At 43.5% G+C, this 129,490-nt stretch overlaps 2 protein-coding genes and 1 non-coding gene across 6 annotated transcripts; 2 read left to right on the forward strand and 1 right to left on the reverse strand.

Annotated features, from left to right (window-relative positions):
• Positions 1 to 27,092: 27,092 nt before the first annotated feature.
• On the reverse strand, positions 27,093 to 65,379 carry SLC18A1 (solute carrier family 18 member A1). Of its 4 annotated transcripts, XM_055296287.2 has the most exons (17): positions 65,306 to 65,379; positions 64,024 to 64,227; positions 63,120 to 63,366; positions 61,384 to 61,747; positions 60,685 to 60,743; positions 56,863 to 56,946; positions 55,534 to 55,626; positions 53,906 to 53,995; positions 53,604 to 53,647; positions 47,382 to 47,442; positions 47,204 to 47,299; positions 33,054 to 33,132; positions 32,063 to 32,114; positions 30,243 to 30,306; positions 29,839 to 29,958; positions 29,494 to 29,627; positions 27,093 to 28,088 (listed from the first exon to the last, which is right to left on the reverse strand). In XM_055296287.2, exons 3-17 carry the CDS (start codon positions 63,241 to 63,243, stop codon positions 27,975 to 27,977), a joined length of 1,578 nt encoding a protein of 525 aa, XP_055152262.2. In that variant the 5' UTR covers positions 63,244 to 63,366; positions 64,024 to 64,227; positions 65,306 to 65,379; the 3' UTR covers positions 27,093 to 27,974. The 4 variants fall into 4 exon arrangements, with proteins under 4 accessions (XP_055152262.2, XP_055152261.2, XP_055152264.2 ...); XM_055296286.2 differs by lacking the exon at positions 64,024 to 64,227; XM_055296289.2 differs by lacking the exon at positions 47,204 to 47,299.
• Positions 65,380 to 79,649: 14,270 nt separating this feature from the next.
• Positions 79,650 to 105,315, forward strand: ATP6V1B2 (ATPase H+ transporting V1 subunit B2). Its single transcript, XM_055295552.2, has 14 exons — positions 79,650 to 79,885; positions 87,247 to 87,302; positions 92,060 to 92,158; positions 92,922 to 93,015; positions 93,145 to 93,222; positions 93,754 to 93,893; positions 94,227 to 94,328; positions 94,674 to 94,771; positions 95,348 to 95,471; positions 97,381 to 97,531; positions 98,975 to 99,057; positions 99,778 to 99,882; positions 100,711 to 100,840; positions 103,888 to 105,315. Exons 1-14 carry the CDS (start codon positions 79,750 to 79,752, stop codon positions 104,025 to 104,027), a joined length of 1,536 nt encoding a protein of 511 aa, XP_055151527.1. The 5' UTR covers positions 79,650 to 79,749; the 3' UTR covers positions 104,028 to 105,315.
• Positions 105,316 to 113,708: 8,393 nt separating this feature from the next.
• Positions 113,709 to 113,810, forward strand: LOC129492354 (U6 spliceosomal RNA). The gene has a single exon (XR_008660816.1). It is a non-coding gene; the product is annotated as a U6 spliceosomal RNA (small nuclear RNA).
• The last annotated feature ends 15,680 nt before the right edge of the window (positions 113,811 to 129,490 follow it).

Below are 129,490 nucleotides of genomic sequence, written 5' to 3' on the forward strand. Positions count from 1 at the left end.
TTTAGTGTCTCTTACAAATGGGCCTCCTCCCATTTTCCCTGATTAGATCAATGAGGGCTTCTCCCACAGTGAGGACTGACTAAATTCTTTACTCTCCCTGCTGTAGAACTAGAACTAGACGTTGGGTCAAATGCTCTAAATGTTTTTCGTATTTATGTGTATACTTGACTGTTTTCCATCAATCTACCTCTCTCTCTCCAGGCAATGCCTCTTGAATGGGAGAAGCTGCTGCTCCCCCAAATTGCTGGGGAAGAAAGGGAGTTCCTGATCTTTCTTACTGAGGCTCATGGAGCTTCTGTCCTGGAGATTCAGTATACTTCAGTAACGGCTCTGGAGAAGAGAACTCAGGATCCTCAAGACCCAATGGCTCCAGATGATAAAAGCCTTTGGGTCTACCGACATTTTCCCTACATAATCAAAGACACGTCTGCATGCATTTATTGGCATATTGTTCCGTACTCAAAGCAAGTTGCTATGTGTTAGTACTAAAGCAACCCATAATAGTAAAAACGAATTTCTGCACCAAGACAATGAATCGGCAGCTGAGAAAGTCAGAGTGAAGAGGCCCCAGTAACATCTCTACCTACTTGAAGGTTAAATATTCCTAAGACTCTAGGAGGAAAGAGGAGAGAAAGTGGGCCCTGTTCTTTCCTCCAGGATGTAAGGTTTTTCCAGGCTGCTTTGAAAAGTCTCAATTACTCCAGACTATAGAAGAATAAAATCGGAGATGAGTTCCCTGAAATCAAGGACACTGCCTTATCTAATGGTGCTGGGAGTGCAGTGAACTTGCTGGGGACAGTTTGAAGGATCCTCTTAAGCTCTGAAACCAGGTTGCTGCCTGCTACAGACCACCCACAGCCAACGTCCTTGGCTGAGTGACACAGCTTCCCAGTGAGCGCCACCGATCCAGCCACCAAGTATGCAGCCCAACCTATGGGGCTGAGCCCAGAAGTGGCTCAAGAAAACAAGCTACAACCCAGAACTGAATCACAACAGCCTTTTTCCTTAACACCACACTTGCTCTATTCAACCTCCGCTGTGGCCAATTCAATAGATTCACAGAAAATATCACCAGGATGCCTTGGTTCTCAACACCAAGTTTGGAAAGCTGGGTTTACACACCCCAGCTGAGCAAGCCTGATCAGTGATTGTGTTGGGCTCATTCCTCACTTGGCTTCTTCAAGCAGAGATAGGCCCTGCAAGAAGTCTCTCTAGGAATTGTTTTCTTAATATTCTAAAATTCACTTTTCCTATATCCTATCAATGGGCACGGAGTGACAGTGATACAGGCATGTGGAATTTCACAAGGCTGGATGTGCCAGCTTCAAGGCTACTGAGCTTTAGGTATACGCTTGCTATGGTTTGGATTTGTGTCCCCACCCAAATCTCATGTCGAATTGTAATCTCCAAAGTTGGAGAAGGGCCCTGGTGGGAGATGACTGGATTGGGGGGCAGATTTCCCCTTTCCTGTTCTTGTGATAGTGAGTGAGTTCTCATGAGATCTGGTTGTGTAAAAGGGTGTAGCACCTCCCACTTCTCTCTGTTCCTCCTGCTCTGGCCACGTAAAATGTGCCTGCTTCCACTTCACCTTCCACCATGATTGTAAGTTTCCTGAGGCCTCCCCAGCCATGCTTCCTGTATAGCCTACAATAGAGTGAGCCAATTCAACCTCTTTTCTTTATAAATTACCCAGTCTCAGGTATTTCTTTGTAACAGTGCAAGAATGGACTAATACAACAACACTGAAACACACATGCCAGCCAGTATTCACCCTGTCCTGTCCTCAACGTGTTGACCTACCAGTATCACTCTTTCCAAGCCCATTTCCATTGCTCCTTCATGTTCTTCTTTGCCTCTTGAGTAAACAAGTCAAATCTATCCATTCATATCCCCACGTATTCACTTGCTTATCCAACATTTTCTGAGCACCTTCTGTGTCCAAGCCACTGGCCAGGTGCTATGGGGGTTGGGTGGCTCAGAGATGACTCTCAGAGCAGCAGAGAGCCCTGGTAACTCATCTGCCTCCCCATCTGCTTCCTGCATAACCAGCATTTTGGAAGCTCAGACCTCCCCATACCCTTAGCCCTAGCTACCATTACCTGGATGAACCAAAATCAAATTCTTCAATAGGGAAAGATTTAGAGACCTTGTCCTTATAGAAAAGGTAAAAGCAGTGTTCCTAAAATCAACAGTATGGTGTTTCAATTAGAAAAATAAAAGTTCAGGTTAGCCAAATATTGCTGGGTATCAGGAAATCTGTGCAGACAGAGAAATTGTCTGCCGCGTCTGTGCCAAGATAATCTTCTGTCCAATCTTCTGGGAGGTCAGGGTGGGCCAAAGCACTGACTCACCAGGGAGGGCTTTCTAAGAAAGAAGGCTGGCCAGGAATCTTCTAGTGGGAAATATGCTGTTTTTCTTGTGCCTGGTCTTCCCAACTCCTCCTAAATCTGTTGAATGAGGGAGTTCATCCACTCGGTGTTTGAGAGCTCAAGCTGTCCAACTTTATAGTAAACATCAGGCAAAGTGCAGTAAACAGAGGCTCCCTGTCCCAGCTGGGAGGAGCCCAGATATTGATGAGCACAGTGGACAGCCACAGACACACAGAAACACAAAAACAAGTGCCAGGAGCAGTGGCTCATGCCTGTAATCCCAGCACTTTGGGAGGCCGAGGTGGGCGGATCACCTGAGGTCAGGAGTTCGAAACCAGCCTGACCAACATGGTGAAAGCCCGTCTTTACTAAAACTACAAAAAATAGCCGGGCGTCATAGCGGGTGCCTGTAATCCCAGCTACTCGAGAGGCTGAGGCAAGAGAATCGCTTGAACCTGGAAGGCAGAGGTTGCAGTAAGCTGAGATCACGCCACTGCACTCCAGCCTAGGCAACAACAGCAAAACTCTGTCTCAAACAAACAACAACAACAACAACAACAAAAGCAAACATGCAGGGCTGCCCATAACCTCTGGAAAGAAAGAACTCTCCTGGTCAGGAATCTCCTCTTGGGCATGAGTGTGGAAATAGGGACTCGAGTTTGCTTGCCACATCAGAGGCAGCGTTGTAGGGAGGCCTTTACATGTGTCTGTCATCCAGCCTCATGGCATAATAGATAATAGATTGTATTACCCTCATTTTCTCCAGGGGAAAACTGAGGCTCAGAGGTCATCTTGCCTACAGTGACTATTGTCAGGACTGAGGTTGGTACCCAGGTCTGTCTGACTCCTCTCCTTGCAGGCTTTCCCAGAAATCAAAGCCTCACGGGACCCCCTCCTCTAAGGCATGGCAGAACCCAGCTGTCTGTTCAGGCAGGGGGAAGGATGACGTGGCCCACCTGGTGGATTTCAGGGGTGCTGCCACCTGGAAAGTGGCCCTCAGGAGCTCACCAGCAGTGCCTGGAACTCAGACCAAAATCACTGTCTTGGGTGTTTAAATTGTAAATATGTTTACCTGTATTCAATCTCATCCTGTTTATTGTTTGCTTCTCCTCAGTTCACAGAGCATTCAACACTCACCATTCTAAAAATAATAAAACTGGGCTGGGTGCGGCGGCTCATGCCTGTATCCCAGCACTTTGGGAGGCCGAGGCAGGTGGATCTCCTAAGGTCGGGCGTTCGAGACCAGCCTGTCCAGCATAAAGAAATGCCATCTCTACTAAAAATACAAAATTACCCGGGTGTGGTGACACATGCCTGTAATCCCAGCTACTCGGGAGGCTGAGGCAAGAGAATTGCTTGAACCCGGGAGGCAGAGGTTGCAGTGAGTCGAGATTGCACAACTGCATTCCAGGCTGGGCAACAAGAGTGAAACTGTCCCAAAAAACATAAATAAATAATAAATAATAATAATAAAACTGGCTAGGTATGATGGCTTGTGCCTGTAATCTCAGAACTTTGGGAGGCTGAGGCAGGAGGATTGCTTGAGCCCAGGAGTTCAAGACTAGCCTGGACAACATAGCAAGATCCCACCTCTACAAAAATAAAAATAAAAATAAATAAATTAGCTGGGCGTGGTTTTGTGCACCTGTAGTCCCAGCTACTGGGGAGGCTGAGGTGGGAAGATCACCTGAGTCCAGGAGTTCGAGGCAGCAGTGAGCTATGATTGCACCACTGCTCTCCAACGTGGGCAACAGAGCACGACCTTGTCTCTTAAATAATAATAACAGTAATAAAACCAAAAACTGTTCACACCTCTATTTATATTTACAATCTTACCTTTGATGTTCCAGCTCTTTGGAAAAGTGGGATCACAGCACCACTGCATTTTCTTATCCCCCTATAACAAGTTCTGGAGTTGCTAAAACAACGTATTCCTAAGGTGCCTAGTAGGTGACTCCTAATTGTCACCTGTAATGGTATCTTTCAGTCTTCTGCTTACATAAGTGTTCTGTGGCATTCAGTATCTACAGGCCACCATTTCCTTGAACGGTCTTCTTTCCCACCTTCCGACAAACTCGTTTGTTCTGATTTATTTATGGCACTCTGATGATTCCCCATTTTCTTTGCCTGCATGCTGGATTGATCTCCAATTTGCAATCCATCCCTTCTTCTGTTTCTCCCTCTTTACCTCCCTCTCAGCCAAAGATCTCTCTTTAGAAACCATTACCCAAGGTAGAGGAATGAATCCCTATGCTTTGACACCTCCTTCTATTCCTCTATTCCTCACTCTCCACATTCATTCTTACAAAGTTTTTTTTGTTTGTTTGTTTGTTTTTGAGATGGAGTCTCACTCTGTTGCCCAGGCTGGAGTGCAGTGGCATGATCTCGGCTCACTGCAACCTCCACCTCCAGGGTTCAAGCGATTCTCGTGCCTCAGCCTCCTAAGTAGCTGGGACTATAGGAACCCACCACTATGCTTGGCTAATTTTTGTATTTTTAGTAGAGACGGGGTTTCCCCATGTGAGTCAGGCTGGTCTGGAACTTCTGACCTCAAGTGATTCACCCATCTTGGCCTCCCAAAGTGCTGGGATTACAGGCATGAGCCACCGAGCCCAGCCACGAAGTCTTACAAATTCTGCCTTTTAAAATTCATCCTGCCACCTCCATTATCTCTGCTCATGCCCCCTTTTAGGTCACTTTTAAGTAGAAGGCCCCTAGCTGGTCTTCCTGCTCACAATATTTCCCCAACCTCCACATGGCTGTCAAAGAGATCTTTTAGAAGAACAAATACAGCAAATACAACCACGTTAAGACACAAATGTAGGTCTGTCTGACTCCTCCTTACTTACTGTAAGTTCAGGTCTGAATGCTCCCTGGCTGGTGTGTAAACCTCTTTTTACAGGAATCTGACTGTGCTTTGTCAGACCTGCCTACAGCTGCCACTGCCATTATCTGCCCTCAATACACCCGCCACTCCTCCCTGTCTTTACTGCTCAACTCCCATTTAGAAAAAGCTACTCTTGTCTATGCTTCAAAGTCTAGCTCAAATGTCACCTCCTCTGGATAAGTTTCTCCCTTCTACCCTCAGCCCCTTCCCCTAAGAATGGCTGAAGGCTGGGTAGGTCGCTCTGTGCCCCCACCACACTTGAGTCCTCCCACCCCCCAAAGCCCCACTATTATATGGAGGTGATGGGCAGGCACAGCCAGGTTTTATCCGACTTTATTTTTCAGATAAAGTAACTGAAACATCATAGATGCGTAATGAATGATCATGATGACCATAGAAATAAATGAATGAGTGAGTGAGCTGCTGAGTTGCAATCATTCTTTCAATGACTTTCAGAAAGGAGGGAGGGAGAGAGACAGGGGTGTAGATAGAAGGTAGTTTACTGGGTCACCAGCCAGAGTTCAATGAAGGACCAGGTCAGTTTCATTGGAAAGAAGCACGTTGGTGGCTTAGAACCAGAAAGCTGCCTTGGGAACCCCAGGAGAGGTGAGAAGCCCTGGTGAGCAGAACACAGTTCCGGTAGTGCGAGGGTTGCATCGGGCTCTGGGTGGCCTGTGCATTCCAAACTGAAAGGGGGCAGAAAATTGACCAGAAATACACGAATTCACAATTTTTCTTTGAGCCCTTTTGTAGAGTAACAGTTTTCCATGCTTGTAGAAAACGCCGTATACTTAAAAAGCTAGATGCCGCTGAGGAGTCAGATTTCAATAGTGTGATAAGGGCTCCTCCTGGTGGTTCTACACAAAATGAGAAAAGAATCTTATTATTATTATTTTGAGACAGGGTCTCACTATATCATTCAGGCTGGAGTACAGTGGTGCAATCAGCCTCACCTTCCCAGGCTCAAGCAATCCTCCCACCTCAGCCTCCTGAGTAGCTGGAACTATACGCACGTACCACACCTGGATAATTTTTAAAATATTTTGTAGAGACAGGGTCTCACTATGTTGCCCAGGGTGGTCTCAAACTTCGGCTGAAGCAGTCCTCCAGTCTTGGTCTCTCAAAGTGCTCAGACTATAGACATGAGCCACCATGCCTGGCCTAAGAATCTTTCCTAATTCTCTTCCTCTTATCCAGTTATTGGATTTTCTCTATTTTTGTACCTGTTAGTTTTCTCTCACTACTGTAAAAAATTATGACAAACATAGTAGCCGAAGGCAACACACAATTATGATCTTACTGTTCTATAGATTAGAAGTCCAAAACCAGTCTTACTGGGCTGAAATTGAGGGGTGGCAGGAATGTGTTCCTTCTGAAAGCGGGGGCTCTGGGGGGAGCTCGTTTACTTGCCTTTCCAGCTCCCAGAGGTCACTGCATGCCTTGGCTCATGGCTCCTCTCTTCACCTTCAAAGTCAGCAAAACGACGAATCTTCTTGGCCCTTCTTCCCTTCTTCAGCTGTCGTGTTGTCCCTTGACCGCGACCTCAGCTGCCTTTCCCCAGCGACCTCAGCTGGGGAAGCTTCTCCTCTTTGAAGGATTCGTTTGATTAGATTAGACCTGCAGGAGTACCTCAAGATCACCTTCTTATCTCAAGATTCTTCACCTGAATCACATCTGCAACCCCCTTTTGCCACATAGGGATCATACTCACAAGTTCTGGGGATTGGGCTGGGGACATTTTTGTTGAACCATCATTCCACTATCACTGACTGCCACATTCCAAGTGCCAGAGTAAAGAATGAATAGTATGTTCCCTTCCTCATGGAGCTTTCACTCTATCAAGGGAAATGGACTTGGAAACAGCCTTTGGCATCATGCACCTTATATAAGGCAGAGACACTGTGGGAGCACTGAGGGAGAAGCACTATCTGTGTTAGTTCTCGCGCTGCTATAAAGAAATATGTGAGGCTGGGCGCAGTGGCTCATGCCTGTAATCTCAGCACTTTGGGAGGCTGAGGCGGGGGGATCACTTGAGGTCAGGAGTTCGAGACCAGCCTGGCCAACATGGTGAAACCCTGCCTCTACTTAAAATACAAAAATTAGCCGGGCGTGGTGGCACACCTCTGTAATCCCAGCCACCCAGGAGGCTGAGGCAGAAGAATCACTTGAACTTGGGAGGCAGAGGTTGCAGTGAGTTGAGATTGTGCCATTGCACTCCAGATTGAGCAACAGAGTGAGACTCTGTCTCAACAAAAAAAAAAAAAAGGAAAAAGAAATACCCAAGACTGGGTAATTTATAAGAAAAGAGGTTTAACTGGCTCATGATTCTACAGGCTGGACAGAAAGCATAGTGGCTTCTGCCTTTAAGGAGCCTCAGGAAACAGTCATGGCAGAAGGCGAAGAGGAAGCAGGCACATCTCACATGTCCAGAGTAGGATGAAAGGTCTCGTGAGAACCCACGCACTATGGTGACGAAGGAGGATGATGCTAACCACTCCCATGATCCAACCACCTCCCACCAGGACCCACCTCCAACACGGGGGATTACAATGAACATGAATACAGAGCCAAACGATATCACTAGCTCTGCCTGGAGACATTAGAGACAGGTTCCCAGTGGGGAGGCTTCCTCAGCCGAGAGATGAATTAAGAACAGCATTGACTGGATGTTGCTGTGGTTTCACTGTCCCCTCCCAAACTCACATCGAAACTTCATCCCTAGTGAGGCAGTGTCCTTTAAGAGGTAATGGGATCATGAAAGCTCTGCCCTCAGGATTAGATTAATCCATTCATGGACTAATGGGTTAAGGGATCAGTGGGGTATAAAGAGGAACTAAGACCTGAGCTAGCACATTAGCACACTCAGTCCCTTTCCATGTGACACCCTACACCACCGCAGGACACTGTCTAGTCCTCACCAGCAAGAAGCCTCTCACCAGATGCGGCCCCTTGGATTTCTCAGCCTCCAGAGCTGTAAGAAATAAATTCCTTATAAATAACCCACTTTCAGGCATTCTGCTATAAGCGGCAGAAAACGGACTAATACACATGCCTTATCTCCAACTAGAAGCTACTCCACCCACTATTTATGGACTGTTTTACTACTTGGCTTCCGGGAGGGAGGGAACTGTATTAAAAGAACAGAGATGCACAACACATACAGAAATGGTTCCCAAGGGGGCTGAGAGCTGTGTCAAATGTAGCTTTAAATGTTTTTTAATGATTTTTATCCTCAGAAAACTTGGTTCAAATGCAATCTTACCTGCATGTCCAACAAGTAAAACAAATGAAGATAATGATTACCCTGGGGCTTCACTGACTGAGTGTGAAGGAGGCTTTGGCTGCCGGAAATGTGGAGGACCCCAGAGAGCCTCTGGGGCAGTGGTTCCCAGTGTTTTCTCTTTGCTCTTCAAGCAGCATAATCATTCCTTTAAACAACATTTTAGGTGAACATGTGAAGCGGGGTAACCCCAAACTCTGCCCACCTATCTCTAGGGACAGTCTAGAGCTCTGGGGGCCTGGGTGAACATCTCTGACCTAGACCAACCAAAGATCTTAACCAGATCCAGAGAGCAGCCACAGCTAATGTGGGCAGGGTGACAGAGAGGACAATCTGTCACCTGCATGCTTCCCCACACTTGAGGCTCCAGCACGCATGAGAGAGAGCCCCGAGAGACACGCTATGCATCATATAACGATCCTGAAACAAAAGAGACGCAGAGAACTTATTCCAGATGTCAATGTTAAAGAGACGCAGACAACTTATTTCAGATGTCACTGTTAAATGAACCATGGTGGCAGTTTCTGCCCATCAGATTCCCATATGTAGAGACTAATGAAATTCCCCTACCCGAAGCTGTAGAAAAGTTCAAGATTCCCACCAACCCGGAAGGGTGAAAGCTGCATTGAAGTCCTGTTAGGAGAAGGAGGAGCACTCAGCCCTCAGGGCCCAGGGCTGTGGAGAGGCCGGGTGCCCCTGCTGGCTGTGTCACCACAGCACATCCCAGGTTTCCAGGAACAGGAAGGGAGCTAAAGGTGATGAAGTTTAGGGGCCCTTAGGGCCTCGAAACTACAAGCAATTCTTCAAAGACCAAGCCTCACATGCCTCTGGGTCCAGAGGTGCAAAGGCGGGGCTGTGGGTGAAGGGTTTCAAAGGCAGCCCTCTCTTGCTCACCTCAAAAATCCTACCTAGGTAGACACTTCTGGGTATTATACAGTTTAAGGCATCCATCATTCATTCTCAGTGGAAAGTCATGCAGATGCTAGAAATCAAAAGAGTTTTTATTTATTTTAAAATTTTAATTATTTTGAGATGGATTTTTGCTCGTCGCCCCAGCTGGAGTGCAATGGTGCAATCTCAGCTCACTGCAACCTCTGCCTCTGGGGTTCAAGTGATTCTCCTGCCTCAGCCCCCCAAGTAGCTGGGAGTACTGGTGCCTGCCACCATGCCTGGCTAATTTTTGAGTATTTTTATTACAGACAGAGTTTCACCATGTCAGTCAGGCTGGTCTTGAACTTCTGACCTCAGGTGATCCACCTGCCTCAGCCTCCCAAGGTGTTGGGACTTCAGGCGTGAGCTACCGTGCCCAGCCAAAAGAGTTTATTGACTGGGGCAGGACGATGGAAGTAAGAATACAGGTCAGACTCAAATAACAGCTTTACCTCTTTTACTTAGATATCCAGATGTTCATTTTAGCAAATTAAATTTTCTAATTTGCTTTTACTTGTACATTGATATGCTAAGTATAAATGCACTAACTCTGCTATGTTTAAATGCATCCAACACACAGAATTTTAAAGCGTTTTATAGAAATTCTGAACCTCCAGTAGACAACGACCCTTCTCCTACTAACTACAGTTATTCCAAGGGCATTTCACTCTGTCTTCCACATGCAAGAGCTTGTATCAGGGAAAAAATAAAATGAGAAAGAGAGAGAAAGAAAAGAGAGAGAAGGAAGGAAGGGAGGGAGGGAGGAAGGGAGAGGAGGGAAGGGGAGGAGAGGGGAGGGGAGGAGAGAGGAGGGGAGGAGAGGGGAGGGAGGCAGGGAGGGAAAAGAGGGAGGGAGGGAGGGAGGCAGGGAGGGAAGGAAAGGAGGAAGTAAGATATGTATGTATATACTTTTATTTATGTCTATGTCTGGATGGGTCAGCACAAACATTGAATTCACACTATGTGCTGTGGCCTGCAACAGATACTGAGGATGCGAGCATGGATATGAGACCCAGTAATTAGCCTGGAAGAGCACAGAATGTACTGAGAGAGATGCTTCCTAACAATACAGCTGCTATGTTGTGTTCTCCTGCTATAACAGAGGCAAGAGCTCAGTGTTCTGGGGATGCAGGCGGGGAGGTGTGTGGCCTGGATAAATCTAGGAAGACTTCATGGAAGATGACACATTTGAGCTAGATCTTGAAGGACGATAGCAAGCTTTCTGTCTAGCGTAAGGGAAACTCATTTCAGTCTGCAGAAACAGTGCAAGCTGGGGTGTGGAGGATGAGAGATGATGGCAGCTGGGCCAGGCAGACAACAGAACCAGGGAGAGCAGTGGTTGCTGCTACCACATCACCCTCCTTGGCAGTAGTTTGGCCCTGACTGCTGAGGGCCAGGCCAGCTCAGGGGCATCTCGACTCCCCAAACCAGTGCTGAACATTCCCTGATCAACCTGGCTACCAAACCTTCTTCTGAAAATGAGAAGTAGCTTGTTAACCATCAGAGCTTTCTCACATAAGAATGGGCTTCAGAAGTGGTAGTGAGGTCCCTGTGAGAGGAGGTATGTAAGTAAAATTGATAGGATAGGCCCTTTTTTCCAGGCTGTGGTAGAAGGGAGGTTTGGGACGAAAGAAGATTGGCCTAACATACCCCCCTCAGGTTTCTTCCAGAGCTAAAAGGCCATGATTCCCTTTGAAAGTAGAAGTTCCTGCTCTCCTATAAGGAATGGAAAAACATGTCTAGAGAGGTTAAGTGACTTGCCCCAGGCTACACAGAAAGTTATCCGAATCATTGTCCAAACATTTCACTTGCTATGATCTGATCTCAAGTGGACTTTTAAACAGCTGAGAACAGATGCTGGCTCTTGTCTCTCTGCATCCTCTTTACCAACTTTGCAAACATCAGACAGCATCTGGATCATCATACATATGCCTCACATACGCAGCTTCAGTTCTGCCAAGCAGGGCCATGCCCAAATGTGAGCATAATATGTTTATGTGGACCTTGAGCAAGACACTGTGAGTTGAGTCCTGACTTCACAACTGCAAGCAGGAGGTCACAGAAGCTTTGCAAATAAAATGTTAATCTCATACCCTTGGCCCATATCAACACATGCTAATCAGATGGGTCAGGCTGTGCAGCTTCCCTCTGCAAGCAGGACTTGTTGTGACTAACTGAGGGGTTTGTAGTGAACCTGTCCCTTTGCCTCCTGCAGGTCTTGGCATCCTAAAGCAAACCTCGGATCTGTCAACACCAGTGATACTGAGAAGCCGATATTCTCTTCACTCTGTTCTCCTTCCCAGCATCCATCACGCCTCTGGGCTACAATCCTGCCTCTAGAAGTCCCAGCTCAATTCACGAAGATGTTCTGGGAAGGAAGGCAATCTTCCCAAAGTTCTTGAGAACCTGGGACGTGCCGTTTGTGCAGAACTCTAGAGGATGCAACGTGGCTTCACACACTTCACTCCATTCGGACCCAGGGCTCTGGTACAGGTGTCATCCAAACCTTCTCCTGCACATATGTAGCAAAGCAAGGCCCAGGGATGACGCCCTCTTGAAGTCACAGAGAGAATAAACGGAGCAGCAAGAAATCGCAGCTCAGTTTTCTGACCCTGAAGCCCGGGTTCTCTTCCGCATACACCAGATGGCCTGTTGAGCAAGGCTTGGGTATTCCTTGGCAAGGGGTGAGCAGGGCTGGGATCCAGGGTGAGGTGAAGTGGGCTGAGGACTTTCCAGGACTCATAGCTCCAGTGGGAATGTGAGCAGGCCACAGGCACCGAAATCAGTCTTTAGAGTTCGCTGTGGCCACAAGTGGGTGCTGGGCTGAGGTGGTGGCTTGTGGTTGTGAGTGTTGAAGATCACAGTTCAACGCAGGCCGGGTCTCATCCAGGCAGGAGGACCAGGCACTAACTGGCCTGCTCTGCCCTCGATCTGGTGCCTGTGTGCCTGCCTGACAGACACAGCTCAGGGGCCACCAGGGCTGAGCTGTGGCCCCTTGGCCACCCTCTGTGAGGCTGTCTGGAAGACAGAAAGGGCCACAGGGCAGCTACAGGGACAATGAGTGGCTTGCTGGTGAGGGACGGTAGGAGGCTGAAACCAAGGTAATGGACGAGAGCTCACAACCCCAAAAACTGATGGTGCCTTGTAGCAGACAGACACGGAGAACCCATGGCCAGGGCTCTGAAAGGGGAAGAAGCCTGCCAGGATTACCACTGGGTCCCACATGATCCTCCCTGCTCCCCGTTCATCCTGTGTGACAGCCACGCCAGTCTTTCAAGCCTTTCTTCCTTTGGTTTTGATGCCTTAGGAGACAGTTCACAGACCCTGGCCCGAAGGCCACCTGCTTCTAGAATCCAGCCCACCCCACCCTCCCAGCCTTGCTACCTCCTCCCGCACCAGCTCCTCACTCACTGCCCCACCTCCTGGCCTTTCATCACTGCAGCCCCTCGCTCCGAATGACTCCATCTGTCATCCAGTCATTTGATTCCCTCCCATCCTTGAGGACCTACTTTTTGGGACCCTAGTTGTCTACAAAGACCTCCCTGGCCCCTCACTCTGAGCATCACTCTCTCTAATCCCTCTAGGGCTTGCCTGGCCCCACCATATACTGTGCTTCTCCTGTGCTGCCTGCCTAGGTCCTCCCAGCCTCTAGAGGATGGGCTGGCCATGCCTTGTCTACACCTCCCGTCTAAACTGGGCTTAATAGCTTGGCGGTAAATATCTGTGGTCCATTTGATTGATGGATTCGAGCTACAACTATAGCAGCCTTTGTAGGAGAAAGAAGCAGCACAGGGAGCGCCTAAGACCCACAGCAGACACTAATGTTCTCTGTTCTATCATCTCAGGCTCCGTCTGAATTCTACACCAGGAAAAGCAGAAAACCAGAAAAATAGTTGTCTTGCCACTCACTCCACGGGCGCAGTGGCCTGCAGACTAGCATTCATAACTGGCATATTGTCTGGTTTTTACAATTATGAGCACACACTTCCCCTCATCTGATCCTTGCAGCAATCCTGGGGAAGGCAGGGTAAATATAGTTACCAAGTCTTACTACACTCCATGAAATAAGATTCAGAGAGGAGAAGACGTCTTCCCAGGGCCTCCCAGGGCAGGCAAAATCCAAACTAGGTCTTTGATTTTGAAGCCAGACCTCCATCCAGTATGAGATGGTTATTTTAGAAAATGACCATGCCAGAACTAATTATTTTTCTGGTGTTTAATACACACGACGTGCGCTCAGTGCTCATAATGCCTAATCTCTGACCCTCACGTCTTTCAATGGTCTTCCGTGCCCAAATTAAACCTCATTTCAGGTCTGATCAACGATGAAAAGTTAGGTTTTGTAATGGAATGAAAGTGATGTTAAGGAATTGAATCAGGTGTAAGATAACATTTCACATAGGATTTACAGGACATAATTGTATTTCATCAACAGAACTACTCAAGTCATTCATTTGAACACAGAATTTTTTCTTTTTCTTTTCTTTTTCTTTTTTTTTTTTTGAGATGGAGCCTCGCTCTGTCACCCAGGCTGGAGTGCAGTGGTGCGATCTCAGCTCACTGCAAGCTCCACCTTCTGGGTTCACGCCATTCTCTTGCTTCAGCCTCCCGAGTAGCTGGGACTACAGGTGCCCACCACCACTCCCGGCTAATTTTTTTTATTCTTTTTAGTAGAGACGGGATTTCACCGTGTTAGCCAGGATGGTCTCGATCTCCTGATCCTGTGATCCACCCGCCTCGGCCTCCCAAAGTGCTGGGATTACAGGCATGAGCCACCGCGCGCCCGGTCCCGAATTTTTTCTTTAATTCAGTCCTATGCCAAGGAAAGCCCTGCCGGTTTCTGACTCTCAAAGAACATAGAAAGCACGTTCTCCCCTTCTCTGCAGCCTTGCAGTGATGCTATTTGCAACGCTTCTTTTGTTTCTGAAGAGGCAGACAGAGGCCCAAGCCTGGTGCCATCAGGGAACTAAAGCTTTATCTGAAGTGGTGGAAACTTCCCAGGGATCTCCGCAGCCCAAACTCTGTCTCTCTTTCACTACTGAGCACTGATCTGAGGAGTCCCATGAAAAAATACCCATATTCAAAAGTCTTACAAAACAGGAAGTAAGCGTATTTGCCAGTCACAGGTGAGTAAAACATTCCACTGGTCCACCTAAGGAACTCTGGCTGATTCCAGCTTGGTGTTTCTCTCCAAGGTCCCAGTGAAAGGTAAAAGCAGGATATGCAGAATCCTAGAATAGTTGGGCTGGTAAAGACCAACCTCCCTGTTTCATAGATGAAGACACTAAACCCATGTTAGGGAAATGACAGCTAGTGAGCACTCTCAGTGGGATTCCCTCTCCAAGTTCCGATCAACCAAGATTTTCCAGCTCACATATTGTGGAAAGTTCTGAGGAAGGCAAGAGAAGTATGTGGCACAGAGGTACCCTTGAGCCCACAGTCTGGCCTTGGGAGATACCATTCCTACACCCTGAATAGTAAGAATGACACTGGCAGTGGCTATGGCTATCTGGGTAAGTGACTCTGGGTGTTTGTTTGGTTTTTGTTTTAGGAGGCAGGGTCTCACTCTATTGGCCAGGTTGGAGTGCAATAGTACCATCATAGTTCACTGTAGCCTCTAACGCCTGGGCTTAAGTGATCCTCCTGCCTCAGCCTCCTAAGTAACTAGAAGAAGCACATCATACCACAGAGTAAGTGTTTATTATTTTTATTTTTTGTTGTTGTTTACAGAATCCCATATAGATCTGATTAGTACCAGCCAGATGGTAGGCAATGCTTGTTGCACTGAAGTCAGCCATTAGAATATCATCACTTTGAGGTAAATCATTGACACATCCAGTAAACTACTTTTTAGGATTATCCTTGGGGAAAAAAAAAAGAGCCTGAAGAAAACAGAATTTTCACCCACTTATTTTGAGAGCTGAGAGAAGTTCAGAGGCAAGACAGAGTGAAAGGAAACTACCTTTGGCTCAGGAAGGCTGGAGTTGGAAAGGAAGACAAGGATGTGGACACGGGGAAAGCAGGGAAGGGGAAGGGAATACAGAAAATAAACTGTGTGAGTTCGTTTTCACACTGCTGTAAAGACACACCAAAGACTGCGCGATTTATAAAGAAAAGAGGTTTAATTGACTCAGAGTTCTGTGTGGCTGGGAAGGCCTCAGGAAACTTACAGTCATGACGTAAGATGAAGGGAAGCAAGGATCCTTGTCACACAGCGGCAGGAGAGAGAAGAGTGAGCGAAGGAGGAACTTGCCAAACACTTTTATGAAACCATCAGGTCTCCTGAGAACTCCCTCAAATCACGAGAACAGCGTGGGGGAAACCGACCCCCTGATCCAATCACCTCCCACCAGGCTCCTCCCTCAAAACTTGGGAATTCCAATTCAAGATGAAATTTGGGTGGGGACGCAGAGCCTAACCATATCATAAACTTTGCTTAAAATGTGTAAGCCAAAGCCGGTGTGTGTAAGGCCCTACTACTTTGTTTAACCGAAAGTAAAATACATCAAGTCTCAAGTCTCAGAATTTGGTCCAGGCAGATCCAATTTACTAGTTTGGTGTCTGAGCAATTTAGTGTGGGCTCTACTGCCCTCTTCTGGAAATACTGGGAATTGGTATTTACTTGTGGTTTTTCAAGTCAGTCACAAATACTAGAAATCAAAAGCCAGTTTCATTGTGAGAGTTGAGACAGAATTTGGTAGGTGGCTCAGGAGGAAGGAGAATCAAGGTGCAAGAAGGTGAAGGTAACATAGCACATTTCTTAAAATATGCAGAAAAGTTTCTATAGCCCAAACATTAGTAATAAAATTCACTGCTGCAAAAAAAAAAAAAAAAAAAAAAAAGCCTTGTGTTAAATTTGTTCATGAGCAAAAGGTGTTGAAACATTGATTTGTTAAAGAAAGGCCTCAGACTTTGGAGTCAGACCCACCTGAGTTCAAATCTAGACTCTGCTGCTTGTTGTGTAAGTGACTATGTGACCTCAAGCTGATAATTTAACCTTGCAGGCTGTTCTCATCTGTAAACTGGGGACCACAATGCCCACCCCAGGGGGATGAAGTGAAACGATGCATTTAAGAGGACCAACATGTCACAGACTCCCCTTTAAGAAACTCAGGTAGAGAAAATTATACAATCCTAATGAGAAAAATAAGGAGAGACCCGAGTAAGTGGAGAAGGATTTATTAAGGTCAGGAATAGGCAAAAGTAATTGATGGGGAGAGAAGTCAGAATGGTAGTTACCTCTGGAGGTGGGTAGGTATTGGCAGAGGAGGGATGGAAGGAGCCTTCTGGACTGCTGAGAGTGCTCTATATTTTGTTCTAAGTGGTAGTTACACAAACACATAAATTTATCAAGCACACACTTAAAATTTATGCACTTTACATACATAACCTTTAAAAAGAGGGGAGAGGAGGAGGAAAAGGAGAAGCAGAAAATAAAGAAAAAGACTATTTTTTTGAGATGCTGGAGTGGAGTGACACAATCTTGGCTCACTGCAACCTCTGCCTCCTGAGTTCAAGCATTCTCCTGCCTCAGCCTCCTGAGTAGCTGGGACTACAGGCGTGCACCATCATGCCCAGCTAATTTTTGTATTTTTAGTGGAGATGGGGTTTCACCATGTTGGCCAGGTCTGTCTCCAACTCCTGACCTCAGGTGATCCACCCGCCTCGGCCTCCCAAAGTGCTGGGATTACAGACATGAGCCAACGTGCCGGACCCAAGATAAAGACTGAAAACAGTGGTGGAGTGGGGGAGATCCTAGAACTTGAGTCAGAATAGTTATCTCAGCTTTTTAAAGTCGGCCCCGTCTCTTCTACCCGTTCATTACACAACCTGTATTGGTTCTGAAAATTATGGGAGGAGACATCCACACGCTTATCCTTCATGCTGATTATGAAGAATTTCTGCCACCACAGCTGTGAGCAGATAGAGTGAAGGCGAACTAATCTGTGATTCAACCCAGGTGAAGGCAAAGCCTGTGAGCAGTGAGTGGATGGATGTGATTTCCAAAAGAAACCCCTTGGCTCAAAGTGGCAGGGGCTGGAGACCAGGATGGACTGAGAGGCAGCCAGAGTCGAGTTGAAGGGTTCGTAGGTTTCGCTACCATAATTTCTGGAAAGTGCTTCAAGTGTGGGGCGTCAACAAGAGTGGGAATTCCCACATCAGCTCCCACACCTTGGTATGCCAAGCATCCTACGCATGCCACAAGCAGTTCAGCCAGGGCTCCGCCCCAGCTACTTGCTAAGAAGAGTTGTCATGCCAGTTACAGGAAGAGAGCCCTTAACTCTAGCCTCTTCCTGCAAGCATAACAAACACAGGCCCACAGCCCCATAGGCCAAACTCTCTTCTGCAGTGAAGGAGCTCAAAACTAGCTCCTTCCAATGTCCTTATGAGAAAATTAAAACTATGAGGAATTTCCCCCCATTTTCCTTTAAATGAGCTGGAAAGATTTGAATAAAGACTCTTGTAAGCTCTGGTAACTACTGTATGAAAAGTTTTAAAAGGAAATAACTTGGGGAAGTAAACAATAGCCCATGAAAGATAGAAATGCTTTCGAGATACTGTTGGAATGAAAATGTTGGGCAAAAACTGATAAGAATATTAGCAAAAGTAAACTGTCTGAATACTAAATTACACACAAGGAGATGTCAATAAAAATAGTCAACTTGTACCACAGAACACAAGACATAGGAATTGAAGGTGATGTAAGATATGGGGCTAGGGGAAAAAAGGCAGATTCATGAGAAAAAAGAAAAAGTGAAAGGAAGGACACCTCAGTCCCATCCACCATGCCCTGAAGCCAGCCAATAGCACCATCACCACCCAGGTGGAAGGATTTATTATGTGGAAAACTTAAAGCACAGAGGGCACAAAGAGAGGACTCGCCACGGAGGCAGGGGAGCAGGGCGACACTTAACACCGTGAGAGTGACCCGGCTGAGAGTCTGCTCCCCACCCTGAGCCCCCATTAGCCACTTTGTTCCAAGAAGGTTGACTCTACCCATCCTCACCACCAGGAGGAAGTCTCCACTGGAGGAATTACAAGAGAAGTCCTACAGACACTGATATCGGGGAGTTCTCCAATAAAAGAGCCAACACCTACCAGTCACCCTAAGAGTTCACAAGCCCCAGTCTTGCATGTAGACTTCCAGAAGCCTTACAATGCACGCAAGATATTTGAAGAAAGTCTCCGTAGTGAAACAGCTCAAAACAAGCAAAGATTGGAAGTGAGGGCCAGACGCAGTGGCTCACGCCTGTAATCCCAACACTTTGGGAGGCCAAGGCGGGTGGGTCACGAGGTTAGGAGTTCAGGACCAGCCTGGCCAACATGATGAAACCCTGTGTCTACTAAAAAAAAATGCAAAAATTAGCCAGGCGTGGTGGCAGGCACCTGTAATCCGAGCTACTTGGGAGGCTGAGGCAGAGAATTGCTTGAATCTGGAGGCAGAGGTTGCAGTGAACCGAGATCGGGCCGCTGCACTCCAGCCTGGACGACAGAGTGAGACTCCATATCAAAAAAAAAAAAAAAAAAGATTGGAACTGAGGAAACATAAATGCAGGGAGAAAAAATAGCTTGACCTGCCCTCAGAGACAGAAAAAATATCTCAACCATAAAATGAGATTAGGAGGCCATGAGAAAATTCAGAGAGCTGTTGTAAATTAAATTACGATAGCTGAAAAAAAAATTCTGAAGAACAGCTGAATGTAGAATTGAGAAAGTATCTTAGAGAGTGGAATAAAATAAGTTAAAATGATTGAATAGGAGGAAAAGGGAAGATTAATCAATCAATCCAACATCCAACCAATAGGATTTCTGAAAGAAAGCAAAGATATAGCATAATCAAAGATATAGCACAATAAAACTCCCAGAACAGACAATATGAGTTTCCAGATTGAGAGGGCCCACTGGGTGTGCAGCACAGTGAATAAAAAAGACCCCAACAAATACTCATTATTGTGAAATTTCTCAAGACCTGGAATAAGATCCCAGTAGCTAAAAGCAACCACAGATCTCATTCAAAACACGGAGAATCGAATGGCACAGGGCTTCTCACAGCAATGCTGAGACTGGATGAAAGAACAACCATTGGAAATATGAGGGAAAATAATATTCAGCTCAGAATTCTGCACCCAGGCAATTATCAATCAAGTGGGACATTTTCACACATATCTGATGTCTCAAATTATATGCCGCCCTTCCACCTATCTGAGGAATTATTGGAGGACATACTCCGACAGAAGACGAAAATGCATCAAGAACAAGGAACCGAATTCAGGAAACTGGAGTCCAGTTTAGGAGAGCAACACAGGAAAACCCAGCTCAAAGCCCAAGCAGGTGGCTTTGAGAATGAATCCAGGGGACGCAGGGCTGGAAACAAAACGAACCGACAGATGACCTGCTGTGCTCGGAAACAAACAGTCAGGGGGCTTCATAAACCAGTTAGTAGACTTGAGAAGAAAGGGTGACAGCAATCTGGAAAATGAAGTAAGCAAAGCAACTTCAGAAACAACAAAGCAGACGTCATCAGCTTCACCAATAGCAAAATATAGAGCAAGGAAGTGAAATCAGACAGCATCCCTGCAGACACCATATTCTGCAGCAAGCATTGCTAATATGGTCATTATAGCGCAAATACTTATTAAGTGACTATATCATGAAATAATTAAGCTTGAAGGTTGAAGGACAGGAAGAGGCCTGTAAAGACAGTCAATCTCCATCTACCATTAAATTAAGACAGTAGGTTACGTCAAAAAAAAAAATAAAAAGGCAAATAAAGAAAGAACTGAGTAAGCAGATTTTGTAGATGTAAAAAAGTAAAAATAATAAAATAGATAAAAGTGTGAAAGTGGAGGACAGGATTCAGGAGTGGGAAAAGATGACACAAAAGCCTGCTGTTTTCTATCACATACTTGAGGTATTATTACTTTTTAATGATGTAATTTTAAAACTTACTAGAAAGTTACATTAAGACATGAGACAGTAAAGACTGACAGATAGATGAATAGAACTGAATTGAGAATCCAGAAATAAATTTTCATATTTACAGTCAATTGACTTTCAGAAAGGATGCAAGTAAATGCAACGGGGAAAGAATCATCTTTTCAATGAGTGGTTCTGGGGCAACTGGATATCTATGCGTAAAAGAATGAAATTGGGTCTCTACCTCTCACCATATAAAAAAACTAATACAAATGGATCAAATATGAAAATGTAAGAGCTAAACCTAAAAACTCTTAGAGGAAAGCATAAGTGTACATATTCATGACCATGGGGTAGGCAATGGGTTGTTAGACATCATGCCAGAATCATAAGCAATAAGAAAAAACAGACACATGGACTTCATCAAAATTAAAACCATGTGTGCTGCAAAGGACACCATCAAGAAAGTAAAAAGACAACACACAAAATGGGAGAAAATATTTGTAAACCACACATCTGATAAGGAATTTGTATGTAGAATATGTATTTTTAAATTCTTACAATTCAATAATAAAAAGACAACCTTTTTTTTTTGAGATGGAATCTCACTGTCACCCAGGCTGGGGTGCAGTGGCACAATCTCGGCTCACTGCAATCTCCACTTCCCAGGTTCAAGCGATTCTCCTTTCTCAGCCTCTCGAGTAGCTGGGACTACAGGCGCATGTCACCACATGTGGCTAATATTTGTATTATTAGTAGAGAGGGGGTTTCACCTTGTTGGCCAGGCTGGTCTTGAACTCCTGACCTTGTGATCCACCCACCGCAGCCTCCCAAAGTGCTGGGATTACAGGCGTGAGCCACCGAGCCCGGCCAAGACAACCATTTTTTAAAAAATGGTCAAAGGCTCTGAATAGACATTTCCACAAAGAAGATGTATACATGGTCAATAAGTACATGAAAAGATGCTCAACATTATTGGTCATCAGAAAAATTCAAATCAAAACCACAAGCGACCATTTCGCACCCTGTAGGATGGATAGAATTAAAAAGACAGACAATAACAAATGTTAGAAAGGATGTGGAGAAATTGGAACCTTCATCCACTGACTGTGGAAATATAAAATCCACCAACTGTGGAAATATAAAAGCTACTTTGGAAAACAGTCTGGCAGTTCCTCAGAGTTTTAACATCAAGTTATCACAGGACCCAACAATTTTACTCCTAGGTGTATACCTAGGAGAAATGAGAACACGTGCCCACACAAAAACTTGTACATAAATGTTTACAGCAGCATTATTCATAATAGCTGAAAGGTGAACATGACCCAAATGCCGATGAGCTGATGAATGAAATAAGATGAATAAATAAGATGTAATATATTCATATATTGGGACATTATTTAGTAATAAAAAGAAATGAGATACTGATACATACCACAACACAGATGAACCTTTAAATTTTTTTAAATTTTTACTTAATCCCAGATGTAATAGTATACTGATAAACCTTGAAAACATGTTTAATGAAACAAGCCAGTCTCAAAAGACCACATATTGTATGATTCCATTTATGTCAAGTGTCCGGAATAGGCAGATCTATAGAGAAAGAAAGATTAGTGGTTGCCTGGGACTGGAGGATGTTGTTGAAAGAAGATTCAGGGATGATTAATGGGCACAGACTGATAAAAATATAAAATTTATGGTGGTGATGGTTGCACAGTCCTGTGAATATACTTAAAGCCAATGAATAGTACACTTTAAATGGATGAATTGTATGGCATGTGAATTGTATCTCAATAAAGCTGTTACCAAAAAAAATGGATTTTGGCTGGTGGCAGTGGCTCATTCCTGTAATCCCATTACTTTGGGAGGCCAAGATAGGAGGATCTCTTGAGCCCAGGAGATCAACACCAGCCTGGGCAACATAGTGAGACCCATCTCATCAGTTTCCTCTTCTGTAGGATAAGAGAATTGAACTTACTGATAATAGAAAGTAGAACTTAAATAAATTTTTTTTTGTTTTTTTTGTTTGTTTGTTTTTCTTTTTCTTTTTCTTTTTCTTTTTTTTTTTTTTTTTGAGACAGTCTCACTCTTTCGCCAAGGCTGGAGTTCAGTGGTGTGATCTTGGCTCCCTGTAACATCCACCTCCCAGGTTCAAGCGATTCTCCTGCCTCAGCCTCCTGAGTAGCTGGGATTACTGATGTGTGCCACCACACTCAGGTAATTTTTTTGTATTTTTAGTAGAGATGGGGTTTCTTCCATGTTGGCCATGCTGGTCTCAAACTCCAGACCTCAGGTGATCCGCCCTCCTCAGCCTCCCAAAGTGCTGGGATTACAGATGTGAGCCACTGCACCTGGCCTTATAGGGGTTTATGGTTGATAAAGTATGTTCTTTCTCTACTTCATATTACCTCATTCATCTTAATTACACTCCTGTTACAACTGTGCCATTGTTATTCTCATGTTACAAGTAAGACAGTTTTCACTGTCACACTGTTTCTATGTGGTGGAGATTCCCCAGAGGGCTTTGGTTTGCAACATTGTAACAATGCTCCCCCACCCGCTCCCTGTCATTCCGTGAATATCATGGCAGATCTATTTTTTGAGCACCAAGCCACCTGCACACTGAGTCACACCTAAACACACAAAACTTCCTGCTTTCCTGTGATGATTTGCTCAGCAACCTGTTGTGATCTGCACCCTGGTCATCTGCCCCTTAGCACACCCTAATTCTACCAAATACGTATAATTGCTGGCTGGGTGCAGTGGCTTATGCCTGTAATCCCAGCACTTTGGGAGGCCAAGGTGGGTGGATTGACTGAGCTCGGGTGTTTGAGACCAGCCTGGCCAATATGGTGAAACCCTGTCTCTATTAAAAATACAAAAAATCAGCCAGCCATGGTGGCACATGCCTGTAATCCCAGCTACCCCTCGGGACACTGATGCAGGAGAATTGCTTGAACCTGAGAGGCAGAGGTTGCAGTGAGCCGAGATCATGCCATTGCACCCCAGCCTGAGCAACAGAGCAAGACCCTGTCTCAAAAAAAAAAAAAAAAGAAAGTAAGAAGGAAGGAAAAGGAGAGGAGAGGAGAAAGGAGAGGAAAGGAGAGGAGAGGAGAGGAGAGGAGAGGAGAGGAGAGGAGAGGAGAGGAGAGGAAAGGAAAGGAAAGGAAAGGAAAGGAAAGGAAAGGAAAGGAAAGGAAAGGAAAGGAAAGGAAAGGAAAGGAAAGGGAAGGGAAGAAAAATTATCAATTACTGACCTGGGGTTAGTAGCCAAAACAAGCAAAGTATGATCCCCAGAATGTACTCTTCTCCCCTGTGATTTCCAGAGACCACATAATGACTCGATTTGGATGATAAATCCTAAAAGACCTTGACCATGCTCATGCCTCTGCTAACACTGTACTCGTCATTCTCCAGAATAAGAAAGAAAAAAGGGGAAGAAGAAGCAGGGAGGAAGAGAGGAGGACAAGGGGGGGGGGAGAGGAGGAGGAAGAAGAGGGGGAGGAGGGGGAGGCAGAGGGGGAGGAGGGACAGCAGGGGAGGAGAGGAGGAGGAAGAAGATAAGGAGAAGGAGGACAACAAGCAGGGCAAGGAGGAGGGGAGGGGAACGCAACACACTTTACTTCTAATAATTTCTTGAAAGCAACAAATGAAACCTGAAATGAAGTTTGTGTTTCTGGGGTGATGCTGGCTCTCAGCTTTGTCTGCCTGTCAGCTTTGTCTTTGGCTTCTCACTTAGTTCCTGCCCCTGAGCTCACGGAAAGCCACCCCAAAATGAGCCAGTGGCAGATGGAGCCACAGAAAGCCAGAGCTACAGAAGTTGATGCCAAAGCCCAGAGACGTGAAATGACTTATCCCAGGTCACACGGCTAGTTAATGTCTGAGCTAGACTAGGACCTCAGGATTAGGTCTGTTTATTACTGATTTGGTCCTCCCTCAACCACCTTGTGACTTGACCATTTCTCTCTTCAGCACCCCCCCAGCAACAGCAGAGAGCACTTTGTACCAAAGCCACCATGCTCCAATCCTGCCTTGTTGCAGAGAAAGTTCTCCTGTCCCATACACGAAATTGTAGGGGTGAGCTCAGCAGAACTGAATTGTGTAACGCAGCAGCCCTGGGGTGTCAAAGCCTGCTGAGAATCGACCACACATCCAGGAAGCTGTGTGGAAGGGCTGCACCACCCTTTCTTCAAGTAAGCCTCAGAGGACTGACACGTACAAGAATTACAGAGCTGCCTCCAGGAATAGGGAGCAATGTTACTAGGAAATTTGGGCAACAAAGCAAGACCCTGTCTCTACAAAATAATAATAATAATAATAATAATAATAATAACAATAATAATTTAAAAAATAAATAAACTGAGTGTGATGGCATGCACCTGTAGTCCCAGGTACTCAGAAGGCTGAGGTGGGAGGATTGTTTGAGCCCAGGAGGTGGAGGCTGTGCTGGGCCATGATTGCACCATTGCACCCCAGTCTGGGTGACAGAGCAAGACCTTGTCTCTAAAATTTTTTTAAAAATTATTTTATGTAGCTAAGGCTTTATCTTGGAAAAATCAATTCCATACCTAAGACAACACAGTGGGTGGGGGGTGGGGGAAGTATTTCCTAATATTCACCCTAGAGTTAGCCCTCTAGTGATTTTAGAGTTCCTCCAGTGGTGTTCTGAGACTGTGGCCATCACAAATGGGCCTCCTTAAAGGTGTAGGCAACTTTAATCGTATCCCCTTGAATCTGGGTCCCTCCCCATAAGAACTTTCCTGTCACTTGCCACACTGCTGTTCCTGCCACCCGTTCATCATCCTGTGTGATCTCTGCATTCCTTCAGCCTCTGTAGTTACCTCCTTAATTTAAGGTGCTGTAGCTCCCACCCCAGTGTGGAACTGCCACACTTTTCCTGCTTTCGCACTTTGGAAAGGATGTGTCTTCTGGTTTGTTTCTAATGCTCTGTTAAACTCCAACATTTTCCCGGCTTATCGAGCACCACAGCACATTAGTTGCACAGTCTTCTTTGCTACATGGTAATTGGTGGTTGAAAGCCCACCTTTTTATAAAGATTTTTATAGTCTCTGCACCTCCTCCCTTTCATGAGGGAAAAATGCATCTCTTCAACTGTCCCACGGTGGAGTGAAGTGCCATTTTATGATACTTTCGTAGAAAACTTCTTGTGGCTCATCCTTGCTGGGTGGCATTTTCATCGTTAGAAGAAATTCATCTGACCTGTGAATATGGGAAATTTACCGTGCATTCTCTTCTTTATATTAGTGGCTTTCTTTATAAGGCCACTAATAAAGACTAATTCCATGTCCTATTTTTGTGGAATTCTTCTTTTTATACTCTTCCATATATAGGCTACATTTATGATCTTTAACCTACCTCTGGTCTATAATTTTAAACAGTGTCCTGACCTACTTTACAGTGTTAGGTGTTGACTCTATTTTTTGAGACAGGGTCTTGCTCTATTGCCCAGGCTGAAGTGCAGTCGCACGACCATGGCCCAGTGCAGCCTCCACCTCCCAGGCTCAAGTGATTCTCCTGCCTCAGCCCTTTGAGAAGCTGAGACCACAAGAACATACCACCGTGCCTGGCTAATTTTTAAATTTTTTGTAGAGAAGCAGTTTTGCCATGCTGCCCGGGCTGGTCTCGAACTCCTGGGCTCGAGTGACCCTCTTGCCTTGGCCTCCCAAAGTGCTGGGATTGCGGGCATGAGCCACTGTGCCCAGCCTGGTGTTGACCCTTGACAAGAATTGTTTTAAAAGTCTCAAATTGTGTCCACTGGCTTCCCTTTACCACATTTTTGCATATTGTTCAAACAATGTGAGCTGGCAAGCCAGGAATCAGTTTCTCTAAAAAAATATTGTTCCCATTTTTAAAATGTGTCCATTTCTGTAGCAATCCCAGTCTTTATTATAAGCCCTGCCCCAGGTGGATGTCAGAGTCAGCAGGCTGTCATTGCCAGAGCTCCGCATCCCACCCCACCCCACCCCACTGCCACCTGTGTAACGTATCCCAATGGTCATTCATTCACTCTGCATGCGTACTTACAGTTTGTATATTTTGACAAACAATTTTCTAATTTCACCTTTGGGCTCCTTCAAACTCAGAGAAAGATGTCATCCTGACCAAAGATGATTATAACACACCTGGTTTTGGAAATCAGGTAGTCTACTTAATGCCAGCCCCCTAAAAACATATCCGTAAGTCAGGTATCTGTCATTTGCAATATAAAGATTCATTGAAAGGTTCAGCTTGAATGTGCTCTTTGATTCATGGTTTGTGTTGGAGCCCCAGACTCCTACAGAGCAGTGCAAAAATCAGAGCCGGGTGTCATTCCAGATAAAGTCTGAAAACCCCAATCTGATATTCAGGCATCCCAAAAGCCTGTCTCTGTGGGTCTCTCCAACCTGCTTCTACGTCTATCTCTGCCATTATTTTCCACCCAGCCTATGAGCATCCCACCTGTTCATACTTGAACACAGAATGTATACTAACTTGCAGCGTTAATCATTTTTTATACTGTGCACACCCTGCTTGCCCAAATAGATGGGGAGCTACTTAGGGGGGTGCCATGTCTCCCAGCTCTTTGAAATTCCATCACCCAATAAGTATTTCAAAAAGGTAGAAAAGTGTGGTAATATTTATAGTATTTGCTCTATTTGCCCACACACTCTCTTGTGCTATAAAACAACATTTAGTTTACCAGGTCTGAGTTAGGCAATAATGTATTTATTAGCAAGTACGAACAATGTCTCATTACACACCTCCTATTAGGAAATCTACAATCGGGAGGGATTTCAAGGCAGTTTCTTTTCACTTCTTCCCATGAAATCTTGGGTCTAATCAATTATTTTTTCTGTCTTTCTTCTACTTTTATTTCTAAGAGTCTAAGAGGTTCAGAAAAGGTAGGAACACACAGGGGAGGTCAAGAGAAGGTCAATAACTCCAGCAGAAGAGAAATGGGCTCCTCTTTCCGAATGATAATGAAAATAGAAGAAACTTTTCACTGAGGGTAAAGCCCTTTCAGCAGCTGTAGATTTAGCCACAGAAAAATCACTCACTTTATTTAAAAAAATGCAAAAAAAAAAGCTGGCACTTGGCAGCAAGAAAGTGCTGAGAACATTTTCTCAACTCAGCTGGGAAAACCCAGGAAGGAACATGTTGAGGAACAGAGGGTAACACTCTTCCAACCTGTTGGGACTATGCCAGAGAAAATCAGGCAACAGATAAACGAGGCTTGTCAGTTGCCCCACTGGTTTCAGGGGCACATTGCTCACTACCGCCTCCATGCAATGAGTCACCCCTTGCAGAACCCGTCACAGCTCATTTAATCAACCTCACAGCAGCGGGAAGGTGCATCACTCTGTCTTCCCATAAAAGATGGGCCACTGCGGCACCAAGGCATAGAGGAAGAGCTACAGGTTACACGGGTGGGAAGAGTATTGGGGACGGTGTCCATGGGAGGGGAGGAAAGAAGATTCCCAGGCAGAGGTATGGGAAGCCCACTGAGCCGTGGGCTCAGCCATGGTGATCTGGTCCCAGGGAAAGAGGTGGTCACCGAGGCATCATGAATTCAGGGCACCTTCTGCAGCTACTCCTCGTGGTCAAGCTCCTCATCACTGTCCTCCCCCAGGGGAAATTCCTTCGTGGGCTTCTGGGTTGCATACATTCGGGTCTCCATGGGGCAGTCCTGACTCAGAATAGCCTGCAGAGACAGGCAAGAAGAGAAGTCACTCCACATTTTTTTTTTTTTTTTTGATACCAAGTCTCGCTCTGTTGCCCAGGCTGGAGTGCAGTGGCGCTATCTCGGCTCACTGCAAGCTCTGCCTCCCGGGTTCACGCCATTCTCCTGCCTCAGCCTCCGAGTAGCTGGGACTACAGGCACCCACCACCATGCCCGGCTAATTTTTTGTATTTTTAGTAGAGACGGGGTTTCACCATGTTAGCCAGAATGGTCTCGATCTCCTGACCTCGTGATCCACCCACCTCGGCCTCCCAAAGTGCTGGGATTACAGGCGTGAGCCACTGTGCCTGGCCAAGCACTGCACATCTTTTTTTACCAATCTCCCCATTCCTTTCTCCCACTAGTTCATCCAAGGCTGGCATTGCTAAGTACTCAAGAGGCATGCATAGGACCCTCTGCATGTACATGCACCCGCCTCCCGAGATACCTAGTATATCAACCCTTGTCAGGACAAATATCTCATATGCTTGTAACTGAATCTAACAGTGGTAGTGACAGTTACAGCAGGAAACCAAATGGAATCACCACCACTCCCTCTCACACCTTTCTGTCTTCTTTTGTTCCCTTCAGCAGCCTCTGTCGGCATCCCAAACCCATCAGGCCCTCAGGATGTTTGTGCTGCAGTAAGAGGAAAGTGCTTTACTAAAGAAAATCCTATGGTATGGATCTCTTCCCTGGGGTTTTTGTACTTTTAAAAAGGTGACCTGCTGACCAACATGGAGAAACCCCATCTCTACTAAAAATACAAAAAATTAGCTGGACATGGTGGTGCATGCCTGTAATCCCAGCTACTTGGGAAGCTAAGGCAGGAGAATCTCTTGAACCCGGGAGGCGGAGGTTGTGGTGAGCCGAGATCACACCATTACATTCCAGCCTGGGCAACAAGAGTGAAACTCTGTCAAAAAAACAAACAAACAAACAAACAAAAAAGTGACCTGGTAAGGATAATCGTGCACTAGAGTGAATGAGTGGATGAACGGATGTGCCAATGGAATTCTGCCCACTTATGAGGGAGTTAACTTGGTAATTCACATCTTGCTAGTAACTAGCAAGCTAAGAACAGTAACTACATGATGTCTTTGATGGTCCTCTGCCCCCATTTGCCTTCCCTACTGAAGACCCTTCCTGATAGCCCCAGAAGGAGGGAAGTGGTTACTTAGAGAAGGGAAATTAAGGAAGTGCACAAAAGAAATATGTAGATGAAAGGGGACTGGGAAACATGGCAAATCAGAGAGAGTATCAATAGAGCAATAGAGGGAGGAAATAACAGCCCGAGAGGAAATAACAGCCCAGGATGAAAGGGAATGAGAGAGATGATGGAAAGAAACAGAAGTGAATTTTTTTTTTAGCAGTCGGTGCTCCTTACAAGCTTCTCCTCCTTGGCCGGGGGGCTCCGCAGGTAGTAGCAGAGTGGAGCATAGACGATGTTGATGACCCCAATGATGACCATGAGCCAGGGAAAACCGATGGCCTGTACAATGGCACCCCCGGTGGATGGACCTGGGAGGGATACATCAAAGTCACAAGTGTCTACGGAGCCTCCATATGGAGTGTCCTCCATGTAAGACACTATGCTAGGGGCAGTGGGTGACCCAGAGGATGTCTCAGGGTCAAAGATCTCCAGAACCCTCGGAGGATAGCCTCCTGGCTGCACTTCCAGCTGGTAAAGAGTAGATAGGGGAAAGTGGGGCACCAGGTCCTGCCAACATACCTATAGCAAAGCCCAGGCAAAAAGCCACGTCAGCGATGGCGTAGACACTCCCATACACCGAGGTGTGGCGTAGATCCACCAGGTGCCCCATGATGGGCATCATAGAGGAATCCACCATGCCTGTGGCCAGAGCAAACAGGACACAGTCAGCCCCACCCATAGCCAGTACCATCCCGCCTCTGCTCCTCCATTTAGTCCATTCGCTTTGTCTGCTGTCTTCTCCCTGGGTCCAACACCTGTTCCAGGTGGGAATTACGAGCTCATCTCTCCACAACCATGCCAGCTGCCCTCCTGATCCTTCTGCCTCTCCACCTACCTCCTCTGATGAGAAAAGGGGGAGGAAAGGCATCAGACCCAAAGCCAACATGCAAGGGTTTCTTGTTTTCTTTGAGGGCACTTCTTACCTATGGCAAGGCCAAGCCCTGCATTGGGGCCAATGAGACCAAAAATATTGTGAGCCAGAGGAACCTGCAAGGGGAAGGAGGAAGAGTCATCAGGACTCCAGATGGGTCAGGTGGGAGCAAGGTTCAAAGACTTTTCACATGAAATGCCTTTATTCAGAGTGCACTATTGGCCACATACATCATCTTCCTGCACTCTCACACTTTCTCACGGAAAAGAATCTATACCTCCATTTTAAGGATATGAAAACATGACCAGCGCTATTGTGTTTATTGCTCTATCCAAAGTTACAGATGTAATGAGCGGCAAGATCAAGTTTGGACCTCAGACTTGGCTCCATTATGCTCTAACGAGGGCCTTCCTCTGTTCCGTGGATACTTTCTCCCCTTCCTCTACCCCTTTCCACCTAAACATACACTCCTGGTCTCATTCTTCATGGAATAAAGTTGCCTCTGTTTTCCATTATGGACTTCACTGAAAGGTTTCATTTAGACTTCTAACTTGGTAGCTGTTGGACAAAGAAGACAGAGAAGAGGCCCCAACAACCAGTTAGCTGTAAGCTAGAGGGGGCAGGTGGTGTGGCTTGGGTCCACTGTCAGGAAGCTTGTGAGACTCATTCCCGTTGCCCTCCCAATCCCCCAACAAAAACCCTTTCTTCCCTCTTTTTCAGGTTCCTTACCTCCCTCTCTGGGCACCTGCCATTCAAACCTGCTACCCCCAGGACACTCCCCCTCAAGGGTTTAGCATACCATTTAGATGCTACTGGCTGATAACAATTTTTAGGGTTCATGCCTCAAGAAATGTTTATAATTTATCAATAGTATTGGCTGAGATTCACTATGGGCTAACCACGTGCCAGACACTGTGGTTTATTTGGATTACCTTGACAACCCTGTGGACACCATCAGAACCCTCTCTACGTAGATGAGGATGCTGAGCACACGGAGATGAGGTAACCTGCTCAAAGTCACATGCATAGAAAGTGGCAAAACCTGCCATGGAGCCCGGATCCCATGCTCCTGCTCAGGACCTCCAGCTGGTCTTGGGCACAGTGTACAGTGCCTTTTAGCCCTGTTCTTCTCTCCCTCAAGCCTAGGAGGTTTGTGTGTTTCTCGTCCCCACTGGGGAGAGGGGGAAATGAAGGCTTTGAGAGCTTGAGGGGGATTCTTGGAAATAGAAGAGTCCTTCTTTCTTTCTTCTATCAAGCCTCTGGTGCCAGAGACTGGGGCATAGATGATGGCTCCCTGGGGATTTATGAGGCTCTGTCAGGGTGGGATGAGTAAATGAAGTCATAAAATGCACCATTTTGCCATCCCCAGAAATGGATACCAACATGTATCACTTCATATGCCCACACGTACGGCCTCAGACCTCCGGCTCCAGCTGCCCTACAGCCCTCTTCCTCTCCTTTCCCACTTCCCCTCAATGGAAAGCCACTGCAGCTGGTGGCCTCTTCCCCCATGCTAAATTCCTGCCTATCTAGAAGTAGTCTTTTTTTTTTTTTTTTTTTTATACTTTAGGGTTTTAGGGTACATGTGCACAATGTGCAGGTTTGTTACATATGTATCCATGTGCCATGTTGATTTCCTGCACCCATTAACTCGTCATTTAGCATTAGGTGTCTCTCCTAATGCTGTCCCTCCCCCCTCCCCCCACCCCACAACAGGTCTTTCTGACAGTCCTTGCCAAGCCAACTCTGCTCATTTTAAAGGAAAGTAGTCTTTAAATGTCTGGGTCTCTCTCTCTCTTTCTCTCTCTCTCTGTCTGTCTGTCTCTCTCTCTCTCTTTCTCCTTCCCCTCCCCCAGGTCTTCTTATACTTACACAGAGCAAGCTGGTACCTACTACCAGCATCCCGATTAAGGAACACAGCCACCTGGAAGAAAAAAGCCATCATCAAACACCACTAGGGGAGAGCTCGCCCCCACCTGTACCCCATCACCACCATGCTGACCTGTCCCACCAGCCCTAATCCCAGCAACCCCTTAGGACCTAAGGAAGGCATCCCTAAATGACCAGTTTGTACCCAAATGAGCTCTCTCCCTGCCCTTTCCTTGTCCCGCCTGGCTCCACACCTCTTTCTATAGAAAGGCAGAGGAGGTACCGTGGGACACACTCTTTCTTCCCTGACAGGAGGAATCAGCTGACTCAGAAGGCACTTGCTCCTTAGAAGTAGCCCTCAAACTTAACTCACGCTGTTGCCCAACTCAGACTGCCTCCTACCTGTCCATATTTTATTTGGTCCTTGAGGTCTGTCTCAAAAAATACAGAAAGTACCAAACTTCTTTCCTTCTCTGATGTCCTATGGCAGTGCTTCTAAAATCTTGGTGCTGAACTCCAAAGATAAAATTAAAGCTGTCCTTATTGTAGTGGAGGGACAGAATCGAGACTTATAGCTCTTGGCCCTCAACCCTTCCTCCTCAGTGGCCTCTGGGGTGCCTCTGTAGAACTCCCTAGGGTTCCACAGAACATAATTTGAAAACTACTTTCCCAAAATACTGCATTTTTCATAGCTATTCTCTGTTGTGGTTATTTTATCTCTTCAACTGGACAGCAAATGGATGGAAAGTAAGGGGTGCCCCTCGTGTATCCGCTGCCTCTTCTATACCAATCAGCTCAGAGCTCAGGATTACCCATTCTCCATACCACCCTCACCACCCACTCATTACCCATCCTCCCAGTGGGAAGTTTTTATCGGTGTGTATTCGTTCTAAACTTTCAACCATATGGAAGCTGCTCATCATTTCAAGATCAGGAACAGGCTCTCTTCCATCTTACATTTCTATTGTTTGTCCCAGATCCCCAGGCTACATACCGACCCATCTTGTTGGCCAACACACCAAAGAGGTTGGTGCCAATGAGGTAGGACACACTGGCAGGCAAGAAAGCTAGACCTGTGGAAGGACACAGATCCTTACCTTAGGACATGCCCAATTTACTCTAAAATGCCTTGTCTCCTACGAGACAGTGAAGTCCACCCCTGTAACCTTCCAATATCCCCAAACTACTTTGTTTTAGAACCTGGGGACATTTGTGCAAACCCACAGTAGTTGCCGCAGGACCCCCACCCCTCTCCTTTCTTCAGGAGCAGGGCTTTGTTTAGCCTCAGTGCTTTTTTTTTTTTTTTGGGGGACAGGGCCTCACTCTGTCACCCAGGCTGGAGTGCAGTGGTACAATCTCAGCCCACTGCAGCCTCGACCTCCTGGGTTCAAGTGATCCTCCCAGCTCAGCCTCCCAAGTGGCTGGGACTACAGGTGAACACCACCACACCTAGCTGTTTTTTGTTTGTTTGTTTGTTTGTTTGTAGAGATGGAGTCTCGTCATGTTGCCCAGGCTGGTCATGAACTCCTGCCTGCCTCGGCCTCCCAAAGTGCTGGGATTACAGACGTGGGCCACCACACCTGGCCTAGCCTCTGTACATTAAATGTGCTTCCAGCTTCCCACTTAGATTCCTAATGAATGGCCCTGATGAGCCATTCTCATGTATAAAATACCCTTGATTATCAGCGTGAGAATGTGAGCTTCAGAGATGGCGTGGTTGGGTGCCACATACCCATACATAATTCCTGGGAAGTGAATTCCTGCCTTGCTACTTACCTGCCCTTCTATTTCTCTGAGAGGGATCTTGGATTAATTACTAAACCTTTCTGAGCCTTGGTTCCCACATCTGGAAAAAGCAAAGCTATGATTATATCATACCAGGTTACAATGTGGAGCAAATTAGGTAATGCATGCAAAAATATTTTGTAAATTGAAGTCCTGAACACATGGCTTTTTGTGATAGTAGAGGGAAGTGTTCAGGAAACATGGGCTTTGGAGCCACACAAAGCTCCAAATTTTGCATTCAAATCATGGCTTGACGACTTGTTAGCTCTGTGACCTTGGACAATTTACTTAACCTGTCTGAGTCTCATCCATTCATCCATTCATTCATTCATTCATTTTAACAAACTTTTACCATGTGTCAGGTATTCTGGGGGCTGGGAATACAGCGGCGAATAAGACAAACAAAATTCTAGCCCTCAGCTAGCTTATACTCCAGGGGAGGGAGACATACAATAAACAAGTAAACAAATACACAAAAAAGATAATTTTGAAAAGTTTGAGTTATGTGCAGGAAATTTAATGTGGTGATATGGCACAGCAACTCAGAAGGGCTACCCGGGATTTCAGGGTTGGGGAAGGCGTCTCTGGGGAAGTGACATTCAAACTGAGACCTTAATAACCAAAAGACAGCACTTGAAGCAGAAAATTAAAAGCACCTAATGCAAATTAAGATGTCTTAAAGAAATCATTTAGTTTTCTCTAAGAATAGAGAGGATATCTGTGTGGCTGAAATATAAGAGGAAAGTGGAGGGTGAGAAAATGAAGGTCCTAGAAATGAATCTGGTTATTCCAAGGGCAATGGAAGCTTTGGAAGGAAATGACATAATTGGATTTATATTTTCTAAAATCCCTTAGAAGAATGGGTTCATGGGACAAGAGTGGAAGCCAGACTATTTGCAGAATCCAAGAGAGAAGTGATGGTACCTCAGATTAGAAGTCATGGTGAAGAGAAGTGAACAAAATGAGAGGTTTTGGAGGTAGAGTTGGTGACATATTCTGTTGGATTGGGTAAAGACATAGCGGGAGTGAGTATGGGAAGTGAGAAATCAGGGATAACCTAGGTTTTTGTCTTAATCAATTCGGTAGCTGGAGATAGGGAAGACTGGTTGAAGTGCAAGAGCGTGGGGGGAACGTGAGAGGTTTGAAGTGACTGGTAGATATCCAAGCAGAGCTGTCAGGCAGTTAGATACACAAATCTAGAGTTCCAAGGAGAGAGAAATTTGAGACATTGGTTTACACATGGTTCTTAAAGCCATGCAAATGGATGGGATTGCCTATGAAAGAACAAATAAAGAATAGAGATCTGAGGACTGAGTCTTGGGGGACTCCTATCTTTAAATGTTAGCAAAGAAGGCAGAGATAGCACAGGTGATGAGGAGTAGCCAATGAAGTAGGTAAGGGAGATGGAATTGATGAGTCTGGCCTTTGATCAGGGCTGGGATGCTCAAACCATAATTAGACAGAAGGCTGTGAATGTGGGTTCAGGTGCAGGATATTGGGTACACTTAGTGATGGAAACATGAGAGTTCCCTTCTCATTGCTTCCATTTTCTCATTGCTTCTGTTTTCTCAATGACTAGGAGGCAAATTCAACAACTGAGAATGATGATCGTGAAGGGACAGGAGCGCATATGAGGTTAAAATGAAGAAATATAAAATAGTCATTTTGGAAAAGAAGAAGGAGGACATAACTAGGGACTTATAGAAAGATTGTTAGACAGTGTGAAATCCACTTTAGATTTGTGGCCATAAGTACAAGGTGAGATCAACAGCCTGGTTGTGCATTTTTTTGCAGCTCCATGCCATGGCTCAGTTACAGACAAGGAGTAGGCAACAAGATAGCTTAGCTAGAGTGAAGTTTTTGGCAAGTGACAAGCCCAGAGGGAGTGAGGAGTTTCAGAAGAGTGACATCCATGATGGGCCATTGAATCCAAGTTGAAGAAAGAAAGAAGTGAGGACAGGCTGGGTGCTGTGGCTCACGCCTGTAATCCCAACACAAGGTCAGGAGATCGAGACCATCCTAGCTAACACGGTGAAACTCCAACTCTACTAAAAATACAAAAAATTAGCCAGGCATGGTGGTGGGCACCTGTAGTACCAGCTACTCAGGAGGCTGAAGCAGGAGAATGGCATGAACCCGGGAGGCAGAGCTTGCAGCGAGCCACTGCACTCCAGCCTAGGAAACAGAGCAAGACTCTGTCGCAAAAAAAAAAAAAAAAAAAAAGAAGTGAGGACAGGAGTAGTGATGGAAGAAAAATTACTGAGGACAGTGAATTGGTGATCCCAGTTTGGTCCAAAATTGTTGATATGGGACTATTAGAACACCTGAGAAGGGAATATGTAAGATGAGAACTGGATTGTTTGGAATTGAGATTTCAGAGGAAATATAATTAATACTGATGTCAAGGTGATATTGCTTGGATATTTGTCCCCTTGAAATCTCATGTTATAACTTCATCTCCAGTGTTAAAGGTGGGGCTGAGTGGGAGATGTTTGAGTCATGGGAATGAATCCCTCATGAATGGTGTGGTGCTGTCCCCATCCTCACGGTAATGAGTGACTTCTTGCTCTGTAAATTCACACAAGAGCTGGTTGTTAAAAGAGCTGGGCCTCCTGAGGCCCTCACCAGAGGCAGATGCTGGTGCCAGGTTTCTTGTACAGCATGTAGAACCATAAACCAAATAAATCTCTTTTCTTTGTAAATTACCCAGCCTCAGATATTCCTTTATAGCCATGAAAAATGAACTAATACACAAAGTGAGGGCATAAATAGGATTAAATTGGTTAAGGTGAAAAGGAGGAAAGGATCATTGCAAAAGAGTAGATTAAAAAATTAGGAGGCCAAGATCCACAGTTATCCACCTGGATATTGAAGTCACCAAAAATGGTGACAGGAGTAGAGGTGAAAAGAACATGGACCAGATGTTGACAGCTTTAATGAATGAGGAGGGACAACTAAGAGGTCACTAGATGTTTGCAACAAAGAAGGGTTGGGTGGTGTAATCTAACAACATGATATTCAAAGGAGCTGAGGTCTTTGAAGGAGGACAAAGAAGAAATGACTCGGAAGCAGCAAAGGAAAGCAAGGTGTGGAACATGAACTTCCATCTAGATGCTGCAGGAAAACAATGTTCACAGAAAACATCTGGGTCTCAGTAGGGCAAGAAGATGAAAGACATGTTCAGAGAAAAGGACGAGGGCATAGGATGCTTGCTGACGACAAGTCCAGGATTTGAAAGAGCATTGGGAAACTGGGTCAGATCAAGAAATCTCTGAGGGCAACCCCCTTTGGGAGCTCTGTTTTCACTCTATTAAATCTTGCAACTGCACACTCTTCTGGTCTGTGTTTGTTCTGGCTCAAGCTGAGCTTTCACTCACCATCCACCACTGCTGAAAGCTGCCATCACAGACCCGCCATTGACTTCCACCCCTCCGGATCTGGCAGGCTGTCCACTGTGCTTCTGATCCAGTGAGGCACCCATTGCCACTCCTGATTGGGCTAGAGGCTTGCCATTGTTACTGTGCACCTAAGTGCCCAGATTCATCCTAATCCAGCTGAATGCTAGTCACTGCATTCCACGGTTCTCTTCCAAGACCCATGGCTTCTAATAGAGCTGTAGCACTCACCACATGGCCCAAGGTTCCATTCCTTGGAATCCGTGAGGCCAAGAGCCCCAGGTCAGAGAACAAAAGGCTTGCCACCATCTTGGGAGTGGCCCACCCCATCTTGGGAGCTCTAAGAACAAAGGCCCGCCAGTAACACCTGGTGGCCAATACAGGGCTTCTCCAAAGTGGTGAGTAATATCAGATCACTTTTGTTTGCTATTCTGTCCTATCCTTCCTTAGAATCAGAGGAAAATACTGAGCACCCGTCGGCCAGTTAAAAACGATTAGTGTGGCTGCTGGACTTAAGACTCAGCTGTGAGGCTTTCTGGGAAAAGGCTTTCTAACCACACCCAATCCTTCTAGGTTGGGAGCATTGGTCTGCCTGGAACCAGCTTCTGCTTTCACAATTTTCCTGGGGGAAGCTGAGGGCCAACTAGAGGCAGAAAGCTGGCATCCCAAACTCCAGGCATTGATCGATTGAGAGTCTCTATAGTTAGTTGCCCATGTGTGTGCCCCTACCTCTTCTTCTGACCCATACCTCCTGGGTCCCAACCATGACTTTCTTGAAAGTATAGCCCCAGAATTCTCTTTACCTCTGAATTTACTTGCTCCAATCCCTGCCTCCTAGGTACTAATGCTTCAGACTTTCACTTCCTCTGCCAAGTATTAGAGCAAGTTGTGTCTCCAAAGGGGATCTAAGGAAGCTCTACACTGTGTCCTTAGGCACCAAGGCTATGAACCCAGGGAGTCTTGCCCCTGGTGTCCCTCCAAATTTAGGTATACAGCTCTCAACATGGGCAGTTATGCGAGACCCGTTCCCCAGCACCCTTGCCAGGGCCCCAAGTTTGTAAATGGCTAGGAGGATTGCTCTGCCATTGTGTAAGTACACTCCTCCCCCAATTTCTACCCAGCTTACCCACACTGTGCAATACAATCTCCAAGCCTCAGTTCCTTGGTGAGGGCCTTAGAACTGAAGACCCAGTACTTTAACAACTGGAACTGGGCCTGTGACAACATAATATATCAGTAAGAAAGCAAATTGAGTAAATTAAAGGGATGGCCCAAATGCATTCAATCTGTAGTGGCAACTGCTTTGCTAACAGAAGAAAGTAGAAAAATAACTTTTAGAGGAAACCTCATTGTGAGCACATCTCACCAGTTCAGAACTATCCTAAGTCAAAAAAAAAAGGTAGCTTACTCACTAAAAAATCTTAAAGTATGGGGCTATTCTGTTAAGAAAAAAAAAAAGTTGATTTAACATTAACCACTGAAAATTCCCTTAACCCAGCCAATTTCCTAACAGGGGATTTTAACCTTAATTACCATACAAAGGTCCGACCAGACTTAGAAGGTATCCCCTTCAGGACAGGAGGATAGATGGTTCCTCCCGGGTGATCGAGGGAAAAAACTGTAATGGGTATTCAGTAATTGATAAGCAAACTCTTGTAGAAGCAGAGTTAGAAAAATTGCCTAATAACTGGTCTGCTCAAACGTGCGAGCTGTTTGCATTCAGCCAAGCCTTAAAGTACTTACAAAACCAGCAAGCCCATCTTTTTCTCCTGGCTCTCCTTGTTGTAGGAGAAAGGCACATAGGATAAATGGGATCCATCTCTCATATTTCGTACCCAAAAGGACTTAATCTGGGGCAACAAAAAGCTTAAGATCAATAATTAGGGCATATTCCTACAAAGGAAAAGAAGGACAAAGGCCCTAGTGGGCAAAAACTCTATCTCAATCCTGACTCAAGGGGTTACCTACACCCTCTCTGAAATGAATTTGCATAATAATTGTTGTTTATGGGGATGTTTCTTGATGGAGCAACTGGGTTGCCCAGCCAAGCTCTAAAACTCACCCTTGATCGCAAAGGCAATGTTGGGCATGCTGGTAACAGACCACCAGAATCCAGCAGCCCAGACTCCTTTCTTTGTGGTCAAAAAAGGCGGGAAAACAGGTGCAAGACTGCTACATCAGTGAGCATAACTAATCCGGTAAGCAGAGGTCCATAGGTGGTTACACACCCTGGAAAGGAATAAGCATTAGGACCATAGAGGACACTCTAGGACTAATGCTCATCGGAAAATGACTAGGGGTGCTGGCATCCTCATATTCTTTTTTCAGATGGGAAACGTTTTCCCCAAGGCAAAAACGCCCCTAAGAAGTATTCTGGAGAGATATAATGTTCCTGCTAGATCAGACACTAACCCCAAATGAAAGAAGTGCAGCCATAATTGCAGCCTGAGAGTTTGGTGATCTCTGGTATCTCAGTCAGGTCAATGATAGGATGACAACAGAGGAAAAAGAACAATTCCCCACAGGCCAGCAGGCAGTTCCCAGTGTAGACCCTCGTTGGGACACAGAATCAGAACATGGAGATTGGTGCCGCAGACATTTGCTAACTTGCGTGCTAGAAGGACTAAGGAAAACTAGGAAGAAGTCTATGAATTACTCAATGATGTCCACTATAACACAGGGAAAGGAAGAAAATCCTACTGCCTTTCTGGAGAGACTAAGGGAGGAATTGAAGAAGCATACCTCTCTGTCACCTGACTCTATTGAAGGCCAACTAATCTTAAAGGATAAGTTTATCACTCAGTCAGCTGCAGACATTAGAAACAAACTTCAAAAGTCCACCTTAGGCCCAGAACAAAACTTAGAAACCCTATTGAACTTGGCAACCTCAGCTTTTTATAATAGAGATCAGAAGGAGCAGGTGGAATGGGACAAACGGGATAAAAAGAAGGCCACCTTTTTAGCCATAGCCCTTAGGCAAATGGACTTTGGAGGCTCTGGAATACGGAAAGCCTGGGCAAATCAAATGCCTAATAGGGCTTGCTTCTAGTGTGGTCTACAAGGGCGCTTTAGAAAAGATTGTCCGAATAGAAATAAGCCACCCTCTCGTCCATGCCCCTTATGTCAAGAGAATCACTGGAAGGTCCACCGCCCCAGGGGATGAAGGTCCTCTGAGTCAGAAGCCACTAACCAGATAATCCAGCAGCAGGACTGAGGGTGCCCGGGGCAAGCGCCAGCCCATGCCATCACCCTCACAGAGCCCTGGGTATGCTTGACCTTTGAGGGCCAGGAGGTTAACTGTCTCCTGGACACTAGTGCAGCCTTCTCAGTCTTATTCTCCTGTCCCTGACAACTGTCCTCCAGATTCGTCACTATCTGAGAGGTCCTAGGACAGGCAGTCACTAGATACTTCTCCCAGCCACTAAGTTGTGACTGGGGAACTTTGCTCTTTTCACATGCCTTTCTAATTATGCCTGAAAGCCCCACTCCTTTGTTAGGGAGAGACATTCTCGCAAAAGCAGGGGCCATTATACACCTGAGCATAAGAGAAGGAACACCTGTTTGTTGTGCCCTGCTTGAGGAAGGAATTATTCCTGAAGTCTGAGCAACAGAAGGACAATATGGACGAGCGAAGAATGCTCATCCCATCCAAGTTAAACTGAAGGATTCCACCTCCTTTCCCTACCAAACGCAGTACCCCTTAGACCCGAGGCCCAACAAGGACTCCAAAAGATTGTTAAGGACCTAAAAGCCCAAGGCCTAGTAAAACTATGCAACAGCCCCTGCAGTCCTCCAATTTTAGGAGTACAGAAACCCAGCAGACAGTGCAGGTTAGTGCAAGATCTCAGGATTATCAATGAGGCTATTGTCCCTCTATACCAAGCTGTACCAAACCCTTATACTCTGCTTTCCCAAATACCAGAGGAAGCAGAGTGGCTGACAGTCCTGGACCTTAAGGATGCCTTTTTCTACATCCCTGTACATCCTGACTGTCAATTCTTGTATGCCTTTGAAGACCCTCTGTAACCGTACTAGCCTGGTAAGCCTATTTAATACCACCCTCACTAGGCTCGATGAAACCTTGGCCAAAATCCTACTAACTGTTGGATGTGCCTCCCCCTCCACTTTAGGCTATACATTTCAATCTCTGTATCTTTAACCTCCTTGTTAAGTTTGTCTCTTCCAGAATTGAAGCCGTAAAACTATAAATGGTTCTTCAAATGGAGCCCCAGATGCAGTCTGTGACTAAGATCTACCACAGACCTCTGGACTGGCCTGCTAGCCCATGCTCCAATGTTGATGACATTGAAAGCACCCCTCCCAAGGAACTCTCAACTGCATGACCCCTACTATGCCCCAGTTCAGCAGGAAGCAGTTAGAGCGGTCATTGGCTAACCTCCCCAACAGCACTTGGGTTTTCCTGTTGAGAAGGGGTACTGAGAGACAGGACTAGCTGGATTTCTTAGGCCAACTAGGAATTCCTAAGCCTAGCTGGGGAAGGTGACCACACCCACCTTTAAACAAGGGGCTAGTAACTCAGCTCACACCTGACCAATCACATAGTAAAGAGAGCTCACTAAAATACCAATTAGGCTAAAAGCAGGAGGCAAAGAAATAATCAAATTATCTATCACCTGAGAGCACAGAGGGAGGTACAATGATCGGAATATAATGATAGGCATTCCAGCCAGCAGTGGCAATCCCCTTTGGGCCCCCTCCCATTATGTGGTAGCTCTGTTTTCACTCTATTAAATCTTGCAGCTGCAAAAAAAAAAAAAAAGAAAAGAAATCTCTGAAATATGGGGATAATCATAATTTCTACCAGACAGGCCAGTTGTGAGGTTTAAACGAAATAGTGCATATCAAGCATTTTGCATAGTGCCTGTCACAGAGTAAGGGCCCTACAAGCACTGGTCTTGATTATTATCATTATAACTCATGAGTGACATGTCAGGACTTGAGTCCAGGCCATCTTACTCTAACTCCAGGTGTTTCCACTATGCCACATCCCCAGTGTGGTAGCACAGATGGCTCTGGTATAAGGGACTGCTTGAGATCAGCAGAGTGAGTTTGTGTGGATCTCACCAGCCCTTTTAATCCCTCTCTGTACCTAGAAAAAAACAGTGCAGGCTAACAAAAAATACCATGGCAATTACAATTAAATTAAAAGTCAACAATCGACCAGTTATTGGCTGACAACTTGTTTGCTTTTAATATTCTCTTCTATGGAGTAGAAGTAAGCACACCTTAGTGTATTTGTGTAGGCTATCTGGACAGGTGGCAATCTGTTGCAAACTGAACCCATTCGTTTATATTTAATTGCTTAAAAATATTAAAACTACTCAATTGTTTATCTAGTATGTGGAAGTAAGCACCTCTACGTAGCCTACAGCCTCCTAGATACACCTCCTTGACATCATTTTAAGTGGTGTAAAATCTCCTTAATTAGATTTTTCTCAATCCATGTTGCTTGTTCTTTAGGATCTGATTATAGCTTACATTTTAGTGGCATTTTGTGCAAAATAGGTGCTCCAGAATATGTATTTATAGATACATGACCCCTGCATGAAAAAACATCTGTTTTTCACAGTGAATCTCTAAGGGGTGAGGGATTACACATTTTGTGACTATCAAAATGGTTTAAACTAAAATTGTACAAATAATTTTTTATTTACTGATAGTGTCCTGTATTCCACACACTGGGCTAATCCATTTAGGATTCCAGATGAAAATGACTCTGAAAAATATCTACATTTTTACAAATTAAAAAACTGGAGTTGGTCTTAGTCTGTTTTATTTTTGCTGCTGTAACATATTACCACAGATTGGGTAATTCATAAAAAAAAAAAAGATGTATTTGGATCACAGTGCTGGAAGCTGGGAGGTGCAAGTGCATGGCACCAGCATCTGCTTGGCCATCTGGTGAGGGATTTCTTGTTGGGTCATAATACAGCCGAAGGGTATCACATGGAGAAAGTGCATCTGAGAGAGAAAGGAAAAAGGGACCAAACTCCCCCCTTTTGTAACTAACCCACTCCTATGATAATTGCTTTAATCTATTCATAAAGGTGGTGCCCCTAGGACTTCATCACCTAGTAAAGGTTCCACTTCTCAACACTGTTGTATTGGGGATTAAGTTTCCAACACACAAATTTTGGAGGACATAGCATTCTACCCCTGGCCTCCAAAATTCGTGTCCTTCTCACAATGCAAAATGCATTCAATCCATCCCAATAGTTTCAGAAGTCTTAAGTGGTTCCAATATAAACTCAAAAGTCCAAAATCCAGAGTCTTGTCTAAATTAGATATGGGTGAGATTCGAAGTACGATTAATCCTGAGGCAAATTCCCTCCAGCTGCGAGACTGTGAAATCAAAACAAATTATATTTGGCCCTTTGTATTTGCAGGTTTCACATCCTTGGATTGAGCCAACCACAGATCAAAATTATTTGAGGAAAAAAAAATAAAAATAACAATACAAAGATAAAAATAATACAAACAAGGAAACAATACAGTATAACGACTATTTACATGGCATTTCCATTGCATTAGGTGTTACCAGTCATCGAGAGAGGATTCTAGTACATGGAAGGATGTGTCTAGATTATATGCAAATACAATGCCATTTTATGTAAGGGACTTGAACTTCCTTGGAGTTTGGTATCCGTGAGGAGTCCTAGAACCAGTCTCCTATGGATACCAAGGGATAATTTATCTACTTTCAAAAATAATGATGGAACAAAGATAGAATAGACATTCTCATTTCAAAAGCAAGCAACAGGGAAGAAGAAAGGGGTAACAGGTCCCATGAAAGTCCAGAACCCAAAATGGAAAACAATTCTCCAGTCTTAAACCTGGAGAATAATTGCCTTTGACTCCATGTCCAAAACCCTGGGCACACTGGAGAGGAGTTTGGACCCCTAAGGCATCAGGCAGCCCCACCCCTGTGGTCTTTCTGGGCTCAGTCCACCCAGCAGCAATCATGGGTTGGAATCTTGTGCTTACAGGCCACCATGCTGGTGCCTCTACAGTTCTGTGATCTTGGAAGTGGCTGTGCATGACATCTTTTGAAATTTAGGTGGAAGAAGTAATGCACCCATAGCTCTTGCGTTCTGTGCATGTGCAAAATTTGCACCACATAGACACCGGCAAGGCTTACCACTTGCACCCTCCAGATTGGGAGGCCAGGCCACATCTGGGCCCACTTGAGCCATGGCTGGCACAGTCGAGGGGCATTGCACTGAAACGCAGAGAGCAGAGTCCCAAGGTGGTCCTGGGCAGTGAGCCCATGGAGGGTGCCCCAGGCTTATTCCCAAACCATTCTGCCCTCCTATATCTCTGGGCCAGTTATGGGAGACACAGCTCCAAAGGTCTCTAAAATGCCTTTGGGGTCTTTCTCCCACAGTCTTAATAAATGGTACCTGGCTCCCTTTTATCCATACGAATCAGTTTAGGTTGCTTGGCCACACTCTTGGTGTGCTTTCCTAAAGACGCCTTTTCTTTCTTTCCAAGGCCAGGCAGCAAATTTTCCAAGTCTTTCTGTTTTGCTTCTCTTTTAATCATAAATTTCACCTTTAAGTCATTTCTTTGCTCTCACATGTCACTATATATGCAGTTAAGACAGCCACACAGCAGCCTGAAGCTTTGCTGCTTAGATGTTTCTTCTGCCAGATATCTTAGTTTATTGCCTCTAAGTTCTTCATTCCATAAAGTCCTAGGTTATGGATACAAGTCTGCCAAGTTTTTTGTAACTGTATAACAAAGATAGACTTTAGTGTCCAATACCTTGTTGCTCATTTCTATCTGAGACCTTGTCAGAATGACCTTTGCTGTCCATATTTCTATCAACATTCTGGTCACAAACTCTTAACCAATGTCTAAAAAGATTCAGACTTTCTCTACAGCTCTCCTCTTCTTCTGAGCCCTCACCAGAATCACCCTTAATGCCTTAACCACAGCAATACAGGCTCTTTCTAGCCTGCTCCTCCAAATTATTCCAGCCTCTACCAATTTTCCAGTTCCAAAGCTTCCATATTTTCAAGTATTTGTTATAGCAGCAGCCCTGTTTCTCAGTACACATTTTCTGTCTTAGTCCATTTTCTGCTGCTATAATATAGCAGAATACCAGAGTGCATGATTTATCAAGAAAAGAGATTTATTTGGCTCAGGGTTCTGGAGGCTAAGAAGTTCAAGGGCAAGTCTTTAGCATCTTTTTGGCCATCTAGGGAGTTCCTGGTTGCTGGATCATAACATGGCCAAAGGGTGTCACATGGAGAGAGAGCACACACGAGAGAGAGATAAAGGGAGCTGAACTCCCCTTTTAATATAACAAACTCACTCCCATGATAATGGCCTTAATCCATTCATGAGGGTGCTCCCATGATCTCATCATCTCTCGAAGCTCCCACTTCTCAAGACTGTTGCGTTGGGGATTCAATTTGCAACACATAAATTTTGGGGGACACATTCACACCATATCAGAGGTCAAAGAGGTTAAATAACTTATCCAAGGCCGCAATCAGTAAGTGACGTGGTCAGGATTCAAACCCAGGTGGACCTGGGCTATTTCTTCCCCTTGGTGATGCTACCTAGCATATGGCGGGCCACACAGCAAGCACTCAGAGGCAGACTACACATTACTTTCAAAAGCATGGACTCCTTTGTTGCTCCCAACACCCTTGAGGGATGCTCTTCATGTACAGCAGCGATTTTCCAGGTGTGATCACTGACCAGCTATATTAGCATCACCTGCAAACTTACTAGGGCTGAAAACTTGTTTTGACTGAATTGCTGTCTCCCAGCAATCAGAGTTTTAACAAGCTCTCTAGGTGATTCTGATGTAGTTGTTGGACAACCTTTGATGTCAGACTTCACAGACCAGATAGCATTGAGGAAGCTGTAAAAGATAGCGGTAACTGAGTGACTGGTAACTGAGTAATTGGTAACTGGCAACTGAGAATGGTCCCTAGGCTGCTGGGAGGAGCTACTCTGTGTTGTAGCTGCTCACCAGTATGGAGACTCCGAGTGGCCAGAGCCTTAGGACAGGCGATGAATTATCTGCACTGAACACCGACTAACTCAATTAATCGTCATGGTCAAAAGCACTCACAACCCATAAAAATTCAATTTGGCACTAGGAGTGCAGCTGGGAGTCTTGCTTAGAATTGTCCCCCCCAAAATTAGATTTAGTGCTTTTTATTGCATGCTGAACTATATCAGGTTCTTATCAGCTTCCCCTCTGGCCCCGTAAGCCTCTCCTCCCTGCAGTGATGGAGCAATTTGCATGTAGCCTTCCCTGTCCTCTTTCCTCAGGGTTCCTGGGAAGGGCTAGATCCTCCTCCCCAAACTCCTCTCTAAGTCTCTGCATGAACAAAGGAAGCTGGACCCCTCTCTCCTGGGCCCATAGCTTTTCCTAAGTGAGTGCTACATAAGCCCCTTTTTAGAGGTAAAAAAGATAACCAAAGGGTGGTCTTGAGGATGAGGAGCTGAAGGGAGAAGAATGTGGATGGTAATGGTGCACATTAATATTGTACAGGGTACAAAGCATTTTCACCTCATATGTCATTTATTCATCCAATTTCTCTTGAACTAGATAGTATTTTGATGCTCATTTTAGCAATGAGAAAAGTGATGCCCAGAGAGTTTAAGGCATTTGCACAAGTTTTCATAGAAAATCAAAGGAGCTGAAACCAAAACCTGAATCTTTGGACTGGAAATGATTAATCATCCTACTACACAGCTAGGTATGTGACCTCTCCATTGCCCCTTTCATCCTTTCCCACCCAACCCTTTCTCAGACTGCTTCTCTGAGGGACTGCACACCCGCTTGGGCTTGATTCATTGGTGTGGACATGGGAGGTCATTCTACAAAGAAGCATGTTGTCCCTGTGTGACACTGAACTAAAGGACTCATGGCACCCACCTCCTCCTGCCAGGCCCTGAGCGGGAGGCTGAGGTCACTTACCCAGCTGCCACTTGGGGGAGCACATGGTCTGCATCATCCAGATGGGCAGTGTGGGCTCCAGGATGGCCACTCCCATGTTGGCAAAGCAGATGGACCCTGGGGAGACCATTCTGTGAGCAGCCATGGCTGCTTGAAGCCCAGACTCTCCCCGCCCAATGGGAGGTCATCGCCAGCTTACCTGCAGCCACCAGGATATAAGGGTCTTTGAGAAGCATAAAGAGTGGAGTCCCCTTGGCACTCTGAGAACATGGATAACAAAAAATGTCCATTTGTACAGTGCATACATCTCTCCTATTTTCACAGAATCTGAGAAGGTGCAATTATGGGCTTAGAGACCATCTATAGCAGCTCCTTTACTGCGGAGACCAGGAACCCCAGTCCAGGGGGAGAAAGTGACTTGTCTGATGCCACAGAGGGAGCTGGAGGCAGGACCCCTCCTGTGTGCAAGGTAGGCATGGTAACAGTCACAGATAGAGAAGCAACATATTCCAGCCATGATTCCTGCCTTCACGTGACCATCAACAAGGTCAGAGTGGATTGGTAGCAAGGTCAGGGTTGGACAATAGATGTCTGGACTCCTGGTTTCCACTACATCTCCCTGGTACTAATATTTGTCCTGGGAGAACCACAGGCAGAGCACTGAATCCCAATAGCAAGCACAGAAGCCGTAACTCAGAAAGCCTCTCAAGCTTTCTGAATTCTTCATTCTGATCATTTTGAGCCACACTGAACTAAGGTAGAAGAAGCAGGGTTAAAATACAGCCTAAACATCCAGGACCCGCTCTCATCAGGACACACTCTCATCTAAACTTGGTCACCCCACCCTCTTTCCATGCATCCCAGCAGTCCCTCAGCCATCATTACTGCCTTTGCCTAAACTACATGTCCTTAGCTTCTCCATAGTTCCATGTTCTACCCACTCTTTAAAGTCAAGCTTAAATGGCTCCTTCTTTTCCAGAGTGCTCCCTGACTCAGTAGCTGGGGCTTCTCTGTCTTTCAAACATCCTGAACACTATGTCCTAATCCTTCGTGGTGTTTAATATATTCTGTCTTGTAATAGATTTGATCATTTTGGTATGATAACCCTCTCTGCATACACACAATAGTGGATTGATTAATTTAGAGATCCTAAAACTAAAAAGATCATTCTCTTACCCAATTATTATTCAAAGTAAAGAAACTGATGTAAATCATTAAAATATACATTTAAAAGTCCAATAAACCCTTTGACCCAACAGTACTTCTAGGAGTTGACTCTAAAGATTAATGCAAACATTATAAAAATGCACTCATGCAAATTGCAGCACTATTTATAACTACAAAATACTGAAAACTACCTAAACATAGGAGATAGAATAAAATATGGCGCACACACAATTGTGTACCATTGTGTACACATACACAATTTGTGTGTGTGTGTGTATATATATGTGTGTACATACATGTGTATATATATATGTGTGTACATACATGTGTATATATATGTGTATGTATATGTATATATGTATATATATGTATGTATATGTATATATGTATATATATGTATATATATGTATATATATATGTGTACATATATACATATATATGTGTGTGTATATATATATATATATACCACACAGGTGGAAAATAATAAGGAAAGATTCTGTGAACTAATAGAGTAATTTTCAGGACATATTATTGAGAAAAAAAGGAGAATGCAAAAAAAAGAATACACAGTGTGCTGCCTTTCATGTAATAGAAAAGGGAAAAACAAGAAAACACATAAGCGATTCATTTTGAGGAAAAAACACTAAGACACAGGAAAGACAAACCAGAAAGCATTAAAATTGGTTACCTACGAGTGGTAGGGATGTGGGATGGGGAGGATTAGAAAGACTGGAGGGATTGACACTTTCTGAGTACACCTTTTTGAATAATTTTGACTTTTAGGTGGTAATGTCCTATATATTAAAAAAATAAAATTATTTTACTGTTATGGGCTGAATGGAGTCCCCCCAGCTTAGTCAAATTAGTATGTTGAAGTCCTAACCTAATATGACTGTGGTTTGGAGACATTATCTTTAGGGAGGTAATTAAGGTTAAATGAGGTCATAAGAGTGGGGGCTCTAATCTGAAAAACTGTTTTTCTTTTAAAAAGAGGAAGGGACATCAGGGCTCTCTTCCTCTGTGCATGCACACTGAGTAAAGGCCATGTGAGGACACCCTGAGAAGGTGGCTGTCTGCAAGCCAGGAAGAGAGGCCTCACCAGAAACCAACTCTCAACAGTACCTTGACCATGGACGTTCAGCCTCCAGAGTCATGAGAAAATAAATATGTGTTGTTTAAGCTACCCAATCTGTAGTATTTTGTTCTGGCAGTTTGAACAGACTAATATAATTAGCCAGAAAGGAGAAAAAAAACTAAAACTAAATGCCAAAAAAAAACCCCCCACAAATGGATGCAAATGAATTTCAAATGTATCATGCATTATATAATCACACTAAAGGTGGAAAAAAGGACTAATGCAAGTATGGTAATTTCTAGATACAGTATTTGGCTATATTCATTAAGTCTAAGAGAAAAAGAACTGAAAAAGTCTTGAATATTTCTTGGTAGCTTTGTTTTTTGTAATGGCATGGGTAAGTATTACAGAATTATACAAGTAGGTAATTTTTTTTAATCTATTTGTATAATAGGTATTTTACCTATTTGTATAATAGGGGGAGACAAATTTCTTACTTTGAAAGAAGGAGAATACATGTATGGAATGGGGAAAGCAGGGAAAAATCTCGTGGAGTTGGGCTGGAAGTGGAGGTCTCAGTACAAACTCGTGTGTGTGTATTAGCTCTGTCATCAAGACGGCAGGGAAACAAGGTGACCCCAATGGCAAAGAGCAGCACATTGAGTGCCCATAGTTTTCGTTTTTTTTTTTGTTTGTTTGTTTTTTTGAGACAGAGTCTTGCTCTATAGCCCAGGCTGGAGTGCAGTGGCGTGATCTTGGCTCACTGCAAGCTCCTCCTCCCAGGTTCATGCCGTTATCCTGCCTCAGCCTCCTGAGTAGCTGGGACTACAGGCACCCGCCACCATGCCTGGCTTATTTTTTTTGTATTTTTAGTAGAGACGGGATTTCACTGTGTTAGCCAGGATGGTCTTGATCTCCTGACCTCGTGATCCACCTGCCTCGGCCTCCCAAAGTGCTGGGATTACAGGCATGAACCACCGCGCCCGGCCCCATAGTTTGGTTTCTAAACACCACTCCTTACTAACAAGAACCTGGGCTCCTTGGGGAAATGATTTCAGGGCTGAGGCAGGGAAAGTACAAGATGAACATAGGACATATTTTTGTATCAAAAAGGAAAACATTACTCAAAAAGCAATGAAGTTATGTTAAAATGACACAGCAACCAGTTAATGGGCTTTGACTTGTCAAATCTAGGACAATTTGAGCATCAAAATAATTAAGGACAGGAGGCCAGGAGGTCAAGGCCAGCCTGGGCAACACACAGACCCCATCTCTATAAAAAGTTAAGCTGGGTATGGTGGCATGCCTATGTAGTCTCAGCTACTCAAGAGGCTGAGGCAAGAGGGTCACTCGAACCCAAGAGTTGGAGGTTACAGTGAGCCATGATCACACCTCTACACTCCAGCCTGAGTCACAGAAAGAGGCCCTGTCTCCAAAAATAAAATTAAATAAGTAAATAAAGAAAGTGATGCACTACAAAAATAGGACTCCATGATTCTACACTGATAATATCAGATAAATAAATTTTTTTAAGTTTTTTGTGAACATAATCACATGTACATAAAATTATTACATACCTAGTAGGTATAAATATTTATAAATATATACATATAAAGAGAGTAAGAAAGGAATGGCTATTGCTTTTTTGTTTTTTAGAGTATTTTTTTTGAGACAGAGTCTTACTTTGTCACCCAGGCTGGAGTGCAGTGGCTTACTGCAACCTCCGCCTCCCAGGTTCAAGGGATTCTCCTGCCTCAGCCTCCCAAGTAGGTGTGATTACAGTGTGTACCACCACGCCTAGCTAATTTTTTTATACTTTTAGTAGAGACAGGGTTTTGCCATGTTGGCCAGGCTGGTCTCAAACTCCTGGTCTCAAGTGATCCGCCTACCTTGGAGGAATGGCTATTCCTTACAGCAAAGTGCCAACTGATGATTTGGATGAATTGGTGAACTAGAAAAAACAGTATTTTGTAAACATTATAGTAAAGATTGGGTCAGTCAAGAACCATCAATGGATAACAAATCTAGGCAGAAAGGAAATTTAAGGAGGAGTAGGAGATTTATATGACTTTACAATGTCTCCCACAGGTTATTTATTAGTTACAAGGTGAAGAAGTAATAACTCCACAAGAGACCCAGACAACACCTTGACCCAGTGATCAAAATGGATATCACCACTGAGAGGCGACAGGCATTAAATACCTCCAGACATGACACTCAGAAGGCTACGGTATCATGAAGAAACATCAGACAAACCAAATTTAGGAATACCCTATAGATAATTGTAGTCTTCACAAATGTCAATGTCATGAAAGATAAAGGCTGAGCACTTTTCCAGATTAAAAGAGGCTAGAGAGGTGTGATGCATAAATGTCTTACACAATCATGGACTGGGCTCTGCACTAGAGAAAAAAAGACTTCCATGGAAGACATTATCGGAATAATTGACACAATCAGAGTAGGCACGGCAAATTAGACTAAAGTATTACATCAATGTTAAATTTCCTGAATTTGATAGCTCTATTGACATTACATAAGGAAATAATCCTGTTCTTAGGGAAAATGCTCTAAAGTATCAAGGGGTAAGGGAATGATACAGTCAATCTACTGTCAACTGGCTCAAAACATTAGTAATCATCATAATAAGGTATGTTTGTTAGAAAGAGAGAGAATGGGCTGGGTGCGGTGGCTCATGCCTATAATCCCAGCAATTTGAGAGGCTGAGGTGGGTGGATCACTTGAGCTCAGGAGTTCGAGACCAGCCTGGCCAACATGGTGAAATCCCGTCTCTACCAAAAATATAAAAATTAGCTGTGCATGGTGGCGTGTGCTTGTAATCTCAGCTACTTGGAGGCTGAGGCAGGAGAATCACTTGAACCCAGGAGGCAGAGGTTGCAGTGAGCTGAGATCACGCCACTGTGCTCCAGCCTAGGTGACAGAGCAAGACTCAGTCTCAAAAAAGTAGATATTTGTGGGAGCCTCACTTTCCTGGAATCTCAAGCTGGATTTACCTGCTGAGTAATTCACTACTGCTGTACAGTTAATAAAAAACAGTAGCTGAACCACCTGGATGAGTGTCCCTATGCCTAGGCCAGGGCTGGAGGGGTGCTGGGCCCAAGCATATTCCAGGCCTGGGAGCCTATGCAGAGGGTGTTTGGTGCTCCTTACCCTGAGGAGTCCTGGATGGGTGGTGGTTATGACTTCCCTCCCCAGGACCCAGACATGCTACTCCTAAAGCCAGTTTGTAAAGAGCAGAGTATCTCAGCAGACTGCGGGAGGCTCCTAGTTGCCCTGGGGGAATTGGCACTCTAAAAGTATTGATTATGTCATAGTTTCAAATTCTTTCAGATGCTTCTCTGTTCACCCTCGATTTCATTATCTGTAGAGTGAGGCTAAAAATTGTACTTATTTCATGGAATGTGTAAGATGCAGCATAGATGGCGCACTAAGCTGAGCTCCTGGTGTGTGGAAAGCCCTGAAGAATGATGAGGTGCTAGTGTCATGACTTCCAGAATACCTTGACGAACTGTGGAATGCAAAGTCAAGGCCTTTAGATCAAACTTTTTTACACTTGATGCACTTTCTTACTTTTTTTCCTTCGTAGTGGGATATGGATTTTCCAGAGCCATTTTTGGCTTACAGTCAAACAAGTACCAACTCTGGTATTTATTAACTGTGACAGAATGACAGTTAGGGATATTCACAGAGGATGTCTTTTATTGGAGAAGAGTTTGTCTAGGTGGCCCCCACAGCCTTCATCTCTGAGATGATGTTACAGCTCCGAATACTCAGTCCCCAATGTCATTATCTCCTAGGTATAATTATACGTGTGTGTGCATATATATATATGGAGATCTCCAGATATACATGAATATATATACATATATGCACTCCATATATGTGTGGAATATATATATATATATATTTTTTTTTTTTCTGTAGGGCTTCTTTGATTCTTCACAAGGCTCTTCCACCATCTTTGTCCAACATCAAGCCAAATACCTCACTATCCCCCACACTACCTGAAATGTAACCCTATCCTGGAATCCAAACACAGTTCTCACTTTCCCTGACTCTATTCCTCTTCACTTTTGTCCTTGTCACTTGGCAGGCATGCCTGGGTTCCGGCATTCAGCCATCCTGTATAACTGTTAGAAATGGAGCTTTGTGTCTGCTTACCTCGGGAGAGACTTTGGAAGGCTGTAGGATGCAAAGCTGGAGTGCTGAGAAAGAAAGAAGGCAAGACAGTTCAGCGTGCCTACTGGTTAGCTGGGGGCTCCAATAACAGCTGTAGTGCTACCACCTTATTATGTATAAATTTAACTCCCTGAGTTTCTTCTCTCTTTTCTACAATGGGGCAGTCCTTGATCCATCAGAATATGTCCACATCACTCATTCTTAGTGAAGACTGACACCACAACATAATGCATTCCCAACCTCATCTGGTCTATCACCCGCTGGAGGCTCTGATGATGACTTACCTCCATCCAGTAGTGCCAGGAAGGCCAGGATGAGGAAGGGTGCAGACTGCCCAACAAACTCATACATTACACTTCCAAAGGGAGCTCCCACTGGAGAGGCAAAGGAGACACAGATTCCAGAGGTGAGGGTGAGTCCTATCCAGTGAGAATTGTCCACATTTACCCCGTGAGCATTTGCAGAAGGCCTGCTAGGGGCTAAGCTCCACCTGAGGCTCTGGGAATTCAGAGATGGAGACATGATCCCTGTCCCCATCAAGCCCACTTTCCAGTGGAGGAAATGTGTGTGTGTGTGTGTGTTACGTGTGTGTGTGTGTCTGTGGGTGTGTGTGTGTAGGGAGGGACACAAATAATTAAAGCATGGTGAAAGTTTGACAGTAAAATGTTGCATACAATGAAAGCACAGTCAATGTCTCAGGAAGTTCAGGCAGCCACGAGGGCTTTGCCAAGTGTAGAGTATCTGGAGGGGAAGAAGCTTGTGTGAAGAACACAGAGGTGTCAGAAAAGAGTGTGTAGTTGGAGAAGAAAAAGAAGAAAGTGGGTGTTAGCAGAGTATGAATATTTGAGAGGAGAAAAGTAGAGCCTTGCATATGCAGGAACCTTGTATATGCAGATGAGTCATGTACTTGGCCTTGCGACCCATGGAGAAACATCAGGGGAGAAACACCACCTGCTCTGGGCTCAGGAAGATTGTTCAGGCAGCATCGTGGTGGAAGGAGAGAGTACACAAGAGAGAGGATGCTGCCAGATTCTAACCCAGAAGTGACAAGGAGCCAGGAGTGGCTGTTGAGAATCTAACAAGCTTGTTCATTTGGGAGCTTATTCATTTGGGACATGATAGAGGATTTCAAGATGCACAGGTTTTAGCTTGGGCATTTGGGTTGATGGATACTAACAAATAACGGGGATTCTGTTTCCTCTGCTTCCCATGGGGCTAGAGGGTGGGGCATAGGCCGGGGAAGAAATTTCAGGTGTTTTGTTTTCGATGAGCTTGTAAGCTCCTAGAAGGCAGGAACTATGCCTGGGGCTTCCCACCCTACAGTACTGGCACTGTGCTTAGCATGTAATAAGTGAAAATATGTAGCTTGTCAATTAAGTTGCATGAGTGAGGAGCCTCAAAGAAAAGGTAACTTTATCGTTTGGAGCTTGGGTTTCCAAGCCCGGAAAATCGGAGTCTGTATCTTGGCTGTGGCATTTCCTAGCTGTGTGATCTTGGATGGCGATTTCGCCATTCTTATTTTCATCTCTATAATGGGGAAAATCATTCCTCCTTTCATTCCTGGCAGTGAGGAATAAAAGAGATTATGCCTGTAACAGATATAGCAGAGCATCTGGCAGCGGCCATGCTCTGGTGGTGTGTGCATGGGAACCGAGGCGAGGTAGTGGCCTCTAACGCGGGGAGACTCACTTCCTCCAACAGGCTGGGCTTCCGGACCTTTCCCCGACCTTTATGTGTTTCCCAGCTTCTTAAGAAGAATGAAATTTCACTTTTTCTCAGTGATATTTCTGAAGCAGTTGAAATAGGATGAGGCCAACGAAGGAAGGAAAATACTCGTCTTCCACACCTTGGGAACACCTGCTTCCTGGAGTCCCACCGTCCTGAACCCAGAGCTCCAGCTGGTGCCACTTACCCAGCAACCCCAAGGCCAGGCCCCCCAGAGCAGTTCCCATGGCTCGTCCTCTCTCATAGTCGTCAGTGTAGACACTGGCCAGCATTCCAAGACCTGCGCAGAGAGTGACAGATGCAGCTGGCTCCCCGGGGGGCTTCTATCCGCCTCTCAGAGCCCTTGGTCCCACCCTGTTATCTCTTCAGTGACAATCTTAGCTAGAGTTTCAGTTTGAGGGGTTTTACAAAACTTAACCCATAGTATTTTTCAAGTACTGCCCTCCCTATTCCCCCAAGCCCGCACATTGTCCACTCCTGTTCAGAATATTGTTGAAAGTGCAAGGCCTCCGGGAAGGATAACATACAAAATCCATTGTCTGATTGTACCATGTTTCATAGCATTTTCTCATCTCCTAGCATGTTTCCCTAAATGAGGGGTTACAGAGCAGGTCAGGGAAAGGAAAACCTAGTCACACAGAGACCATTCTATTTAACGGGGTGCCCAGGGAACAGCAGGAAAGCACTGGGGACCTGGAAGAGAGTGTGGGCTCGTGCTGTACGGCAGCTGGACTCTCAGGCCTTCATAGTCATGGGTAAAATGGCATAAAATACCAACTTCATAGGATTGCATTAGATATTGTATTCACCAGTACTTTGAAAACTGTGCTGGTATTACCGGTAGTATTAACATGATTATTCCTATAAAGTACTAAGAGGGGGACAGACAAAGGACCATTGAGTGGCACTAAATAAAAGCCTGCCCTTCTTCTTGGTTTCACTGGAGGCTTGTTCTGACCTGAGCTAGCTGCATCTGAATATTAGCAGAGGAAGTTATGTCAGGCTCAGACATCTATGGACCCTGTTAGAAACTCTATAATTCCTTTTTTTTTTTTTTTTTGAGTTCGGGTCTAGCTCTGTCACCCAGGCTGAAGTGCAGAGGCACAATGATGGCTCACTGCAGCCTTGACCACCCAGGCTCAAACCATCCTCCCACTTTAGCCTCCCAAGTAGCTGGGACCACAGGTGCACACCAACATGCCTGGCTAACTTATTCCCCCCCCGCCGCTTTTTTTTTTAATAGAGATAGGGCTCTCACTACGTTGCCCAGGTTGCCCAGGTTGGTCTCAAACTCCTAGAATCAAGCTATCCTCCTGCCTCGGCCTCCCAAAGTGCAGGGGTTACAGGTGTGAGCCACTGTGCCCAGCCCAATTCCCTTATTTCTGAATCACAATTTCTACCTATCCAGGTAACATTTTCCTTAATTTCTCCATATATATATAAGATCTGAGGTAGTAAGAGATGTGTGTGTGTGCATGCCTGCATGTGTGTGTGCATGATGAGTTGCCAGTATTACCTGCAACAGATGAAAATGAAGATCCAATGCCTTGAAGGGTTCGGGCCACAAAGAGTAGAGTATAGGTCCCCGAAAAAGCAAACACTAGGCAGAGAGAATAGCAAGATAACTGCAGTTAGCAAATTGCTTTTGCTTCCCCAGCCACCAGAGAACATGCCTGTGATACTGCAGATATGAGTCATGATGCATATGTTTTTAATAAAGCATGATGACTGTTCCCTGTTTTTTGAGTTGTCTTTTCAATCTCCCACTCCTCAGTTTTGCTTTTTAAATGGCAAGAAAACTGAGAAACCATAGAAGTATAAACCAAGTCACCACACAGCAGATGGAAGGCTGAGTCTCTACATCTCTTGCCAAGAACCCAACATTCTGTCCACTGAAATGAGGGATGTCCATGAAGCTCAGTGTCCTAGGCTGGAAACTGGTTCTTAGATCATACTCCTGGATCCTCCATGTGCAACACCCAGATCTGGTCTTTACCGTTGCTTGGTCCCACAGGATCATGTGGAGTACAGTGACAGTAAGTAGGTGCTTTGAGAATTATAGGAATCGGGTAGAAAATAATATCTTGTGATACAGTCAGATCTTTTTTATATCTTATATTAAACGATCTTTTAACCAGACAAAATCAGCATGTATTAAATTATACTGAATGCGCAGCTCTGCTAGACTCTGTAGAAAAGGCAAAATAAAAATAACATCTAGTTATTGCCCTTGAAGAGAGTCAGTCTGTTGAAGATGGACACCCATGAAACTGAGAACCAACAGGAATATGTCATCCAAAACAGTAAAAGAAATATGGCTCTGTACTGCCAGATTCCCAGGCAGTCAGACCTAATGGTTATCTCCCTTGTTCCCTGAACATCTCCGTTATACTGTTCTTTCTTCAAGGTGCCAAGATCTCATATTGTTCAAACACACATGCTTTACGAAAAATTTGCGCAGTTAACGCAATCCTCACAGGGTTCTGAGTCGACATACATCCTCAGTTTACGAAGATGATGGGATTAAGAGATTAAAGTAAAGACAGGCATAGGAAATTATAAGAGTATTGATAATTGGGGAAGTGATAAATGTCCATGAAATCTTCACAATTTTATGTTCAGAGATTGCAGTAAAGACAGGTGTAAGAAATTATAAAAATATTAATTTGGGGAACTAATAAATGTCCATGAAATTTTCATGATTTATGTTCTTCTGTGACGGCTTCAGCAGGTCCTTCCATTCAGGGTCCCTGACTTCCCGCAACACAAAACTAAATCAGAGGGTGCTGGTGGTCAGGGTAGTTAAGTCCAGACATGTCTCACCTCCAATTCCAGAATAATGTCTCCTAGGGTAAGAATAATCTCCTCGAAGTGTCTGAATCAGAAGAATTGTAATCCCTTTGCCCATTCATTACAGATGTCTTTGGTTGTGTTTTTAATCTTCTCCCATTACTTCCCGGCAGACATGATCACACTGAACTTCTCCTTGTCTCCCAAAGATGCACATTCTTGGTCTCTCCTTTCCTGGCCATCAGCATCTTTTCTCAGACTTTGTTATTTCCAATCTTTTCTGTCTACTCTTCCAACGTCCTTTGAGAATAGAGTGACCCATTCATCTTGGTCTGCCCAGAACTTCCTTGTTTTTAAAACTGAAACTCAAAATACCCCCACAAAAACAGAAAGTCTTACATCCTGGGAAGCCCCTCACTACAGCGTGGATATGGGTTGTTTGTCCCCACCAAATCTCATGTTGAAATTTGATCCCCAGTGTTGGAGATGGGGCCCAGTGGAAGGTGTTTGGGTTATGGGGACGGATCCCTCATGAATAGTTTAATGTCCTTCCTTAGGTGGTGAGTGAGTTCTCACTCTACAGTTCTCTCAAGAGCTGGTGGTTATAAAAAGGCTGGCACCTCCCTCTCCTCTCTCTTGCTTCCTCTCTCATCTTTGCACAGCCAGCTCCCCTTCACCTTCCACCATGAGTGGAAGCTTCCTGAAGCCTGCACCAGAAGGCCACCAGAAGCATGGTGTCATGCTTCTTGTAGAGCCTGCAGAACCATGAGCCAACAAATCTCTTTCTAATATAAATGACCCAGCCTCGGGTATTCCTTTATAGCAATGCTAAGTGGACTAAGACACCCATCAATTCTAGGCAAACCAGGAGAGTTGGTCATTCTATTTAGGAAGACCAAAGCAATTATTTTTTTCACTTTGGACCCTTTACATGGGCCACTATTTCACTCTTGATTACATTAAGCATGGCTCCTAGTTAGGGGGTAGAGGGGTTAAGGGTAGTAATGGGCATCAACAATCTCTTTTAAGTATTTTTTAGAACATTGGACAAGGATACCCTAAACATCAAATATACTTTCTTTTGGTTAGAATTAGGCCAACTCCATATAGCAACACAGCTATCCTATGGAAATAACAATTATTTAACATATATAGTTTGGTATTAGTTAAACAATAATTATTTAACACATACAGTTTACTTTAAAAGTAAAGCTTTTAACACATGAGTTCTTGGCAGAGAATCAGGCAAGGATATCATGCTAAAACGTCTCAGATCCACTAGCACACTGCATTCTCTTACTTCTCAGTGTGTGTCTCATGTCTCCCCAGGCAACCATCATATCCACTTCTGATACCTGGAATCATGTCTTTTCATTCTTTATGTGACTATGGCCATCTGGGCATTATACATGCACTGCATAAAGTTGTGTGGAATAAATCTTAAGCTTCATTTGATGAAATAGGGCATCTGGCATCTTATTATTTTTAAATTTGCTGTCTAACGTAGGCTGAACTTCTAGAAGTTCCATGAACAGTGCAAATTTGAATTTCTTCATTTTCTTCAAGTCGGCTAAAATCACAAAGAAGATGTAGTTCTCAGAGAGAACCTCACATCTCAAGTTCTTGCACTTTGCTGCCTTCCAGCCCAGAATGCAACAAATTCTTGTTAAATATTGGGTTGATAGGAATCAAGTCCTGTGCTGGGAAAGAAGAAAAATTGAGGAAGAGAAAGAGAGAAAGTAGACAGGAAACAGAAAGGTACAAGAAAAATGCGAGGGAGAAGGAGGTGTGTTGGTGGAGAGCAGAGGATCAGCAGGGCGATCGGGAACCAAGGCTGGATCCACAGGCTGCCTTCCCCTGCTTTAACCTGCAAACACTAACCCCTTTTCATTCCTTCTTCCTTTACTTCTCAGCATCAATTTCCAGACTTATTTTTCTCATGTACTGTGTTTATCCCATCTCCATTTTATTAGAAACATTTAGCTGATCCTGGATAGACTATTTATCTTTCTCTTTCTTGTTTCTTTAGCAAATTTACTTTTCTAAGCTTAACCTTTAAAGTCCTTTACTGAAAAGCAGTAGGCTTTTTGGAATTTTCCAGATGTTACTGTCCAATTTCCAATTTTTTTGTGAGTTGCCCTTTACCATGGCATATCAAAATAACATCATTGCTTCTCGTAGATGGAAAGTTTGTATAAAACTTGCTCAAGGGATTACTGATGCATACATAACACACACACACACACACACACACACACACACACACACACACCATAGCATACATACTCAAACAGCTTTCATTATGTCCAGCTGAAGTAAATAAAATATCTGTTCTTCTACAGCAGAGTAGACCAATTCCAACTAGACTGAATTGTCACTACTGTTGTAGTCCACATACCAAAAACAGCAGAGCTTTTAAATCAATACTCCAGTCTGCTTAGTCAGATGCCTAATTACTTTCTAGGTTACCCTGCTATCTACACCGCATTCACTTGATAAAATCAAAGGTAATCAGTGAAGGGAAGGAAAGAGGAAGCAAGTTACTTACTAACTGTGGAGAGAAACATGATAACAAAGCCAGCAAACATGGGGATATGATATCCAATCCTAAAAGGGAATTGAAAAAAAAAAAGATACAATTCCAACAGGCACTCATACACTTGGACTACATTATTAAATGTAAGTGGGAGCGGAAATGCAGCTATTTGGGTGTACAGTAAAACATGCCTCTGAATGTAGTGTGGAGATGAAATAGGGCATGTGGATGAGTATGAGCAAATAAACAAACATGAAAATATGACCATAGATCAGGGCCCAAATTCTCATTTCCAGAAAGGATAGCCTAGATAGAGTGTATATCTCTTGAAAATATCAGAATAATCCTAAATACAACTCCTGGGAAGCCAGTGCTCTAGATTACAACAGGACTGTCCCATTCATACCCTTTTCCCATGCAAGCCATGCTTTCCCATGCAAGCCCAGGTCACTGATACAACATCACAGCACGCTGATGTTCATGGTTCTCTTCTCAGTACTCAATACTCAATATATCACTAAGAAAATCTGATTCCATGACATTTCATCAGTAACATGTTTTTCTTGGTGTAACAAGCTTTCCAAATAGCTGACTCCCCTGGGGAACCAGACAAGTGAGTATTTCTTCTTTTTCCCTTCCAACCCCCTTTCTATACTTTTCTAGTCCTCCTACTCCTGTGTACCCTGCGGGGCACTGCACCCAGTGTGATACCTGTTGGTGAGAGGGCCCACAAATGGGTTGACCAGAAGTTGCATCACAGCCTTTGAAGCAAACAGAACCCCGACCCACGTATTCTCTTCCTCCAAGAATTCTGTGCCTTGCAAGCAGTTGTTTTTACGAGCTGAGATGGCTTCAGTGGCTGGAGGTGGGATGGTGCTGGCAGTGCCATTCATCCATGCTATTCCACTAGGCATGCTTTCTTCAACAGCCATGGTGTTGTTGTCAAAGAAGGAGAAGATGGTGGAAAAGGCAGGAGAGGCGAGGGCATGTGGGGAACTTCCGGCATGGCCGAGGTGCAGAGAAGAGTTGACTTCTTTGAACTCCATGTCTAATAGGAAGGTGGGCACAATTGGCACTGAAAGTCAAAAAGGACAAGTGATGGGGGCTAAGGACAGATGTCATCTTACCACTGAAACTCAAGGGGCTAAGGACAGATGTTAATTCTACTGAAAGCCAAGGAGGACAGGTGATGGGGGCTAAGGACAGATGTCAACTTACCACTACTAAGATCAGGGGCACTATGATGAGGTTCAGCCTTATGCCCAAGGCTGGCGTCTGGATTGGCATGGTTTAAAACCTACTAAAAGACTGTGCCTGCCCAAGTTATCCTATTAGTTAAAGTAGCTAAATTCTGACCTTATACAGTTAGTCCTCATTGTTCATGGTTTCCACATGGCTAACTCTCCTACTCACTTAGATTGACATGTAACCCCCCAAACCAACACACACTGAACTACCACGACATTTCACAGACATGTCCAGCTCTCACACAGACCTGGCCAGAGGAGGGGATGGGAGGAGGCAGGGCAGGGTGGCCAGAGGAGCCTCAGCTCTGGGACCCCTGGGCAGGGCTTGAATCCCAACTCTGGCACCTGTTAGTGGAGAGGCCTTGGGCAAGTCACTTAACACTTCTGAACTTCTTTTTCTCTTTTATAAAGAAAGTAGGATTTACCACGATGTTTAAGATTTAAGATTATAATTGTGTGTGTGTGTGTGTGTGTGTGTGTGTGTGTGTTTCCCCTGGGAGCAATGATTCAGTATTCACTAATTCAGTGTTTGTAGCGACTTTATAGAGCATAACTATAACTACAGAACTATGAATAATGAGAAGTGATTGTATCGGATTAACAACATGTCTCGGAAACATCCTTATTTAAAAACATATGTTTTACCCAAGAGGAGAAACCTGTTAGTGCCCATTTATGCACGGGTATAACTTAATGTAATGATTAGGAGAGTATCAACTAAAAAAAGCAGAATTCTGAGGGAAAGAACCACATAGAAGGCAAGGTCTTGATAAGAAATCGGATATCCAAATAAAATATGCTGTTTTTATAGAGCAGAGGCCAGAAAGGCACCGCTGTGAGAAGATCTCGCTGCCTCAGAGGCACTTGGAGTCATTGGCACCTTGGGAAGACAATTTGGGGAGGAAGAAAAGCACAGCCAGTTGTGGCTCCGGGCCATCCTCTTCTCCAGACAGACCCTCTCTGGACCTCCTGCTCTTTGAACCTCCTGAGTCTTTTAGCTGTGTTTGACAAGTGTCAGACTGCATTTTCTGCAGGGCTTTTTTTCCAGTCCCCAACAACCTCTGTGTGTTTTTTTTTTTTTTTTTTTGAGCATAAAAAGGGACATTCTCCGAAGGATTCACTGTTGAACTCAAGCAGGGTGTATGCTGCCTGCTGGGGCCCACAGCAAATTAACCCTCAGCACAACACCCCCAAACGTACCCACCACAGTAAACAGCATGTTGTCCAGGAACAGAGCGACGAAAACCACCACCAGCACCAGCTGCCGGGACGCTCTCCCCTCCTTCAGCAACCGCTGGGGAGCATCCAGAACAGTCCGGAGCATGGCGAGGGCCGGACTGGGACAGTCTTCCCCTGCAGGCTCTTAGGGAAGGTCCTGTGACAGCTACAGCTCTCCTGCAGCCTTTATGGAAGAGGGGAGGGAGTCTGCCCAGATGAATAAAACTCACTATTAAAACGAAAAGTGCAAAGAGTTGCTAGTAGGACGATATTTGGAGACATCTCAATGTCTGTATCACTGTTCACTTCTTATACGTCTCAATAACTCTACCTGGTTCCCAGAATGCCTTCCTGGTAAGTATTGCTTACTAGCTATTTATGTCTGGATTTATATCTAGCCATTAATTTCCCTTGAATTTAATGGCTAGATATAAATCCAGATAAAAATAGATGTTCTACAGATCGCTTAACCCTGTGTTTTTCAAACATACGACATTTATTTGCCTATCACCTTGATGGTTTATGTCATATCTGAGGACTACCTGTACTATCATTTACTTCATCTTTTTCCTCTAGATCCACTCTTTGAAAATATTGAGATACTGCCAGGTATGGTGGGATGTGCCTGGAGTCTCAGTTACTTGAGAGGCTGAGGTGGGAGGATATCTTGAGCCCAGGAGTTTGAGTTCAGCCTGGACAACATAGCAAGACCCCTAACTCTCAAAAAAATTTTAAAACCAACAGAGATGTTGATATCATGTTTCAAAAGTTATTTTATGTGGCATGCAAAAAAAGTATGGCCTCTGTTCTAGGTGCTACCCCAAAATATTTCATGTGGCACAGTGTCACTTGGGCTGCCCACCGAGAAACACTGGTGTAGACCAACCTTCATCTCATAGACAAGAAACCTGAGCCTCTGGAGGTTAGGAGATTTGTTTGGGGTTGCACAATTAGTGCCAAACTGGGATGAAACCCCAAGCTTTTCAACTTGCAGGTTTATCCTCTACCATGTTCCCTTGCTCTGTGGTTCCAGAAGCACGCTCATTCTTTTATTTGAGCTACAAACTCCTGATCAGAAAGATGCCTTCGTCTGTGAAAATAAAATATTGACTTTGATGATTAGTTCGCCATTTAGGATTTCATATCATTAGTCAGCATTAAGTCACAGTACCTTGTCAAACTTCAAGTAATAACAGTGTCTGGAGAGAATTTCATTTTCTTTGATGTGGCTTCTGTTGTGGTATTGACAATACCAGTCATTTAAATTTTAAAATAGATTACCGTCATGAAATCTATCGGGCCCTAAAAACTGTATACTCTTTGACTTAGTAATTCTACTTCAAGGAACCCATCCTAAAAAAAAGATCAGAGATGCAGCGAAAGACTTATACTCAAAAAGATCAATTGCAGAATTATTTTTCTTAGTGAAAAAAGTCAAACATGTTAATGGTGGATTATTAAGCAGCTCTTAAAAATTATATTTTCAAATAATTTTAATGACGTAGGAAATACTATTACTATAATGTTAAGTAAAAAGGGGAAATTGTCTAAATATAAATATATGGGCACATTTTTGAGAGACTAGAGAGATACTCAAATGCCAGTTATTTATAATCAATGACTTCGGTTATCTTCTGTATATTTCTAAATATTCAATAATGAGCTACTTTTGTAATTAAAGAAGTAAATGATTTTAAATGATTATCACTGAAATTCAGTAGTCAGCCTCAGGTGTTGGGAGTATCCCAAGCACTGAGCTACTGTGTTCTAAGCCCAGGGCTGGAAGAACCCTCTCACTACTACAGATTAATGTGACCAAGGTCCTAAGTGAACCAAATTCTCAGTTAAGTTTTAACTAGTAAATGCATGCAATTACTTACGATCCTTCATTTCTCTGTATAAATGAGGTATTTCTGAATACAAATTGACTTAGGATATGCATGGATAAGAATAAAAGACGAGCCATGGAAAATTAAAAAGCATAGCGAATGAAGTAAGTACTACAAAGAGAGAGAAAAACACACACCAAAATCTTAAAACAAAAACAAACAAAACCAGGAATTTGCCAACAAATCAATAGTAAACTTTACTGAACAGTCAAAATCCTCTGAGAGAGACACGAATCGCAAGGAAAGATTAAATTTGTCCGGAGAGAGACAAAATCTTACCTTGGAGCCCATCTTGGTGTGAGGCACTCAGTGAGGTATTGGCAGCTGTTTGCAAGACAGCCGGGATACTGTTCTCTCAATGTGGATGTGCTGATGGATTTATTGCCTCCTGTTATCTGAGGATGCTGTGTATGTGTGCGTGTGTGTGCCTTTGTCCACAAAGATTTAATTGCAACCTCCAACAGGGTTCATTCAGACCCTTAGCTCCCTGCGTCAAAGGCAGGAAGGCAGGGCTGGAGAGGATAGAGAGGGCAGATATTATCCTAAGCAAAGAGGCACTGGACTGCACTGTTTTGCCTCTGTGCTTATCTATCATCGAACTCTTTAACTCTTGCCTGGGTCTGAATACAAACTGGAAGCCAAGATGGAACCAGCATGCAGTTCCTGTTCCTTGCTGCTTGGTCAAAGAGGCTCCATGTACCCCAATTAGCTTCCTGGAAAGAAACAATGCACGTTGTTCTCAAGCCGTAAAAACCCAACATCTATGGCCTCTGTAAAGGCTTAGATTGTGCACTGTGTCTTCACATCTCAGTACTGGCTCAGTGCCTGATACATGGTAGCATCCAATAAATATTTCTTGCATGGATGACTGGATGGTTAACTACAGCAGAAAGTGCAGCTCATTGTGGGATCTTGAGAGGCTCTAATGATCTATATTATTCTGACATTAAATCATTGGTGGCTCAAAGAACACAAACAATTTACGAAAAAGCAAATACACTCCATGAGCAAGGGCAGTGCAGAGGTTTCCTATTTGTGGAACTGGTTGGCCCCTCCTAATTGTGGGAATTAACTAGGGGACTTTGGATTTAACACTAAAAAAAAGGAAAGAGTTTTTTAATTTTATTATTTTTATTTTTGAGACAGAGTCTCGCTCTATCACCCAGGCTGGAGTGCAGTGGCATGATCTTGACTCACTGCAACCTCCACCACCTGGATTCAAGCAATCTTCTAATCTTAGCCTCCTGAGTAGCTGGGATTACAGGTGCATGCCACCATGCTCAGCTAATTTTTGTATTTTTAGTAGACACAGGGTTTCACCATGTTGCCAGGCTGGTCTTGAACTCTTGAACTCAAGCGATCCTCCTGCCTTGGCCTGTCAAAGTGCTGGAATTACAGACATGAGCCACAGCGCCCGGCCTAGATGGAAAGAGTTTTAAAATGTAAACCTAGAGAGAGAAATAGGGATAGGAAACAAAGACATCAGCAGAGTGTATTCATTGCTATAGTTTGCTGCTGTAACAAATTACTACAAACTGGTGGCTTAAAACAACACGTATTTAGTATCTTGCAGTTCTGGAGGTCAGAAGTCCAAAATACATCATACTGGGTTAAAATGAAGGTGTCGGCAGGGCTGCACTTCTTCTGGAGATTCTGGGGGAGGGTTGTTTCCTTGCCTTTTCCAGCTTCCAGAGGCCTCCTGCCTTTCTTGGCTCCTGGCCACTTTTACCCTCAAAGCTAATAGCAATGCATTTTCAACTCTCCCTCTGACTCTGAGCCTTCTGCCTCCCTCTTTCACTTGTAAGGACTCACGGGATGACCCTGGGCCCACCCAGATATTCCAAGATCACCTCCCCATCTCAAGATCCTTAATCATATCTGCAAAGTCCCTTTTACCATGTAAGGCAACATACTCACAGGTTCCAGGATTAGGAGGTGGACATCTCTGGGGTGCCACTGTCTACTCTCTACCAGGAGCATGGTACACTGCCCCCCATTTACATGCAGGGCCTGTGGCCTGAGCCTCTAGGGAATGAGAGGGTTAGGGCCAAAAGATGGAGGAGCTGTATTAATAAAGATATTTGCAAGACTCTGGGCATAAGGCAGCATCCTTTTTGGAGCCCAGGTGACAATTCTGCCACCATGCCCTCCACCCTAAGTGCAGTGTTAGAACTCTGAGGGTTGACAGCCTCCAGCATAGTATAGCTGTGTCCAATAGAGGGCGCTAGAGGCAGAGGGCTTGGGTAGAGCAGCCTCACAGGGATGTTCCGAGACACCACCTAACTGGGGATGACGCCCCAAAATTGGGAAATCATGATTTTGGGAAACTGAGGGCCTGGGAAAGCAGGTATACACTAAGAATCATCATATGTTGGGCAATGATAAGAATAACAGCAACAATTACAGTAGCTATCATTTATAGATTACCTGCTATTTGGGCATGTTTCTAATACATACTCATATATTATATGGATAATACATATTAGTTCAAATAGATACATGTTTTCAGTTTACTGTAACCATGCTAGTATTCACGTGCTGGCCAAGTCTGGGGTCTCCTCACAAATGCCCATCACTATTAATAATCAAATTTTTGTCCATTAAAAATGAATGAGCACTTATCTTCCTCCCTTTAATCATAGAATGTAAAAAAAAAAAAAAAAGCTGTGAGTACAGTGGAATGGGAATTCACATACACTGTTAGTAGCTAGGCAAATACCATTCTTTTAGAAAGTAATGCAACTTTCTATCTTTTGTCTTTTAAGTTATAAAATGCATGTTGCTTTTGACCCAGTAATTTCACTTCTTAGCAATCTATCTAAAAAGGTATGCTAAAATATGGGGGAAGGGAGGGAAATCATAGGTACAAAATTTTTATCATAGGATTTAGAGAAAAACTAGAAACATCTCAAATGTCCAACTGCAGAAATTATTTAAGTGCATGAGCTTGAAGGACTGTCATGTTGCCCTTAAAACAGATTTAAAAAAAGGTTATAATGCAGACTATATATCAAGCTGGAAAAAATTTTATATAGAAAAATAAATATATAATTTAAATTTATAGATTACATATATAACATGTAATTTATATTCTATAATATGTTATACATAATATGTGTAATTTATATTATATGTATATACACACAGATATTATGACAGAAAGTAAAAAGGTAGAATATAAAACTTTATGTAGATTGGGGCTGGGCATGGTGGCTCATGCCTGTAATCTCACCACTTTGGGAGGCTGAGGCAGGTAGATTACTTGAGGTCAGGAGTTCAAGACCAGCCTGGCCAACATGACAAAACCTTGACTCTATTAAAAATACAAAAGTTAGCCAGGCTTGGTGGTGCACACCTGTAGTCCCAACTACTTGAGGGGCTGAGGCACAAGAATTACTTGAACCTGGGAGGCAGAGGTTGCAGTAAGCCGAGATCGCTCCACTGCACTCCAGCCTGGGCGATAGAGTGAGACTCTGTCTCAAAAAAAAAAAAAAAAAAAAAAAAAACAAACAACCTTTATGTAAATTCACAGTAGCATTATGCACAATAGCTAAAAGGTGAAAGCAACCCACATGTCCCTCAATGGATGAATAAAGGAAATTATGACCCATGCTATAACATGGATGAATATTGAGGACATTATGCTAAGTGAAATAAACCAGTCACCACAGGACAAATACTATGTAATTCCATTTATATGACGTAAGTATAACAGTCAATTTCATAGAAATAGAAAATATGATGGTGGCTTCCAGCATCTGAGGGAAGAGGGAAATGGGAAGTGATTGTTTAATGGGTGTAGAGTTTCAGTTTTGCAAGATGAAAACTTCTGGAGATTGGTCAGTTGCACAATAATGTGGGTATACTTAACACGAGTGAACCATACACTTAAAAATGGTTAAAATGGTAGATTTTATGTCATGTATATTTTTCCACAATTAAAAACATAAAAACAATACTTTATTTACATTGTGATTATATAAGTGGTTAGGCCCAATGGCAAAATTATGGAAGATTTTTAATTTATTATTTAAATAATAGTGAACAAAACTTAAAAATGAAGCATGGCCAGTAAAAAGTAACAGCTCAGTCTATACTGGTGGACTCTGAATCCTTGCAAAGAAATAATAATTTCTAGCCAGAGCATCCTGCTGAGAACTCTCTGAGACTGAAATTGAAGTTGAGGCTCTTTGATAGTGGCTCTGTTATCTTTCTAGTTAAAGTGGTTGGCATACAACATCCTCAGACAGACAGCTTTTTCTCTGGGCCAAATAATATCTATAACCCAATTACATGTACCCTGGGCTGTGGCTGACATGGCCTGGCAGAAGAGACAGTCCTGTGACTCAGAGCTGGAGGGTGCTTTTGTTTCTCATTGCTTCCTGTTTCCTGTGCTGTTCAAATATTTAACAATCAGTTCCAACTTCTTCCATTCAGCATATGTCATTATCCCAGCCTCAGATTGGAGGCTGACTTTGGTTCAGAAGTCACAGACTTCTGAAAACAAAGCCAAAGAGGAGTCAGTGCTGATACTTTACGGCCATGATCTGCAGGGCCCTGTGGACCCTGTAGGAGTGGACATGTGTCCATAAAAATAGGGAACTGCATGTCTGTAAACCAAGGGAAGTGCTGGTTTCAGATCCAAGGGAATAGGAGGCTCTAAAAAAGTAAAATTGACATCAGCTGGAACCCCATTGAACAGTTCTATCGTAGGGACAGCGGTAGCAAACACAGCAATAAATAAGTGATAGGAAAATTCAGGCCCTACCCCCAACCCACCACCAAAACTGGCATCCCTTCACAACATCAAAAATATTTGGAAAATAAAACAATAAAAAATAACAATAGAGGCTGGGTGTGGTGGCTGACATCTGTAATCCCAGTGCTTTGGGAGGCCAAAGCAGGAGGACTGCTTGAGCCCAGGAGGTCGAGCCTGCAGTGAGCCATGATCACGCCACTGCACTCCTGGGTGACAGAGCAAGACTCATGTCTCAAAACAACAACAACAACAAAAATCCAATCAGCCAACCAACAAACAAAGGAAAAAAACCAATGCAACCATAAAAAATAACACAAATAAAAAACAAAGTACAATAACTACTTCTATAGCATTTACCTTGTATCAGGTATTAAAAGTAATCCAGAGATGACTTAAAGTATACAAGAGGATGTACATGGGTTATGTGCAAATACCACACCATTTTATATCAGAGACTTGAGCATTCATGGATTTTGGTTTCTGCAGGAGGTCCTGGAACCAATACAGCATGGATACTGAGAGATGATTATATACCATTTCAAAAACCCTCTTTAACTATCCAGGGTCAGCCTGGCCACTTTCCCCGATTGTCAGGGTGCATTAACTCTGCCTAGTTTGACTCAAATCTGCTTTGCATGGAAAATACAGCCACAGTTACATCGACTGGCCAGAACTTCAGCCTCCTTCCCTTTGTTTCATCTTGGAGCTATGCAGGAGATGCTTAAGAAGCAGACTGGCCAGATCCAGAAGCAGAGATATCAAGTTCTATGACACGTGGGAGACGTTGCCCTGGATCATGGTTATCTGTCTCTAGAGCCTAAACTTTAAGGGCAGGGGTTTTATCCTACCCGTCTTGGCATTCCACCCAGCACCAAGCATCTGGCCCAGTAGAGGTGATCAATAACTATTGATGGTTGTTGTCGGTAATGATGAGGAGGAGTCATTCTCACCTCTCTGAGCATCACATAAGACTGGCAAGGTATTGGAAGCTTTGAAGGAGATGTGAACCTCCCAGAGCCCTGGTGCTTCAGGATAGGAATAAGGATATTCCAGCTTTCACTTGCAGTTCAGCTCTCAACCCCACCTGTCCTTGATTGTGTGTGCAGAATTTCACAGGCAGAGCTGATGCGTTTAAAACCCACCACAGATTCTTGAGATCTTAGCCTTGGCAATGGCTCCTTGTTAAGTTTAATTTATATGCAAGATATAGAAAAATGTCTACCATCCCCAAAATCATTGTGGGTGACCAGGGAGTCTGTGGAAATATCCATAATTTCAATGGAGCAGGAAGGGCCAGTGTTAATATCTCTTAGAGACAAATGCCATGCTTTCTACAAATATCTTTTTAGAAATACTAGGACACAGAAAAGAAGCATCTGGATGATCAGTTTCAGTCCTGTGTCTGCCATTCACTTAGCTGTGAGACTTTGGACAAACTACCTGATTGCTTGGTACTTCCATTTGCTGACTTAGAGCATTCTTGTGAAGATTCAAAAAGAATAAATGAACAATAAACACTTAGAAGAGTTCCTGGCACACAGTAGGCACATAATATTTATCCTATGCACTTACTTATCAGAAAAACAGTAAACCACTAACTCTGCTCTCACTGAACTCTTCTTTTTGTTGAGGGAATTTCTAAAAATTAAGTTCCCTAAAATAAATTCCTCTTCTAAACGTAGCATTCACTGTGAACTGCTTCAGAACTCTTATCTCATGCTAACCATGAGAATGCATAAACCTTGCTCAAGACTTATTTCCACCCAACATTGTTCCTCAAAACCAAATCCTTCCCAAGTTATGTCTAACTGAAAAAACCCACCTCCCCTCCCCAGCACCCCTGTGGAGAACCAGCTGACCTAAGCCAATACTCTCTGACCTTTCTCTTATCAGGTAGACAACCCAGCATGCTGTTCCACACTGTTTTGGATGAAAAATCATGTGTGTTAATCTTATCTCTACAATTCAGCCTTTAGCTGCTTTGAAATAATGTATTATATAGTAATGTCGCCTTTGCTTTAAAGATGCAACCCAAGCCCAGAGGCACAGAACTAGTTAGGAGCAAACCTGAGGCTGCTCCTCCAACTCTCAGTCCAATGTACTCACCACTGAGAGCAGAAATATGTCCTACGGTCCTTCTGCGGTTCTGCAGTTTTCAGCATCACGCTGAGTTCATGAGCAGTGCTCACTAGGTATGTACTTGTTGATAGAAAATGTCATTCAAGTACTTTGACTTCTCTGATGAACACATCATAAATAAACCAAGAATTAAGGCCTTTTCTGGCAATGGTCAGATTCAGACTTTGAGACAGTGCTGCCATATTGCTATGACAACTGGTGGAAATGATCCAAATTAGAATATGTCCCCCAAATTTTTCCAGATGCGTCCTATGTTATGAGTCCAGTTGGTCCCCAGGTCATCTTTGACACAGAAAAGAGGCTTCAGGCAGATGCCAGGTCAGATCCTGGGTCTTAGATTTTTATTTCAGAGGATCAGACACCCACAACTGTTTTAGAACTAATTTGGTTTTCCGAAGTTCCCTTAAATGGGGTTAGAATAAACCCTCTACAATTATTCTGCATCAGAAAGGATCTCTCAGACTTACCCAGATTTGTAAATAAGCAACAGAGCCAAAACTAAGTGGCTTCAGAGGCCAGGGAGTAAAAAAGGAACGACTGTCTAGAAAGCTTAGACTGCTGGTATCTCACTTCCAGAACTTAGGAAAATCACTTTACTTCCCTACGATTCAGTTTCCTCATCTGTAAATTAGGGATTTAAGTCTAGCTGAGTGCTAAGATCTATTCTAGGTTTTACAATCATTCTTGTCTTAGAAGTAAAACAATGAATTCTTATCTAACGTTGACTCTATGTCATCTATTACTAACCCCTTTGACCTGATTTCTATCAGGTCTTTCTAATATAGAACTTTTAACTTACCTGATTGCATGCTTGTTTTACCACTAGCGATAAAACCTGCTCCCTGTTAAAGTGAAAATTATACCATTTTAAACAGAAGCACCTTATTATTTCTCTTTGTACTTTTGATTCAAAAGCATAATGAATGTTCATGCCAAAAATGTGACAAATTAAAAAAGAAAGCAAAACATCTCATAACTCAGAGTAGTCACTGTTAATATCAGTATATATTTCTTTACAATATTTTCCAAGTGTATGTGTACACAAATAGATAATACAAATTTTATAGTGTATGCCACTTCATATAGAATTCTCTGTCAGTACTGTGTTATGAAAATTTTCCCAGGCTTCCATCTTAATGTCTGAATAATTTTTCATCAAATCAAAGTATCTGATTCTTTTTTGTTGGAACATTTGGGATGTGAGAAGACTCTCATGATCTGGAAACAAAAGAGGGTCTTTGACAAAGGATACTCGGAGTTTCAAGGACAGGTGTCCCCATTTCAGACAGCCAGGCGACAGGAAAGCAGTACTCAGTAAGAGACTTTCCATCCATCAGCTTCTTCTTGGTCTGTATATTTAAACATTTGCATCACCTTAAGTAGCCATTGTTCTGATCATAGGGCGCCCTCTGCTCTTTCCCTTCTATTGTACAACACATCTGTGACCCCAGTGACAAGGAAAGTAATATGGATATGGAAGAAAACCAGAGATCTCAGTTTTAGGAGGTCAAAGTACAATTTCCAGCCTATACACCTCACTCTGCATCGGATGGTCAGAATTTAAAAACAGCCAACACGGCCAGGTGCGGTGACTCACGTCTGTATTCCCAGCGCTTTGGGAGGCTGAGATGGGTGGATCACCTGAGATCAGCATTTGGAGACCAGCCTGGCCAACAGGGAGAAACCCCATCTCTACTAAAAATACAAAAATTAGCTGGGTATGGTGGTGGGCACCTGTAATCCCAGCTACTAAGGAGACTGAGGCATGAGAATCACTTGAACCCAGGAGGTGGAGGTTGCAGTGAGCCAAGATCATGCCACTGCACTCCAGCCTGGGCAACAGAGCAAGACTCTGACTCAAAAAAAAAAACAAAAAAACAAACAAAAACAAACAAACAAACAAAACCAACAACAAAATATATAATTAATTAGCTTCCTCTCCCATCTTATGCTGAAAATGTTGTATTGATGATTTTATATTGGCATATGCCTTGTTATATAGAAACATATAGGTCTATTTATTTAATCTGTTGTGGTTTGTCTTCATAGTATTTTCCTTGATTAGAATTTTCCAGCAAATAAAGAGAGATACACATTATACAGGAAAAAATCAGTCACTGGCATGAGATTTTCTTACCCCTCTCTTCTCTATTTTTCTTCCCCAATAACGATTTGTAATAAAAGAATAAGAGTTTGCCTTTCTGTCTAAGGTGTTGATTTCTGAAAGCTTCTTTTTAAATTCTTGAGAAGCAGGCATGACACGAAATCTTCCCAACTCACAGGTGGAGATTCAAACACAGAAGGAATTGAGGATTGGCCCAAGGTTACACTCTGCATAAGGAGACAGTCAGCACCGAAACTGCGCTGATGATTCTGAGTCTCATGTTTTGACCACATTCCCTACTCCTGGGGAATTCCTGGGATTTTTGCATTCCTTGGGAGTAAAACAAGGATATGGTTTCAGCAAATAACAGGAGGACAATAGCCAGTATACAATATCCATAGGGTGACTCTTCCTTGGTGGGGGGTGGGGAACCCTCCATATGGAAGAATAAGGTTGGTGGACAACTGTTCATTTTTAAGAAAAAAGCAACACATTTTCATTTATCTAACAGATATTTACTAAGTACTATGTGTAAGTTACCTTGCTAGGTACTTTAGATAGAAGACAAGAAAATGATAAGATACAGTCCCTGCTTAATACAAACTACTCAACTAGTCCAGGAGACATATCATTTCTTTCTTAGAAAAGAGCCTGACACGGCCAGGCATGGTGGCTCACACCTGTAATCCCAGCACTTTGGGAGGCCGAGGTGAGCGGATCGCGAGGTCAGGAGTTCAAGACCAGCCTGGCCAACATGGTGAAACCCCGTCTCTACTAAAAATAAAAAAATTAGCTGGGCAGTGGCAGGCACCTGTAATCCCAGCTACTTGGCAGGCTGAGGCAGGAGAATCGCTTGAGCCCAGGAGGCGCAGGTGGCAGTAGCCGAGATCATGCCATTGTACTCCATCCTGGCTGACAAAAGCAAGAATACGTCAAAAAAAAAAAAAAAAAAAAAAGAGCCTGACACATATTAATTAACACATACTCTATTAATCAATAAATCAAAGCATGTAATAATAATGTTAGCTAAGACATATCTAGCCTTTGCTATTTGCCAAATACTTTGCATTACCTCTTTTAATACAATAATTTTATGAAGATAATATTATTATTCTCATTTTATAAACTAGAAAAGTGAGGCCTAGAGAGAATAAATTTTGTTCAAAGTCATAGAACTAATCAACTCAGGACTTAAACTAAGTCTGTCTGACTTCAGAGTCCATGCCCCAAGCCCCTGATAGAAGAAAAACTTCAGCTGACTTAAATTTAAATGTGTTTAATTGAGCAGTGAACGATTTGCGAATCAGGCAGCCCCCAGAATCACAGCAGATTCGGAGAGACTCCAGGGATGCCTCGTGGTCAGAACAAATTTATAGATAAAAAAGGGAAGTGATGTACAGAAATCAGAAGTGAGGTACAGATAGTGCTAGATTGGTTACAGCTCAGTGTTTGCCTTATTTGAACACAGTTTGAACACTCAGCAGTGTGTATCTGAAGTACCACTGCTGCGATTGGCCAAGACTCAGCTACTGTTACAGGCGCAAACTCCTAAGTTAGGTTTTCAATTTTGTCTACCTATTAAGTTAGGTTGCAGTTCATCCACAAGGACTCAAATATAGAAGTACAGAGTCCTTCTCGGGCCATATTTAGTTTGTTTTAGCACCTCTTACCCTTAATATTGTGCAAGCCCCCCACCTCCAGGTGATACTCTCTCCGTGTGAGTATATGTGACTTTTGGATATTTAATACACATTTCAGAAGAGAAAAAGATTTTTCTCTCCAAATTGCAGCACCAATTATTGACATCAATGCACAGTTTCCTGCTTTTTACCAATGTACAAACATGTTCTACACTATTGCAACTGGTCTATATCTGTGCTAAGCTTTCACTCAATATTATTTTGTATAAATAGTTTCAAATACTTGAATTCCACCAGCTATATATCATATTCATGTCAGTATCTATTAAATATACACTACTGGTGCAGTTTATTATTATGGGAAATTTAGGTTACTATTTCATTTTCACTCTGATGAATAGCATTGCCATAACAAGCTATAAACATTTATTCCTTTGGTTAATAAATACATCATTGAGATCATGGAATCAAATTATTGGATCAAACTGTGTGAACAAGTTTATGATCCCTAACCTATACCAGGTTGCTTTCCAGAAGGCTTGGCCAATTTCCAAAGCCATCAGAAATGAGCTGGTGCAACACTTAGCCCCGAATCCTGCCAACACTTAAAAAAAATCATTTATGGGGTGAGGGGGGAGGGACAGCATTAGGAGATATACTTAATGCTAAATGACAAGTTAATGGGTGCAGCACACCAACATGGCACATGGATACATATGTAACAAACCTGCACATTGTGCACATGTACCCTAAAACTTAAAGTATAATAATAATTAAAAAAAAAGAAAAAAGAATCATTTAGTTTTCTTAATTTAACAGATAAGGTGGAATAGTGATGCTTAGTTTGAATTTCTTCATTACTAGATAAACTAAAACTTTTCTATATTTTCCTAAATGTATTTTTCTATGTATATAACACTTCATTTATCCTTTTCCTTCTTACATATTAAAGGGATAATTTTTTTAAACCCAAGGAAAAGCGTTTATATAATATTGCTGTAAATAATTCTAAGAAACTCTCAATTTCAGTTGACTAACAGTTTTGGGTTACCTGCACTTTGCACAGGTACCATCATAAGATCCAAATAAATTACACAATTTTTAAAAATGTAGTTGTCTGAGAAGTTAGAGACTGTGTCGAGTAATACCAACTATCTGACACAACCATGTGGCAATTTGATTAAACACTTGTGGTTCCATAAATGGCAATACCACTCTCCCAATTTGTCAGTGATGCTTACTTGGTGGTTTTCTTTAAGAGTTTCAGGCTCCTTTGACAATCTGATAGAAATCTGTGGGTTATTTCCACGGAAAATATCCACATGCACACATTTTGCACAAGGTTTCACAGACTTCCAAGGGTGCCAAGTTAATAATCCCTGTTTTACAGCAATCTTGGACTTATTTCTATCGTTTTTTTCATTTGAAATGTTTCTCCCAGCTGCACTGTGCTCCACATCCCCCTTGCCAATCCCCCATTCCATATCTGAGGTTACAGAACGGAAAAGTGGAGGAGAAAGATATAAATGGCCACTTTTTAATGATATCATTATTGCGATGAGTTCTGTGATAGAGCTAAGGCCAGCGTGCTACGTAGGAAAGCCATCATCTGGTTTGAGTCCGTGTTGCTCACCCAGACAATCACAATAGCTTCCTAACTGGTCTCTCCATTTTTCCCTTGCCTTCTTCACCAGTTCATATTTTGCCCAGTAGAACAACATGTCTCTTTAAAGCCTAATCAGATCATATTCCTCCTTCATAAAATTCTACAATCACTCTAAGAATATAATTTGAACTCCTATCTGCATAGCCTCCAAAGCTGTACATGACCTGACCCTGCCCTCTCTCCTGCTGTTCTCTGCTTAGCTGTGTCCTTCCTAGGCCCACTTTCCTTCTTCTGCCTCAGGACCTTTGCACTTGCAAAACTCTCTGCCTGCGCCACACATCTCTTAGAGCTTGCCATGATCTGCTTTCTCTCTCCATTCAGATCTCAGATGACTGAGAAGTGCCTTCCGTGATCACATCATCTAAAATCTTATCTTCATCTTGATCACTCTTTTCTCTTTATCTTGTTTTATTATTTTTCATCATACTTGTCACTACCAGGCACTTTATTCACATGTTTGTTTTCTGACTTTCTCCCTCCAACAGGTATCATGATGACAGAGTCTTTGTTTATTTACAAATATATCTCCAGGACTTAGATCAGCACCCAATACACATGTGCATTTTCTCAACAGATGTTTGTTAAATAAATGTTGGGGTTACCACTCTACTTATACACATTAGACCACAACTAATTTCTATTACCAGAGTAAAAAGTTAAAAAAAGGTTTTTTTTAAAGTAAAAGCCATGAACTACTCCTAAAATAATAACATAAAAATTGTAATAACTAAGTCTGATATTCACATATGAAATTTACCTACCATTGTGAAAAATTGGTATGAGAAGACTAGATTTGTAATTTTTATAAAAAAAGTTGTGATGCATTGTATTTGAAAAAATCAGTACAAACACATGTTAAAGGAGTGAAACTACATAGAAAGGTTATTAAATTAAAAATAAAATTTCTCCTACCGTTCACATATTAATTTACTTTACATGGCATTTTGCAATTGCGTTTTTATTTTAAACCTAATACTGTGTCTTGGACTTTTTAAAAAAAAAAAAAAACTCAACACTTGAGGCTCCACTGAATTCTTTTCAAAAGTTTGAGAAATACTTTTGACTTAATAGGCTATAAATTATGAATGGGCATTTAGATTTTTTCTAGGTTTATGCTATTACAAAAATGTTTTTTAAACATCTGTGTGTATGTATATATACATGTATATGTCTGTAGACCATATATAATAATATATACCACATGGTGTATGATGTAATATATTATATATAACGCAAATTATTTGTCACATATACTGAGTGGATAGATAGATACAGATATATCTACAGAGAGAGAGAACGATAAGTTCCTAGTACCAAAATATTTGAATGAGATATCACCGAATTATTCTTCTAAATATCATACCAATTGTGCTCTTATCAGTAAAGTATTACAATTCCTGTTTAATTGTATTCGTGCCAACTTTGGACATTAGTTAAACTTAAAAATTATAATCTTCTGGGTGCAGTGGCTAACGCCTGTAATCCCAACATTTCGGGACGCCAAGACGGCGGGATCACTTGATGTCAGGAGTTCCCTACCAGCCTGGCCAACATGGTAGAACCCCATCTTTACTAAAAACAAAAATTAGCCGGGCGTGGTGGCGGGCACCTGTAATCCCAGCTACTTAGGAGGCTGAAGCAGGAGAATCGCTTGAACCCGTGAGGCAGAATTTGCAGTAGGCCGTGATTACGCCACTGCACTCCAGCCTGGGCGACAGAATGAGACTCCCTCTCAAAATAATAATAATAATAATAATAATAATAATAATAATCCATTCCGTTGCTCCGGCCTCCAGCCTGGGCTGTCATCCTACACCAGTCCCACCCCTTAGACAGCTTCCAAATCTGCTCCTATTTTTCACATCGCTACGCACATCCTATAACAAGCCAATATATGTTTGTTGAATGGATACATGCGTGAACGAATTGGGTAGGGAATAAAGTGAACTAAATGATGCCACATGTGTTAATAATCACTGAAACATGTTTTCCATTGCTTCTGTTTTTCAAAGCGGTTTTCACAGCTTGAGTTCTCTCCATTCAGCGTCATGAAAGCCCATTCGAAATGGATATCAGCTGACGTTGGCCTGCACGCGTTTGCCTTCCTCCCCTCACCCCGCTCGTGCGCCTCTCTTCCGGCTGGTTTTCCTGTCTCCTTCCATCTCCTCTCTTTCGCTTCCCTTCCCTCTGCGCCCGCGCCCGCCTCCTAGCACGCTGGTCAGCTCCTCTTGCTCGCAAGCCCGTCTGGCCCAAGCGGCGCGAAGTCACGAGGCTGGGGGCGGCCGGGCGCGAAGGGGGCGGGGCGAGGCCGGGGCGCCGCAGCGCGCATGGGCGGAGCCTCGGGTCCCGGGCCGCCTTGGTATATCTGCGCGTGCGCGGCGTCTCTGCTGGGCCAGTCGGGACCGAGGAGACAAGATGGCGCTGCGGGCGATGCGGGGGATTGTCAACGGGGCCGCACCCGAGCTACCCGTGCCCACCGGTGGGCCGGCGGTGGGAGCTCGGGAGCAGGCGCTGGCAGTCAGTCGGAACTACCTCTCCCAGCCTCGCCTCAGTGAGTATCAGAGAGTAATACGTCTCCGGTCTTTGCTCCGTAGCCTAGCCCTTTGCTCCCAGTCACCTGCTTAGCCAGCGGGTAGAGGGTAGGATTTGTTTTTCCCTCCCGCGTCTCTCCTCCGACCCTGACCCACTTGTCTCTTTAGAAGGAGATTTGCCTGTACCTAATATTTCCAGGAGATGGGCTGAGGGCAAGAGCACCAGCGGGAACTTTTTCCTGGGGTTGGTGGGCTCCTGGCTATTGCCCTACCCCCTCCCCTCCCCAGCTTCCCTAGGCTGGAGCCTTCTTAGGCACTTGCTTCCCGTCTCCGAGGGCCACTTCTTGTCACTCCGATCTTAATCTTCCCCTGACTTCATTTGGATATCTAGGGGTCGAGGGAACGCCCCTTCTTCTCCCCTCCCCCTGGTGAGGACCTCAATGGGCTCTTCAACTCCTGCGGAGGGCAGACAGTAGAGCCATCGCTGACGTGGTCGGGCCTTTCGTGGATGGAGGTCAGGCCAGTAGCCAGGGGGAGATGTGGCTTGGTGTTTGGTGGAGGCGCTGCTCCACAGAAGGACACCTAGATATCAGAGAACGCTAGAGCTGAAAAGTACCTTGCAGGTCATCCAGTCCAACCTTATCATTTTACAGGTGAGAAGCCTAAGGTTCTGGAAGGGGTAGGATTTGCCATGCTTCAGACACTTAATTATTGACAGAGCAGGGACTAAAAATTCAGGTTCTTAAATTCCCACTGGGCCTTTTTCTACAGTTGCCTCTTCATTTACTGACCAGTTAACCAAACTTGGTTGAGTGCAGGGTTCTTTGGGGAAGCCAAGTGGCTTTGCCCATAGGTGGTGTGTGTGCATAGGCTTGTTTAAGTGTTGTGATTGTTTAAATAAAAAGGCCTTAATGAACTAGGTTTAAGTGGATAGCTCAGCAATTCCAAAAGAAATGGTTCTCGATTACTAGAGAATGCAGTTGTGTAGCATCTAACTTCTTCACAGCTTTCTTGGGAACTGGCAATGAGCCCTCGAAATAGACTTTTTAAAAAACTGGGAAAAGCACATGATGTTTCCCCGGGTGGTGAGACTGCATTTTCACTGATTAATTGCCAGAGTGTCTGTCTATAGGTGGCCGACTGGTTAAAAAGAATTTCAGATGAAGGGTGTTAGTCTGGGCGATCTGAAGCCTGACTAATCCACATCCTGATCTGTCACTGGGTCATGTGATAGCACTGCAGTGTGAAGAAAAAGGAAAACATTTGATTCGGTGGATTGCTGAGATGTGCCTTTTACACTGGGAATTGTTCGAATTAGAAAATGTATGTTGGGGCTTAGCTGAAGTAGCTACTTCAGGAAATCGGCAGATGTTGCATTCTTATGCAAACCTTGGCAATAAATTTATACCTATGAATTACAAATTCTCTTTTATTAATTGCGTTTGTATGTACTGCCTTTCTTTGGGTAGAACAGATAGACATTAGTGGTGCCTCTCAAAAAAGGTTATAAAGGTGCAGTAGTCAGTTTCCATATAATTAATCATTCAGAGAATGATTCAGAGACTATCAACTGAAATAATGTTGTTTAAAGAGTACTCCATGATTAAGATTGTAAACCTTTAAGAGAGATGAATATGATTTCTCCATGGTTTGTACCTACTTAGCCAGTTGCTGAAGGATTTTTCCAGACGTTATTCTTGACAAAACTGTTGTAGCATGGGGCTTCACACCGAACTGTTAGAGGTCAGGGATCCTTTTTGTGTCCCCACTGCCTAGCACAGTGCCTGACACATAGAATGTGTCTTGTAATTGTGTAACTTGCATTTAAACTCCTTGCTCGAATAATTCAGTGGATAGATTGTGAAAATGGGTGGAATCCGAGCAGGGAGTTGAAATGCCCGGTTGAGTTGAGTTTCACTTATATATCCGTGTTATTCTAAAAAGCATAAATGATATCATACTTAGGCTAACAACTAACAGCATTTGAGTGTCTTCTTATTTTGCCATATTTTTTATTTTACCCAAAATTTTTAATTGCTTCTGAGTAAATATTGATTAACCTCTTAATTTTTGTGGGTTTTTTTTTTTTTTTTTTTTGAGATGGAGTCTTGCTCTGTCACCCAGGCTGGAGTGCAGAGTGGCGCGATCTAGGCTCGCTGCAACCTCCGCTTTCCAGATTCAAGCAATTCTCCTGCCTCAGCCTTCCGAGTAGCTGGGACTACAGGCGCACGCCGCCATGCCCGGCTAATTTTTTGTATTTTAGTAGAGACGGGGTTTCACCGTGTTGCCCAGGCTGGTGGCGAACTCCTGAGCTCAGGCAATCCGCCTACCTAGGCCTCCCAAAGTGCTGGGATAACAGGCATGAGCCACCGCGCCCAGCCAACCTCTGAATTTTTGTAAATTGATTGTAAATTTTTGTAAATTGATTGGTGTTATCATTTAAGGGGATATGTAATTATAGTTATTTAGTGTGTGTGTGTGTGTCTGTGTGTGTGTGTTGAGACAGGGTCTCACTCTGTTGCCTAGGCTGCAGTGCAGTGGTGTGAGCTCAGGTCACTGCAACCTCGATATCCCAGGCTCAAGCGATCCTCCCACCTCAGCCTCTCGAGTATCTGGGACTACAGACGGACACCACTACCTCCAGCTAGTTTTTTTTTAATTTTTATTTTTTGTTTTTGGTAGAGATGGGATTTCCCCATGTTGCCCAGGCTGGTCTGCAACTCCTGAGCTCAAGAGATCCGCCTGCTGTGGCCTCTCAAAGTGCTGGGATTACAGGTGTGAGCTACTGCGCCCAGCCTAAAGCTTCACACTGAACCTTTAGAAGTCAGAGATCCTTTTTGTGTCCCCACTGCCTAGCACAGTGCCTGACACGTAGAATGTGCCTTGTAATTGTGTAACTTGCATTTAAACTCAAAAAGTTGTGTTTTTTTGAATGAAGAAATGGAGTAGTGTTGACAGTTCCACTGTACAAATTAGATCCTTTTTAAAAATAGCTTCAAGATTATAGGACTTTTAAAAGAAATGGAAAACATACTCAGGCTTGAAATTAGGAAATTATCTTGAGCATTTTAGTTGAATTTTTGAAGTCACAAGGAATGAAAACGTGATTTTCTCTTAGAAGAAAAGATTCAACAACATACATAGAGCTTTCAGGTGCTATATATTTTGAATTTGGTTATCTCCATTTTTCTTGAGACCCTAGATCAACTGGCCTTAAGTTTCTTATATCATAAAGCAGAGCTAGCCCTGCAAAAAGTCAAAATAGGAATCTTCTCTTGCTTTTTTCCTAGAACCTCTTCTTCAGGTGCTCACTGCTCATCATGTAGATCTCTACTCTTCTTGTACAAGAGTAGATGATTGCTCTGGGTTTTTGTTTTGCCAATAAGGCAGAGGCTAAAAGGCTAGGACACTTATTATGCAATGGCTGTCAACTTTTTTTCTGAGTATTTCATAATCATTAAATGGTGTTAGTAGTGTTGAGCAAGCTCCTATCCTGCAGGAGGAAGAGGATGTCGTCTGATAAAATATGTGCTCCTTAAAACCTGTGTAGATTTTGGGTTTTAGATGTTACTTCATAAATACTTGTCTGGCTCATATGATAGTTCAGAATCAAAGCCAAGACATTTTGGTTGTAAAATATGTTAAGAAGGTAATATAAGCATGTATCTTCTGTGTTGTCAGAAGTTCTGATTATCCCCCATTCACACATCTACGGACTCAAATTCTTGTTCATTTTGAGAGGAGTGGTCAATATGTAGATAAATAGAAATATTTAGGTAAATTGCAAATGAGTTTTTGCCTTTTTTGAAGGGCAACTTAATGTCTTTGACAGCCATACTTTAAACTGGTATCTCTGTTTTGGGCTGTTAATGGTAATGGTGAGGAAGGCTAGATAAATCTAGAGATAAAAGGTAGTGTTTGTTATCATTCTGCTTGGTTTTCTTTGCAGATAGTTTCAGTACCGTGGAAAAGAGCTGTAGTTTTACACAAATTGTCTTTTTGTCCCCGCTTGTAGTCCAAGTGCTAGAAGCTGTATGATCTCCATACTCTTTAATTGTACTGAAGACTAAGGCCAGAAATATTATAAGGGTCATAGAGTACCAATCCTAAGATTAAAGAAAAACAAAACAGTTAGAAGCCTGGCTCCCCCATTTAAAAACCAACTTATCAGGGCCTTAGTTTCCTTAGGGTGCGTCAGCCTTGCCTACTGTGTTAGCGGTTTTCTGCCCCTTTTAACAGAAAACCTGAAACTGGGTAATTTATAAAGAAAGGGAATTTATTTCTTAAAGTTCTGGAGTCTGGGAAGTCCAAAGTGGAGGGGCCGCATCTGGTGAGAGCCTTCTTTCTGGTGGGACTTGAAAGAGTCCCAGGGTGGTTCAGGGCATGACATGGTGAGGGGGCTGAGAATGCGGGGGCACTAGCTCAGGTCTCTCTTCCTTTTGTAAAGCCACCAGTTCCCTTCACACGATAATTCATTAACCCATGAATGGATTCATCCATTTATGAGAGCAGAGCCCTCATGACCCAGTCCCCTCTTAGAGGCCTCACCTGTCAGTACTGCCACATCGGGGATGAAGTTTCAACTTGTTTTGGAGTTTCCGAGGGGATGTTCAAACCCTAGCACCCACCTCGTTGTGTTCTGTGAAGATGAAATCAGATAGGCTATCTGAAGATGCTCTGTAAAAGCATGAAGCTCTTTCCAGCTATAAAGCTGGGTCCCATTTTTATCTTATTTGGACTATAACATGTCTTAGCTTAGTTTTTATATGTCAGTTGAATTTAAACCAAGCATGTTTAACCTCTGGTTTGTATTGGAAGTGTCTCCTCATTGCCTCATGTTTTTCATGATTTTCAATGCAGGAAAACTGCTGAAACACCTCCACCAGATACTCCGTTCTCTACTTAAACTCTTCCAGTAGCTGCGACTCCATTGGAAAAAGATTGTTTTGCGATAATGACAAAACATAGACACACGGAAATATTGCCTGGTGCATTAAACAGTAAAAACCTGTTTTGCATAGCTAAAATTGCAGGCTTGTGAAATTGTTTTGGGTGGTATCGCTTCATAATTCTTACAAGATACCATACCACAAAAAATGAACCAGTTCAGTTTTAGAATTTGGGCTGTAGTAGAATCAAATAATAAGTGGCTTTGGAGCTAGAGTGTACACATTCAGATCGTTGGGCTGGTTACTTGTGTCCTTGGGCAAGACACAATAATTTCTCTGAGAATAATTTTCCCTTCTAAAACTTAGAATAATGATAGCTAACTCATATGTCTGTTACAGAGGTTAAATGAGAATTCCTGAAAAGTACTTACTAAATGTATGTTGGTGTTATCAATTAACTTGCAAGGTTACTTACTGACTTTTTAAAAGGCTGGTTACGTTGTTGCAAATTTAGAGACTTTTGATGAAGTAGGATCTTGTTTTCTGTAGTAGAAGTCAACTTGATTCACTGTTTCCAGGAAAAGCTATGACTAGTGTTTCTTTTTCTTGGTCATACTTTTGCTCGTGACTGGCAAAATTTCATAGTTTGGAATGAGCTTGAATTTTAAACATGAGATTCTAAAGCATTATTGTTGTAGAAATTAGACGTATAAAGGAGATACAATCTTGTTGAAAAAATAAAGAGAATTTTAAGAACCTGATGTATTTTACTGATGTTGCATTTTATTCAAAACAGTTTATCATAAATCTCATTACCATATCCCCTCCCTCACCCCAGCTGTTTGGGAAAGGTTTTGGAAAGGTCTACGTTTCTGCATTTCTGAAAACTGGTTTCAAGAAAACATTTCTAATGTAGCTCACTTTCCATTTCCACTTGGCAATTTTAGAAAGCCATTGAAAAAAAAATGCTGGGAGTCTTTTTAAAATGAGAACAACAAAGAAATCTTTTAAAGGGTTGGAACTATGTTTTTAAAGAGTATTCAATCATTTTAAAACAGTAGGGATAGTTTTCATAAAAGTGGTAGAAAATGTTGCAAATGGGGTCTTTCTAGTAATCTAGTGGAATGATTAATCCTTTCGCATGACCATCCATCCAAGTAGCTTGCTTTTTATCTAAAGTGGAAAAAAAAATACACTTCAGTTGGGGGGCCTCTGTTGAGACAGTTACAGTACAATTACTGATGTATTCAAGCAAATATGTGATGTCTGGATTTAAATGTCCTGTTAGCAGGAAAGATGGAAGCCCTGACAGCGCTGTCTGCTCTGTCCCAGCATTTGTACTAGGGCTCTGGCTTCCCCGCTTGAGGCTGAAGGACGCCTGAGGCTGAAGGAATTGTAATTTTAAATTCCAAAGCCCCTTGAGTGGACAGACTGGTTAGTAAATGGTTTCCTCATTCTTGGGAGTCCACATCTATGCCAGGAATCTCTGTGCAAGCTCATTATAAGACCTCAAAAGAAATCAAGCAAGTGAAAAATTCCCAGTTGTTAGACAGCTTCATGTTAATTATTTTAGGCCTTATAGTAAATTTTCTTCAAAACTTTAGTTCACGTATTTTTTTTCAGTTGTTCTGCTTACGAAATTTAGTGAATTTTGTAGGTGTCTGGTAGAATTACTCTCCCCTGAGTGTTCTTATACCTGATCCCCATTTCTCTTGCCATGCAGGTGTGATAGGTGAGGGCTTTGGGTAGGACCTGCTGGGGTAGAGTAGCAGTTTATTCCTAGGGCGCACTTTGTAGTGGAAAACAACAGTCTCTAACCTGGCAGTAACGTTTGACTTTTTTTTAAAAGGATACTTTTCTTATCTTATTTGACCTCCTGGCCTTTCTTTCCGTTGCCTACTCCCTCCTTCAAAAGCTCTTTTCACCTAGTTTTTATGACACCATTTAATTGTGGCTTTTTACCTTGCAGGCTATACAATTTCTTTTGTGACTTTTGTCACTTCTGCTTAACATTAAGGATTCCCTTTCCTCATCTACTTAGCTAAATGCTGCCTCCTCTATAAAGTTTTTACTTTTCTCCCTGAGGTGAGAACTATTCCCCTGTTTCTGCTGTGCTCCCACAAACCCTGTGCAGGCAATAGTTAGAGCCCTTATCTCATCACATTCTAACTCCACCCCCTCACATAAGACTGAACTTTTGAAGACAAGCAGAGTCTGTCCCTCTGTGTCTTGTTTTTGTATGCTGGGTGCTTACAACAATGACTTACTCTTACTAAGGATTCAAAATATTTTTGGTTGGATGACAGTGGATTATGAAAAGTTGTATAGGCACAGATGTATTTTATAAATGCATTGAAAAATTTTGTAACTATTTGAATGTACCGTATTCTAATAGATATGATAACGTAGAAAGGATTTTTGGTAATGCCAGAGAGCTAATTTAAGCTTTTGTGCTATTTGACTAAAACCGACTCTTCCGTATTTCTTTCCAGCATACAAGACAGTATCTGGAGTCAATGGTCCACTAGTGATCTTAGATCATGTTAAGGTAATACCACTATCTGTTTTGGTCTATTTATGTAGTTAAAAATGTGGCATTAAGTCCTATTTAGTATACTTTAAATTTTTGTTATGATTTTAAAGCCATACTTTAGACTGAGTGTCAGTCAGTCTAAAGCCCAGATACCCTGATACCCTGGGCTATCAGATACCCTGGGCTAAGCTTACCTGAGCTGTTTGACCAAAATATCATCCAAGAAAACAACTTCCATAATATGTTTTCTAGAACAGTAATTGTACATTGGTTAAGGGGGTGGGTCAGGGAGAGGCATACAATTACTAGTTTGTTGAGAGAGGTTAATGATGCATTTGTGCTTGGCATGTGACCCCTCTGGAAGCAGAAAATACATTGAGAAACATTTCTTAAAAGAAAGGGCAAAGTGCATTGCCTCTTCTGCTTTATCACTAAGGTAATATCTTTGTGTATGATAAGGTACCTGTAGAAACTAATCTCAAGATGAAACCTAGCGAGTTGACCTCCTGACTACAGTTTGATACGTGCTGCAGATTGATTCAAAGCCATAATCAAACTGAAGTTGTACAAGATTTAGGCAGGTGCCCATTAACGTTTTGTAAAAGAATACAGCCTCCTCTTTTGTTTTCTGAGGAAAATATTAGGAAGCTTTGTTTGTTTCTTTATATTTTAATTGTTTTCTATATTCTTTGTTAAATAAACTTTTGGACTCATTTTTAAAATATAAATTTTTTAATATTAGTAAGTATATTATTGAAACAGCTCAAAAAATATTTGGGCTCAATTGTGTTAAGTGCTGAGCCCAGTACAGAAAATATAATGGTGGACAACGAGAATGGGGTCTCCCCTAGTTGAGCATAGTATAGTGGAGATACAGATATAGTATCAATGTCTAATTGGTACGTGCTGTGAAGAGTCAGTTAGGGTGCTGTGAAAGATGATACTGGGAAGGACTTAGAAACCGTCTCTGAGGAAGTAATTTTATTAAGAGACCTAAAAAAGTTTCATTGAATGTTACATTGGGTTGTAGTTATAGGTGAGGGAAGACTGGTAAATCACTTTTATGTAGTTGTAGAAAAATCTATTTAGACCATGAGATTTATAGTGATTTGTTTTGATTTTAGATTTTGGCTTTTGTTTTTAACATAAAACATACAGGATCAAGGAACAGATAATCTCAGCAAATTATATCAGAATAGAAGAAGATGAAGCACTGTGCCAACTGATTTTGTGAAGTTAGCATATCTTTGACTCCAAACCAGAAAAAGGGTAGTATTAGAAAAGAAAAATAGCTGTTCTCACTTATAAACACAGATTCCAAAATTCTTGATACATTCATGTTAGATATTATCAAAATACCTATGTAAAATATCAGCAAAAGTAGACAATTTGATATTAGAAAATCTAACAATGTAATTCAACACATTCATGGATTAAACTAGAAAAAGCTAATATTCTCGATAAATACAAAAAAAAATTTGATGAAATTACTCATTTTTTAAAAAGCCTCTTCGAAAATAAGGAATATAACAAACTTTTAACCTCTTAGTGAGTATCTACCACAACCTGCAGGAAACCACATACTTAGAAGATTCTATAAACATTCCCATTGAAATCAGTGAAAGGAAAACAACTATTTCCTCTCTACTGCTGTTCTTAGCATTTACTTCACTTCTGACACCAGATGTGTGTGTTTTTTCCTATAACAATTCAATTCTTTGGCAAACACCTATTGGATGCCCTGTAATTTAACTCAGTTCTGACACTCACTGCAAAGAGTTGTGTGTACCCCATAGGTTAAGGGCTTAGTCCCACAAGACTGCATTCCACTTCAGATGCCAATCAAAAGTAGTGGGTCCCCAGGTTACCCACAGCTACTGTCCAACTCGGCTACAGATTGAAGATTCCCTTCTGAAGTTCGATAATTTGCTAGAATAGGTTACAGAACTCAGGAAAACCATTTACTTACTATTACTGATTTAGGGTATATTAACATATTAATATTACTGTTACTGAATAAGGGTATATTAAAGGATACAAGTGAATAGCCAGCTGAAGAGATGATCATAGAGTGAGGCCCTGAAGAGTCCCGAGCACAGAAGCTTCTGTCCCCATGGAGCTGGAGTGGACCACCTTCCTGGCACGTGGATGCATTCTTGCTGCCCAACCCAGAAACTCTCCAAACACCCTCAGTTAGGATTTTTTTTTGAAGACATAAGCATGACTAGGCAAGTCCTTAGCAGCAGTGATTAGTCAGTTTCCAGTACCACTACTCTGTCAGGAAATCAGGGGATGGGGCTCAAATTTCCAATCCTCACTCACCATCACTATCCATCTTTCTGCTAAAAACTTACCCAGTGCTATGGGGAAAAGAAATTAGGGTACAAAGGGATTAGAAGGGAAAAGGAACCACCATCATCATTTCTTGATAATCTGATTAATGAATCAGAAAACCCAAGTCATCCAGTGGCAGACAATTAGAAACAATGGTAGCAAACAAGGTAGTGGATACAGGATCAGTTTACAAAAATTTTTAGTGGTCTGTATGCCAGAGTAATTATTTACAGAAAACTATAAAACATTGTGAAAGACCATAAAAGAAGACCTAAAATAAGTGAAGATTCCATGTTCATGAGGGAAAAGACTCAATTCTCCCTAATTAACACAATCAGGGAAGAGTAATTAAAAAAGAGGATTTGGTTCAGTAATAAGCAGATATAACAGTGGAGCAAAATTTAGAGCCCTGAAATCAACTCTTCACACATGAGAATTCGACTTGGTAAATCAACATTACGAGGCCATGGGGGACACTGTGCTGCTCAGAATATTCTTAGGGCAATTGGTTTCCCATATAAAAATGAGAAACATAAAATTAGTTACCAAAAGTCCAGATGAATTAAAGATCTAAATATAGAAAAGGAAACATAAGTCTAATAGAAGACAATACAGAAGACCGTTTTTATGACTTCAGGCTGTTTTCCAAACAAGACACAAAAGACATAAATTCGTAAAGGACCACAGTGTGTTTTATTACGTAAAAAGTGTTGTGCGCATGTATCCTAAAACTTAAAGTATAAAAAAAAAGTGTTAAAACTTTTGTATGAAAAGATACCATAAGCAAAGTTAAAAGGAAGGAGACTAAGAGAAGATATTTGTACAAGGATTAATATAGAGAATCTATAAAACTTCTATAAATGAATAAGAAGGATTTACTTGATAAGTAAGAAAAGGATATTAATAAGCAATTCATAGGAAATGAAGTCTGACTTATAGTAATATGAATGAATAATTGACAATGATAAGCATGGGAAGTTCCTCAATATTGGTAGAAGTCAGGAAAATGCAAACTAAAACGATGCTGTTTTTATTAAAAAGGCAAAAATTACATTTAAAAGCATAGATTGGCAAAGATGGAGGGAAAGGATACTTTTTTATATAGCTAGGGAGACTGTAAATTAATAACATTCCTTTGCAGAGTTAATTTGGCAGAAAATGGGCATGGCCTGTATGTGGCCCACCAAATGGCTTTGGGAAATTCTGGCATACTTATATGAGGAGCCCCATACAAGAATGCTCATTGTAACATTTTTGTGCTAGTGTAAATTTGGAACAACTTAGAACTCCACTGGTAGAAGAACAGCTGAATGAAATGCAGTGTAGTTACCTGATTTAACTATATCTGCTCTGTTTTAACATTAATTCTAAGGTGCCCATATCTCCAAAGGGTCTTAAACCAATGGCACATCATAGTTTAATTGGCAGGTTTCTCTTTTCACGTCACACAAAATAATGATGCATCTTTCAATAAATTATGTTGGTAAAATAAGTATTAACATGACACAATGTCATGTTAATATCAGGTCACGTGAAAAACAAATTGCCGAATGATTAGTACATTGCCATTTATGTAAATCACCAAACTTCATTTTTTGGAGACATGTCTTTTTAAAGAGTAAAAATGGATTAGAGGAATATATATCTTGTTAGGAGAACTAGATTGAGGATGAGACTTAAGCATTATCTTATTATAATAGTAATTATTATTTAGTAACTTTTTTTTTTTTTTTTTGAGACAGCGTCTTGTTCTGTCAGCCAGGCTAGAGTACAGTGGCACGATCTTGGCTTACTGCAACCTCTGTCTCCCCAGCTCAAGCAGTTCTGCCCCAGACTCCTGCATAGCTGGGATTACAGGCCTGTGCCACCATGCCTGGCTAATTTTTTATTTTTAAAAAATTAAAAATAAAATTTCACCATGTTGGCCGGGCTGGTCTCGAACTCCTGATTTCAGATAATCTGCCCATCTCAGCTTCCCAAAGTGCTGGGATTACAGGCATGAGCCACTGCGCCTATCGTATTTAGTAACATTTTATTCTTTTTCTGTCAACCATATCTGGAGCACACAGTTGATTACACAGCCTAGAAAGCAATCATCAGTTCTAGGTGGTGGGAACATGTTTATCTGTACTTTTCTGTGGCCTCAAAACTATAAAATATGCATGCAGAGGAAAAGCAATACATTTAATTCCCATGTTTTCATGGATTTAGGACCCTTCTTCTGTACCTTATGGTTTGTTTGCTGGTATATGTGACAGTGATGTTTGTTGTAAGGACTTAAACTACCTGAGGATATTGAAAGCTCTCAGCAAAAACCTGTGTCTGTGAAGAGTAGAGGGCTGCACATTCAGACACAACATGGGAGAGACAGAGCATGTATAGTAATCTGGGGGGCTTGTAAAATGTTGGATATTGATCCTTTATTTTTTTCTCTTTAGTTTCCCAGGTATGCTGAAATTGTCCATTTGACCTTACCAGATGGCACAAAGAGAAGTGGGCAAGTTCTGGAAGTTAGTGGTTCCAAGGCAGTAGTTCAGGTAAGTTTCAGCTGGCCAGCTGAACTGTTTCCTAGTTGCTGACACATAGGGAACACTGCTTGTTTCTTTCTGTGATGATCATTGCATAAGTGTTTTTAGAGTCTTTAGAGATTGGTTACCAGCTGCAGGGAAAAAAATTATTATTGCATGTTTTTTTGCTCAGTGTCATTTAGTCCAATAGCAACACTAGTAAATGGCTTTTTAAAAATGGATAAAAGTGAGTAGCCGTGTAGAAGGAGAGAGATGAAAAGCATAATTCACTGATGATGTGATGAAACCAAAAGGATATCTGTCTGAGTTTCTTCCTTTAAATTATCTCATACAGTTCCTAGTTTTAAAATGTTACCTCACTATGGGTAATGGCAATTTTCTGAAATAACATGTTCCCCTTAAAAATAGCCTAAAGCAGGGATTGTCAAGATTTCTGTAAAGGGCCAGAGAGTAAAGCTTTTAGGCTTTGTGGGGCCAACTAAATTCTCCTACATATTCTTCTTTCTTTCTTTTTTTTGAAACAACCCTTTAAAAAAAAGTATATATATATAAAAACATGCTTAGCTTGCTGATCGAATTTGGCCTGTAGGCATGAACCCTTGATCTAAAGGTTGACAATTTGATTTATTATCATATTTCTTTGCTCATTATATCAAAAGTAGTATACGTTCATGTGTTTTACTTTATAAGGGCTGTTTAACAGACAAATAAAATGTAAATGCCCATGATCTAAATTACTTTTACCCTTCTGATTAATTCTTTTTGTTGATAGGTATTTGAAGGAACTTCAGGTATAGATGCTAAGAAAACGTCCTGTGAGTTTACTGGGGATATTCTCCGAACACCAGTGTCTGAGGATATGCTTGGTAAATGGATATTATTCATTCTAAGCCGAGATCTGTTTCCTTTTAAACATATTTCCATAATGTCTTTTAAAAATTATGAACATTTGAAAGTCAGCGTCTACTCTGTCCTGCCTTCTTACTGATTTCTAGGTCGGGTATTCAATGGATCGGGAAAACCCATTGACAGAGGTCCTGTTGTACTGGCCGAAGACTTCCTTGATATCATGGGTAGGGACAGTAGATGGATTGCTGTGTTTGGGAGAAAATAACCTCTCTCTGTCTTGTACCTTTGCCAGATAGAGAGTGGTTTTTGTGATATCATTTAATGTAGACAGGCAACATGCTCTGTAGGTTATAAATTATTTTATTATTTAATTATATTTTCTTAGAAATTATCATAAAATTTTATGTATTAATATCTTAAGATACTGTAAAATATCTAGGATATATCTGAAATGTATATGGTAAAACCATGAATTTGAAATTAGGACTTCTCTCTTATTTGCTGTATCTTTATTTTACTTTAGGAGCTTGAATTCTATTACTCTATGTTTTGTGAGTCTACAAAAGAGTAAAGGAAAAAATTTTTTCAAATTTCATATTTGAAAAATAACTGATTCTTTTTTGTAGTAAAGAGATGCTTTATGTAGTTCTGGTCTTCTGGTGCTTTTTCTTTTCTTTTAATTTGATAGGATGTCTAATTTCATTCATGAATAATGTGGCAACATGTTAAAATTTTCCCTTTTGGAAATACATTAGGTCAGCCAATCAACCCTCAATGTCGAATCTACCCAGAGGAAATGATTCAGACCGGCATTTCGGCCATCGATGGGATGAACAGTATTGCTAGGGGGCAGAAAATTCCTATCTTCTCTGCTGCTGGGCTACCACACAATGAGGTGAGGACTGGGATCGGTTTGCTACGAAGTTTAGCAGACAAGAATTTCTGTAATGCATCACTGTTACTGAGAAACCGAATAAAGGGTTTTCAAAATAAATACTCAGTGTTATTGTTTTTATAATCCAGTTACCTCACATCTTTATTTCTGCACATCTTCTTGCTTATCCTTGCAGATCTTTGCAAAAAGTACAAAGTAGTTTTGTTGAATAAATCCCCTAAAACATCCTGGTTTCGTTTATGATTACTATTCCAAAAAGTTAACGGTAAAAGTTACTTTCTGGTAGAAATGTTATTTTAGATTTCAACTGAATTCTTCTACTTTGTTCATCAGATTGCGGCTCAGATCTGTCGCCAGGCTGGTTTGGTAAAGAAATCCAAAGATGTAGTAGACTACAGTGAGGAAAATTTTGCAATTGTATTTGCTGCTATGGGTGTAAGTAGAAGTTATTTTTGTTTTAGTATGATATATAAAATTTTGCTTCTGTTATGAGAACATTGTAAGCTGTACATATATAGTTGAATTTTTCTTTAAAGAATTTGCAATCTGGCATTTTGGCCAAACTGAGGAGTAAAATTTGGCATTTGACTAATTTGAAATTTAAGAATAATATTGTTTGTGCCCCATACCGGCTCTTTGTTCTCTTGGTTTTTGTGAAGACTTTTGATGTACTTGAGGTTTTAAAAGAAGGAACAATTCAAATCTGTAGCTTGGCTTTCATCAGAAATAAATGTTAAGGATTTTTCTTCTCCCAGCACTGATGAAGTTGTTGTTATTTAGGTAAACATGGAAACTGCCCGGTTCTTCAAATCTGACTTTGAAGAAAATGGCTCAATGGACAACGTCTGCCTCTTTTTGAACTTGGCTAATGACCCAACGTAAGAGCTGTTTCTTTCTGTGACTCAGACTCGGGATCAAAAGTGTTTCTTAAGGTTGGGGAGGTGAAATGTGGTAATAACAGCATTTGGACCTAGCAATGAGGTAATCCTGTATTTAAAGTCTAGCTCTGCTTTTTGGTAGTTATCTGGCACTGGACAAATAACTTAGGTTCTGAAGCTCATAAAATGTGACAGCTGATACTTGTCTCATGGAGTTGTTTTGCATATTAAATGAGATCATACTTATAAATTACCTAATACACAATCAACTCTCTGTAAATGATTTTTTCCTCTTACCTCAAAAATCTGGCTTTCATTTGTTTCCTCTCTCTCTCCTTCCTACCTCCCTGCCCCACTCCAGTGTTGAGAAACCATACAACTGAGAAATTTGGGACATTTATAAGTAACTGTTAATACCTTACTTAAGAATTTGTAAAGTAACAATTGCTTTACTCTCCTCAATTTATTTAAAACTTTAAAAGGGGAATTGTACTGTTATTTCCAGAATCATTTCTTTTTGTCTTTTCTTTTTGGTCTTTTGGTTTGAATGGCCTAAGACTTAATGTTCCCTTTCAGCATTGAGCGAATTATCACTCCTCGCCTGGCTCTAACCACAGCTGAATTTCTGGCATACCAATGTGAGAAACATGTATTGGTTATCCTAACAGACATGAGTTCTTATGCTGAAGCACTCCGAGAGGTAAGGTGTTCGTGTTTTTCCCTCAGTTAAACACAATTGGTTAATTTTCAGGGTTAGCTTGTCGCTTTGCAAGTTTTCATTCTTTATGGTTTTTTAATTCCACTGTTCATATATTAATAGAATGCCTTAATAAATCAGAAAGGAAAATACTTCGTTTTTGTCAACTTGGTAGAAGTGATTAGAGGATACGATTTAAATGGTTAGCCTGTTTATCATACTGTCACTATCGCCATGGCTTAAGAAATGATTGTAAAAGGGAGTAAATAATTCAAGCTGTTTACTCAGTTACTCTCCCGGGAAGTTCTGTTTCTGTCCAGACTATTAATTTTTAAACCTTTTTGTAATTCTGTTTTTAATGATGTTAATATTTTATAAAGACCCTGCTCTCACAGTACTCTCTTCAGCACTTTTTTCTTCAGAAAACCCAGTGTTTATTTAGGAACGATATTAAGATTCTAGCAGGCTGGGCACAGTAGCTCATTCCTGTAACCCCAGCACTTTGGGAAGCCAAGGCGGGAAGGTCACTTGGGATCAGGAGTTTAAGACCAGCCTGGGTGAAATAGCAAGACCCTATCTCCACAAAAAAATTAAGATATTGGCTGGGCATAGTGGCACACACCCTTGTAATCCTAGTTGCTCAGGAGGCTGAGGTGGGAGGATAGCTTGAGTCCAGGAATTCGAGGCTGCGGTGAGCTATGATGGTGCCACTGCACTCCAGTCTGGGTGACAGATCGAGACCTGTTTCTTAAAGAAAAATTATAACAGTTACCCCTAGAAGTTTTGGGGTATTTGTTCTAATACAAGTTACTGAAATTTTGAGTTACTTTTTAAAGCACATAAAAAGACTTCTGAAGAGACAGCCTTCTTAAAATTCCCTCAGGGCGCTCACCATACCTTACTCTGCTGTATTGCTGTTTCAGACTAACTCTAGTCAAGGACTAGTTTTTCTCCCCCATCCATCACAGACCAACACTCTTGTAAAATGCAATAAAAATGAGTTATTAGAAAAGTGAAATTTTAACTATATATATAATTTACAAATGCAGATTTTAAAATTGTTAGATTCAACAGGCATAAAATTATTCCGCCAAATTGCCCTGAAAGTTTCTAAATGCCTATCTTACTTTCTGTGTGATCATTGCATGTTGATAACAGTTGGTCTGCAGCAGACCGCACTGTGAGGAGCACCGCTGTAGCACGCTCCTTTGAAGATGTCAGAGTAGCACTTAGAAGTTGCATTTCATAATGCTTTAGGGTTCTAGTTGATTGTAGGTTAACATGCACGCCTATAGTCTGGTATCCATGTCTCTAAGGGAAAGATCGTTTATCACCATTCTTATTTTGTGCAGTGGATGGACTCTTGACTTTGTGACCTTCAGAAATTGTTTAATTTTTCTGACCCTTGATTCCAACTGTAAATTGGAGATAACACCTTCCTCATAGGGTTGCTGTGAGGATTAAGTTAAATAATGTTGTAAAGTGCAGCAGATGATTCCTGGTGTACATTTCCTTCCCTTTTGACCTTTTTGGGATTAGATTGGATAAATATGGCTAGTTCCACCATGTGGAATAAATCTTGTGAACCAAGAATCTTTTCTGTTTTAAAATTAACTTCCTTTGATTTATAGAATTGCAAACAGATTTTCTTCTAGCAAACTATTTGAAAACTTATATTATGGCAATATGATTTTAGCAAAAACCTTCTGGTGCCCCATTGTCAACATTTTTGTTATAGAATACTTTGAATTTACATTGCCGGGAGATTTTTCTAAATCATTCTTAAGGACAGTATTTAAAATGAACATGATGGGATTTTCAACTTTGTACTTTGGCATGTTCAAACAAACATGTTCTAAGCAAGCTTGTTATGATATGGTATGTGATACTCTTCTCCTTGACTTGCTGTCAGGTTTCAGCAGCCAGGGAAGAGGTTCCTGGTCGACGAGGTTTTCCAGGTTACATGTATACAGATTTAGCCACGATATATGAACGCGCTGGGCGAGTGGAAGGGAGAAATGGCTCGATTACTCAAATCCCTATTCTAACCATGCCTAATGATGGTAAGTTTTGGTATTTGGATTATAACACACCTAATCATTTTAAGGAGAGAGAAGACCCATCTACCTTTTCGAGTTGAAGTTATTTTGAGAACACATCCCCTAAGAGTTTATCTTGGTTATTTGCCTAAATAAAACATTTTTCATTTGAAAATTACCCATAGTTACTATCCTATTGTGGAGGAAAAGCAATTTTCTTCATAATTTAAGTTTTTAACTTTATTAGATACTGGTGAGTGCCTGCTGTTTGCAGGACACTGTTCTAAATGTAAAGAATTTTTGAAAAGAATTTATGGTCTCTACTTAATGTAAGTTAGTCTAATTGGGGATGTTTTTTATGTGTGTGCACCAGTAATTTAAGATGGCCATGTTCAGTGCCACATGAGGAGTACAAGTGGTAAACTCCACAAAACTTAGAGACAAATTTTTTAACCAAGGGCTGGTTAAAAATGACTTTCCAATGCCTGTCTGTGTGTGTGCCCAGGGTGGCTTGGGTACGACTGTTCAGAATTCCTCTCCTGTGTCGCCTTTTTGTCCTTATTTCAGTTTTTGAACAACACTTTTACAAAATATGGTAAGTTATTACTTACTGTAATTGAGCACTGTTCTGAGTGCTTTATAAATATTCACTCATTTCCTCCTCATAGCAACTTTGAGGCAGATGCTGTTTGAGGCACAGGGAGGTAAAATGATATGTTGAGATTAGCAAGTGATAGATTTAGGACCCAGTTTGAGTTCATAACTCACGCCGTTACTCTGTACTGCCTCTGACGTGAAAATGATTTGTTCCAAGGGAGTAGCTACAAAATGATGTAATTTAACAGATTTGGAAGTGTGGTGTTTTGTGTGACCTTTTTGGTGCAGCCTGTGTAGTGTTGTTTACTTGTCTATATGCCTGTGTTTTGCATGGTGAAATGTTGTGTATCCATCCGACATAGCTTATGAACTAAGAATGTTCTCAGTATACATCAGGCTGGCAAATTTCTATAAGGGAACTTTGGGTTTAAAATGAAACTTTACTTATATTGAGAGGGGAGAGCGCTTACCTAGGGAAGAGAGTATTTTTTATGAATGCAGCCAGTTTACCTCATAGAGCCAACACACATCAAACTGCTACAACCAAACTAAACTGGCCAGTATGGTTGCCGCTAGCCACATTTGGCTGTTTAAGTTCAAGTTAACTAAAATAATTGAAATTAAGTTTTTCAGTTTTGTTAGCCATGTTTCGAGTGTTAGATAGCCACATTTGGCTGATGGCTACCGTACTGCACAGCACAGACACAGAACATTTGCAGCATCACAGAAAATGACTCTAAGAACACTCTTCTAAGTAATGTTATAGGTAGTACAGAGGGACTTCTTGTGGGTTTGGTTCCGAGAGATGGCCACTTTAAAACTCATAACCTAAAGATGCCATGCTTAATGCCAACTGTCTTCCTCCGGTAGATATCACTCACCCCATCCCGGACTTGACTGGCTACATTACAGAGGGGCAGATCTATGTGGACAGACAGCTGCACAACAGACAGGTACTAGACGTGAGCAGTGCTGTGAAGCTTGCAGACCTGCTCATCCGTTATTCTTTAGTGACTTGGATTTTGCTCTTAGGAATTGCTTTGCTTAGAAAGTATCAACTTGAATTGTTTTTAATATGGTTATAAAATTGTCATTTCTGTTATCTTCAATTCTGGTGTCGGCAGAGCACCAGAATTAAGAATTTTCTTAACACTTTTCTTTATTGTGTCTTAAAACGGAGTCTCCAAGAACTTTTTTGGGAATTCTGTTCCATAATGGTATCATCTACCAATCTTGTTATTAATAGAAAAAAAATGACTTTTCCATGCTTCTGTAGTAGATGCTGACTTCTAAAATCAGCTTTTAGGAATTATTGTTAATTTTTTTTATTTTGTATATAATTTTTTGAGTCAGAGTTCAGAAGACCATTTTGACTTGATAATGTGGTAGTACTTACCAAACAGATGTGAAAGTTGAGTTTTTTAAAATAGTCTTGTACAGTGTTATAGATGACACTTTTTTGGATTTGATTCTCGAAAGAAATGCTATGCTATAAAGTGTTTCTTACTACCTTTTCTTGCCAGGGAGAGACAGTAGGATTCATCTAGGAGACAAATGCAGCAGTTTTCTGTGATTTAAGTTGTAATAATGAGTTTCAAGTGTTTTTTTATTACCAGTAAAACTTGAGTTTTGTACTTAAATATAGTATTTTTTCCCCTCTCATTCTACCCAAGATTTATCCACCTATCAATGTGCTGCCCTCACTATCACGGTTAATGAAGTCTGCTATTGGAGAAGGGATGACCAGGAAGGATCATGCCGATGTATCTAACCAGCTGGTACGTACATTCTTCTAAGAATGGTGTTTGAAAATATGGATACGTTTCTGCTATCTTACACCTCTTGTCTTTCACCCTTACCACTTTTCTCTTCCCCATCCACATGGAATTTTAGTGTAGGCTTGATGTGGAATACATCATCATTCATTAGAACCAAAGCAGCCTTTTCTCATAAGGATAGATGCAAATGATCAAGATTAGCTTGAAACCCATGTCTAATGCTATCAAGTTTCCAAATAAAAAGCCAAGCAATGAGGTTGTTTAAACTTTTTATTAGCAATTTTAAGGTTAATTATAGAGTATTCCTGAAAGGCTACTCTGACCTATTTCTTGCTTAACATATTAAGCCATCACCAGAACACTAACGTATACAGTTTTATGTAGGCTCTGAAATCCTTGATTTTTATACTCATATACGATTGTACACTAACACAAATAAAGAAAAATACTATGGCCATAAAGTAGAAATGGTAAACTTAGCGACATCACAGATTTTTTTTGAATAGAACTTCAAGATGGATTTCTCCATGGTTTAACTATGAGTTCTGATTTTCAAGTGCTCTATAAATTTTGAGCTCATTAACATGTTGAAGAAGTGTGTTTTTTTGTAGAGCATTAGGAGTGTCTGTGTATTTTATGCCTGAAGACTCCTTTCTGAGTGAGAATGTAGTCCTTCTGGTACTTTCATATGAATTTTATGTGAATTGTTTCTGTAAATTCCTTCTATGGGTTCTTGTAAGGAGAACTAGAGCAGTACATTCCTATATCCCAGATGACTGAACATTTTGAGAGCTTCTCTCTGCTGATAGGAGCCTTTCTTCTCTTTAGTATGCGTGCTATGCTATTGGGAAGGATGTGCAAGCCATGAAAGCTGTCGTTGGAGAAGAAGCCCTTACCTCAGATGATCTTCTCTACTTGGAATTTCTGCAGAAGTTTGAGAGGAACTTCATTGCTCAGGGTAAGATGACCGTTGTCTTACAAACATAAAAAGCCTCATATGTAATTTTGAAAACGCTTTCCAAGCCTAAGAGAATTCTCGTTGGTTTCTATATAGTTATTTCTCTGGTTAGAGAAGAGGCTCTGTCACCTGCCTGCCTTAACCCTCTGGCTTCTCCTCTGCCTTCTAAACATCTTGGGAAGATCTTGACTTGATTTTCCAGTTACTCGGCTACCATCTCACTGTTTTCCTTCTTCCATCGCCCTTCTGAATCCTCCTTCCCAGGCCCTCTGCGGTGCAACTTCATTGCCACTTCTCCTTGCTGCTAACTTCTTAGCAATGATCTGCTTTGACATCTGGGGCTTGGGACTTTGCTGATTCATCTATATTCATCTCTTTTTCTCATTTCTTACCTTCCTGCCTCTTAATTGTTAATAATCCAAAAAGCGCGGTTACCTGTTCTCTCTGCTTTCCCTCCCAGCGTCCACTTTTCACTCTGCTGTGGGCTCTATGATGTGTGGACCTTTACCCACTGTCCAGACCTCTGATTCCACATCTCCAGCTGCCTTAGGAACACCGTTGTTGTTTATGCCACCACCCCCTCAGGCTTAGTGTACTCAGAACCAAAGTTTTTTTTCCAACTGACCTGCTTAGCAGTGCCCTTTCAATTTTTATCTGCCTCTGGTATAATCATTGTCCCAGTTAACCCAAGCTCAGTAACTGGGCATTATTCTTTTTTTTTTTTTTTTAATATTATTATACTTTAGGTTTTAGGGTACATGTGCACAATGTGCAGGTTTGTTACATATGTATGCATGTGCCATGTTGTTTTGCTACACCCATTAACTCGTCATTTAGCATTAGGTATATCTCCTAATGCTGTCCCTCCCCCCTCCCCCCACCCCCCAACAGTCCCCGGAGTGTGATGTTCCCTTTCCTGTGTCCATGAGTTCTCATTGTTCAATTCCCACCTATGGGTGAGAACATGCGGTGTTTGGTTTTTTGTCCTTGTGATAGTTTACTGAGAATGATGTTTTCCAGTTTCATCCATGTCCCTACAAAGGACATGGACTCATCATTTTTTATGGCTGCATAGTATTCCATGGTGTATATGTGCCACATTTTCTTAATCCAGTCTATCGTTGTTGGACATTTGGGTTGGTTCCAAGTCTTTGCTATTGTGAATAGTGCCGCAATAAATATACGTGTGCATGTGTCTTTACAGCAGCGTGATTTATAATCCTTTGGGTATATACCCAGTAATGGGATGGCTGGGTCAAATGGTATTTCTAGTTCTAGATCCCTGAGGGATCGCCCCACTGACTTCCACAATGGTTGAACTAGTTTACAGTCCCACCAACAGTGTAAAAGTGTTCCTATTTCTCCACATCCTCTCCAGCACCTGTTGTTTCCTGACTTTTTAATGATGGCCATTCTAACTGGTGTGAGATGGTATCTCACTGTGGTTTTAATTTGCATTTCTCTGATGGCCAGTGATGATGAGCATTTTTTCATGTGTTTTCTGGCTGCATATATGTCTTCTTTTGAGAAGTGTCTGTTCATGTCCTTTGCCCACTTTTTGATGGGGTTGTTTTTTTCTTGTAAATTTGTTTGAGTTCATTGTAGATTCTGGATATTAGCCGTTTGTCAGATGAGTAGGTTGCAAAAATTTTCTCCCATTCTGTAGATTGCCTGTTCACTCTGATGGTAGTTTCTTTTGCTATGCAGAAGCTCTTTAGTTTAATTAGATCCCATTTGTCAATTTTGGCTTTTGTTGCCATTGCTTTTGGTGTTTTAGACATGAAGTCCTTGGTAACTGCTTATTGTCCAGTGATCAATTATTTACTAATTTGTGTTGTTTTCCTTTGAAATATCTTACCCTATTCAGTTTTTATTCCCATTATTATACATTAGTCCTGTGTTTCTTAAACTTTAATATGCTTTTGAATCAGCTGGAGATCTTGTTAAAATGCAGATTCAGATGTAGCAGACCTTGGTGGGGACAGAGATTTTGCATTTCTGTGAATTCCTGGGTGATGTTGAAGCTGCTGGTCTCTGACCACTCTTGAGTCCAAAGGCCCTAGTCCAAACCTTTGTCCCATCACCCTTGGCCATTGGTGCCAACTTTTTCACCAATCTCCTTGACTCCCTGTGTGCCATTGCCAGGGTAAATATATTACTAATTTTATTGGTTGTCCCTCTACTAAAAAATCCTATAATGGTTTTTGTGATATAGCATAGGCAGGATTTTCAAGCTGTTTTGCTTGGTCTCTCCCATCACCCCTGCTAATGCTAGTGATACTTTAGCATCGGTGGTTACAACAGGTGCGTTTACTTTGGAATAAATGCATCAGGCTGTACACTTAGGATGTGCACCTTTCCAGTTATATGATACATTATTAATATTCAAATCCCCAAAATATTCATGATTGTTGGAATTTTTTTAATGCAGGACCTGAATATCTCAAACAAAATAAAGTTTTCATCTAGAGAAAAGAACCCAGACCTCCAGCTTTGGAATCAAATAATAAGATTTATTTGTGGGGATAAGGATGATTCGGCCATCAAAAATAATTTTAACAACTTAGAAAACCACTGACCTTCAGATAGTGATACTCTGGAGAGGGTTGTGTGTATTCAGGTGCTTGACTGGCATTTATGGCCTTCTGAGCATCTGTGTTAGTCACCTTCAAATTCAGCCGTTTCTCTTTGTTTGAACCTTCTGTGCTAGGGAGACTTTTCTCACTAATCTCTGGACAAAACATTGATTCTAGTTTCCATTGCTCAAGTATTCTACCCAGTTGTCAAATCTCAGATCTGTCTCACCATCCTCTCCCGCAAGACTGCTCCCTGTCTCAGCCCAGCCGCCCCTTCCTCATCTCTGGTTCCTTATGATACTCACCGTCTGTGCCTTCTTTTCCTCAATCCTTCTCATTTAGTCTTGGGAGTCCCAACTTTTTTTTTCAATATCTATTTAATACACTGCTAGTCATATAACAATACATACTGGATAACACTGCTAGGTTGGAAGTCATTTGCGTTTATTAATTCAATCTCAATTTTTTAAGGTCCTTACGAAAATCGCACTGTCTTTGAGACTTTGGACATTGGCTGGCAGCTACTCCGAATCTTCCCCAAAGAAATGCTGAAGAGAATCCCTCAGAGCACCCTCAGCGAATTTTACCCTCGAGACTCTGCAAAGCATTAGCTGCTGCTTCCACATTGCTCCGCGCTCTTGTGAAATACTGGTTCTGTTTTCTTTATTCCTTTTGCGCTCCCCAGTTCCCACCTTTGTGTTGGAGTTTACCGTGTTACCCTGTAATTAAAAACAAAGAATAGGTAACATATTGTGCCAGTGTTGCAACATTTTAAACTGCTAACAGACCTTAAAATATCTCCTTACCTGGGTCCTCAGTGCTATGTTTAAAGTGCTGCAGGGATGGAGTGGCGTTTTCTTATTGCTGTATGTATTGTACATAGTGGAGTAGTTAGTTACCTGATAACGGTCTCATTATTTGGGTCTCTTAGACCTTACCTCTCAACTCCCTCAAGAGTACCAGTCTCTGAAGTTATAATGCTTTGGTCTCTACATTAGGGGCAAGATCCGGTCTGAAAGAAGTCTCCTTTGAGAAGGGCCAAGAGGCTCTTTCCTGAGTGTTTGCTTTCGGTTTGTTGGTGTGCCTGTGTTGCTGGGCTGTGCTGCTGCTCGAAGCAGATGGTTTTGACTGTCTACTTGCTCTTTCCTGTATAATGAATAGATGAGTGAAAGGAGTTTTCTTTTTCTCTTTCGTACTTATGTATTGGGATTCCTGTGTCTTACAGCTCTCCCTCTCCAAATAATACACAGAATCCTGCAACTTTTTGCACAGCTGGTATCTGTCTGGTAGCAGTGAGGCCCCTTGTCTTGGTGATCCTCACTGGGTTTCCAAGCAGAGGAGTCACGTGATTACAATGGCCAATAGAGTTGTTTGGGGTACAAGATGAGAAGAAAGAAAAACCTACAGCCTTTCTACATTCTGACATGCTAACAGTGGTTTAAGTTTCTAAAGTGTTTACCAGATGCTGAAGGCAAGTTGGGGGGAGCAGAAGCACTTATGTTTACGGATATTTTAAACTCTGTTAGAGAGCAGCCTTTGAAAATCCCCGATTCGGTTCTGCTTTTTCACCTCTCTCTACCTTTTCAGGGTATTCTTTGTGGCACAAACGATAGCATTTCCAAGCTTTAGAGTTTTCTGAATTCCTGCGCCTTCCTGACGTGAGCCCTGAGCGATCTTCTATGCATTTCTGCCATGTGTCCTGTTGGTCTCTCTGTGTTCTTTGTTACTTGGGTGCAATAGCAACTTCCCTACTCCGTGCATTCCATCTTTCATGTTGTGTAAAGTTCTTCACTTTTTTCTTTGAGGGGTGGGGGTGGGGGGAGTCAGCATGATTATATTTTAATGTAGAAAATGTGACATCTGGATATAAAATGAAAATAAATGTTAAATTAAATGGAAGTTAACTAAAGTGACTGTGTATCTTCTAACGAGGAAAGCAACAAGCAAATATGTAATCACGCATCTCTTCAATTCACAGCTCTGAGCATCATAATCAGGATTGGGAACCAGTCCTTGTGTTGTAGGGACATGGCTTCCAGACTGCCCTTGTCGTTCTTTTCAGTACTGTCCCTTACAGTGTGCTGTAGTTTCATCCAGGGCTGAGCATTCCTACAGGTGCTCCCCAGCATTCCTCATTTCAGGCCTTGTCAGGACCTCTAGAGCCCATCTGCTGTGAGCAAAAGAGGGTGCTAAATAGTGAAATACAGCTTGAAGCAAGCCAAAACTTGTTTCACATAAAATCTCACATGGATGGCCGGTGTATAAAGAAACCTGGTGAAAGCACGGGGCATGCTGTCATGGAGCCTCCCATTTCTCCCCACTCCAGTTCAAGGCAACTTTCAGGAGATGGAGGGGAAAAAGCTTAATCATAAGAAGAACTGGGTAGACCTGAGTTCTCTTTCTGATTCTGCCAGTACTATATGGCCTTGCTTAATCATTCAACAAATTCGAGTCTGGTTGTCTGCTTGTATGCCTTTTAGGGTTATTGTAAGGACTGGAGATTTTTGTATGTAAAACACTAGGACAGTGCCTGGTCCATAGCAGGCCACTGTTACTAGTAAACCTTTTTTAAGATGAATTTGCCTTATTACTCTTACATAATACTTAGGAATTTTGGTTATGTAGCACTCTTGTTAGTTTGTAACTTATTTTTTAGTGAAAACATTTTCTTAAGGAGCCTTTTTATACCAGAATAAGACCTAATGAAAAGACCTGTTATGAAGCCAAGTGTCCTCAAAGGTCAGGCTAACTAAAATGACTCATTTGGCATTTGTTCTTGCAGTTGACTGCCACTTCATTGTGTAAGATTTCATGTAAGTGAAAAAATGTTTTCAGACTAATGTCATAAATACCTCGCTAAGATGTTTTATTTTCAGCAAGTGTGGGGGTACAAATCGTCTGAGGTCAACAAAACATCCTCTGCTCTTGAAATTTTTTGTTACTCTCATAAGGGAAAGTTAGCTTAATTCAGTATTAGGAGCCAACAGAAAATAGTTCCCCAGACTACATTTAAAATAGCATTTAGAGACTACAACAAGATATACTTAGTAAGGCAGTTCTTGAGGGAAAATTATCCTTTGTGGGAAAACTTAAGTAGAAGGAAGTGGGTTTTTTTAAAATGAAACAGTCATGTTCCTTAACTCAGCTACGAACTGTAGTTTTATTTCAAGCCATTTTTCCAGTTTGGGGTTGAACACCTGCCTCACACTCAGGCAAACCATGTGGTGTCCCCAGCTGCCCCCTCCTCCATATGAAGCCCTGCAGTGGTAACAAGGAGCGGGTGACTGATGTTTGGAAACAATGAGAAATCACTTCCAGTCACTAATGGGTCACAGAGCTTTGTATCCTCAGCTAGTGGCAAAACTCTTCCAGAAAACTTAGTAAATGTTTTTCAGACACGTGTGAAGGCTAGGAATTGTGGGACCCTCCCTGAACAGTCTGCCACATTTCTACTTAAGGGAAAAGCAAAGCATCTGACCATGGCTATCCCTGAGGCTGAGGCACACATGAACAATGCCTAGGTCTCCTTTGTAGGAGCCTGGGGGTCCCTAACCTAGAATCAAGCCCATGGCTGTTTGCTGTGGTTAGCAGCTACAAGTAGTGCACATGTGATATGCCACTGTTCTCCAAAGAATTTCATCTCCAAACTCCTAGAGCACTTTCTAAATCTAATAAATTATAGCATTCCAGGTACCAGTGGTCATGTAGCCCTTTATCCATAGATGCAATTGGAAAATGACTTGTCCATGATTACAAGGGAATGGCAGAACACAAGCTGGAACCTGGGTCTTTAAGCCTGGGCTAGTGCTCTTCCCACAGCACAATGTTAACATCCAAAGGCCACTCCATGCATCAAAATGGTGTTCACAAATGTCAATCTCGCTAGAAACCAGGATTTTGTATTGTGGCTAAAGTTCTGTATCCTGGTAGACAGAGTGGTAGCGTGAATGTAAACCAAAGGCCCTGACTATCTGGGCCTAAGAACTTCAGGGCTCACACTAAAAAGTTAAGCTTAGGGCTCACTTAAAATGTTAAGCTTTTAGGGGAAGGTAAGATGGGAATGTGTGTACAGACAATAGCCTCCAAATGCATCTAGTTTCTTTTCTAAGCAGTCGTATTCTTCATTTCCACAAGAGGGCAGCAGCCCCTGAATGGTGTGGCAATGGCTGTTTAGTTCCAGAAACATACTCAATGTTTATTGAGTTCCAGAAACAGACACTTTCGGCTCAGTGACTGGCAATCAACAGTTCACTGAATCAAATAGTGCTTTTTTTGGAGCTGCATGTTAGCCTGGGGACTATAGGGGAACATGCTCTGATAAAAATAACTGAAATCGGTGTAAGGAGCCCTGTACTGTGGAATCGGGAAGTCGGGGTAGAGAGATGGCAAGGATGATCTGGTCCAGCCCTTTCCTGATAACTGAAGGGCTTTCTGAGCATCTGAAGCAGGGAGATCCAGCTTGTGGTGAAGGTGGGACAGTGTCAGGAGGCAGTCCACTCACAGATGGGCATCTCTGGTAGTTGGAATAATCTTCCTAAACCAAGAAACTTGCCTCCCTCTAATTTCACGGAGGGGTATCCTTGGGCTGTCCCCTAGGGCTCTCCCAGGTGTTGACCTTCTACCATTCTGAAGATAGTTGGCCACTTCTAAGTCTTCAGTCTAAATATTTCTAGTTCCCTTAACCGTCCCTCTCTTTATGAGTTAGGGAGTTACTCATCTCTCTGGTAACTGAACAGGTTTAGAAGTCAGATCTAGCCTCCTCACATAGTACTTTTGTTATTGGGTCTGTGCTGTCCATAGAAAATCTTCTCCAAAATCTAGAGGCTCAGCTCATGGAAATCAAGGCCTCCCCCAAGCGGGAAACTGGAGCTGGAGGTGGGCACTGACCATGGGCCTTGGGACCAAGTCACAGAGGCTGGGACTCTGATTCAAGCTTAGGTTACTGGAAACCTCAATATACTCTAATGTAAGACATTCTATTCTCTGGTTCTACTATACTTTTCCCCAGGATCTACTATTCAGTAGCACTCAAGTGTGGCTGTAGTACCAAGGAAGCTTCATTAGTGGTTTACCTACTAGATGTTCATTGTTCAGATAAAACTTGGAAAGTGCAGGTAAGCATGAAGAAGAGAGTTCCATAATCCTATGACTTTGAGGAAATTTAACACTTTATCATATAGAACCTTTCAACAATCATGACTTTACCACCTGCGGCTTTGCCCTTCTGTCTTCTTAAGTCAAAGCCCATGGCAATTCTGGCTGCTTTCTCCTGAGGACCACATATATATAAGATTATGGGAATCATGTCAAGAAGAGATGTGTTTAAGGTGTAAACTTTCAGTACATGAGATTACAAAACAGCCGTGTGGTTTAATCTGAGGGGTCCGTTGAAAAAAATAATTTCCAAATAACAAAGTTCTATTGAATTCCTTAGATTACATGTGCCATGAGGGGAATTGTGGTCCTTTAGCAGTAGTTCTCAAAAGCCCCTTTCTTCTTCTTTTTTTTTTTTTTTTTTTTTTTGAGATGTCTCACATTGTCGCCCAGGCTGGAGTACAGTGGTGCAATCTTGACTCACTGCAACCTGCAACCTCTGCCTCCGGACTCAAGCGATTCTCTTGCCTCAGCCTCCTGAGTAGCTGGGATTACAGGTGCGTGCTACCATGCCTGGCTAATTTTTGTATTTTTAGTGAGACGAGGTTTCACCATGTTGGCCAGGCTGGTCTTGAACTCCTGACCTCAAGTGATCCACTTGCCTCGGCCTCCCAAAGTGCAGGGATTATAGGTGCGAGCCACTGCACACAGGCAAAAGCCCCTTGCTTCTCATGGGTCTGCTGCTGTTTCCTTCAGCCACTTTGGTTTTCAGGGAGGGTTCAGGAAACCATCCTCCATTGTGCTTCTTTCTGGCCTTTGCTACCCCCGTTTCCCATCATGAGACCCCAGGAACTGAAGTGGCGAGGGTGAATCCTGTGAGATGATGAGAAATGAAACCAGGCTGAAGTGTTAGATGCAGTAGCCCTCCTCCACCTCCACCAGAAGGCAGGAGCAGAATAAGGGCTGAAAGGTTTGTGTGCACATTTCTGGGTTATCCAGAGAGGGAGGCAGAGAGAGAGAGAGAGATGGGGCCTAGGTGGCTTACTTCTAAGTGCTTCAACAACCTGTGAAAATACCAGGGAGTTACCCATGCATTTTTCTAAGGATTCTGGAAGATAAACATGAGTGTGGAAGATATATTTTAAGCGAATAAGGGCTGGCATGAAGAAATGTAATAACAGATTCAGTCTGCATACCCTGATTACAGAAGAACCCGCCTTAGTAGATGATGTCTGAAGCACGGAATGTGCGCTGAACCATTGAAGGTGATGCAGAGAAGAGTTACGTGTGTGTGTGTGTGTGTGTGTGTGTGTGTATTTAACAGCTTTACTGCAATATAATTGATATACCATCCAATTCACCCATTGAAAGTGCCATTCAATGATTTTTAGTATAGTCACGGAGTGTGCAGCCATCACAATCAATGTTATAACATTTCCATATTCTCTCCCCACCCCCAAAAGACTGTACCCATTAGAAGCTACTCTCCATTTTTCCCCAAACCTGCCAGTCCCGGGCAACTACTGATCTTTCTGTGTCCATGGATTTACCTGTTCTGGATTTTTTTTTTTTTTTTAGATGGGGTCTCATTCTGTCGCCCAGGCTGGAGTGAGTGGTGTCATCTCAGCTCACTGCAACCTCCGCCTCCGAGGTTCAAGTGATTCTCATGCCTCAGCCTCTCGAGTAGCTGGAATGATAGGTGCGCACCACCGTGCCTGGCTAATTTTTGTGTTTTTAGTAGAGACGGGATTCACCATGTTGCCCAGGCTGTTCTTGAACTCTTGACCTCAAGTGATCCGCCCTTCTCGACCTCCCAAAGTGCTGAGATTATAGGTGTGAGCCACCGCGCCCGGGCTGTTCTGGATATTTCTTATAAATGGAATCATACAGTGCTTCTTTCAGTTAGCATAATGTTTCCCAGGTTCATCCAGGTCATAACACATAATCAGGCTTCATTTCTTTTTATTACCAAATAATATTATATGAATATACTACTTTGTATGTATCCGTTCATTGGTGGACAGACATTTGAGTTGTGTCTGCTTTTGGGCCACTGATACTGCTATCAACATTCATGTACAAGTTTTTGTGTGGATGTATGTTTCATTCCTCTTGAGTATATCCCTAGGAGTGGAATGGCTGGGTCATACAATAACTCCGTGTTTAACCTTCTGAAGAACTACCAAACGACTTACCAAAGTGGCTCCCCCGTTCTCTATTTTCACTGGCAGTGTGCAGGAGTGGGGTTTTTTATAATGCCCAATAATCGGATTTATTCAGGAAGCAAGTAGCTTCCAGCTTATTTATTGAGCTTTTAAAGATATACTTAATGTCGTTTCCTAAGAAAAACCAGGTCTTTATTTACTATGAGACTCCATGTGCTTTAATATAGTTGAAACTAAAGAAACATAAATTTTTCATTCTGCCTCTTAATTGCATGGGAAACCACTTATTAAGCATTCAGTTTAATGACTATATAACACTTTATCATAAATATACCCATATTTTCTCTGTTGTTTAACATTTAGCATATTTTCAACTTTTGCTTACACTGTGATGAATTTGTTGGTACATAAATATTCATCCGTGTTCTGGGATATTTAAGAGACTTCCAAAAGTATAGGACAAAGAATATGAACACTACCAAAGCTCATGACTTATATTGGCTCCACTGCATTAAAAAAGATGTATGGGCCGGGCGCGGTGGCTCACGCTTGTAATCCCAGCACTTTGGGAGGCTGAGGCGGGCAGATCACGAGGTCAGGAGATCGAGACCACGGTGAAACCCCATCTCTACTAAAAATACAAAAAAAATTAGTCGGGTGTGGTGGCGGGCGCTTGTAGTCCCAGCTACAGGGAGAGGCTGAGGCAGGAGAATGGCGTGAACCCAGGAGGCGGACCTTGCAGTGAGCTGAGATCGCGCCACTGCACTCCAGCCTGGGTGACAGAGCGAGACTCCGTCTCAAAAAAAAGATGTTTGACAGCCTTTGGTCTCACCATGATTTCGTTGCACCCTCTCTAGCACTGGGTGTTCATTCTTGTTAAAATGCTAAAACCAGAAACACCTTAATTTTAAGAAAATTTTCCATTAGAGTAACATACATAGCAAACTGCACAGATCATTAATGTGATAGCTTGATACATTTCCACAAAATAGACACACCTGTGTAACAAGACCAACGTTACTAGACAAGATATTTCCAGCCTCTCAGAGGTCCCCATCCTGTCCCCTTTCAGTGACTAACCGTCTCCCCTTTCTCTCCAGAAACCACCATCCTGACTTGTAATAGGCAAAAAAAAAAAAAAAAAAAAAAAAAAAAAAAAAAATCCTTGCTAATTTAATGCATAAGAAAGTATACTGTATTAAACCAGGTTATCACAGAATTCCAACATTTTTAAGCCATCTGTATTTCCTGTGGAAATCCAGGCCTAGCCATGTACTTTGCAAAGATAGCTTTCTTCATTTTAAGGTCCCCAAATGGGTAGAGGACGGGGCCCACATGATTTCTACAATCCAGGAAATCTGACTCTGGCCTGTGGCCAGTGTGCCCTGGCGGTGCCCAGGATCCCCCTTGGGCCGCACCTGGGACTTCTTTCTTGCCATCTTATCTAGGTAATGATGGGCTTTTTCCTGTCCCTCCTATATCACCAAATCAAACTCCAGGGGATGCCAATCCAAGACTGAAAGCCAGCAGCAGAACTTTTACACGATGAATGGACCATTTCACCCAACGCAGGACACTGCTAAACTCACCACTTTACTCCTGATCAATTTTTGTAGAGGTGGTGAGTTCCCTTTCTAGAACAGGATAGAATAAATACCTTAGGGGGCCATTGCTCTTTGCCCTACAGACCTGTACAGAAGCCTGGAATGGGAAGCTCTGGCTTCTCAGCTTGAGGACAACAGGATCTTTTTCTTAGATCAGACCTGGCACTTTTCCCCAGCTCTGCCTCTTGGGATCTGTTCCTGGTCTTCCCCTTGCTTTGGAAAATACAAATACCAGCATACAGGAAGTGACATTAACACAAATTCAAGCAACTGGAGCTCTCTGGAGAGGCATTTAGTACTCTCCTGCTGCCATGTAAAAAGAAGGCATAAGGAATAGAGTTTTCCTTGAGCCTGAAAGATTCCAAGTGCATTGCTGTTCTCAGCACGAATCCCCATGCCCACCTCAGCCCACTATCCTCTAATATTGAAGATAGGGCAGGGGGAACAAATACTGCCCGCTACCTGAGGTTCAGGGAGGCCAAGTAACTGACCCAGATTTAGTGGAAGAACCGGGATTGGAAGTCGGGAATGCTGAAATCTAGTGGATTCCTTCTGTCACTCTGTGTTCCTGCTATGCAGAAAGGTCCTCAGATTGTGGTAGCCTAACATGGAAAATCATGGGCTTTGGAGAACAGCAGATCCGAGATGAAATCTGTGTTCTACCGTTACATTATGAGAATTTAGACAAGTTGTTTACTATCTCTGACCCTACTTATCATATAAATGGGGACAATAAACTGTTAAAGATTAAGAGAAAACACTACAAAATATCTACCAGAGTATCTGGGTTTGAATCCTGGCTTTGCCTTTTTCTAATTGATTGCATGACAAATGGCAGAAATGTCATACAGTAGAAATGAGAGATGAGAGGTCCTCTGGGTGAGTGGAGGAACTGTTTAATCTCATCGCCTCCGTTTCTACATCTCTAATAATATACGTAAGAAAAAAAAAAAAAAAAAAGCCTAGGGGCCAGGTGCAGTGGCTCACACCTATAATCCCAGCACTCTGGGAGGCCAAGGCAGGAGAATGACTTGAGGCCAGGAGTTTGAGAGCAGCCTGGGCAACATAACAAGACCCTGTCTCTACAAAAATAAAAGTGAAAATTAGCCAAGCCTGGTGGCTTGTATCTGTGGTTCTAGCTACTTAGAAGGCTGAGGCAGGAGGATCTTTTGAGGCTAGGAGTTCAAGGTAGCAGCGAGCTATGATCATGCCACTGCACTCTAGCGTTGGCAACAGAACCAGACCCTGTCTCTAAAAGAAAAGGAACAACAAGTCTTATATTTTTATGATAAAATGAGTTCACAGCTTTGAGAGATTCAAGGCCCATGCCTCAATGACTATGTCATTTAGCCTTAGTTTCCTTATCTGTAAAGCAATCTGAGCAGGTATTATCTCTCTATCACCGGGTGATTGTAGACATCCAAAGTAGGTGCTCACTTCAGCAGCACATACATTAAAATTAGAATGATACAGAGAAGATTCGCATGGCTCCTGCACAAGGATGACATGTTTAAAAAAATTTCTTCTTTAAAAGAAAAAAAAAGGAACCAAAAGTAGAAAAGTAGATGCAAACTATTTTATGATCTCATGATCTCAAAACAAAGGGAAAAGAGTAAGATTCCATGTCTCCTAGAAGAATTAGTGATCTTAAGTTGCCTTGAGTGTCTAGAGGAAGCTAATGTTTTATTGTGTCTCTCATGTGGCTAATGAGAGACGTTCTATTAATGATGCCAGTACTGAAGCCAGATGTTAAGTAACTTGCCCGAGTTCACATAGGTAGTGTGACCAGCCTGGCTTTAACTCATAGCTTGTTCTCCAAAGACCGTGGTTTTTTGTTTGTTTTGTCTTTGTATTGTAGGGTAAGAAGGTTATGACCAGGCCCTTAAGTGTTATCAGAGAAATAAGGTCAATGGCTATATATGTGGGTATGCAAAATTTCTTAGTAGGATGGCTAACCATAGGGCTACCAGAATTGTATTCCTAAGTAAAACTATTTCAGGAAAGACAGGCTTGGGATTGGCACCCTTTTCATAAGAGCAAAATAAAATACCAAACTCTTCTGACCTTGTACTATCTTCTCTCCACGTCCACCACCACGACTCCTAACCATATTAAAAGAGAGGCCCCCAGAGAGCTGCGCTGAGGGTGGTCGGCATGGCAGCTGGAAGGTCTGATGCACCCACTAACCCAGAGGACCTCTCATTTCTGCTGTATGACACCCAGCAACGAGCAGGTCTCAGAGGATGGGGATGGGTAGTTACTAGAAAGCTCTTACAGCCTGAGGACAAGACAAGATCCTGTGGCTCCTGAGGGACCCAGGAAGGCACAAGGAGCAGGTGTCAGCTCCAGAAGCCTTTCCCCTGCAGGTCCCTGAGTCTTCGTGGCACAGCCCTGTCCCATCAAGGAGTGAGTGCCCTTCCCCAAGGAGAAGCTCCAGGGAAAGCAGCCCTGGGCATCACCCCCAGGCAGCAGCTGCTCATGTGCGAGAGAGGGAGCCCACCTTCTCCAGCTCTGGCTGCACCCTTAGACCCCAAGGCCCAGCCACCACTGCTCAGTTTGGTCATTGACGATGCCTAGAGATTGTGTCACCAGAGAGCAAGAATTACTTCTCAGCTCAGTGCCCAAAAAAAGGAGAGAGGGCTTGAATCCTAATTCCTACATAGCTGATTAAGCACGTCATGGCATCTCCAGGAAGTGCTAATTTTTGAATAGATTTCTAGAAAGGACCAGATGTGTCCTTCTCAAGCTGTTCTCTCTTCTTCTCTTCCTCTTTCTCCCCCTCCCACGTTCTTTCCCCAAATCCACTCAGGTGCTCAGAATGACGGAGACAGCTGTGCTGTAGCCCTTTGGGTTGTCCGAGGCCGCCTGGGTTTCTTTTGCTAGTTGGAGGACAAAGTGAGGGCATATTGTAATCAAGTAGCAGCAACAGCTTCTACTCTAGAGATTTTTAGGCCCAGAAAGGACTGACTCTCCCCTCCCCTTTTTTTTCTTTTGTTGAGACAGTCTCACTCTGTTGCCCAGGCCCAGGCTGGAGTGCAATGGCACGATCTCGGCTCACTGCAACTTCCGCCTCCCAGGTTCAAGCGATTCTCCTGCCTCAGCCTCCTGAGTAGCTGGGATTACAGGCGTGAGCCATTACACCCGGCTAATTTTTATATTTTTAGTAGAGACGGGGTTCCACCATGTTAGCCAGGCTGGTCTCGAACCCCTGACCTCAAGTGATCTGCCCACCTCGGCCTCCCAAAGTGCTGGGATTACAGGTATGAGCCACCGTGCCCGGCCTGACTCTTTTCTGAAGCCTACCCTGGGACTGACCGGGCCCTGAACAGAAAGAAGATGCCCAGCAGCAGCAGCACCATCACGGACCCCAGCGTAAAGCCCTCATAAGTTTCAGGTCTGTGTCAGTTAGTGTACGTGGGGAAACTTAGAGTAGCCATAGGTGCAGGTATCTGTGTGTCTGAAGAGGCAGCAGTACGTGTAATCCTGTTACAGAAGTAAAATTAGAAGAAAAAAACGCACACACAAAAAACTTTGCAACTCTTGCTGCATTTCCATTATTTACCATCAGGTGTCAGTAGACCACACGGGAAGAGGGAGCTTTAAGAGCCGGGGTGCTCAAGTCCATGCCTGGGGAGGCAGCTCCTCCTCCGTATTCCTGTGGATCTCTTAGTGGGAGTCATACTAGGCACCTCCTTTCCCCATGCCCTCTGCCCTTGTTCCACCCCTGGTCTGGTCTGCCCTTGTATTCCCAGCAATTCTACACTGTAAGATGCTTTCTGTGTTCTCTGCAGGGCATCCCTCACTGACTCAGGCTGGCAATGGCCAGAATGAATGCATCTACTGCGTGCCAGCTTGCCCTAATCATCTGATTTACTTATCAAAACAGCTCTCTGACATAGGCACAACTAGTTAGGCAGATTGACAGATCAGGAAGGGGCCTGGAGAGATGAAGGGCAGCTTCGTGGGATGCAGGCATGTGGACTTTACCTGGGTGGTTTCCCCAGAGGCAGAGCCATGAGGCAGAGGTGTGAGGCCACTCCTCTCTCCAAATCGTGCTAAATCACTGGGCTCTAAGTCAGCTCACAGGACAACTTTTAATAGTTTCTGCTACCTCATGGCAAAGCCCAAAGACTGACTTAATTCTTCCCAGCACATTGCACAGGCAGAGGAGAGATAGCGATTCTGCAGGAGGGCAGCCTCCTTCCTGCCCCAGAGGCCCTGGCCCCAAGCACACCAGTTTTTTTGTCTTCTCCCAAATAAGTCATACTGGAAAGCTCTCTTGCCCTAGATTTAGGAGAGCAAATATCAGGAGGGTGCTACTTCTTTGGTCACAATCCAGCCGGGCGTGGTGTCTCACTCCTGTAATCCCAGCACTTTGGGAGGCCGAGGCAGGTGGATCACTTGAGGTCAGGAGTTTGAGATCAGCCTGGCCAACATGATGAAACCCCGTCTCTCCTAAAAATACAAAAATTAGCTGGACATGGTGGCGCACGCCTGTAATCCCAGCTACTTGGGAGGCTGAGGCACAAGAATCGCTTGAACCCAAGAGACAGAGGTTGCAGTGAGCCGAGGTCGGACCACTGCACTCCAGCCTTGGTGACAGAATGAGACTCTGTCTTCAAAACAAACAAATCCTACTCTACACTTAAGTCCAGTTTGAGTAGTGTCCCCTGCCAAAAACTATATATTTAAATCCTAACCGCCAATACCCAGAATGTGACCTTATTTGGAACTAGGGTCATTGTAGATATTAGTTAAGATGAGGTCACACTGAAGTAAGGTGGGCCTCTAATCCAATATGACTGGTGCCCTTATTTAAAAACGGCCATGTGAAGACAGAGGCCTGTGTGAAGATTGGAGTGATGTGGCTACAAGCCAAGGAATGCTGAAGGTTGCCAGCAAACCACTAGAATCTGGGGGAGCTGCAGGAAATAGATTCTCCCTCACAGCCTGCGGGAGGAACCAACCTTGCTGACACCTTGATTTTCAGACTTCCAGAACTGTGAGAGAATATATTTCAGTTGTTGAAACCACCTGGCCTGTGGTTCTTGGTTACAGTACCCCAGCAAAGGAATATATTTCCTATTCCAGTGTCTCCTCTTCAGAGCCACGGGGTCTTCCCTGTGGCAGGTCAGGACTGATGTCCCTGAGGGGCCTAGAAAGGCACAAGGAGCAGGTTCCAGCCCCAAGAGGCCTTTCCCTGTGGGCTCTAGAGTCTCAGGGGCACAGCTCTGTCCCCTCCAAGGAGAAGCTTTGGAGAAGGCAGCCCTGGACATCACCCCCAGGTAGCAGCTTTGCATGCCCGAGCCCACCTTCCCCAGCTCTGGCTGGGCCTATAGACCCCAGGCTCCGGGTGCCAGTGCTGGGGATTTGTTCACTAGTGGTCGAATGTCCAGAGCGCTCACTCAGCGAACATTGAATTTTAGGCTGTCTTGCTCAGCCTAGGTGCTGTTTAGATTGGCCTTGTTTTATCTCAGCCAAGACAGATCTGCCTCACTAGGGCCCTAAAAGAGGCAGGTAGCCCAAGAAGTAACATGGTCACGGCTGAGAAGGGACAGATAAAGGGTTTGGAGGGAGGAAGAAAGAAGGAAGCCATCCCTTCTTGAGCAAGGTCTGAGCACCAGGAGGCCCGGAGGGGGCAACCTGGTGTTTTTCTCTCACCTGACCTTACCCCTTTTTTGGGGGGGCAGGTGCCAGGACTTAACCCTTTCTAGAGGCACCTTGGGTCTTAGTGAGTAAAGAGTATGTTGAATATTATTGACAGGTGTTTTACATACACTTTCTCATGCCCACCCTGTAATGACTGATTCCTGTTTCACAGATGAGAAAACTGAGGTTTGGGCTAGATAAGCAAAGTCCGACGGCACGCTGGGTCTCACCACCAGTCTCCACAGCTGCTCTTGCTCCGTCTGGTTCCCAAACCCCAGCTTTTAGAACAGAATCCTCCTGTTTATGGTGTTGGTTTTGACATCTCTTGTGGAGAAGCTCTGGGGTTTAAGGTGGAGCCTCATGGGTGACCCTAGAGCAGCGAGCTGGGACTCTGCCACAGGGGAGACTGGCGCTAAGCATCCTTATCACCAAGGTCACTGCTGATCGTTATCAAAACCACCAAATGCCCCATCCTCCTCCTGCGACCTGCCCAACAGCCTGGGGCTCCTGTAAGTGAGCTGCTGTTAGACAAAGGGCTGCTCGTGCCACCCTCCCCCCTACCCAGGGCCCAGCGGGGACAGCAGGTATCTAAGCAAATGGGAGCGGAACTGCAGCTGCCACCCAGCACATTAAACACTCTGTTTTCTTAATTCCCCCTCCCTGCTAAGTGCTGATTACTGGGTCTGCCTGGGGCCTGATCCTTCCAGCCACCTGACTTCAGCCAGTGGGGCATCCAGAGAACGAGAGCAGCTGGCGGGTCGCACTTCAGGCAGGGCAGCAGATGCAAGACACTGATTATTCTGGGAGGGCTGCACCCAGGGGCCGGCATTTGCACTTCAAAGGGGGCGGGCCCCTGTGCCCCACTCTTGGGACCTGGGTCTATTCTGGGGAAAATCATGTTGCTTTGAGTGAGTTACCCACCCGGGCCCCACCCCCTTCTTAACAGAGGGCGGTTTAAACAACCTCTCGGAGTTCACGGGCACTCGCTAGACACTCCCCGGGACCCTCCCCCGTCTGGCAGCTCTCCTTTTCATGGGGTTTGCTCCTATCTGGACGGAGCAGGAGGGCCTCGGGCGTTTAGCAAGCCCCAAACCTGTGCTTGCATCCTTGAATCTCAGTCCTCCCAATGCCCTTTTTTATGGATTGAATTGTGTCCCCCAAAAGACATGTTGATGTCCTAACTCCCAGGATTTCAGAATGTGACCTTATTTGGAAATAGGGTCATTGCAGATGTAATTAGTTAAGAGGAGGTGGCTCTTAATCCGATAGGACTGGTGTCCTTATAGGAAGAGAGACCCAGAGGGGGAAACACCGCATAAAGACACAGAGACAGGGAAGAGGTAGCCATGTAGACAGAGGCGAAGATGGGATTGGTGTGACTACAAGCCAAGGAACACCTGGGCCACCAGAAGCTGAAAGAGGCGAGGAAGAAATCTCCCCTGGAGCCTTCTGGGGGGAACGGAGCCCTGGACCAAACACCTCGATCTTGGACTCTCAGCCCCTGGAACTGGGAGAGAATTAATTTCTGTTGTTATAAGTCACGTGGTCTGTGTAATTCATTATGGCAGCCCTAGGAAACTGACAGACCCCTGAACTTCGTGGCAAAGCGTCACAAGGATCTCGCTATGGTGTGATGCCACCCTGAAGCATGGCTGCGATAACCAGCCCTAGGGCTCGCACCCCTCACCCACTCCCCATTTCTCTCCTCCACCGCCCCCACCCTTGTAATTAAGCCCCGAAGTGACTAAGGAGTAACCAGTGCCCTGAGACCCCATCCCGAAATGGACAGATTGGACTAGACGCAAAGACCACCCCTTCTCTCCCCGCAGGGCAGGCGTTGCTGGCTTCCCTTCCTCTCAGAGCCTCTAAGAGAAAGCGGGGCCCGTCACTGTGCCCACCCTTCCGAGGGACATAAAGCAGGGGAGACCCCACCTCTTGCTAACTCTGCTCCAAGCTCCCCCACTCCCAGGGTGCTGGGGTTCTTCACGGCCTCCGTGTGCCTCACTGGGCTGTGGCAGGGAAAGCCCTCAGCTCTCCTGGCCACCTCCCGCATGGTCGCAAATCTTTTCTCTCCTCTCTGTCGAGTACAGTAGCCTGGAAACAGCCACTTTCTCTGTCATTTACTGCCTAGAATGGTCTCGCCAGGCAGCCCAGGTCCTTTCTGGATCACCATGACCCTGTGGGTAGGAGGAGCTGGGCCCCTGGAGGTCAAGGGGTTTGCTCAAGGCCAATTGGGAGAACTGGCCACAAGTTCCTAGGAAGTCTGACTCCCCATCCAGAGCCCTTCCTGCCCTCGTACTGAGCACCTCCTGGGGCCAGTGGGTGCTGGGTTGGCTTCTGGGGCCGATGCATTGAAGGGTAAGATGGGGCCACCTGTCAGGGGTCACCTACAGCTGAGCTGGCTCTCAGTAAGGAGCCTGGCTCTTGGGCAACCCACAGAACAACTACAAGCAGCCACCTGCGCCCTAGCCCTCTTCCCTTACCAGCCCAGACTCTGGCTGGACACCAAGGCACATGGGAGACATTCAGGCAAGGTTCCTTCTCCCCGACAGTTTGCTTCCTGGTGGCGAGTGTCCACAAATCTCTACACAGTTGGCCGTGGGGCAGGAGGAGGTGCGTGAATGTAGCCCACACTGCAGCTTGGCCCGGGATGTGCAGTTTGGTTTTGATGCCATCCATGGAGGGCTTGGGGGGTGGGGACTGGTGAGAGACTCTGCCACATCCATTAGGCTTTGGTTTGTGGGGCAGGGTTCAGAGGCTGGGGGCGTGGCAATGATGAGTGCAGAGAAGAGGGGAGAGAAAGGAGGGCGTGGGGGGACTCGGGGGTGACCCGGATTCCCCTCCAGGGTGAGGCTGTCACTCCCCAGCTATCAAGAGTGCAAAGCTGTGTCCCTCATGGAGGCTTGCCCTCAGCTGGAGAGAGCTTCCTGGCCCAGGCACACATCCATCCCAACTTGCGGAGGGGGCCCAGGCACTGGCTGGGTGTGGGGTTGGAGTAAGTGTGGGGACGTCAAGGCCTAGCCCTCCTACCCCACCCCGGGTGAGGAGCAGCTGAGCTCTCCGTTGTGACTGCCCTGTGGTGAACTCGCCTCTCTACCCATCCTTCTGATTTCTTTTCCCCAAGGTCTTCCCCAAGGTGTAGCCAGAAAAGCTTTCCTCAGACAGCTCTACGCCCAGAAACTTCTTCCCTCGGACAGGTCTGCGCCCTGAGTCCTCATCTGCATTGCAGGCACTTCTGGGAGGTTAGCAGGTGCCCTGGTGCCTGTGGGGGTGGGGATAAAACGAAAGAATGGAAGGAAAGCAGCACGTTCCATATGCGGACACCCTTCAGCCCCTCCCCCCACATCCACACATCCACACACACACACACACATACACTCACACCTGCCCTCATGTATACACACACATACACACAAATGCATACACACATACACATATACATATACACACACAGGTATGCACATACATATACATATACCCACACGCACACTCACACCTACCCCCATGTATACACACATACACACAAATACATATATATACACACACAGATGCACATATGTACACATACACACCTACCCCCATGTATACACACAAATACATACACACATATACATATATATACACACATACACACAGATATGCACATATATGCACATACACCATACAGGCACAGCTACCCCCATTTATACACGCACATATACACATATACCTATACAGATATACATACATATACACACAGATATGCACATACATACATGTACATACATACACACACCTACCCCCATGTATACACACGCATACAAATACACACATACACATATACATATATATACACACAGATATACATATACATACACACACACCTACCACCCCACACACATACATACACATATACATATACATATGTACACACATACACACAGATATGCACACATATACATATACACATATACACACAGATATGCACACATATACATATACACATATACACACAGATATGCACATAATACACATACACACTCACACCTACCCCATGTGTACACACAGATACATACAATAGATACACACATACACATATACATATATACATACACATTCACATACACTCAACCCACCCCCATATATGCACACAGTTTACATAAGCATATACATGCATACACATATATATACATTGACTCACACCCACACATACACACATGCATGCACTTACATATGCACACTCACACATATACATGCAGACATACACATGCATGCACACATACACTCACCCCCATATATACACATGCACACATAAACAGACTCACACATGCACAGCTATACATATATGCATACATGAACACATATACATACACACGTACATACACAGACACACATACAAACACATGCATGCACACACACACACACCTCTGAAGCCCTAAGTTTAAAAGACATCTAGAAGCTAGAGAAAAAGAGCAGTGTGTGTGTGTGTGTGTGTGTGTACAGGAAAAGCACATTTGCTTGATAGTCTTTTTCCTTTTCTGATATAGCTGTACCCTTTGGAAGTCTGTAAGTAGGAAAATCCTCGATCAAACTATAATATTGTGAGACAGCAGCAGGAAATTGGGCCTGAGCGCGTTCACTGCTCTGGGGCTCAGGAAGCAGGGGGAGGCAGGGGGTAACCGGATTGGGTGGCGGGAGCGGGACTTTGAGTGGGGTACTTGCCTTTGGTTTTCTGCAGCGTGAGTCTTGGGTGATGCCAGCTCTCCCTGGAGCTGGCCCATTGGCACGGCTGTGTCTTCTCCCACTTTCTAAGTATAGTCTTGGAGGCCCAGCCAGTTGAAGGCTGGAGCCAGAATTTCCCTGGAAAGCGTTTGCTTCACAGGGGAGGGGCCTGGGAAGCTGATGAAGGAGGCAGGTGAGGTTGACAGTGGGCAGTGGCGCTCAGGCCACTCCTTTCCTCTTTCCGAGGGGTGGGCGGGTCCCAGGCAACCCCCCTGCTCCAGCACGGCAGCAATCCAGGTGAGCAGAGCAGGCCAAGCACCTCCCGAGTCAGATGGGCGTTTTCCAGGGGCCAGAAGAAATGGTGGCCTGGGAGAGCTGGGCCACTTTGATGCATAGTGTGGGAGGACAGCAAGGTGACCCTGACCACCTCTGTGACTTTTGTCCACAGCTGTAGCAAGGCTGGGAGGAGGAGGCAGCCCAGCAGCAGACCAAGAGCTTGTGCCTCGGCCACAGTCAGGCCTGGGGCTGCGACTTTCCACTGTGCACAGGACAGTGTAGAATGCAGGGCTGCTGTGAGGGTTAAATGCAAGTGACAGGATTGAGAAGTCAGCCAGCACCCAGCCCAGTCAATGCCAGGGACTCCAGGGCACTTCCCTTCTATTTGGTATGGATAATACCCGCCACCCCCAGCCTGCTTTGCTGAGCCCCTGGAGTCTCTGCCTGGAAAAGCCAGTCAAGCAAAGGGAACCCTGGACCTTGAAACCCCCAGGCTATGTGTGCATGGCCCCCACAACCCAAGAGGGGGCCATCTGGGTGACGGGCCTTGGCAGGCAAATCGTCCTGTTATTTTTGGTGTAAGAAATTTAATTTGCTTCACATGTCACTGATTACAACTGCTGTCATGAGCCTATTTACCTCTCAATTAGCTGTAATTGAGGCAGTGGGGGGGGCAAGGGGCAGAAGGAGAACGGGGGGCTGCATGTGTGCATGCTCTTGTGCGTATGTGTGTGTGTGTGTGTATGTGTGTGTTTGTGTGTGTGCGCATGCGTATATGCTCAGGCTGGCACTATGTGGCAGAGCTGAAAGAGGAGGGAGAGGGAAAGAGGTGCCAAAGGTGGTGAATAAGGATTTTAGCCAGCTCCCTTTCGGCCGGGGGTTTTGGTCAGTGTCACAGTCACAGGGAGGCCCGGCCCAGCCCAGCCCTTCTCCACCACACCCCCCTGCAAATCCTTCCTTGTTCCTTTCTTTCCCCCGCCTGTGCCCTCGGTCCCAGGGGCATACCCCCATAAGGCAGCCTTCTGGTATTGAAACCTGGAGAGAAAAGTTTGCAGGGAGCTGGGGAGATAGCTCATCAGAGTAAGACCAGTTGTTTCCACGGGGTAGAGCTTCGCCAGGCCAAGGGAGCCTGGGGCACCACTATGGCTCATCTTGTCTTGAAGCAGGGACATTTTGTTAACAAATACTAATAAGTATCATGTCGCTAAATTGTGGTAGTCATAATAAACAGTAGCAATACTTCAACTTTTATTGAGTATTATCTCATATAATTGTCAAAACAACCCTCTGAAGCCCAGAGAGTTTAAGCAATTTATTTATTTATTATTATTATTTTTTTTTTTTGAGACAGAGTCTCGCTCTATTGCCCAGGCTGGAGTGCAGTGGCATGATCTCAGCTCACTGCAACCTCTGCCTCACGGGTTCAAGCTATTCTCCTGCCTCAGCCTCCTGAATAGCTGGGTTTACAGGTGTGTGCCACCTGGCTAATTTTCAACATTAGCTCCATCAACAATGAGGGATTTTTGTTGGCTAATTTTTTGTATTTTTAGTAGAGACTGGGTTCTCAACATGTTGGTCAGGCTGCTCTCGAACTCCTGACCTCATGTGATCCACCTGCCTTGGCCTCCCAAAGTGTTGGGATTACAGGCATGAGCCACCACGCCCAGCCTAAGTAACTTATTTATTTTTTGAGACAGGGTGTTCCTCTATTGCCGAGGCTGGAGTGCAGTGGCACCATCATACCTCACTGCAGCCTCAAGCTCCCAGGCTCAAGTGATTCTCCCATCCCAGCCTCCTGAGTAGCTGGCACTATAGGCACGCACTACCGCGCTTGGCTAATTTTTGTATTTTTTGTAGAGGCGGAGTCTCCCTATATTTCCCAGGCTGGTGTCCAACTCCTGGTCTCAAGCAATCTTCCCGCCTCAGCCTCCCAAACTGCTGGGATTATAGGAGCGAACCACCACACCTGGTCTAAGTAACCTTATCTCAGCAGCAGAGGAGTTGGGACGCTAACGTGGCCAGCTGATTCTCCAGATGAAGGACTTAACCTCTGTACATGCCGCCTCTTGGAAGGTCTCAGGTAGAACACAGGACTGGGCAGCACTGGAGGTGTAAACCGGACTGTTGTGTGTGAATGGATTTAATGGGCCAGCGTGGGGGCAAAGAAACTAGCAGGGTTATTAGAGCTGTCAGGGAGACCAGGTTTGTCATCAACTAGCTGTGTGACCTTTAGAAAGCCCTCTTGTCTTTCTAGGTCTCCCTTTTGTATGTCTATAAAATTGAGATGGTGAGAATTAGAAGATGTCTAAGGTCCAAGATGTCTTGGACATTTTGCAATCCTTTTGATGACCTGAAATGAGCTAATAGATGTAGAAAGAAAAGAGGGTGGTGGGGAGGGCTGTGAGGAGTGGATAGAGCCTGCAGGATCTAGGATCTGATTGGACAGAGAGGATGATGGAGAGGCAGGAGTCAACAATGGCTCCAAACTGCAGTGAGAGATGGTAGGATAGAGTTACCTGGGGGAAAATCTGGATTATACAGTAGGCAGAATAAACTTGTGCTCGGAGCCCCAGTAAACACATCCCTCCCACCAAAACAAACAAAAAATATATAGATAAGTTAGCTGGGCATGGTGGCTCATGCCTGTAATCCTAGCACTTTGGGAGGCTGAGGCAGGAGAATTGCTTGAGGCCAGGAGTTTGAAAGCAACCTGGGCAACACAGTGAGAACTCATCTCTACAAAAACATTTTTTTAATTAGCTGGATTTGGTGGCTAGTAGCTATGTGGGAGGCTGAGGCAGAAGGATCACCTGAGTCCAAGAGTTGGAGGCTGCAGTGAGCTATGATTGTGCCAGTGCACTCCAGCCTTGGTGACAGAGACTGTCTCTAAAATATATAGAGAGATAATTAAAGCTGAACATTTTTTAATTAAGTTACCTAGAAACTGTTTTAATTTCAGCATCTCTATAAGAATTGTGCCATTTCACAAAATTTTGTCTTTAATTTCATATGTGAGAAGAACAATGTTTAATGTTTAAGGCTTTTCAAAGGTCTTTATTGGGAGGTGGTGGGAGGGGTTTGTTTTAGACGGAGAGGAAGGTAGAGATGTCCAGTGGGTGGAAACAAGAAAAACTGAAGTTAGGGAAGAAAAGCTGCAAGTCCCCTGGTAAGATAAGAAGGTGTCTGCTGAGGGCTGGCCATGGCAGCTCACGCCTGTAATCCCAGCACTTGAAAGCCTGAGGCAGGTAGATCACTTGGGCTCAGGAGTTCGAGACCAGCCTGGGCAACATAGTGAGACCCCATTTCTACAAAAAATACAAAAATTAGCTAGCCATGGTGGTGTGCGCCTATAGTCCCAGCTACTCGGGAGGCTGAGGCAGAAGAATTGCTTGTGCCCTGGAAGTGGTGGAGGCTGCAGTGAGCTGTGATCACACCATTGTGCTTCAGCCAGGGTTACAGAGTGAGACCCTGTCTTGCGTGCCTGTGTGCTCATCCACACACACACACACACACACACACACATCTACTGAGACCCCCAGAAAAGAGATCTCTTTAAAATTTTATTTTATTTTATTTTTTGAGATGGAGTCTCACTCTGTCATCCAGGCTGGAGTACAATCTCGGCTCACTGCAACGTCTGCCTCCTGGGTTCAAGCAATTCTTCTGCCTCAGCCTCCTGAGTAGCTGGGACTACAGGCGCCTGCCACCACGCCTGGCTAATTTTTGTGTTTTTAGTAGAGTTGGGGCCAGGCTGGCCTCGAACTCCTGACCTCGTGATCTGCCCACCTTAGCCTCCCAAAGTGCTAGGATTACAGGCGTGAGCCACCGAGCCTGGCCAAGAAGAGATTTCTGAGAAAGAACTTGGCATGGAGGGTGGGGAATCCACGTTAGAAAAGGACAGCATGTGCTGTCAAGATAGTGACATCAGGTGATATTTGCGGTTCTCCAACTTGCCTTTCACTGTACCAGTTTCCCCACTTCACTCACTCTGCTCCAGTTATAGCACCTCCAGTTTCTCCACAGACAGCTTATATCATCCTCTTCATTTCCTTTGTAGCACTTATTATAATGGAAAATTATTTATTTGTTTTCTTCCGAAGTGCAAACTTCATCAGGAGAAGGGACCTTGACTGCTTTGTTCATCTCTGTATTTCTGGCATCTAGAACAGGGCTGGCAAAAAGTAGGAGTCCAATAAATATTTATTGAAGGAATACATGCATGCCTGCATGAAATTGTGATATTTCAGGCCTTGTGGCACCTGGGTTGGGGAGATATTTGGGGACAGTGTGACCTTCCTTAAATAACTCAGAAAACACCTGCTGCTGTGAATGCCTAGGGATGATCCCCAACTGTCTTCCTTCTCACAGGCTCAATTGTACACTGAGTCCGTCTGGGGCTCACTAAAAATATTCTGAGACTGTGCAATGCGTGCGGTGGAGGCTGAGGATTGAGCTGCTTGTTGTCAAGGAAGAAGGAGTCTCTCTCTGCTTCTTTCCCTTTTTCTCTGTCTCCTCTCTCTCTCTCTCTCTCTCTCTCTCCTTTCCACTTTGTTCTATTCTTTTTCCTAAAGTAATAAGCAGAGGGCTGAATGGGGTGGCTCATGCCTGTTATCCCAGCACTTTTGGCGGCTGAGGTGGGAGTATTACTTGAGGCCAGGAGTTTGAGACCAGCCTGGACAATATAGTGAGATCCCGTCTCTACAACAAAACAAGACAAAAAATAAAACAATAAGCATGTTTGGGAGCCTCCAGGAAGGCTGTTTCCTAGGCAGGGCTCTGGAGGAAATGGGGTCAGGAAAAGCCCTCATTTCTCCACTCTTTTGCCCCCTTGCCTCGCCGCTGCTCTTCCAGCTGGAATGGTCTTTCCCACGGCTCTGTGCTTTTCTTTATCTTTTTTTTTTTTTTTTTTTTTGAGACAGAGTCTTGCTCTGTTGCCCTGGCTGGAGCACAGTGGCGCAATCTCAGCTCACTGCAACCTCCACCTCCCAGATTCAAGCAATTCTCCTGTCTCAGCCTCCTGAGTAGCTGCGGTTACAGGCTTGCACCACCATGCCCAGCTAATTTTTGTATTTTTAGCAGAGACGGGGTTTTGCCATGTTGGCCAGGCTGGTCTCGAACTCCTGACCTCAGATGATCTGCCCGCCTCAGCCTCCCAAAATGCTGGGATTACAGGTATGAGCCACCGTGCCTGGCCGGCCCTGTGCTTTTCTAGGGGTGCTTTTTTATGTCATTCTGAGCCCTTTGGATGGAGAGAGGCTTGTCAAGTGGCAAGCAAAGGAGCGTGCTGATAGGCATTCTGGTGATGTATTTTTATGCCATGTAATAGATCCCCCTGACTTCAGCGGCTTAAACACATGATCATTTACTGTGCTTAGGAATCTGAGAGTAAGGACTGTGGCAGGGCAGAGTGGGGAACAAGGCTCTGCTCCCCATGGGGTCGGCTGGGTCTTGGATAGTCAGTCAGCTGTGCTTAGCTGGATACGGGACCTAGCTGAGACTCTGGGACAAGTGGCCCCTCCTACCCTACGTGGCCTTTCCAGCAAAATGGGAGGGTGGGCTTCTTATGTGGCAGCTTAGGGCTCCCGAGAGTATAAAAGTGGAAGCGGGCCAGGCACAGGGGCTCATGCCTGTAATCCCAGCACTTTGGGAGGCCAAGGTGGGAGGACGGCTTGAAGCCAGGAGTTTGAGACCAGCCTGGGCAACATAGTGAGTCCCTCCCATCTCCAGAAAAAAAAGTAAAAAATGAGCCAGGTATGGTGGTGCATGCTTGTGGTTCTCGCTACTTGGGAGGCTGAGGCAGGAGGATTGCTTGAGCCCATGAGGTGAAGGCCTCAGTGGGCCACGATCGTACCACTGCACTCTCCAGCCTGGGTGACAGAGTGAGATCCTGTCTCAAATAATAGAATAAAAGTAGAAGCTGCTAGACCTTCTAGGCTTAGGCTAAAACTGGCAGAGCATCACTCCTGCTCTATCCCATTGGTTAAAATGAGTCTCTGGGCCTGCTGGAATTAAATAGGAAGGGGTGACCCAAGGGTGTGATTAGTGAGAGGCATGTTTTAGTGAGGTCACCAGCCTAGACCAGGTCTAGGAGGAAGACGGGGAAGAGTTACCCGAGGTCTGACATGACCCTTTTGTCCCAAAGCTGGGGCTTATATGTTAATCAGAATTTGGCTCCTGTCCTGGCTCAGTGAGTTGAGCTTCTGCGGGGGCCCCTGCACCCTGGCCCTCCTGCCTCTCCAACACCAAGTGCTGCTCTTTTCCCATCACAGGTGGGCAGGGAGCTGTGTGAACACCTGCCCCGGAGACATGTTTCTGGTCTTTTCCTCCCTCCCACTCCTCTTGTGTCCTACCCTTGCCCCAGGTCTTCTCCTGCCTGCATCTCCCCGGACCCCCCAGTCTACACTAACCTTCCCCACCTCAGAGGCCTTGTCATCTGCCCCTTATGTGCCCCCTAGGCTGCCTTGCGTTTTCAATTTCTTTGTAACATGTCCCTTCTGTCTCCCGCCACCCGAGCAGCAGCCCTCTGGGCCTAGGCTGTGAGCCCAGGATGGTAGGGAAGGTTGTCAAAGGGGCACCAGGTAGGCT

Source organism: Symphalangus syndactylus, chromosome 10 (assembly GCF_028878055.3).
Source record: "Symphalangus syndactylus isolate Jambi chromosome 10, NHGRI_mSymSyn1-v2.1_pri, whole genome shotgun sequence".
In the NCBI taxonomy this organism is placed as follows: domain Eukaryota; kingdom Metazoa; phylum Chordata; class Mammalia; order Primates; family Hylobatidae; genus Symphalangus; species Symphalangus syndactylus.

Excerpts from the sequence above, each read along its gene's own strand:
- SLC18A1 (XM_055296286.2), bottom strand. The coding sequence starts at position 63,243 with ATGCTCCGGACTGTTCTGGATGCTCCCCAGCGGTTGCTGAAGGAGGGG. Across the intron at positions 60,744-61,383 it reads GTGGGCCCTCTCACCAACAG|GATTGGATATCATATCCCCA; the intron begins GTATCACACTGG and ends ATTCCCTTTTAG. Across the intron at positions 29,628-29,838 it reads TTGCCTGGGCTTTGCTATAG|GTCCATCCACCGGGGGTGCC; the intron begins GTATGTTGGCAG and ends TATCCCTCCCAG.
- ATP6V1B2 (XM_055295552.2), top strand. The coding sequence starts at position 79,750 with ATGGCGCTGCGGGCGATGCGGGGGATTGTCAACGGGGCCGCACCCGAG. Across the intron at positions 99,058-99,777 it reads GACAGCTGCACAACAGACAG|ATTTATCCACCTATCAATGT; the intron begins GTACTAGACGTG and ends ATTCTACCCAAG. Across the intron at positions 99,883-100,710 it reads CCGATGTATCTAACCAGCTG|TATGCGTGCTATGCTATTGG; the intron begins GTACGTACATTC and ends TCTTCTCTTTAG.